Source organism: Zosterops lateralis, assembly GCF_965231275.1.
Source record: "Zosterops lateralis genome assembly, chromosome: 2".
Taxonomy (NCBI): Eukaryota; Metazoa; Chordata; class Aves; order Passeriformes; family Zosteropidae; genus Zosterops; species Zosterops lateralis.
The window spans coordinates 40325104-40445133 of NC_139763.1; the positions used below are offsets into that span (position 1 = coordinate 40325104).

The 120030-nt window shown below is 38.7% G+C and overlaps 3 protein-coding genes across 4 annotated transcripts; 2 read left to right on the forward strand and 1 right to left on the reverse strand.

Moving 5' to 3' along the window:
• Positions 1-2962: 2962 nt before the first annotated feature.
• On the reverse strand, positions 2963-90627 carry UBAC2 (UBA domain containing 2). Its single transcript, XM_083854308.1, has 9 exons — positions 90510-90627; positions 81223-81350; positions 77934-78053; positions 77372-77478; positions 32972-33095; positions 31030-31077; positions 20062-20307; positions 6964-7086; positions 2963-3590 (listed from the first exon to the last, which is right to left on the reverse strand). Exons 1-9 carry the CDS (start codon positions 90538-90540, stop codon positions 3483-3485), a joined length of 1035 nt encoding a protein of 344 aa, XP_083710434.1. The 5' UTR covers positions 90541-90627; the 3' UTR covers positions 2963-3482.
• Positions 40124-50934, forward strand: LOC310906106 (G-protein coupled receptor 183-like). Its single transcript, XM_083855154.1, has 2 exons — positions 40124-40197; positions 48049-50934. Exons 1-2 carry the CDS (start codon positions 40157-40159, stop codon positions 49151-49153), a joined length of 1146 nt encoding a protein of 381 aa, XP_083711280.1. The 5' UTR covers positions 40124-40156; the 3' UTR covers positions 49154-50934.
• Positions 71347-76219, forward strand: GPR18 (G protein-coupled receptor 18). 2 transcript variants are annotated; one of them, XM_083855496.1, is made up of 4 exons: positions 71375-71512; positions 72057-72227; positions 73749-73877; positions 74775-76219. In XM_083855496.1, exon 4 carries the CDS (start codon positions 74819-74821, stop codon positions 75782-75784), a length of 966 nt encoding a protein of 321 aa, XP_083711622.1. In that variant the 5' UTR covers positions 71375-71512; positions 72057-72227; positions 73749-73877; positions 74775-74818; the 3' UTR covers positions 75785-76219. The 2 variants fall into 2 exon arrangements, with proteins under 2 accessions (XP_083711623.1, XP_083711622.1); XM_083855497.1 differs by lacking the exon at positions 72057-72227 and having other exon boundaries at positions 71347-71512.
• Positions 90628-120030: the final 29403 nt, after the last annotated feature.

Here is a 120030-nt window from a genome sequence, read left to right on the forward strand (position 1 = left end):
GCCTTTGCAACTGCACAGATACTCCAAATACACACATTTGAGAGAGGGGAGCTCTTTGAATACAGACTTTTAATTTTCTTTAACAAACTCTTAGCTCCACTTAAATTCATTGAACCAATACATAAATATTCTCACTCACTCTCTGTATATATATACATGCATACACACATATATGCATATATATAATCATATATATATACATATGCATACAAACAGGGGGAGCCAGTAATGTTGCCCTTTATGCCCCTTAATGCAGTACCTTGCATTAAGTTTTTCTGGCTCATTCCTCTGTTCCAGACAAAAATAACAAGACCTTTTCTCCACCACATATTCCAAAGGCACTGCTAAGTGCTAGACAGCACAGGCTGGTGTGTGAACCAGCTGTGACAGTCCCTGTGCTCGCTCAGTAACAGGCAGCCTTTAACACTTGTTTTGAGGGAGGAAAATGGTTTTGGTAGGTTTTGAGACCAACCAATCTCCATCTTGGCAAAAAGTTAAGGCTTGAGAACCTGAGCCTGGTGGCTTATCAGGTGGATTTACACAAATATCAACCTCACTGTGGGTGTATTTCTAAGTGTCACATAACTATCTAGGAAAGTCTCCCAGTAAGTTACTCCAGTGCTGTCTCACGAGATGACATTCCCAGTCTAGTAGGGAAATTTTAACAGCAGCAACTACTTTTTCAAAATAACCAATCTTGGCTTTACTAGAACTAGAGTTAATTTTCTAGGAACTTGAAATCCAATACATAGAAAAGAATTCTGCCTTCTTCATGTTGCCCCCAAAAAATGTCTTGTGTCACACACAGATTAGAAACTGTGTGATGAGACATTCAAAACAAACCCAGCGTAGGCTGTGAAGAACAGACTCCTCACATTCCCAGAAATAGTTCATTAAAATCTCACCATAAAGTGGAAACTGAGTTGTTTTACAGCTCTAGCATGTGAATCTTTCTTCTGTAGTTCTTGCATGAAACAGGAACTGTTTTCAACAGCAGACCCCTTCTTTTCCCACTTCTATATTTTTTTTTAAATTGGAAATTACAACCCTAGACACATTTCGCACACAAACTTTTCTCACAATCAAGTGGAGTTTTCAGCTGACATCACCAAGACCTGCATTTTCCCCCTTAAGTTTAACCATGTTTTGCAGAATGCCCAGTAAAATGGGATTTTCCAGGCAACCATGACATTTGAATACCCCCTGTACAGGCAACAGTAAGAAAGGATTTAGACTTGGAAAATATCCACTTACATACTCCATATGCCACTCAATATGTTTTAAAATTCCAAGGAGTAAATACTTTTTGGGCTTGTCCCTACAGCAGGGCAATGTCTGGAAAGGGCGTGTTTGTTTACTCTGGGATAAGTGGACTTTTATTTCCTATCGACAAAATTTGATTTCTGAAGTAATTTACCAGTCTTTATTGCTGCTTTTGGATAAAATATTTGTGAAGGAAGAATCAGTATGTTTCAAAATTAAAACCTGTATTTGTTTCAAAACATTTAAGTACTCTGCATATACAAATTATGGTAGACTTCTTTTTCTTACATGTATCCTTTGCTTTCCAAGACAGCAGGTTTCCTGAATTCCCTGGGTACAGAAATGTCTGTGGTCTACACACACACATAGCTTCAGCTTCACACAAACAAAACCTTTCAATTAAAAAACAGACTCTCCCTAAATAATATGATCATAGAAGCAAGCCAAACCCCGAAGGAGATTGATCAAAGCCCAAGAAAACACATTGTCATTCCAAAACCCCCTTACTTCACTCACTGCAAAATACCAAAGAAATATATATACGGAACACTGACTTAATTAAAAATTATGTCATGTGCTGAAAGCTGCACAAATTTGATGCAATTTCTAGAAAAGGACCTGTATGCCCGAAGGACTTTCTTCAGTTTTATCAGTCTTAAAAGGGAAGTATCTCTCTCTCCCCTTGAACCTTGTCCTGTAATTTCCTGGTACGTTTTCCAGGCCAAGTGAGACTGCAAAGATCTGTGCTGTGGTTCACAGTGTTCATGTGGATTTCCAAAACATTCCTTATGCACCTGTTATTGCCTCCGTTACACTTCTTATGACCCACACCTTATTCTAAATGCATGTATGGATTAAATATGCCCGTGTGTATAGGAACAGACACATATGTACATGCTGTACACGCACAAGCAGATACAGAAACATACGTGAAATGTGTAAGATCCGCATGTAGATTGGTTTCGTGGAGTTGCACTTTGGAATCTTGTATTCCTTCAGACTGCTTTTATAGAAATGTTCCCCTTTTTGCACCCCACCTCCTGCAACTCCTAAGGTGCTGATACACTGAGCACTTCCAAGAGTCAAGCCAAGCAAGCTGATGCAGGAATCAATCTAAACTTCAAACCCAGCATGGCACAAACTTGGCACTTCTGTCCTGCTGCCTCCTGCGTCAGCCTGGATCACCCCTAACGTTAATCTTCCAGCCTGTGGTCAACACTAAGTTGCTTCAGACAGTGAGGATTCAGCAAATGCAGGGCCGTCCTCATCTCTGACACTAGAAAACTAGAATTAGATGTAGAAGTTAGCTTTTTGTAATTTCCCTTAAAGACAGTATGTAGCCAGCTGAAAAAAAAAATGAAAGCAGCAAGCACATAGGACACTGCATACATCCATTGTTACAAAAGTCATCTCTGAGTTAGCCATGGAAGTCATTCACATCATTCCAGTTCTGTTCTTATTGCATCATTCAATTCACCTTTATTGCTTCCAGTGAGTATCTTCATGACCCGTATTTGAACAGCAATTCACTCAGTTTGTAAAAATTCAAATTTACAATGGTCACTTGCCATAGCTCACCATACACACATTAATCTTCTCTCATCCTCTGTCTATTATGTGCTGAATGACAATTTTTATTCAAAAAGAAATTTGAGAAATAAAATATTACAGGCATTAATAAAACTTGCAAAGAATGACATAATAGTCCCATAACCCTTTATTGAGTTGAAAAATTAAGTGATCTTCAAACCTCTTATTATTGTAATAAAAAATCAAGTACTGTAAAATAACATGTAAGCTAGAGAAATTAGACTTGTAAATGAAGAAAATATGATTTTTCTTGACAGGGAAATCTAGCTGTTGTAGTTGTTGGAACATTTTTTTTTCTAATCATTAAGTCTGATAACGCCAAACAAGGATTTACAAGAAAAAACCCACCTACTTTATTTAAAAATAAATTTAGGTGATATTCAGTTACAAGTAGAAACTAAAGTTACTCTGAAAAGGATAACCAGACTAGAAACCACCAAGTGATCTGAAGGCTTGGGAACAGTTCACATCATTTCTTAACATCCCTGTGAGTCACCCGTCCTGCAAAGCCGTTTCTCTTCCGACGCTCTTGCAGGGCCGACCTTAGTGAGTCTGCCCAGCAGGTGGCTTTGATCCTCTCGCAGGCGTGTACAAACCCATCAGGTGAAGTTCCTTCACACAGAAAACCATCAGTGCTGCAGTAGAAAATTAGTGGCTACATTTAAGTCATTATTTGAAGCCCTCAGAGCTTCTAGAGCATCTCCTCTGGAAAACCCCATTTCCATAAGTCGTGCAACCTGGAAAAGAAATGAAGTAACACCACTTTAAAACCAGAGTTTTATTCACACTGTGTGCACATTAGTCAATAATGTCAGAAATCACTTTTCCACTGATAAAACACCTATATAGGACAGTGTGCTTCAAAATGTTGCCACAGAGATGATGACTGCTTTCCGCTACTTAATCCCAAGCCGACTGCAGAAAATGCCACACCTGTATTTTCACCTGGCTGGTCCAGTTTTGAAAAAACAGTAAAATCCAAAGTCTGGTACCACACATGACAACTACAATCTGACCCGGGGTCTTGCTGCTCTCCACAAGAACAGGATCTCAAGAAACCAACACTGACCAAAACACAGAACTATAGAACACATGAGAAAACCTATCCAGAATGAATCTTCAGCTCTTTTCCTTGGAAAGATCTACTTCTCCAGAGGGCATAAAAAACCCCATTAAAACTATTCATTCCAGGTGTTGGGTTTTTTTTAGCAAACCCTAAAGTTAATCCTAAAGTAAAGGCAGTCCAACACTTAAATTGGTTTAGTAAAGTTCTTGGAGGGCTTCTACATATACTCAAAAAAGCACCTTTTTTTTTTTCTAAAAACTTCTGCAAAGCAAAAAATCAGTGACATCTGATGGAAGAATTACATGGAAAAGGGCATGACAGTGATTTTATTAAATCAATAACCATTAGACCAGCCCTCTTTATAATATCATGTACTTGACACCTAACCTTTGTGCTCTGTGTTAACAGATATTCAAAGCACCACATGTAAAAAGGCAATGCATGCATAACCAAATTTAATTTATGGTTAAATACTAATTTAAAGTACATTTAAAATCTGTAAGTCTCACTTTGGTGTGACTGAAAGTCACAATATAACTCATTCACTTTTATAATTAATCTTCCAGAAGTGGAAAAACAAGGTGTGGGAGGGCAGGGAATGGCATGTAAAAGTAACTGTGGCCACTGGCAGCATAAAGTATTCCTCGTCCTGCTTCTAAGGGCCTTATGACCAGACACCACAACTCCTGAACCTGGAAGTTCCAGGCTGCAGAAGCTGTCAGAGAGCTACTGCTACTCCTCCTCTGCTTGCAGTGAGCCTGCAGCAGCAGAGTGAAGCAGGAATGCAGAAGAGGCTGTAAACATCTCAAGAGGAATCTTCCCGGGGTGTAAGACCAATGTGAGGCACCAGCACTGAAAGTATTGTTAGAAGAAAGTTGCCATCAAAAGCAGCTTTTCTTTCCTCTAAGACACCTCCAGAGCTTTCATTATTTTTAGTCATCTCTGCTTTGGTGACTTACTGAGAAGTATACAACTGCCAAGTTTACCAAGAGGTGCAGGTCCTCCTTTTCTTAATATAAACACACCACCACAACACATTTGCGAACAGCTACCTTGTTGTCAGAACATCAACCTTGCAACCCAATGCCACATTTTTTCACCTTCTTGTCGGGAGAGAAATGAATTGTTATTTTCAACACTTCTGCAACAACAGTTTAAGTCCAAACTTGATTTTGTAACCTGTAACTCTTATTTTTCATATAAGATTGTGGTTTTTTATGAGAAAAAGGGCAGGCAGTGGAATAAAAACTAACCACAGAAACACACTTCAGAAGTAAAGTTTTTATTGCAGTTGCCATAAATTCTGATTTAAGAAATGGTGGACAGAATTGTAATATTCCTATTTGCAGAAATATTCATCAAGCATCACGGGGAATAGTAACAACAAAAACCTCTTTTCATCTGAGCGTATGTTAACCACAGGAAATGAATCCAGCTCCAGGAAACAGAGTGTACAACTGGCAACAGTAACTAAAGATGCTAAAACCCCACAAGAAATGCAGAGATTTTTGTACCAAAAGCATTGCAAATGCTCACAGACCTTAATGTGATGAACAGATGAAACCCTTGCATTTCTGCTATTTTAAGACAACTTGTGTCATTATTAGTACAGTCTTGAAAAACCAACGGTGTTTTAATGACTTCTTCTTTACAAGGTAACCAGAGGGCCTTGCAAATGAAAGCAATCAAGTGAGCCCTACGTCCTCAATGCATCAGAAAATGTAAGTGTATATTGCTTTTATAAATCTGGGCCTAAAGGCCTTGGGTCAGAATCCAGCATAAGTCAGACTAGTAACTATGTCATTAGTTTCGGCCCAAAAACAGAAGTCCCCATAAGTGGTATTTGTCAATAAAATAAATAAGTCAGCCAAGACAGCAGGGAAATCTTTTGGTCCATCTCATATTGGCACTGAGTAGGCTTTCAGGGCAGCCAAAACTGGCTGTCCAGTTTCTGGGTTTTGCCTCAGAAAGTGCTTTTTGGTGTGGTGTTTTTATTTTTATTTTCTTTTTGTTTGTTAGTTGGAGTTCTGTTGTTTTGGGCAGCAGGGGGGAGGGGGCATTGTTGGGTTTGGGATTCGTTGTTTGGTTTTTTTTTTTCCCTTTCTAGATGTAGCCCAGGAAGTTTGCAGTCAAAAAAATGCAGTTAAAAGTTTTGAACATTTTGGACATAATCTAACATCCAGTCAAAGCTAGAAATCAGATTATAGAAAAGACTTCTGTTTGGGACAAGCTCAGTTTAAACTAAAAATGACAGTGCTGCTACCAAGTGTTGACTTATCTCCTTATAAAAAAGGAAAAAGAAAAATAAACCTTCTTTTGTTCAAGCCTAGCAGAGACCTTAAACTAGAAAATGGCCAATACAGCTAACTGCAGGTAGGCTACAACTTGGAGAACTTGACTGCGTGCAATAAATCCTGAATGCAGGAATAAGACTAATCTTAAATTGTTAAATTTCTGAGTAAATAATCATCCCTTTGAGAATAAAACCATCAACAAAAGTCTGTAAGTCTAAATCTGTACTTGATAGAAAGGACATAAAGTTCTCTATGGCATTAGTATAAGGAATCGGTCAACCACATTATTGAGGGAAACATACAAGTTTTAGCCCAAGCGTGTTTTGCAGTCCACAGCTGGCATAACATTCTTATTTAAAAAAACCCAAAATGACTGAATTGGAAACTTAAGCTGGGGACTTCAGCAAAGATGATGTCTACATGACTAATAATGAAATTTATTTATCATTCTTCTTTCTTTGAAACATTTATTTTATCAGATTTGAATAGTTTCCACTACTGAAACTATCAACATTTTTACATACAAAATACAAGCAGTAACACATAAAAGTAAAAACTCCCAAGTAGCTCTGCAACTCTGGTTTGGATGGTAATGGCAGTACACTGTCTCTGTACTGTGACCATTACCTTATATTCTAATGTTTGCTGCTATAGAAACCATTAGAGAAACTGTGTAAACAGATGATAAAAAATAAGTAGAGATTAATTCCTAATAATTTTTAATGCCATTTTAAAGTAGAAAGTGTTTACCTGCTCTTCAGAAACCTCAGTAGGTGGAGGTATGCCTTGTTCAGACGGGTGATGATCTTGATAATTCGCATTATGTCTATGACGTAAAGGAGGAAACAGTCTATTCCAGTTAATCATCCCACCCTGAAAGCAGACACTAGTGTCAGTTTTTGCAAAAAGAACTACAAACATTTAACCAAAAAAGATCATCTGTACCACGTAATATGAAAGTAGGTGTTTAAGTGAAATACTTTATTTTAAACAACAAAAACTGCTGTAGTCTCCTATGAAGCAAAATTTGGACCGGTTACTGCTTTACTAGTTAATTGAAGTAATCACTGCAAACTAAGGAAAAGTGCTAACAGAAGGAGGAAAGGATGTCTCAGATCCATTGGGATAGACCTGGTTTAGTACAGTGCTAGGTTTCTTTACTAAGAAATTTGGGATTTGCCTGGCAAGAGGTGCAACAGCAGGTCCTGCAAGTACTTTACAAAATTGCTGCTGAACTTAATGAGGGAAAAAGAGTACAAGAAATAACTGAGGGGAAAAAGCGAAAGGGGCTTCTCAGTGCATCAGTAAAATCACATCAAGAAACTCAGAAAAAACCCAGCCTTCAGGACACCTGGGACTTCCATGCAAGTGACTACTTCTGTGTATTTAATACTGTGTATTAAATATTGCTGCAAAACCTGGCCATGCTCCAGTGCCAAAACATCTTGTAACTACACAGTAACCATGCAAATACACAGCAGTAACATAGGTATGGTGCAAATCACAGAACTGAAACTTCCTCTTAACAACTAAGCTTCAACTCTTGTAACAGTAAGACATTTGGAACATAAAGAAGAAATATGAAAATACAAGCCTTATAATTGTCCAGAAATAATGAATCCTCATTTCCTTAGGTTAAACTGACATTTTGAAGGGATTTTTGTATTGCACAAAGCCCACAGATCCTGTGAGCAGGTTAGAGCAAACCACAATCTCTCTTTTCTATAGTTTGTTGAAACACCTTTTTCAGTCTGTGTTGTCCTTTCCCTCCTCCTCTAGTCTCCCTGTTACTATGGAGAAGATCTCCCCCTCCCTTTCTGTATATATAGGACATGGCCTTCCTTCCTCTAGTTGCTCTATTTTAGTTCTATAACGTTGTTTCTCAGAAAGCCTTCCTCTTACGAGTTTTTTCTTTTCTTCTCTGAGTGCTCTTCCTGCCTTTATGTACCCTTAGAGCATTAAATCCCCTCTGCTCAATCAGATCAGCAACAGCTAAATGTGCTCCTAGACAACAACAACAACAACAACAAAATGTTTAGCATTCTTGACCTGTCCTTTGTTTCCTTCCTCCTCCTGTCCAGAGGAGACCCAACCAGCCCAGACACCACAGGGGGCACTAGAATGGCACACTTAAAAAAGCATTTGAAGAGTCATGAGACTTGAAATATCAGCTTGAGAAATATTCTGGTCCCTTCCATACAAGAGTACATTTTTCCCTGTGAAGATGTGAAATAGCCAGAAGCCACGACCCATTTTCAAGACATAAATTCCACTGTTAGTGAATTTGAATTTAAAAAAAGATGCGTCTACATTTCCCATACTGCATAAAATATCTGCTTAATATTCATGAGGTTTTGACCAAAGGATTCTGTGTAAGTCTCATGTTAGTCAAACAGCACAGCATAGTAAAAAGGAGAACTGGTTTGGAGCATAAGCCTAAGGAGAAAGAGGGATCTCAGATGTTCTACTGACATCACTGCACTACCTTGTGGTCTTGGGAAATCGCATCCTGTACTTCCCCACCTATAACTTCCCGTAACTCAGAATTACGTTGAGTTTTAATTTATGAACTTTGAATTTCTCACAGTCTACTAAGCTCTACAGTTCAGTGAAAGCACTGCACTAATGCTGCTTTACCTGTTTTTTTTTTTTATTTAGAGATGACTTGAGGAGGAGAAAGTAATGCTGCCTCGAGTCAACCACATTGAATTGGTAAAAATATTAACAGGACTATGACACATTCTTTTGAAGCACCATAATTCATACACAATAATGTACATCAAATATAAAATCTACAATATACATTAACTTACCTTTATCTCAGTCTATCTGAAGACAGAAATAAATGTACCTTTTCAGCAGTGCCCTGAGCTTCAATACTGAGCTGCCTGTTCTGGTTTGGTTTTGCATCCTGCCTGCCCCGTGCTCTCACCTAACACTACAGACAGACTTGTCTACTTCCTTAACTTAAGCTTACAACAATACAGTTTGCATTATCATACACCGAATTCATTATTTTCAATAAGAACTGCAGTTTCCTTACAAGTATAACTATTTCGTTTTGAAGGTTTACAGCAGATAATTAATTACAGATGTTGACTGAAGCATTCAGAAGAGCTTCACGTGAAGATCCCTTCCCAGAGAAAACAGACCAGACAAATTAGATAAAAAATAAGTATTTTAATTACGTAGGGAAACTGTGATAAACATAATCTATCAGTTCTTAATTATATTAATGAGGAGAAAATATCCAACATTTAATGGTATATGAACACTGATGGTTAGGATTAAGCCTGATATTGTGGTCCTCTTCTCATCTGTGTAGTACTTTAAACTGCACCAAAACCAGATGCATTAGGATCCTTTATGTTAACTGCAAGAAAATTGTTTTCCTTCACAGTCTTGCTTCTAGTTAGATGACAGACATCCACAAGGTCAGGCTCAAAAGAGTAGGGATTCAAGGAACTGCAGCAGGAACTATGGGACTGGTAACGTGGTCAGTCTCATCAAGGTAAGGCAAAACCGGGAAGTGCAGCTAATGTCTTTAATCCACAGGAGACACAGATCAAGGCTATGGACTTACAGTGTGGGTGGTGACTGTGCAAAGACATTCAGACAATTATCACAGCAGAAATACATGAAGATCTGTTTTAAATTGACCCATACCAAGCACCAAATAATGTCCTAACATTAAGTAAATACCACAAATTCCAGTTAAAAAAATACACAGAAGGAGATCTCCAGACAATATTCATTCTTGCCTCACAGAGATTATTTTGCAGACTTCACCTTCACAATTTTATGATCATTTCTGTACTGCAGTGGTTTTATCCTGTGCTACCAGACTTACTTGTGAGTAGTCAGGAAGATTTCACATGAAGATATCCAGTTTGACTAATTTATGTAAGTGATGCTTCTAAACCATCTGAGACTCTCTCCTAGGGAATCAGCAAACCATATTTAAGCATTTCATATTATACTTGACCCTCAGCACCAGACCTAACAGCACAGAGGAGCTCACACCGATCTCACTTTCCACAAAAGCTTTGTCTCAGATAATAGAGCTCCCTGGAGTGGTCCAAAACAATAAGCAGTGGGGATGCTCCAGGTCCACTTTGTAAGCTCCTTTCCTGAGCACCACTTTCAGTGACAAGTGTGTGGCAGTCTAATCCCTTTAGTGAAAGCCAGGCAGTTCTTCTGTGATTCCAGTTGGCAGTTTGTTATAAAAAGAATTAAGTTTAACACTACACGATTTGGGGGCTGAGATTTAACATGACCCAGGACTAGGTAAGGAGGATGCCTTAAACCTCTTACATCCAGAGCTAGATTCCCTAACTGACAGACTTGGGATATCTTGCACTGAAATGATCTCAGGCAATATTTTTCTTGGTCCTGATCTTTGGTGTCAGGGAGCATCCAGTGCTGGTGTATTGCTAAAGAATGAAAAGCACAGAAAAATTCTAGACTATGATTCATAAAAATGCTGTGCACAATTTGGTGCCTGGGCCCTTATCTCTGTTCACAACTTAGACTTTGAAATGTTAACAGGAAAAGATTTGACAAAAGCACTACTCCATTAATTATTTGACCAGAAGGGCAAACCTAAGAAAGGCCTATAAGCCTTTCTCCCCTCTTTAATCCTATGCTGAAATTTTTTAGAAAAAGTCAGAAGTTTCCTTTGGTTTAGCAGCACAGACTGGGTGAATCAGTTGATTTTAAGTTGTTACGGCCTCATAGGAGACAAACATATCAAGGAAGTAATTTTATTGGTCTCTAATAAATCACTATTGGAAATGGATTAGGAGAACACTGGTGATGTTGGAATTTCCGTTACAGGAAGACAACAAACTCGTCACAAGTTTAGATGACCAAAGAATGACATTTAAGAATGGATTGGACTAAAGAAATTGGAAAATAGCAGCTCTTCATTACATAAAAGGTTTTAAGGAAATGCCATATTGGTGATTTATTCCTGGACAGCTGCCAAGGCTTTATATACAGAAGCTGTGCCTTCTGAAGTCACATCCTTGATTTTCTTTTTTAATTTGGGTTGTTGTTTTTTTTCTTTTAGGGGTGCTTGGGACAATTCTGTTTACAAGAAAGAAGTATCCTCCTTTCCTACAAAATAAGGAAGAAATATCTAGAGCTAACAAATGTCTCTGATTGTACAGTCTGCTAAAATCCTAGTTATTTCTTTTCAAATAATCTCCCTCTTCTCTGTTTCAAAAAACAGCTCAACCTGTTTCCCACATACGCACCTGCAATGGTATATTTTGTAAAAGCACTTCTTATCCAAAGCTTGACAAACGAAAGTGTTGTATTATGGACAATTAACAAATATCTAGCAATGTAGTTTTCAGATATGCACATATTTTAATTTAGATTAATTAAAAAAATAAAGAAAAGGCTTAATAAAATCCTCTTAAGAGAGTTGCATGTGGTTAAGATATTTTGATAATGTTATCAGAGGGTTAATGCCAACTTGTCATCTATTTGCACAAACAGGAAACACCTCCTGATATGGCCTGTTCACCTTTTTTTAACATAATAACCACAGTGAAAAAAAAAAAAAGAAAAAGGAAATTGCTTTGCATTTCACCTTTTAAAGTTACATTTGTAAAATATTCCACTCAGTATAGAAGCCTTTACTTGATAAAGGTATAAATATTGTCTTACCTTTTTCATATAAAATTCATTTAAAAATTTACTGAAAAGAAGAAACACTGACTTGCTTTTCTAGCATAATTTTTTCAACAATGTATTTACTCCAAAGTCCACATACTGATGATACAAACAAACAAACAAACAAACAAACAAAAGCATAGCCTTGAATGACACAATATCTGCTGCCCTAAACATTGCATAAGAGAGAAAAATGTGAAATTTCCAGTACACTTACTCAAAGTCTAGCCTGCCTCTTTTTGTGAGGATAAAACTCTTCTGTGTTTTCGGTTGTTTGCGGAGACTTTTTTGTGTTTTGTTTCCCTCTTATTTTAATAACTTCCCTTCCTCTTTTAAAAGGGGGTAGAAACATAACAGTATTATATTGTAAGCATTGTTCTTAACAACAGAAAGAATTTTTCACCAAGTGAAGCAATCCAGCAATTTCTAATGATATTCTAATTTCCTGGAAATTTATCCTACAGACAAATCTATTCAGCCAAAAAGCTCTGTCTCCAGCTCTTAGTTTCTGTATCCTGAACTTTGATGCCTGCATTATCCCTGAGGAGCTCATGTGTCACACAAGTTCAGAAATCCACATGTGGTCTTTTCTGAAGCCTGATCAGCTATTTCCTTTGAAATCTAGAAGGAACACCTTAATCTGGCTTCTGAAGCTGCCTGAGAGACAATGGAAGGGATTTCAGCACTGGCTTGACACTGGGGGTGTCTAGTGTTCCAAATGCTGAAGGCAGGTCCACCAGCATGAGCATTGGAATCTGTACTTGAGGAAATAACTTTAGCTCTGTTTTAGACATTTTGCACAAAACAGAGTCAGTTTTAATCCTTACCCCATGGCTCTTTGTATGTTGACTGGTGACACTGAACTGGTATTAAAGCATGATGATTAGACAGATAATTCTCCACTCACCTCCTGTGCAAAAAACTTTTCAAAGACTAACAAGGAGTACGTAGAGACTGGAACCAAAGTGAGAAATCAGAGGGGGTTTTTTGTTTGTTTGTTTGGGTGGGTTTTTTTTATTTGACAAGCTGAGATAACAAACACTTGGCACAAGGGAAACTCAAACCTAAATCCTCCAAAATACTACATAACCACATTCCTTAGTATATAAAAGGCTAGTCTGTGATGACATAGGGAAAAAACCAGACCAGCATGCCATTCTGGGATGTGAAGGTTCAAGTTCTATCTTAGGCTGCAAATAGGATTAGCTTCCATTTTTTAACATCTCAAAGTCAATATACATGGTGTCATATGCAACACTTTGCATCTGTAGCACCTCTTAAGGTATCTGTCCTGATTTCAGCTGGGATAGAGTTCATTTCTTCTCAGTAGCTGGTAGTGCTGTGTTTTGGATTCAGTATAAAGCTGGTAACACACTGATATTTTGGGTTTGCTAAGCTGTATTTATCTTAAGTCACAGACTATTTTTTGTGCATCTCATGCTCTGCCAGAGAGGAGGTACACAAAAAAAGGCTGGAAGGTTGCAGAGCTGGGACAGGTGAACTGAACTGGACAAAAGGAGATCCCACACCACAGAACACCATGTGTATAACACAGTGTATAAACTGTGTGAGTTAACCAAAAGGAGGGCTGATCCAGGTTAGGGAATGGGGTCTGACCTCTGTCAGCCAGTGGTAAGCAATTGTATTGTGCATCACATTTGTGGGGGTTTTTAAATTTATTACTCTTACTACTACTACTACTACTACTACTACTACTACTGTATTTTATTTTGTTTCAATTATCACACTGTTCTTATCTCAACCTAGTTTTGTTTCTCCTCACCACTCCACCAGGGTGGCAGGGGGAGGTGAGAGTGGCTGTGTGGTGTTTAGTTGCTGGCTGTGCAGCAACCACCACAGCAGCACATTAAGGAACAAGGGGTGGAACCAGCTCACAGTCGTTATGTGTATTAGAGTTTAAACCAGAAAACCTGAATGATAAGGAGGACCATGTACTATCTGAACCATGGGCTTCTTTTTTACTACATACTATGGAAAATGGTACTCTAGAAGAAATGGCCCATCAGGACTCTCCCAGTGCAGATTGGAAGGACAATAGAAGCAGACTTGGAATCCAATAACTGACTGCCCCCAAAACAGATGTCTTATTTGCCCCATGTTCATTAGAAATGAAAGAACAGGTACACCTAAAACACTCTCACTTTCTGTAAACAGGACTTGATCCAACAACAGTGAAATAAATACTCTGGAAATGTCTGGGGTGATTTGTTATGTCATAAGGTTTTTTATAAGAAATTGCCTCTAGTTAAATTGTCAGAGGAATGGAATATAGACCAATCACATAGGAGAATAAAGATATTCTATTTCCCAAAAAATTTATTTGTGTTGAAATAAAACAGTATTTTGCTTTAGAAAGTTGTCCAACCACTGCTTCTCTAGGGAAGACGGTTACAAATATTAAACCAAATTCAAAGGCTATAACTCAAAAGACGAGTCAAAACAAAAGAGAATTTCATAATTCCAGTCCAAAAGAAAAAAGGATTGTTCAATATATGAGAAGGGTGCTACCAGTGACTAGGAGACAGAGAAAATCAATCTTGTGATTGTGACAGCTGGCTGTTAATGAGACACACTCAGCTTATTCTAGCTGTACTAATGTCTGTTGGATGTAGTTTCTGTCAGCTTGTGGAATTGCCAGCTTCCATAAAAAAAGATAGAAATATGAAGTTTCTGTGGCAGTCTGTACAGGAAATAGTCCTAAATTGTTCATTAACTCAATCAGGACTCTGGAAATTCAGTATTTTTAATTTCACACTTAGAATCCATGAAAAAAAGTTATACAGCAAAATAATCCAGAATGTCTAAATAGCAGTGGGTTACCAGTTGCTGCAAATACATTATTGAAATTAAACAGTTAAAAATCAGAGTTCAGGCATGCCAACATCAGTAGCATATGCAGTTTTTACACCCAATAAACTCTTGAAATAAATCCAAGTTTATTTTCAACCCAAAGAAAATAGTATTAAACAATTACAGAGAATAAACAAGGCCCGAAAATGCCAGAAGACTACAAAAAAACAAAGGATGAGTTCAAGACACACAGGTCTGAAGGAAAAGATACTGTTTACAAAAATGGAAGCTGTCTGTTATTCCAAAATGTGTCCACACGTGTACATGCAGAGGAAGGGAAGAGCAATGAAATACTGAGTCTAAATTTAGCCACAGTGATTACTGCTGCAGCATACAAGCTTCATTCATGGGCTGACATGAATCTGCAATTCACTCACTGGTTAACACAATTCTTTAAAAAAAATTATGTCAAATCCTGTGCACACATCCCATGAGCCTAGGCACAAAAGCTTTTTTATCCTATTGGTATCCTACAGTCTTTAGAGCTTATGGAAGTGTTGCTAAAGGCAGTTTCTATTCAAATATGTCACAAAACCCCAAAGAAGTCTTAGTAACACAGACTGATTAGAATGGAAACCTAATTAGAGAAAAGACTGGTGTGACACTTGGCTGAAAGTCTCACCATTCATTCAGTAAAGCAGTCTGGTAGTTTTCTTCCTGACAATAGTATATACATTTGTGGAGCAAAATGGAAAAGCTGCTTCCATACAAAGTCCTGGCTGTGAGAGCAAGGGGTTTTGTGGACTTGGCAATGTATAAAGGTTGTAGAAAGTCTCTTCATGGTTCAAAATATCTGTTTGAAGGACTTCTTGTTGGCACTCAAACTTGTGAAGTTATTCAAGAAGACTTCATTGAAGTGCCACCTCAGTATCAGAAGGAGAGAGAAAAAATATGCCCGGGGCTAATTCTTCACTTTGAAAAGCAGAATTGGACTGTCTAGGAGTATATTTGCTTGAGGTTTTCTTTTCTACCATCATGAATGAGGATAACATTCCTGAGGAAGGGTTCTTGAGCCAGGAAAGTCTTTGCTCCCTCCATTAATCTATTTCTTCAAAGGTCAGGAGTTTATTGCTTAGATATAACCAGAAGGTAAATTACCAATCTAGTCTCACAGGCCTTAGCTGACAAAATATGAAACTTGCAAATTGCTCAGGATATGAGGCTCCCCATAACAATAAAGACACTCAGTGTGCCTACCCACAGAACATCTCTCCTGTGTCCCAGGAGAAAGACATCTAATGAATCAACAATTAGAGGAAGCCCCTTTGTTATAGAAGTCTGGTCTTTGCAAGCAGCAGAATCTCATATATGATGAAGATGAGATATACATATGAGATATCATGTAGTATGAACCTAAGGAAAATCTGGCCTCAGTGAAAATTAACAGCAGCTGGAAGAGAAGAACAAAAAGACAGGAGGGAAAAGACAACACAAGCTTGAATAGGGTAGAAAGAGAGGTAGTGAAATGAAGATTTTCATATCTGGTTGTAGGTTTGTTATAGTCTGGAGCAACCTGGTGAAGCTCTCCCTTGATCCAAGACACTTAAAAGAAGCCAAGAAAAAGGCAATATGATGTCTTTAACATGCTCAGCAAAAATGCTCTGCAGATACAAACCTCATTTTTTCAAGATGAAGGGACTGAGGTTGATATACTGTCCATCCCAAATGGGACAGGGAGGAGTGCTCCAAGAAGTCGTATTTAGTGGCAACAGAAGGTGAACCTTCCACCACCTTCCACATAACAGCCTGTAGTGACATCAGAGTAGCCAATACCACACAGGCACGGAATCTTCCCTCTCTATTCGCAATTTGGTTCCCTGCCAGCCTCCCTCCAAGGGAAGTGAAAGTCAAGTTGACTCCCTGATACTCACACTGGTGCACAGATGCAGCAGTTGCTTCCCTTTTCTCACCAGGGTTTTATTTGGGTTACAGAGAGATAAACTTTAGAAAAATGCTGAGAAATAAAAGAGATCTAGAAATAGAAACATCAGGAGAGGAAGACCAAAATTTTTATCAATATTACAGTATCAAAAGGATAAAATAGCAACTGATTACTGGTGGTCAGACATGATGGGAGGGAACTTCCCCCAAAGTGAAGAAGCATTTTATATAGGAGCAAATACAAAGTATGGGAAATGAAGATGAAGGTAAAGATGTGACAAAAATGTGGGAGGAAAACGGCACAGTGGGGAATGAAAATGTGACAGTGATATGAAGGGGAACAGAAGATCAGATAATGGGAAAAAAAAAACAAAACAGGACAAACTATTTACAAAGTAGGATAGATAGAACCATGTGAAAGACAAGAACTAAAAAAGAGAAGGTTTAAAAGCAATAACAAAATGGCAAACTGGTATTTTTAGGGAATGAATACATACGGCACACATTTTATTCTACTGCCTTTAACGGTGAATGTAGGTGATGCTAAGTAATTCACTCAGGACAAGATCATAATATATCTGCTGAATATATTCTCAGAAATATCCATAGGAAGAAATAAAGAACACAGTAAGATCTAGAAAGTTTTCTAGATGAACACAACCATGTGTTCAAGGGCTGTATCCACAGCAACTAGAAACCAACACAAAACCAGTCACCATTTAACCACACTCCCCTGAGAAACTATCAACAAAAACTGCTTCGAGCAAAATATTCAGACACAGTGGCCCCCGAATATTTAACAGCTAAAATGAGATACATGGAGTAATGAACTTAGTGGGTTTATTTTCACACTCAATCTACTCATTGAAGTCATGGGTGTTGGACAACCTAGCACTCACACATGCAGTTCCATGCTTCAGGTTCCTCCAGACCAGATGATTTCAGCTGGAAAAAGACTGGGAAAGGTAAAGCTCAAAGAATTGCCAGCAAAGAAATTCTGGGGTGATTGCTCCTTGCTTTTTCTTTTCTGCAGAATTTTCTTTTTTTAGATTTTAACCTTTTTTATGACAACTTTGCATAACCTGTCAGGCTCACATTCTTCAGAATTTCTTGTGAAGACTCAAAGAATAAACTCACTACAAAAAGCATCAATTTAAGAGAGGGGCCTCCCTTATGAGAGTCTGCCAACATTCCCAAGACAATGGAGCCCCATTAAAAGCATTGATCTTCTCCTTCCATAATGCTACCAACATTCAGGGAAACTTTGTCTCATTTCTCAAACCGATGAACTGAAGAGTATGTGAGGAACGAGCAGAGCACCTTCCCAAGGAGCATCTGAACAAAATTGTTGCATTATGGCATAGAGAAGAAAGTTAAAGTTCACTTCCTTCACCAAGCAAAGCAGAAAGTGTGAGAGAAAATGTTAATTTATCTCACCTACGGCACGCTACCTACAGACAGCATATTGGGATTTCAGAAATCCACACAACATTTATCCAGAATATAATTCAAAGCTCTATCTGATGACTGATATGTACTTCACAGCTTTTACTATTTTCAATTTCACAAAAAAAAAACTGTCTAAGAAACTGATCCGCATTCTTTATAGCTTCACTCCCACAGGTAAAATTATCATCTAAATTCCTTTCATCTGTAGCATGATCTGTTCCACTCTACTGTCTTCAAATTACACCTTGCTGAATTTCTAAAGGCAAAAGAATTGCCCAAGTACAGCAATCCAGAAAATGGTTTTCAACTTTTCAAATATTATTTTGAGATTGAAAATAGTCTGTTTTTCATTTTTACCACTACAAAGCAACATTTGTGAGTGATGCTTTTTCCGATTTAGCTGATGACCAGTAAATTCTGTGAGTCATTAAAAACACCAGGTGGGTCAAAAGCTTTCATGACACATCTTTTCTGAAGTGCCTCTATGAAACATTCATACATTGATCCTATCACCTTCTGATCACTGGTTTCACAGATTAGCATTCACCATTAAATAAATGCTCTGCTCAAGTTAAAGGCTAAACATGAAGGTAACTTGAAAGTGTTTCACCAACTTGTAAAGGGAAGCATCTTACTGATGTTCAAACAGTGTTCCTGCATTTTAGTCAAACCCCTCCACCTTTTTAAAGAATTCCATTTGAAGTCAAACATGAAAAGACATTTTTCTACTTTCATTGTTCATAGCCTAGGGAAGGACAAGATGAGAAGAAAATGTTATCAATAGTTCTTTTATCACTTACCATTCTGAACTTATTTACCACTTTTAGTAATTAAAGATATATTAGAAAGTCCTTCATAACTGGAAATGGCTTCTTTCTCACATCTGAAGAAACTCAGCCACAGTCTTCCCAGCTGCTTGTAGCCCAACCTACAGTTTCAATGTGTTTTCTATTTCAATGGCAACATTTAAGAATTGAGTCATTTCTAGTTCAGTTCTTATGTTCAAACTGATTAGCTTTAGTTTTAATAGGACTGGAGAAAAGTAGATGAGAAGTTTCTGCTTGAGGAATAATTTCATCACATTGTAAAGTTAAGGAAAGAAGGAAAAAAGAAAAACAGAATAATGTTATCAGGGACTGGAAACAAAGATTCATACTCCAGTTATGCCATCACACCTCTAATTCTGGGAATGCATTAAGGGCAACACAACTATACCTGTTTGCACTACACTACCCCAAACACAAGAAGAACTCATGTATCAGTACAGAGCTGTGTTTCAGGCAAAGAAAACTCAGTGAAGAGAGTGAATACATCTAAGATACAGGAACTGAGACACTACCTGCCTTATTTTGCTGCCCCACAATACAAAGCCTGAGAATATCTGGATTTGTTGGTTTGTATAAAACAGAGAAAATAAAAAGACTCTACTATTCTGTTCAATAAGGAAATAAACCAAGAGGATTAAACATGGCAAACAGAAAGTCACTTGTTTACCTCTGTAAGCTGGAGAATTTAGTTTCTTCCCTTAAGAAACAACCTATACACCTACAAACCAAGCAATTCCATAGAAAATTTTCAACCTCTCTGAAAAGGCTGCTAACCAGACAGATTCTCAGAAGAGTGAGCAGCATTTTGACTTTCTAACTTTACACAGTGGCTTTCATTAAAGACTACCAAGAAGCAATCACTTTACCTTTCAGCCTCATTTTTTGTGACAGAATGCCAGGAGTACTGATATCCCCACAAGATTGTCTGACATTCTGCTGGTATCTTGTGAAGCAGTTTTAACATATAAAGCTATATAAACCACTTAAATGGCTATCAGCAGTACAGCAGCGTATGAAAGAGTGATGGAGAAAAATTTAAAAATGCATTACTTTTAAGAAACAGGACCAATGCAAGATCTACAAACCAAAAATGTATATTTCTTATAACAATATAATCTTAAAGAATGTATAGCAATACCTGCTGCTGTCTTTGCCGCCTCATTTGGGCAACCTGAGACATCATGATCTGACGATCCAGTAACTCCATTCTCTGCTGCCTCTGGATGTCAACTGTTGCTCCCATTCCCACTCGAACTTCATTTGTTGGCTCCGCAGATGAGAATACTGGTTCGAGAGTCCATGAAAATACATTTGCTACCCATCTGGGTACACAGAGAATTCGATGAACTTTTAAGATGCTGCTATTGTAGCAAATCCCAGAAATCTAAAATCAAAAATGAAATGTTAAAAAACCCCTGAAAACCAAAAAACTTAAATACACCACATTTACTTTGAATTTGGCAGGTAACAGTTGATCTTTCCAGTTTTTAAAGCACTTTTACTGTATTTACTCACAGTTTTCAGTCAAGAATCAAAGAATGAACAGGGGATTTCTTTACTTCCCTACAACTACAAACTATTGCTTTTTTAAATCTGTGCGGTACATTGCCTGTGACTCATAAAGTTACTTGGGGTTTTTTGTTTGTTTCAGAATTTGTGCCCAAGCCAAGTGACCCTCTCTAAAACTGGTCAAAATTACAACAAAATTTTAATTTCTAGTAAAAGAGCTGGTCAGGGTATGCTGCATGCTGACCTGAGAAGATTAAGACTGCTCTTCAGGACGCTGAAGCACTCTTAAACACTCCTTCAAAAAAACCCAAGCCCCCTTAAGTCTTCTGTCCCCACCACTCAAGTCTCTCTTTCTAGTAAAAATAAAAGCAAATCAGCAGAACTGAAGTTAAATATAACACTATGCACACACTAATTTCAAAAGAAGCCCATCTACCTTGCAGGAGGGAAAAAAATAGTTAAAAACCAATTAATTAAAAACTGTGATGCTGAAAAAGCCAGTTTTTGTGAGGTCCTTCTCCTACCCATAACAAAAAACTACATTCCCTGTTGTTGGTGCTTGCCTTGGGGCTTGATTTAATTTCAGATTCCCCAGGAGAAAGAGAAATCCATGTGCCCTATAAATGGATTTACAGTCATCACTCAGCTATTATTTTGAATGCCATTGTGAAGCCACAGCACTTGAGCCCAAAGTGGTCCCATCTGCATTCTGATTTATGCCACATTTCAACATTCATGACTCTTTATTGTCTGTTATGCCACAAGAATTATGCTGTCACAGCACAGTGAAATGAACAGGAAGAGATCTGAACCTCAAAAAATCTGTAAACATACCCCAGAAATGAAATTATGCTAGAAGCAGTGTAGAAACTCTGCATCTGAAGAATTTATTTATTTATTTATTTGGGGCTATTTGTTGTATCTCGCTGACATTTATATAAAGGTACTAAATGCATTGCTGAGTATACCAAGGGAGACAGTATAGGAAAAAGCAACATTCTTTGGGGGGGGGGGGATACTTTTCAGATTACTAACAAGGTTATTGTTAAATATCCAATGAGGTAGTGAGACTTTTAACAAAAACACATTCTGCCTTTGGAAACAATGATTTTTGTTTCATTCTACTTTCATTTTATGACTCAGGGTTGGATGTAACACTAAGCATGGGCTGTCATTCTAAAATGAGAAAACATTTTTAAACTACTTTTAACCTCTTCAAGTCTTTCAGTTGTGCTATAAGAAAGGAGGTAAATGCTACAAAGGCCATAATCACATCAGAGTGAAGGCTGCCTTTAATAAAAATTTCCTGTATTCAAAGGAAGGTCCTAACTGGACAGGGCACTGTAGCACATGAAGATTTCTCATGACGTCAGATATTCTTTCCTCAGCTCTAGTGAAACTATTCCAGATGACTGTAAACTCATGATGAAAACCTGTGCACATCAACTGGAAACTAAGATACAGCTATCATCGACAAACAATAAGAGGAAGAAAATTCCTATCACTTCTGCAATTCCCCTGGTTTTGGTAAGTACTACTTGAGGTGTCTGCCTAGCAAGAAGGTCCCTCAGAAGCTAACACCCTGGTGCTGAGGGAGTCAGATAGATAGGCTCCTCACTCAAGGAAACCTAGATTGCACAAAGTACCTCAGTAAGCAGTATTGGGGGAGAGAGAATTACTGAACCAGATTGCAAATACTACATACATGTTTAGTCTGATGTTTTCTTCAATGCAGAATGCACAAGCAGCACCAGAGCCTATAAAATATCTTCCTATTTGCCATCCTGTTAGGTGTAGGTAGTATGGAGCCAGGACCTCTTTTCCTTTCTAGGGATTTTGCACACCTGATTGTACAGACGTTAACTAGGCAGGGAAAGAAGTCCCACTCAAAATACTTTGTCCAATGTCACATTATTATTCCCTCACTTATTTCAAATGTCCCTCCTAGATACTGATCTCTGTTCTCTCTTACCACCTTTGAAAAGGTGTTTGCAAAAATCTTGAGTGGGTTCAAAAAGTCACAAGAACAAAACAAAGAAGTGGTGGTAGGAAAATCTCCCTGAGTGTATGCCAAATCTTGACACGTGTCTGAACACATTAACCACAAACAGAATCATTATTTATCAAGTCAATATAGCAAATAGAGCAATGAGATAACAGCAGCCTATCTTTGGTGTCAGTACTTGTTTGTCTCAGAAGGGAAGGCATACTGCAAGCACCAATTAGCAGCTGCATCAGTAAAAGCATTCTTGTATTTTTCTTAGCAGAGATGGCTAGACATAGAATCATTTACACTGGAAAAGATCTTTAAGATCACCAAGTCCAATTGTTAACCCAGTACTGCCAAGTCCACTATGTCCTTAAGTGCCACATCTACATGTATTTTAAACACTATAGAGACGGTGACTCAGCATCTTTCTGCCCTTGGCAGCCTGCTCCAGGGTTTGACAAACCTTTTGGTGCCTAATTTTTCCTAATATTCAATCTAAACCTTCCCCAGTACAACTTAAAGGACATTTCCATTTATCTTATTTGGAAAAAGAGACTAACCCTCACCTCATCACAATCTCCTTTTAGGTAGCTGTAGAGAACAAGTCATCCCAGAGCATTTAATCAGAAGAAAAGGCTTTTTAAGGCTGAAAGTTTATGGACATGCTAAAATGAAGAGCTATTACATGGAAGCATAAGAAACTTTAAAACTCTGTGATCAGTCATAAATTTTCAATAAGTTTCAACTAGTGAGGACGAGATAGCTATTTCCATATTTCCAATAAACCCAGAATGGAGACATCTGTAGTTAAAAAAAGGTCATGTGATTCAGTCTGGCTCAGTGTCATACTCTAATCTTAATGTCAAGTATTTCCAAAGAACTTCCTCTATACTGGTTCATTTGCAGAACTTGACACATATCATTTTAAAAAACATAAGCTTTGACAAAGTATAAAACAACTTTGTACTCTGTTTTTGTCACTGACATTGAGTGAATTTCTAGTGTTTAAGAATGCAAAGCAACACTGTTTATTCAATAAAGATAATCTCATTATATTCCAACTTCAGCACTGTACATCAGATTAAAGGGCTACTTCCCCCAAACAGAGGAGCCTCCACTGTATTTTAGCCTCCAAAAGTCACCACAAAAAGACGTTGTGGTTATGTTCACACTGTTTTATTTGTGGCTGGCAGCATAAGGTGCATCTGAATTTGTGGTAGTCACAGCATCATCCACCATATTGTGTGCGGCACAGTGCTAAGAAGAGGAAATGGAGGATGTTGGAAACTCTCTGGCATGCTACAGAATAAAAGTGTGCTTATATATTTTCAGTTTCTTAATGCTGTGGCTTACTACTAGTTCTTCACATGAAGTTTCCTAACCTCCTCCTGCCCCCTTATAAAGCCTAACTTCCCCTCCCCTTCCCTCATGTCCTTCCAAAATTGTACATTTTTCAGAAAAAAGAAGTAGCTGTAGTTTCTCTGTACATTATGTAAACCAAACATGGAAGCTCTCCAGCATTCTATATTGCAAAAACACATATGCTCTACAAGTAGCCGGAGTAGTATTTAAATATTTAAATTCACTGTACTTGATTAACACCAAAAAAGGAAATCAAACAAAAAAAGTGAACAGACTGGTGTAGAAAATTATGCTGAAAATTTTAACAGAACTTGACATCAAATACTTATTTTCTTCTGAAAAATGTAAATATATTCATCACATGTACTCAAGACTTCGCTATTTTCATATACCAACAAATGAAAAGCAAATATTTTCTTAAGGTGAAGTGACATCTTTATACCTATTTTGTCTGCTAAATCCTTAGTATGTTCTGAATTCTATACAACTAGAATTAAAATATGGGTTGAAGTTTGTGTCAGGATTCTGTATTTATCTTCATTAGAGAACGCATTTATCAAACCAAGAGGGACTGTGTGAAAACCACCCAAGAAACAAAACTACCCAAGAAATAAACCCATCACACATTTATTTTCAACTTCTGATACAATTCTAACGTATTATTCTGTTTGGATTTCCTTTTTGGAAGTTGTTGCAAATACTATAAACTGCCTTTTGCAAGACTTAAGTTACCTTGAGTGAAAAATAACATTATAGTGATATTAAAATATTTCTCTTGAATTTTGTTTCCTGTTGATTAGGCTCATAAATTTTCCAGATACCTTGAAACTTTTTCTTCAGAGTTCATCATTGGTCAGATGGAACCATTATCAGCTAAAAAACATTGTGTATGTGCAAACATGACTGTACTGCCATTTCAGCACAGTACAGCTATTCTTAACTTGTACTTGTGTCCTAAGCATAGGTTCCCTTGGTCTCTGCCAGCATTCTGTAGGTGATGATTATGTTGGTCATGTTTTTAACCAAATCTCCTTAATTAAAATGATTTGATTAATCTGACCCAACATAGACATCCGTAATTTAAAAGCCTACTTATGAGCTGGTTGTTTAAAGTTGGCGTCATAGTCAACAGAGAGAAATGGGCACTCTTAGGATGTAACTCATCCTTTGGCAGATGTCTCCAAAGTACACACACAACTGAATTAGTCTCATGGATTCCCTCTCTGAAAAAGGGAAATATTGCTGCCAAAATAGCAAATATTGATAGAACAATCCAATTCCTAATAAACGAGTTGGTATAGCTGACCAAATAGACCATACTTTGGACACAGAAACTCTTCCTCAGATCTAAGAGAGAAATTTAGAAGTTAAATATAAACTGAAAACCAATATCCATTTTTCTACAGAAGCCACAGATATTACAGAGAAAGTACCTTATAAACGTTATTACCTTTTCCTGTCCTTCCTCACTACTTTCTCCTTCTTCCAGAGTTGGAAACATCTGCATTTCCCTCCTCAGACAATTATGATCTCACTGCCAAACCAACATCCCCTGTATTCCAGATGAACCAACTCTTTTTTTTTCTCAGATGCATTAACTGATGCAGGAATAAATGCTGGTAGCTTAGTCAGTTGTTATGTATTTGTATCTTGAGCTGGGCAAGATGTCAAAGCTCCCACCACAGGGGGTACTAAGTCAATAAAGTCAATAGAAGATAATGACACACATCTCAGATAAGTCACTTAAAATCACTCAGCTGAACACTGAGAATTGTCTACACACAAATACTTCATGTTAATTTTGGGCAGGATTCAGCACACAGATTAATGTACATGTGTATGTCTGCATTTGTCCTGAAGTTAGCAAACAGACAGACAATGCTTCTTTTTCATTTGCCAATCTTTGCTCCTCTATTGCCTTTCTATTTCTTATTTCAGGCTATGCACTTCACAAGCTATGCACTGCTGAGATTGCAGCTTAGTTCAGTTCTGTGCTCCCTGGCACAGGAGATGTGGACTTGCTGAAGCAATTCTAGTGCAAGGCCACAAAGATGATCAAAGGACTGGGAGTATCTTTCACATGAGGAGAGGCTGAAAAAAGTGGGACTGTTTGGCCTGGAGAAGACTCAGGGGATTTTATCAAAGTAAGATAGGGAGGGGAAACAAAGAGGACAAAACCAGGCTTTTCTCAGTGGTTCCCAGTGACAGGAAAAGAGGCAATGGGCACAAACTGAAACATGGGAGGCTCCCTCTGAGGATCTGGATACACTTTTTCACTGTTGATTCAACACTAGCACAGGTTGCCCAGGGAGATGGTAAGTCTCCATCCTCAGAGATACTCAAAACCATCAGAACAAGGTCCTGGGGCAAGCTGCACTGGGTGGCCCTGCCTGAGTGGGGAGGCTGGACCAGATGTTTGTTACCTTCAATGCTTCTGTGAACTGTCTGAGTACTAACTCTTTGGTATGTGGTTCTATCAGGAAAGGGGAATCACATCAGTTACATACAAAACACACCATTTTACTTAGGTAAGTAAATTAGCATAGGCAGAATTTTTAATACGTGAGTCGTCTCACTGATATTAGCAATACTACTGATAATTATGCTTTTAACACCAAAGTCAAATATTCAGAAATTACCAAGATCCAATATTTAACTAAAATTTACCTGAATCCACTAACAATCACAGTTACAAAGAGTTAAAAAATAATGCACTTTGACTGAAGTCCTGTATGAGACTAAATGTAGATGACTGAAGGACATCCGGAATAACTGGAGGATGAAGGACAATGCACAGCAGGACATGAATGTGGAGGTAACTGCATATGTTAACAGACTCTGTTCAAAGATTCTCTTTGAGAAAGCACATATCTAATTCTAATTTTAACTATGTACAAGGGATGATATTTTAAATGTGAACACTATACTGTGAGGTAATACAAATGCTTCTGCATTCCCTTCGAAACATTTTTTAAAACAACAAAAAATTCAGCATGAATTGTTCAAAGTCACTAAAGAAAACCGTGAAAGAGGAGGAAAAACAACAGGAAAATCAATGATTCCTAGGTCTGATGAGATATTAACTACATAATGCTATTTTTAAGACAAGAACTAAAACAATGAAAGTCTGGTTTAATTCTTTTGCTCCCCAGATGAATCCCATTTTATCCTACAAATGCCAACTCCAAAGGACATTAATTCACTGTACAATAACACCTCAGCTGAATGAGTAACTAAAAGAAAGAATGGATAAAGTTCTTAACAAACAGAACGCAAAAGTACAATTCAAGTACACTTGGGAGAATTTAACAGCAGATACCTGTGTATCTGTGTATGTAAAACTAGGTTAATCACTTCAAAATTATGAATAATAACTAATATACTCAAAAACCTGAAACATGTACTCAAAAAACTGAAACATGCACTCAACACTGTCTGAACTTTCTATCTTAACCTTAAACAGTTGAAGTACTAGCTCTAAATTCTCAGATTCTCTACATTTTCCAATATCTAGCTATAAAAAGCACAACTTTTCATTCATTCTGAGAAAAGTAAATTCCAGTGCAGCACAGTAACAATGTAGAACAATGCCCAACACTGTTCAATGCAGAGAACTGTTACACTGGGCTTACTGAAATCTCCAAGTCAAGCAGGGTTTTAGAAACTTCTCAGTTTCAGTTTCCTGAGGTTTGAACCAAACTCTACACAAATCCAAGGCAGTTCACAGGAGACTTGGTGGGTTCCAAATTTTGAACTTTATGCACTGCAGGTAATCTTGCAAACAAATAAAAAACCAACACAAGGTAAGAAGAAAGGCTACAATACTAAAAATACAGAAAGGGCCTGAAAGATACCTTCCTCCTATGAAATATAGCTCTAAGCTACTCAGAAAAACCAACGGCATGTGATCTGTCTAATGACAACATTATCCTAGAAAGTGGAAGGAACTGCATGTCTTTGAGGGACATGTCTTCTGCTGGTCACCAGCCTGATCTTACTTCTTTAAGCGGGTGAGCTCTAGCTATGACTGAGCCTTGACACACCTCTCAAATTTCAGTCTTACAAGAGCATAGCACAGAAAAACGCAAAGCGGGAATCCAAGAGATTTTAAAGGGGTGGGGTAAAAAAAGGGGAGAGAAGATGTATACATCCAGTGAAACATGAATACCACTTCCTATGGGTGTTTTGACTATTTTAAAGGAAAGAGTGAAGAAACTGTTTCAAGCCTTAACTAAATGGAGAGATATGCACTACATGGAAGCACTTCTATAAACAACTACTGAAAGCATTTTGGGCATCTCTAATATGTTTCCTAATTTTATGATGCAAACCCCAAAAAATTCCTATCATAGGAAACAAATTTGGTCTGTATGCACCAGGCATCATATATTCCTGGCAAAACAAATCACAAGAAACTAAATTAGTCTTATCAATCATAACAAGATTACAGAGTAATGATTACATCAGATTTTTGAGTTTCTTTAGTCTACTTCTTAAATTCTCTCTTCCTTACACATAAGCATCATGTGTTTAAACAGCATGCTTTATACAACATACCAGCAACTGACATACCAAAAGTACAATAACTGATTGTCCAGTTTCATGTGGACAGTAAAGAAACTGCTTTTAAGAGTGTATTCTTGTGCTGGCTTAAAATTAGATCTAGCAAGATATACTTTATCACAAAGACAGACATGGCAGACCTTTTATATTCCAATAACAAAACATGAGCTGTAATTTCTGCACCTGAGAAAAATTCACCATCAAAACTAAAAATTGTCAAAAATTCCCTATTACTAGGCACACTACATCAATGCCTACCTCCACACATAGACTCACACACACATTCCTGTAATGAAGGCACCACTCAAAACCCCTGAAACAAGAACTCAAGGCAGTACAGTTCCCAGTACCTCTATACCCTGCCTAGAATTCACAAGAAAGTCTAACAATACTTGCAAGGGATGTAACTGGAAAGTCAGATCCCATTTAGTCATGTTCAAATATAGACTGTGAGGATTTAAATAAACCTAAACCAGGAACACAGTGAAGACAAAGTGGAAACTGATAACAACTCAGAAATTGTGCCGGCACCATCCATTTTAATATTCCATATAAGCAGAAGTGCAACAAAAGCTAAATTACAGAACAGCATCATAATACACTCGAAGGAATGCCTAAGTGATCTTCAGTGGTAAAAATACAGTGAAGTGTCAACCAGGCAATGAACTAGTGACTAAATATGACACCTATTGAACCTGGTGTTCATGCATTTACTCATCCTTTTTGTACAAATACCGAAAAATTTGAGTCTACAAAGACTAAGGTAGTAAGCCAAAAAAATGTCAAGAGTAGTAAGAATTAAATAACACAGATTTTCAGAATGACTTAACATTAATTTGACAATCTATTTATTTCTGTAATGGTGCATACACATAAGTTATCAACCCACTGCACTCGTAGTGCTAAAAGGCACCTTTATGGTATTGCATATCCTCTTTCAGATTATTTACTATACCATGAAACTTTATTCCTTTATCAAGTTTTCCCAAAAGATGCCAAATTGTAATTTCTAACAGAGGAGAAAAAGAGACTTCTTAGTCACACAAGTGTGGCAGATATGCTATGCAAAAAAAAAGGCTGAAAATCCTAACATGAATTTCTTTTCAAATTGCAGCACTTATTACAAAGTGGTGGAGTGCAGCTCTCTGCTTGCTGCAGAAAAAAAATGAGACTGAAAACGCATTGTCATCGATGATTACTTAATTCATGCTAACTGAAGCAATATGAAAACTTGAAATGATTTTTTAGCCTTCCTGTGACACAGAGGTAAGTCAATTTAATCCTATAGATCTACACCTAAGTAAAATACTGTCAACCTGAAATTTAAAAAAAGAGCTAATTTATAAAAAAGATTACTAAGAAAGTTGAGCAAATTTCATTACATAGGAGAATAAAACTTTATATTAAGATGGAATTAAAATAAGAACTGTATAATGTATTATGAAAAAAAGTTTAACTACTCTTTATATGTCTGTATAATCAAGTATACATAGAGCTTTGGTCATCAGGAAAGAGGGAGTTAAAATGCCTTTCCATTTCTTTCCTTTCCTTTCCTTCCCTCTCTAATGAACACCTGCTTGAAAGGAAGGGCTATTAAAAGAGCCAGCAGAGTAACAGGAAGGGTAGTGCATTTGGAGGAAGTCACAGATCCTTCAGTGGGCACAGGGGCTTGGGCTGACCTCCAGGGGAGATAGATTCTGGTTTGTTAGTTGCACTGCTTTCATCGGTATTTATAGAAGATCAAATCATGAACAGATGTCACTATTTGCTGCTCCGTCACTTCTGTTATTAGTTATCCTAGAAACTCACAGAATATTTTGCAACAGTCAATGCAAATTATAAGAGACCAAACTACTAAGCTATAGCAGCATTTCCCTTTGAGCTCAATCTAAATTCAAGTTAGTAGGCTCTTACAGCAAGGGCATAATTTGAGCTCTCTATCAACTTAATAACGACCTCCCTTGGAAGTGGTGGTATTCCCACTGTCGAAAAAGTTTACAGTTTTTTGGGTCAAGAAATCAGTTTGAGTTCCTAATTTCTAAGTTTGTAAAATTTAAAAAGAAGCTTATCAGTATCTAACAATCTGAAAGATTTAGCACAATCTGTTTCAGCACTAAGTACCTTACTACCAAGAACAGAGTCAGAAAGGAAAAAGACAGATCACACCTCCTTTATCTGACTGATGCGGTGAACGTGATTTTGTGCCCTTACTGCCATTGCTATTGTGAGAAACAGCTACACTACAGATCTCCTAGGAGAACAGCAAAGCATCAAAAACCCTCACAGCGATGTTATTAAACTGTGAGGTTTGGGATCAAAGCTTGAGGCTTGCTGAAAACTGAAAAAAACAAACCCCAATCTTGGGTACACATTTCTATCATTTTCTCAATAATCTCATTTATAGTTGTGGGTGTACAGCTATATCCATGGCAACAAAATTAATTTTATGCAGGGAGCAGTGGCACCCTTAAAATATTAACTACCAATTTTGCTGTCTGTCAGTTTATCACCAGGTAGTCAGTGCTTTACACATTTGGAAGCTGAAGAGAAAGACTTTCTACTTACCAACACAAAATGTTACTTAGTAATTTCTATTCTTTTTGAGTCCAAATAAACTGTGCTGATCACATACATAATAGACTGTTTCAAGCAACACATGATTTTTGTAACAGTAAGACTTACCAATCCACTTAAGGCTAAAATCCAGATATAGGAACCAGAGGTTAGGAGCTAGAAGACAAGAGCAGGCATTTAAATTTTTATTTTACAAAGTCGTTGCTATATGAACCACTAAGCTGCAATATGATATAGGTTATACACTCATCATGACAATGGGAGACGTCAGACTTTTACTTCTGTTAAAATTCAGTTTAACATTAAACAAAAAAGTATTCCAGAAGCAGCAAGTGGAAAAAACACAGGGATCCAACAATTGTTCTCCTTCTACAGAACAATACATTTTATTTTCATATAGCTTACTAAGTATAACAGGATGTCAGTTATAGGCAGCACAGAAAAACAGGTCTGAAAGACAAACTGAAGCAAAGGAAATGACTCAGCAGCAACAGGAGAAGAGTTCCAAGCAGGCAGGCACTCCAAGTGAAGCTCTCAAACACGCAGTCGCACAAACAGGCAGACGCACAAGCATCAAAATTAAAGAAATCAAGTTCTTACCCAGTGACATGAAATTTGCTGACATGAAATCACAGAAATAAGTCAGAGTGAATTTTTAAAAAAAAAATCCTGATAAGGCAACATGGCAGCCCATTGTTTCTAGCAAAGTATGTGACTAATCACCTGGAGAAGCTTATTACCAACTGGAAAAATGGACTGACAATGGTTACTAAAATGTTTCTGCATGATGCTGACTGAATCAGGAGAACACCTTCCCTCTAGATTTCTGACTACGGAAAGAGTGACTTGAGATAAGGGCAGCATTTACAAATGAGGAGAAGGCAAATGAGTCTTCCCTCAGCCCGTGTGTGATGGCAGCAACCGTTCAGTGCTCAGCAGGGAGATCCTGCAGAGATACGGGGGCAGTGACAGCACTGATCTGCACTGGAGGTGCTGTGTGTACAAAAGCAAAAGGCAAAAGACACAATGGAAAATAGCTCACACAATATCATGGCTTTCCCAAAGACTAATTTTAGTGGAACTGATGAGCTCAGAAGAGAGGAAACAAGATTTCAAAAAGATCAAGAAAATAAGGTGCTGGAGCAGAAAGTGAAGGAAACCAAAGGCTGAATAAGAAAGAGGATGAATGAAATGTTCACATGAAGTGTAAATCAATAATCTGAAACTGACTACTTATTCTAAAATACTCTCTACCACATTTCACATAACTATGGTGTTTTCCCCATTGCTATTGCCAGAGCTACTTTTGAATCCCTAGAATATATAGAAGTGAGCCTAATTTCTCATAAATTTGCTCATCTTCTATTTCATCATTCGCGTTGTGACACAAGGGTCCATTCATTTCTAGGATGCTGGGGTTTGGGGTTTTTTAATTGCTTTTTGAATAATTACTGGCTTTCTAGACCAAGTAGCTATATTTTTCCAGTCATATTTCACAAAATACTACATGATGTTTCTGTGCTCTATGTTACACTATTCTGAATTACCTGTCACATGGTAATGCATGATATACAAGTAAGATTAATTTATATAAAAGTGAAATTCAGCCAAATCTTGATAATTTACTAACAGTGTTAGCATAAAAAATACTGTCATCTACAGCTTTGTTTGAACTCTAACAGACAAGGGAAAAATAAGCAAATTCAGGAATATAAGCAAACTAGAAAGGTGAAAGATAAAAACGCTTTAGGATCAGGTTCCATTTTAATCTCTCTTCATCCAACTCATTTTACCAACCAAAAAAACCCAAAAAGCCTGCAGAATTGTCTATTATATTTTCACATGTAAGACAAGGTAAAAACAGATCACTTGCTCAGCAGTTCAGCATAGTAGAAACACATGTTTCTCTATGTTTTAGCTAAGGGATAGTTACTAGCTAAATGTATGCTGAATCATGCACGTGGAAGCATCAAAATTCATAGACAAACAGAAATACTAACTACTACATAATTAGTTTATGAAAAGATAAACAAGCAAGTACATACCATACCTGTAAACCCAGTATGTAGACCAGGGACTTGTTTGTGATAGAAAAGTGGCCCAATACTTGTGTCACCTGCACTCTTGGAATGGAGGAATAAAACGGAACAAACAGCGCAAACACAGGACCCAAGCTGCAAAAAGAAAGATATAGACGGTTATAAGAATGATACCAGCAAAACGAGTGCCAAATGATCAAAAGGAGTTAATTTTAAGTACATAACAATCAAAATGTTACACCATCTTGCAAACAAACGTCTCCCTTGGGAACCAACAGTAGATAACTTGCGGCATTCTGGATAACAGATTCATTAGCAAATAAGAACAAGAGACAAAAAGTATTTTATTTCCAAATGTTTATGACTGGAGGCAGAAAAGAAGGCAACATTTCATCTAACAGCAGATTCTTTCTATAAAGCACAGCACACAACAAGAAAAGCAGTAATCTCCTGCATCAAAACAAAACTTCTATGTTTCAAATGGACAAATGGTAAGGATTTTACCTTTCCCAAATGGTTAAGGACACCATTTCACTTATGAAGCTAAGCTGCTGGTATTTACCCAGACTTAAAGTGTTAGAGTATTACCAGTAGAGTACAGTATCTAAGATGGGAATACTGGCAATTTAACATCACTTCGCCAGTGACTTCCATGGCCCTACAAATAAAACTTCCTTTAGGGTTCTCATCCTAATCACAACACAAGGTGTTTAAGTTTTTAAACCACCGCTGGAAGGAGATTCATAGAATCTGACTTCAAGCCCTTTGTAAAATGACCAGATGCCTAGTCTGATCTTGTGAACATGAATTAGCGCATATCATTCAGACACCCAATTCTGCACACAATCCTTTTTACATGAACAAAATACACCTGTGTAAATTCACATAACATATTCTTGAAATAAACTGGAATTATTTAAGTTGTAAGAGTCAAAATGCTGTAAGAAAGCAACATACAAAAATTATTTTTTATCTGAAGTTATTCCATTTTGGACAATATTCACTGAATAAATCAGGTCTTATAAATGAAGATAGAAGAAAAACAAAGAAAAAAATCTTTTCTTAGAAAAGTAATTTTAAATTATTTCTTTCTACGTTGACCAAATTGACTGAGAGAATACCACAATTGTGGCATGCTTTTCAGGTTTTATTGATCCTGTGATAAACAGTGACTCAGACACTCAGATTTCACATGCAAGAGTGCACTCAATCATAAAATGGGAAAGTACATAATGGAATTTCCCAAGACTGCAAGTGCATTTTAAAAAGAGATTAGAGAATGCTAAGAGGTTCCCTAAATGCTAGTATTCACCATTTATGTTAACAGAGATTACAGAAAGCGTCACCCCAGTTCAGAGTAGTGATCAGCTTAATTCAAAGTCCAGTGTCTGACACTGCTCAGCACCCAACAACCAAGGGGAGCTGGAGGAATTTGATGGGCTTAGTGATGGGGCTTTTCTCCTAAAACATTAAGTTCATAGGCACCACAGAGATATGCTCCTAAAGGCATCAGTGTTTGGTTTTAAGACAGAGTTCACATCTAATATAATTATTATATAACCCAAATATCCATTCAGGTATCTTTTTTTTTAAATGTCAAAACTGTTGCCCTTCAAAATGCTGTGTGAAACTCATTTGTACAGGCAACTCCACAGTGTGAAAATTCATTCCCATTATTTTAAACTTTCACCCTCAACTTTCTTTATATAATTCTGTACTTTGAAAACTTTCCTTAACATTTTCTGTTGCCTTCAGTATTTTCAATAGTTTACTTATGCCTTTTTTTAGAATATCTATATGGGGATGCTGCTTATCTACAGCAGGTCTGTCAGAGAAGTTATCCACATAATAGTACTAGAATATGGCGGACACAGTAAAGTACAGCAAAAGGATTGTTAAGGAAAATGTGGACCCACTGGAGAAAAAAGGAACCCAGTGACAAAGGACAAAAGCCAGGGCACTCAATTGTCTTTTTCGGGTCAGTTTTCACTGGTTAGTTTTGCTCTCAGGCCTTGCAGGTCCCTGAACCTCCTATGGGACTGAAGCAACACCTGCTGTAATGGAAGACATTTTGGAGGCTCTTGAGCCCAACTGATCACAGAGGAGGCAAAAGCACCAGATATGCTGTACCCCAGGGTTTTGAACCATCTTGGTGATTAGGACAGGTTCCTGATGACTGAGTAATTGCAAACGTCACACCCATCTTCAAGGAGGGCAAGAAGAGGATCTAGGTAGCTACAAGCCTCACCTCTATCCTTGGGAAAGTTACAGAGCAATGCCTCTGGAAGCCATTGCTAGTTACATGATGGACAAAGCAGCTGCTAATATCCCATATGGATTTACCAAGAGTGACTCTGGTGCTGTGGATAAGGAAGGGGAAGATGGCAAATATTGTACACTCTGACTTTAGGATGGCCTTTGACTTAGTTCCCTCTTCAGCCTCTAAAGAAAAACAGTGAAGATACACACTGTATAAGCAAATTTGAGGGAATCTCGCTGCATTGCTGGACTCAACGGGTGCACCAACTTTAATGGCAACCACTTACTAGCAGCTTCCCTCAGGGATCCACAATGGGATGAACACTACTTATTGTCTTTATTAAACAACATGGATGACAGGACAGAGTGCACTGCCAACAAGCTAGTGAGTGACATCAAATTGGAGGGAGCAGTCAATACTTTGGAGAGCAGGACCACATTCCTTGATGGACCTGAGAAAAGGGCTGACATTAGGAATGTTAGGGAGCTCAACAGAAACTAACTGTGGAGTCCTCTGAGTGTTAGTCAGCCTTCAAGTGTCACTTTATCCTTGCAGGAAAGGTCAATTATATACAGGGCAGCATTATCAGTGTGTCATCACCAGGCCAAGAGAAGTAATTGCTCAGCACTTCCAAGCCTGAACCTAAATCACTGTGTCCACTTTTGGGCTTCATGCTTCAACAACTGTATTAAGGTATTAATATACAATATATAAATTAATACTGGAGCAAGTCTAGATGGGGTAATGATGATCCAGTAATTTACCAGGCTGCCCAGAGCTAAAATCTCCATCCCCAGAGATACAGTCTGGACACACAGCCCAAAATAACTGATTCTTATTGGGCATGTCTTGAAACCAGAGTTGAACTAGATGACTGCCAGAGATCCTGTCAAACCTACTGTTTGTTTGTGCTAATGTTTTAAGCTAGCCTACTGTTCCGTGAATTATCAATGCCTTATTCCTGAAGCTCATGATCACTGCAGGAATTTCTGTTTCTCTATTTCATTGGACAGGTACAAACACCCATCCACATACTGTAAATAAAAGGACTGGCTCTTAACTCTTTTAGTTATGTTAATTGGTTGTTTGGTAGCATATATCAGATTCAACATCTACAAGTGGAAAACATATTCTTATTGAAGGACTCCTTCAGTGTTTTCTTTTACTTCACTTCTTTCTTATCCCCTTGTTTTTGCTTTCCCTCTCATAGTTGCCTTTCCTGTGCTTTCTCTCCTTTTGCAGAGACCTTTGCCCCAGCCCTTTGTTCATTATACTATGAGAATATCAGGAACATCACCTCAGGTGCCATGATTAACTTCTACTGGAAATCTCTGATGTCTGTGTGCAAAGAAGGGCTATAGACACAAGCATATTCTGACTCGGAACTGAGCTTTTGCCCTCTTCATATTTAGGAGGTTAATTTTAGTCATGTGCATTAGAAAATGAAATTTTCAAACAAACCAGAAAACTCTAAAAGCTGAAAACTGAATTTGAGAGTTTGAATATGGATACCATATTCATCCCAAAGATATACTGTAGTAGCTGTCTCTACAATAATTATATCCTCATTTTGAAGAGCATGTTAAATTTCAACATTTGAAGTGAAACACAGTGACCAGATGGGAACATTCTACATCATATGAATTGATGAGATTGATTTTTGTACAAAGGAAAAAAAAAAAAAAAAAAAAAAAGAAGACATATAGAAACAATATCCTTAAAAAAAAAAATCAAGAGATGTAAAAATTACTGTCAGAGAAGAAAAAAGTCAGAGGCAGGTACACATTATAAGAGAAATGCACTATTTAAGGTCTAAAATGGAGACTATTAAATGAAGATTAAAATAAAACATTAGCACTAACAAATATATGCACAAAACAGAGGGAAAATGCTTATAAAATGCATGAACAAAGGGTTAGAAAGCTAAATAAATGCAGCTTCTGTAAAAATACTTGCTGTTGTCAATAGAAGTTCTGTAAGATTAAGTTTGCAGAAATAACATTTTATTCAGAATGACTCACTACACTTACTAACTGCGGTGCTGTGTTTTTCTTCATCCAAGTTCTTCAAAAAACCATCAAACTGACAAATTCACAACCACATATTTTTGGGGAGACTAAAAATATCACTTATAAAAACAGCTGCAGATAATACAGGCACGCAAACAGTGCACTGGAAATTCAAGTTACTAAGTCGTTTCACTGACCTAGGTTTCTACAGTCAGTCCAAACATTGCCATATTACACTTAAGGTGCCAGCCTTTATTCTGAACATGCTAAATATTCACAATAACATTCCTTAAAATTAAGTAACTCTGTGGAATGTGACCACCCTTGATGGTTGTGTTCCTTCACCTGCTGGAGCCCTGGACCCAAAGGACCCACCTACTGCACCCAGCCCTTTCACTCACTACACATGAGCAGGACACCCCACTGCCTGAGGTCTCTCAACAGCACCAAAACCATTAGACTTTTTCACCCAATACTCACTAGCTTATGCCAATATTTCACAGGAAAGCAGCAAGAATGCAGAGAAAAATTTAAAAATGCATCTGGAAGTGAAGAGAAAGGTTCCTCCTGTCCATGGATACCTCCACAGAATCTGTACAACTTGCAGTTCATTAAAATTTGAGACTAACCATCTAATCAACACTTCACAATCCCCTCATGAAGGCAGAAGTCAGACACCTATCCTGAAGTAAGCTTTAGTTTTTAATTCCAAGACTATCCAACAGCATATTTTGTACGTGTATTTTGTAACCTGCTAGGTTCCATGCTACTCACCTTGCCTGCCAAACGCTGAACAGGGTTTGCACATATATGGTAAACACAAATGTATATCTGCACATATATGGTAAACACAAACACCTTCTGACACACAGCAATTTTTAAATTTACATGTTCAAATCCTGGAACAGTCAAACAGAATATTGAACCAAGAGCAGCTGTATTAGAACAGAAAACAAACCACTAGAAGAATAAACAATTAGTGAAAGAATGCAACCTGTACCATTTAGCTCAGGCAATTAGCATCACATCATGCTAGGCTGGATTGGTAGCTAATACACCAGAGTGACTCAAAGGGTACAATCTAATACTGTATCTTAATCAAAGGAACTGGATATTTTATCAGATCAAGGCAGGAAACACCTACTGGTGTTGTTTTATAATGGCAACACAATTCTCAAACAAACATTTCCTTTAATAAGAAGCTGGAGTATTAATGTCAGCCCTTGAGCAAAGACATGTCTGTGTATCTCAAAATTTCCCATTTCTACAGCATACTTTAGGTGCTGGACGAACCACACTGTGGTATTACTTTGTGTACATATGAAACAAGTTCCCTGTGCAATTTCCCTTTAAACAGTCCTGATTCTCATTATTTCATTTAAAGTGATTTAACTCTCTAATGAAGCTGAATAATTTAGATTTAATTCAAAAACTAGTAAGGAAAAAAATCCAGAATAAGACTGATAAGTTCTCCCAAAGACTTTCTGAATGTGGTGTTAGAAGATGAATGCTCCATTAAGACTGAGGAGCTGAAAGCCCTAGACAGAGCCCTTCAGCCCTTTGGCATCTCAGGGGAATCAAGTCATGTGTACATTGGGACTTCAACACCAGAAAAATCAGTGTACAGTGGCAACCAAATGTTCCAAGTAGGTACAAAAGTAGCTCACAAGGCTCTATGTTCTGCTATAACAAAAACATTTCCTATAATACAAAGTAACTTTGCCATTAGATCTGCATTTACTTGAGGCTTTCTGATGAGATGGACGTGTTAGTAGAGATCCTATCTCTCTACACACCTTCATCACTTCAATGTCAGCAAACACCTTTGCTGTGAACACAGCTCTAACATTTCCAAAGAGGCATCCTACACTCTGCATGGGTTGGACCCGCCAAAAATAGCCTTATCATGCCTCGTCGGTTGTTTAAAATCAGGCCACTAAATGAGGTCATGAAACAGTCCTTTGCAGTCATGAATGATCAGTATCAGTTTTTGGGGAAAATCCCAGGTAACTCTCAACCACAGCCTCTAACAGCAAAAGAAAGGATTTTCCATCTATCTCTGATCTCCAAACCCTCTTAACAAACACACAGTTTAACTCTTACATTAAAACTTCTTCACTCATTAACAAGGTTATTTCAGGTACAAATGGGTTAACTCACAATTTGACATCCTATTCCTTTCCTACTCCCTAGCCACTCTTTCTTGTCAATATTATTTTAGGGGAATCAGATTTGTGTTTTAGAAGCTTTTTATCTTTAATGTACTTACCTTACATTTTTCATTATTATCATTATTGTTGTTATTATTATTATCATTATCACTGCTTAAAATGTAATAAATAGCTTACAAAGGCAGACATTCTTACTAATATCTCAAAATCCCAGAGTTCTTTAACTCCTTCATATATTTTTGAAAGGCATTTCTGTAAATCCTCGTCATTACGATAGTAAAACCGTGCGGGGAATGTCCACAGGCACACAGCATCTGGGCATGGCTCGTTTTTGAGGTTTCCTCCTGCTGCATCAGATCTCTTCGGTAAGAAGTTTTAAAGCACGTATTAATCACTCGGCTTTTTGCTGTAAATTAGGGTATTTTTAAATGCAGATGGCATATAAACAAAAGTTTTTCACAAATGAAAGGGATTTTAGTTGTTCAGCAGTTAGTTAAGTAAACCTCTGGGTAAAGTCCCTTCTGCGAAAGTCAGTAATGCGTAACTTCAGGAGGGAGGGGGAAGTGTTTGTAATTACTCTCTTTGAACAGACTAATTGCAAAAGGATCAAAAATAGATGCTTTCACATCCCATAAAACAGCAGGCAGCAAATCAAGACCGGCATTTTAAGTACCTACCCCTCCCACAAAAGACTAACGTAATCACTCTTGAGAACAATGTGCCAGAGTAAACCTTCGCAGTCAAGTCATCCTGTTAATGCCCTTAACTGCTCAGAGGATCCAAGAAGCTACAAAGATGTAAGTACAGAAAAGAACTAACTTTTAACTTTTTTCCTTTGCCACTGAGCAACAGCAAACAACTCAAAAATATTTCCTTTTTTGCATTTTACTGGCTATTTTCATGTGGTAGTAAGGATAAATAATCTTTGTATGGGAAAGCCCATGGAAGAAATTCTCTGGTATTTTATATTCCCATATTAATATGCTGCTAGTTATTTTCCACTTAAAAGATCTGTTGATCTACAGTATCAACAAGTTATTCCAAATCCTTTCTTATAATACAGCCTTCTGACAATCACAGGGAAACATTTCATACTGCCTTAACTTAGACATTTTTTTAGCAACACTAATTTAAATTATGCTAATGTAGCATTAACTACTGTAGAAGTAGTAAGGAAAGCACTGAAGCTCTAAAGTCACTGAACCTCACAGAATAATAGTAAGAGAAAGCCTTAAAACAAATCCATACTGTGGTTGAGAATGCACAGCCTGCTCCTATCACATGTGTTCCTCGTCTATGGAAACAGCCTTTATTATCAGCTTGAAAACTCCTCACTCTTCTCATGTCTGAACATTGCAACAGAGCATTTTAAGAATTCAAAGCTTTATGAGCTAATTTCTCTTTTAACTTCTAGTGCACATTTCTTTCAAGGTTTTTAGAAGGCTTTCTTCTTCTGAATTGCAATGACCAAACATCTTTTTCCTTATTACTGATCTTTGTGCCACAAAACTGAAGAAATATTACAAGTGGTATGATTTTTATACACCTTCCCAATTTAAAAGGATACATTTTTCCTATTATACTGGCAAAACAAGACATACTGCTGAACAGTCTGTATCTGAGCACAGAATACAAGAAATCTGTTTAACATTCTCATGGCTGCTCCTGAAGAGACAAGGGGATTGGAAATTTACCTGGCAATTAGTCTTTAAGAGCTCAAATCTTACTCTTTTCCAGTCAAAAGACTCAGGAGCATGTATAGAGAATAATAAACTTAATATAGAAACTGTAACCTGAAGCTGTAAACCCTAAGGTTAAATACTATACCTGTAAGGGTTTCACACAACTCAGAAAAAAAAACCCCAAACTCAAAAAGGTGATCATGTCTTCTAGTACTAAAATGCAAATCCTCATTTGACTACATTTTTCTTCTGCTGAGAAGAATGTAATTTTCAGTGGCTCACACATTTATTTTGCTTATTTGCTCTAGTTTTAGGCTCTCTCCTTTTTACATTTAGTATACTTAAGCAAGTATAAACTGAAGGAAAGCTAATCATCTTAGCATCAGCAGAGCTCTTCACATTAGTTGTGTTTTTGGCAGATACTATTTATGTTAGAAAGTTCTCACTTTATACAACAGATCACCCTTGTAGAGAGAAATCCAACAGATAAGAGCAGGATGTACCCTTCAAATGACTTCCACTTTTTCTTTAAAAAGTTATCCAGCACTTCAACTCAACTTCTTTTATTTTCATCTCACTTACTGTAGTTTCTATTATTTTTAGCACTAAATATAACTGTCATACAACAACTGTCATGCAAAATCTACAGTAATAGACATTACTATTATAATGACAATAGTAATTAAAATTACAAATAGTAATAGACATTACTATTATTATTAAAATAGTAATTACAATTACAAATAGTAATAGACACTACTATTACTATTACAATGGTAGTGGACAAGGACCATGAAGATCCCACAGCCTTGTGCACTTGCATATTCTGTTAGGCAGCTAAAGAATATTCTAATTCTTTATAGCCACTGTTAAGACAATTTAATTAATGAAATACATATTTGGGATTCTCTGATGTCTGCATTACAAATTTGGGTTTGCTATGCTAACAAATTTGGATCTGTACCAAAGAGGAATAAAAGCACTAGACTAGAAACTTTCTCATCAAAATTAGCTGTGGGTTGTGACCTGAAGACTCAATCTTCAGGTCATCAGGTTGACCCATCGGACTTTAGAACACAAAACTCAACGAATTTTGAAAAAAAAAATTAACATAAACACTAGAAGTTTATGAGTGTTAAAATGTTAGAAAGCAAGAGAAAGCTTTAGGACATGCCCATCTCTCAGCTCAGCTTTTATTAAACTAGGTGCAGTCCCCAGCTGCCAGTCCACATTACCGTATTATGTACCTTAGGTAAATGTTCTTTCTATTTTAACAAAGCATTCTACTATGCAACTTTTTAATATTAAATATTTTAATATTAATATAAAAGAACACACTTTTTAATCTATATAACTTGGTTGAATCAAGGCTTTTTCTCAAACAGAGGGAACACTCTACAATAAAGATCACCCATACGGTAAAATAGACATACAAACAGTAAATATAGCTGGTCAACAGAAAAAAAATAATTTGAGATTAAGGAAAAAATTAAACCTACAAAACTACAACACTGCATATTTCCCACCTTCTACTGCTCTAAAACAATGTAAGACCTACACAGATTTTATCTATAGAGGACTGTAAGATCAGTGAATCTTGCAGGGAAGGGAAGTCTCTTTCCTGATCATTCCTTTAAAATAATTTATACTCTTTATACATAGAAAAACAACATTAACCCCCAACATGATTTGTTAAAGAAATATTGTCCATCTCACAGTGATTAAACCAGACTATGCATAGAGAGCCAGGAGAGATATTTCTAATGAACTGCTGGGCTTTTCCAAGAATATAATTATTATCCTTAAATTAGCAACTGGACCAGGGAAAAATGGACTGGGGATTAATCTTCAAAGAATGAAAATTATGAAGAGACACAGAGAAATCACATATTAGATTAGAATACACAGTAAAAGCCTTCTATATATCCCCTGTTCTGCCAAAAAGACAGATGGTGCTCCTCAGCAAAAGCAGATGAGAATAAGAAGAAATTTCATTTAGCACACAGAGAGAGCTTTGTACCACTGCTTGCACACAATCCCAACCCATGTAATCTAAGGTGTAACACAGCAAGTGCTGGCTAACATCTTAAGTATATGCTTCTCAAGAGTTAAATGTAATATTATGATACTACATATAAAGGTCATCATACATGAATATGTCTATGAAGCAGAGCTTTGGATTACACAGTACTTCCAGACTGGAGTCACCATCCTGTTCATCAAACACTTTTTGCTGGGGGGATTAAACACAAAACAAATGTATAAACATAAAACAAACGACTAATGCCAGTCAAATGTTTTCATACAACATAATCTCATACACAAGCTATTTTTCCTTCTTTGATGAGATTACAATATTGGTTTAAAAAGACATCTGCACAGATTTCAGAAATGCTAGATTTTGCAAGCAGTTTGCCATTGTGCTGTGAATTCTTTCCCCAGATGGATGCTATTGCTGTCAAACAAGCACAAAGAATATACTAGCAGCTGCCTAGCTAACAAATCTCAAGAGGTAGAATTTGCTGGTCAGAAAGCAAACATAGTGCTAAGACTTGAAAATGGCAAGGGAAAGAACAATATAGAAAAACTTGCACTGGTTGCAAACTTGGGCATAGTATTTAACAGTAAAATTAATTTTCAACTCTCCCAGGCATAAGGTCCTCCCACGTCAAAGCAGAGACCAATGGCCATGCCCTTCCACCAGGGATATCCTGTGATAGAGTCAATCAGAGAAATACTCCTGGATCACAGTGAACTAACTTCACAAACTCCCAGTGCAATGCTACACAACTCTATCTTGCATCCATAATCCACTGAGCTGAAAAAGCAGGGATGTAGTGGTGAGTTTGCCTCCAGGCACACTAATACAAGAGGCATCTGTAACCCCAAGTCCTATGTGGGACTCAGCTGGTGTTACAACAGACATCATGGGAACATTTCACCTTGTGGTGAAATATTTGAGAAGCTTAACTCAAATTGCTCAAACCATGAGATTGTGTAAAGGTAAAGAGACTCAATGAAAACAGCAATTGCATATTACTTTTAGAGACATTTAAGTAAGAGACATACACATTTTTTAACTGGGATGTTGACTGACCAAAGACTGGAGTCCAAATGGGTAATTTGCTTTCTCTTCAGTTCTCCAAGACAAACAACATCTTAGAAAGTACACTTTAAATGAAACGTTACCAGAATTCATGTAAAATAACTAAAATAATATAATCTGAACTTTATAGAAGATTACATTAAATGAGGAAGAGGGTCTGTGGCACTGAGTGTTTATAGACTGAAAATGTGAAAACCTGAACAACCTTCTTTACAACCTTCTGCATATCTCTTACAGACAGGAATTTTCAATATTTTATACCTTAACATTTTGGCATGTAACTCTAAGCCAAAAACCTTTGGTACTGTTTTCTAAAATTATTTAATTGGCAAGGGAAATTAATATTATCTTTCTTCCACGTATATACTTCAAAGCAGTATCATTAATAAACCTGGAAAGTCATTGGAAGGGGCTTCAATCCAACAATCTAGAAGAGCAAAAGTTTTAGTAGTGATTCTAGAGGGTAAATTCATTAGTGCAGCTGGATTTGGGACAGTAAATGGCCATGTTTTCACGAGCTATTCAGGCACACAGCTCTTTAAAACAGAGTCATTCATATCCAGCTAGTCTGAGGTTTGCAGTAGTAAGGATGTAAAATTCTTCATTTATTCTCCAATTATGCAAAGCTCACAAAAAGTATTCAAAATGTTCTTTTTTTAGATACATTCTGTAGAGGATGTCATATGCTGTATGTATAATAAGTGGATTGCTGCCAAGATTGCTGTGAAGAAATAAACAGCAGTCTGACACAAGGAATAGGTTTTTTTTTTAAATGTCTTATCTTACTTAATAGTCCAGACACCTTTCAGGAAGAAAATATTATTTTTAATGAAGCCCTCTCCAAGATTGCCAAGAAAATGTGAAATACTTGCTGAGGTGAATGGAGTTCGTCCAACAATAGTTAGAGTTCAGAAGTACAAAGAAGTTACCACAGCTTGGGTGACGCATATTATGGTGATCAACTTTATTATCTGTTTGGGCCACAAACCAGATAAAATCTCTCTCTCTTTTCTCTTCAGGTACTGTAGCATCTAAACACCTTAGTGACTCTCAAAAATGCCCATATGTACTTACAGCTAGAGAAAACACTAATACTTATCTACAGCATTGTAAAATGTGTTCCCTACATGAACAGTCAAAATATTTTGAGGACAATAGAAGATCGAAAAGAATACTTCTTGCCCCTAGGGCTGACTCCCACAGCAGGCAGAAGAGCCAGCCAAGGAGCACAGCTTGGCTGACCACACACTGCCCTGCAAGATCCATCCATGAGCTGTGCTCCCTCAGCTTTCTCCTCATCCATTTGGGGCCAGTTTGTCCTGCCATGGAACTGCCCCCAATATATATCCATGCTACCATCATAGATAGATACAAACACTGTCTCAACTAGGACTCCTCAATATAGTTACAGTTATATGTGGGATGAACACCCGATTTTGAACAAGTTATAGATTAATTTATTGTATTAAAGATCCAACTTAATAGAACAAAATTAGGTAACGTGCAATTTATGAAATTCTACTCTTGATGTAAAAACAACATATTTTACTGAATATAGCTGTTTTCCTAAACTGCAGTTCAATGTGTTCAATGTGTAGATATTCTACATTTTACAAATGTTTATAGAAAGATATATGAACGGATGTGACAATTGTTTGCAGTATTTTTGAACCATAACTATTACAAGTTTAAAGCAAAAATAAAATTATGTACTTAATATGCTGTAGCTAGTTACTGCAATTGAACTGCTTATCACAAATCTTAGATTATCCTTTCCTAAATACGTTGACAAAATTATTTTACCTAAATTTCAAGAAAGATATTATAGAAGATAGATGTGATACTGGGAGTGTGAACAAGAATTAGAAGCATTTAAATATGAGAAACAAAACAAAATACTTCACTGACCCATATACAGGCACCTACACAAACCCACACCATTTTATGCAAAAAGCAGCCTGTTACACTTAGGTAAAACAAAAGCCATCCTAAACACTTCTACAAGGGAAAAGATGGGAGGAAATCATACCAGAACTATCCTCAGGGTAATAACTACTGCATTAATCAATCACCAAACACACTAGCACCAAGAGCGTAAACAATGCAGAATTAACTAATACAAAATTACTGACATTTTTAAATCTGCACTACAGCTGGAGTTGTTACTTACCAGATTAGTTCCCTTATTCAAGGCACAGATCTCCCACTTCAGATTTGACATACAACCCTGAATGCAGTATTCTCACCTCCTGACAGACAGTACTTACTTTACAAATATCTAAGAATCAGAACATTGTACATCTATCAGTCAGAAATCACCCACCTGTCTTCCCTCCTGTCTACAGAATGCGGCAAACACAGATTTAATGTACTACCTGGAAGTCAAATGTCTACCTTAAACATGTAATGTAACTAATTTACATATTTTAATACACATCATCCACTATCTGCAGGTTTACCATTTACAGAGAACCATTAATTTTAAACACCCTGAAATAAGCAGGACAATCTCTTCAAATCATGAGGATTTGAGGATCATGCTTTCACAAGTTAATAAAAGGGTAATGAAAGCCTTCTAAAATGTGTGGTTTAAATCCCTTAAAACTGAGATATATTTCCCAGTAAGACTTCTTGGAAGTGCAACAGGCTACAGTTGCTTGTAAATATTGTGTGTTGAATGACAGATCCTCAGAAATAACACGGACATGTTAATTAAAAGTACAAAACAGACTTAAAATTCCAAGTGCAACAGCTTTTATCTTCAGGTAGTATTCTTTGTTGAAACAGAAGCAATCTTGTTTTGATTGCTGTTTAAATTCATAAATGGTGCCTCTAAGAGGCACCTTTTGTAAACAGCTGCCCGAGGAGTAACATGAGATGCCCCATCCTTTCTGAGTTTCATGCTTACACTGTACAACTGCCAGGTAACAGCAGACCTAGAGAATGTTTGCACTGTGAGTAGTATCACCAGGATGGGTTATTTTCATTTCTGTAATTCTGCTGGATCATTTTAAGATATTTTTAAATGCTCAATTCACTGCCACTTTGCAACTTTTCTATGCTACTTATGACTGTACAGATGAAACAATTTCTAAAATCTACTAAATTGACAAAGTGTAAAAATAGTTCACCTGCACTATGTTCAGGTTCACCTGCATCTGACCTCTTTAACAGGGTCACTAAAGAGTGATTAAAGTAGTAGTCTTAAGAATTTATGCATGTAACAATATTTGAATTAGATTCTGAAAGCCAATTCTTAAAACTAGAATTAAACAAGTTATTATGGTTGGAATCTATGATCTTAAAGATCTTTTCAAACCTAAATAATCTATGAATTTATTATTATGTCAATATGATAAGAATGCTGAGAAAAAAAAAAAGTTTCTCTAAACAAGTTAAAGCACAATGCAAATTGTTAGGAACAAAAATGCCCTTAAAATCAACTAAAATGCATTTAAAACATTTTGTCTGCTTGTCTGATCCTTGGGGACTTTGTGTGATGCTTTATCGTGTAGTTTCTTCAGACTCTTTTTTCTCCTCAGGTTGCTTTAAACAGTCTCCCATCTCCTGAGCATCCATAGACTTCACTTTCCAAATATACTACATCCCGGGTTCATTACATTGCCCCCGTCTGATTTTCTTTATTAGAGATGCAATTGGGATCAAAACAGAAAAGCCAAAAAGAGGCCTCTGTTTGTTTGTTTTCAGAGAGAGTCTTGAAAAGTATTTCACAGCAATCAAGTTTCATTTCATGTTTTTTAGTCTTATTTTGCAACAGACGCCGTCCATTGTTATGTAGAAGTAGTTTATCTACATTTCTTACAAAATGTTCCCTTTTGCTGTTTTTTTTTTCATGTTAGGTCTACTGAGCTTCCTTCAACAACAGTGGTTGCAGAAATGGACCCTTTCACAGCCTCTGAGACCAACATTTCCACCTGTGACTTATACGAGCACAAAGACACAGCACGGGTATTACTGTCTGTCTTCTACGGCTCCATTTTGATTCTTGGGGTGCTTGGAAACACCATTGCCCTCACTGTCATTTTTAAAAACAGAAAGAAGATCAACTCCACTACCCTCTATTCAACAAATCTCGTCTTCTCCGACCTGCTGTTCTGCATTGCCTTGCCAACCAGGATAGCCTACTATGCCATGGGATTTCACTGGCCCTTTGGAGAAGCGCTGTGTCGCATCACTGCCCTCCTGTTCTACATCAACACCTACGCAGGTGTGAACTTCATGACGTGCCTGAGCATCGACAGGTTCTTCGCTGTTGTCCACCCCTTCCGATACAAGATCAGAAGGATTAAATATGCCAAAGGCATTTGTGTCTTTGTCTGGTTTCTTGTATTTAGTCAAACTTTCCCATTACTTATACAATCCATGTCACATGAAGAAAATGAAAGGACTACATGTATGGAATATCCAAACTTTGAGAAAATAGAACATCTACCATTTATACTTCTTGCTGCCTGTTTAATAGGGTACCTTATTCCCCTGGGGATTATTCTATTTTGCTACTCTCAAATCAGCTGCAAACTTCTTCAAACAGCCAAGGAAAATCCACTGACTGAAAAATCAGGGATAAACAAAAAAGCCATCAATACAATCATATTTGTAATTATAGTGTTTGTCATCTGCTTCACTCCTTATCATGTTGCAATCATACAACACATGATTAAGAAACTTCAGCAAGAGCCCTTGTGTGGTGAAAAGAAAATTTTCCAGAAGTCACTCCATTATACTGTATTTCTGATGAATTTTAACTGCTGCCTAGATCCTTTCATCTATTTCTTTGCATGCAAAGGATACAAGAGAACTGTACTGAAAATATTGAGACGACAAGTGAGTGTATCAATTTCAAGTGCTGCCAGGTCACATCATGAAGAAAGCTCACGTGATGCAGGAGAAACACAGATGACGGTACTTGCTAAGTCTTCCAATGGAAAGCTACCTGAAAAATAAAGTCTGTAGTACAACACAATGGACCAAAACTAAAAATGCAGGGTCCATAGCAAAAACTCTTACTGCTCCCCTGCAGCAGCTCAAGTAAAATTCTGTTTCTCAGGATGTCAGGGAATCAAGGAGTGATGGACTGAAAAAGATTTGTCACAGGAGAGCAGGAAAACTCAGCATTATAATCTTCTTGCTGTATCCTTTTGACTGATCTCTAATTTTTTCCAGGAAATACGTACCATTGTGAATGTTCAGATTCTATGCTGCACATACACATGCCTGTATGCTACTAATTCAAGCAGAGTCAAATCACAGTTTGGATTGAGCACAAATATAGCTTACAATTCATACCAACTACAACCAGAACATCTGAAAATTTCAAGACTTCTAGCTGAGCTCCAGTTACAGCAATGGTTTGTTGGCCCAGTCACACAAACACAGGAAATAAAATTTTGAGATAAAATGGACAACTTCTTTGCTCATTTGGCTATGACAAGTATTTAGTTTATAGCCCTTTGGAGGTGAAACTGCATTTTACAATCTTTGGACCAAAAATGCCTTATTGGATAATTCACATAGAAAACATTATCAAATATAACACATGAAAAGATAATGAACTGTTTGGTTCTCCCCAACACTGAACATTTCCTGTATGTTAAATCACTCATCTTCACAAGGAGTGTTACCACTTTATTCCTTTTCCTAAAGGAAAACTTTCCTTTCTAGTGTGTATTGTAAAAAGTCTCTCTCTACTCTGTTGTACATAGATTATTTATAAACACAAATTGAAGCAAGAGACTGTAATGTGAAAACTGCACCATTTCAGTTAAAAGAACAGTGATAGAGTGTTCTTCAGAACTTCTGCTGAAGTAGGATATGGACACAAGACAAATGCTTTAGAAACATGAATAAATATTCATAGTTGAGACCACCAAAAAGTAAATTAATGGATTAATTTTGATGTTGTGAGATGGCTACCTCTCTTCAAGCACTGTTTACCTGAGAGATCAATAAATGAGACCAGCAGAACTGGCTGGGAAAGAACAAGTTTTCCTATCATGCCTTCATACAGCATATCTGGGATCCCTTTAGGCACGCTGAAATTGGCTCAGGAAATAGACCAAATGACTTAAACATATCCTGCTGGAATCAGCTCAATACCAGCTGAGAATCCAGGATGCAAGCCCTGGGTTCCTGCTGATGTGCCCTTCCGTCACTACTCAGTTTCCTTCCCTACTTTATTCTTGGCCTCTCTATCCTTTCTTTAGTGTTCCATCTTACTAATATGCCTTCACTGCCCAGCATAACTTGGTAACTCAACCAGGAGGTTGTGATGGAAAATTAAAGAGTGCCTGATAATCATCAGTAAAAGCTACGCCAGATGTCAGATGTTATTTATTTCAGATTTATATTTCTCTGACACTGAGGTTGTACTGGAAGTCAAACAAACACAATACATTTGTCATCTTTGCCATTCCTTCTTTCCTCACATGTTGACCTCTGCCTGTCTGCAAATATGGAAGGGTTGTACCTGAAGAGCAGTACGGAAACATTAAATTAACAATTACTTTTTTATGGCAAAGAAACCACAAACCCCTCTATATTTCATACCACTTAAGACTGCCAAAATTGAGTTCCTAATTCTAAAATACTAATTCTCACTTTTCTAATTCTAAAAGACACTATGCAGAAAAGCAGTGTAAGAAGAAAAACTTTTATCAGGAGAAGTTCTACTTAATTCTGTATGTTTTAATGGTTCTGTTCTTGTCAGCTTTTTTAATAAACTATTTTAAAATATTATTTAAGAATGTGCTCCTATTGAATTAAGCAAAAGGTAACCAGATAAAATCACAGACAGACCACTCATTAATACCTAGAAGTGGTAGAAATAAAATGTAAGTATTGTTAACATCTCACTAGTACAAGCTTATTTTATTCTACTAATGTCTAGGCTTTTGGGGGGGTTTAGAATGTATTTCATCTAATGGTGATTATAAAATCTTAAAGACAAGAAGCCTTTTTTTATATTTGTCTGTAAAATGTAACTTAAATATGTAATAAAACACTACATACTGCAGGTAACATACTCTTTTAAGTGGAGCCAAAGTGAAGATTTCTACTGAACATCTTTCTCTATTCCCACATTAGCAATTCTGTTATTTTCAGTTTTGGATTTTGTTTCTGAATCATATCAGCATTCCCAAAAAGCCAACTTTACATCAAAATACTGCTCTAGCGTGAGTCCAGTTAGATACAGGTTTGAGAAAAGCTAATTTTTTCTCGTTATTTAAATGTTTCTCAGACGCTGAAGAAAGCAATAAAATAAAAACCTTTAAAAGCTAAGATAAGCTCAGTTTCCTGACAAAAGTCCTACAAGCACCGACATACAGGGACAATAACAATTCATATCTGTGGCAGCTGATGCCACTGCTCCTCCTCAGTCCTTGTCAGGATGCACTTGCAGCTCAAGCACACTTGTGTCAATGAGGAGACTGTTTTCTGTCATCTGCCAGAAGTAGCAGTGGGGGATTTACTTGGCTTGGGACACTGCACTGAAGCAAAACATTTAGAGAGCATCTGTCCTGTTCCTTGTACCAGCTGTGGCATGGGTCTGGCAGCCATCACCAGAGAGATGGTAACAACCTGCTGCGTTACCTGGACCAAAGGAGAACAGTGAGAGTGGAAAATTACAGCTGTTCTCAAACAACTGGTTTCCTCCATAATGCCCTTATCCAACTTGTGGTTTGTAGCAGTGTGAGCTTTGCAAGAAAAAATAAGCTTTTTTAGGGGGGAAAGCTTTTCAAACCTTCTAAGCAATGTTCCTTTCTGTGTGGTAAACGGTCAAATAAACCTGGGATTCTTTCATGCTTTTCACATACAAATAAAGCAGCTGACAAGTAGCAGTAGGTTCAAATGGCTTGCTCATTGTAAAGATCTGACTGGAGCATTTCAGTAAAACTGGGTCTCTATTTGGAAGGTGAAGTCTAGTCAGGATCTTGAAACATGTTCTTGAAAAAGACAACAGAATATCTTTTATTTCTACACTTTGGAATGTCAGGCTAGGCGGTTGCTAAGAGGACTCCAACTATGTGGAGTCCCATTTCTAGTACTAACACTGCATGTCCACTGCTGACATCTCTCTCAAATCTTACCTGGTAGGGAATGTGACAGAGCATATAGGAAGTAAAGATTATGATGGTGACCAAATGGTACATTTTGGCTGTCTCTGTCCAAGTCCAGAAAAGAAAGCTGTTAGACATCTACCGTCAAACACATGATCAAGTAAAGGTGCACCATGTGGAAAATTCCAAACCACACATGCTTCCAGCAGAAGAGCAGCTAGTACCTTCATCTTTTGTTTCACTGAGAACACAAAACTAAACAGTAACAGGGCAAGTACCCTCAGCTGCCTTGGACTCTAAGGTATTGAAGACTAATTGAAACTGTGGAGATAAAGGCGGCAGTCTCCTGTGGCTTACAGTCCCAGCAGAAGAGGCCAGGTATTTCCCAGGGGATTGCTGTCTGACTGTCTGGTCTGTGGCTCTGAAAGCTATAACGATGAGGAACCTGTAAGCAGCATGGTCGTCTAGCAGAAGACAGTGACAGCAACTGTCTGAAGTTGTAAATGTGCTACCACAAATAACACAATTCTTAAAAGGGGTTAGTGACTCCTCTTAAATCAGCAAACTCATTAGTGTAAGGAAAAAGAAGGTTTTGAACTCTTTTAGATATTCCATTTAAGACTAACATTGTTCTTAAAAACTTAAAAGCTTTTAGGTAAGCAAGGAATTAAGAGACTCAAATAAAACTATGAGACAGCCTGCAATGTAGGAAAAATAAACAGCATGCAGCTGAAGAGAAAGAGAAGAAAATCTTTGCCTTATATGACCACTTTTGGAGGAACTGAAAAGCAGTGACATACTCTGTTCTCTTTTATCACCACGTCTGTGGTGCAAAGCAGAGGAACAACTGAAGATAAACTAAGGTTTGTATTCAGCACTATCCCACTGTGCTGGCTCAATACAGAGCCAGTGTGTCAACAGACACACGAATTACTTGAAAAACAACAACTTCATCTGAGCGCAATATTTCCTAATACAGTCTTGGCTAATCTTCAGCCTGCAGACTAAGACTGTGGTACAAAATAAATACAACAAACTCTGCCAAGTTGCAACCCTTCTTTGAAGAAAAATGGGAATTACTGTTCGTGTAGTAAATGCAAAGATATATTTCCTCAATTTTTTTTCCCCCTCAGAATACTCCCTTGGCTTCCTGCAATGTCTAACTTTGGACTTCCTGAGGCAGATGTCTCATCTTTGCACATGACAGTCCTCAATCAATGTTTTCTTCCATCAGCCAGTCTGGTCCCTTTTTGAACTCAAATAAAATGTCTGTGACTGCAGTGTTTTGCAGCAAGAAGTTGCACAGAATAACTACCCATGGTGTCTGGAGGCATTTTTGTTCACTTGCAACACCTGTTAGTTTCATCTGAAGTCCCTTGCTTTTTGTACCAGAAACAAGTGAACATGGTGACTCTCTGTTTACTCTGTCCACAGTACTTGTGATTTTACAGGCCTGCATCAAATCCCTTTCCTTCAAGTCATCTTGTCTCTTCTCCTGTGAACAGTCAGATAAAAGCTGTTCACCATTTCATTCGAACTCTAAAGGAAGGAAAGAAGGCGAGTGTAAATAAAGGATGGGAATCCAGCTGTGTTTGAGATGTGTGGCAGAAGAGAACAGGGTATCTCTATACACATGAGATCAACAGCATACTGATCTACTTTTCCTACCATATTAGCAGAAAGGTTCTCTAAACTAGAATCTTGCCACATGACTGACAAATTTGGATAACCTTGCCCCAAGGTACTAAATAAGGAAGAACTGGACCTCTATGGGTTGGAAAAATGGGCTCACATGAACCTCATGAAGTTCAGCAAGCCAAATGCAGAAGTGAGCTAGAATAACCCCACACAATGGCGAAGGTTGGGCATGACCTGGTTAGAAAGTAAATCAGCAAAAAAAGTCTGAGCTCCTGGTGGACAAGTTAAAGAGGAGTTAATAGTGCGACCTCAAACATGTATGGGACAGTGTTCAAAAAGCATCTTTCACTTCTATTCAGTACTTCTGAGATCATGCCTGGAATTCTGCACCAAGTTTTGGCTTTACCAGTGCAAGAAAGATACTTGGTGTACTGAAGAAGCCCAGCAGACCGCCACCAAAAATGTGGAAAGGGCTTGCAGCACATGTTACAGAGAGAGAGGGAACTGAGCTGGTTCAGACTGAGAGATATTATTGCTTATCTGCAACTGCCTAATGGGGAGATACAGAAAAGATGGTAACACCCAGTAACAGGCACGAGCTGCATCAAGAAATAATTAAACATTAAGAAGCATGTTTTCATCATGAGGTAAGTCAGACATTGGCAAAGGTTGCACAGAAATATCTGTCCTTAGAGATACTCCAAACTTGATTTCACACAGCCTTGATGAAATTGGTACTTCCAGGGCTGGGCAAAATAACCCCCAGTGGCTCCTTTCAACCTGCATTCTTTTATGACTAACAAATTGGTCCAAGTTAGACAGGAAAGCAACATGAACCTCAATGGCCTTACATTAAAACTAGCAAATTATATTAAAATCCTCTGGTCTTGTCCTCTACTTATGCCCTTATCAAAATGCTGTCATTAGCATCCTCCTAAAATAAAAGTCAAGACATGGCATAGATTTCTTTTCACAAAACTACATTCATTTTTCCTCACTGCAGAAGTATGAATTTCTCCTCTTCCTCTTTTGTTTTCCTCAGTTGTGACAGATGTTGTGCAAAGGGCTGAACTATAAAAGGAAAGTTTTGCACCTGTTGGAAGGCAGCAATATTGTGGTTATCCTATCCCCTCCAGAAAAGTATGCATTGTCTTATACCATGCAAAAGAAGAGCTGTGTTCCTCCCTCTAATCAGCTAAGCTTAGCAGTTTTATCCTTCCTGTGGCATGTAACTTTTGAGGGAAGTTGTGGTTAGTTTAACTCTAAGGCAGCCTACTTTAAATATAAAGATGCTGAAGACTGATTATTCTCAACCTACCAGCCTGAAGAGCAGTCAGACAGTGTTTTATTGGCAGCTACTGATACTATGGGACTAAGTAGTAGATATCTTAGTAAAATAACTCTGAAGCATGGAAGGTTACAGCAACTGTGTCTAGAAGTAAAAATGACGGATCATTGTCCTCAGTGGGACAGGGAGAGATGAAGCTCCCCAGCCAGCTGCATGTGTGGGGCATTCTTGAGAAAAAGGGACAACTGAAGACTTCTCACCAGTAATCAGACTGTAAAGACAACTCTGGGTCAATTTTTTGTTTGTTTGTGGTTTTTTGTTTTTTTTTTTCTTTTTTTTTTTTTCTTTCTTTTTTTGTCTTTTAAAATATCAATAGAGTGTATTCTCAATGCCAGTTATTCCAAACAGCCTGAACACCCACCAGAACCTTACTTCATTCACTCAGATGGGGGCAAACCAACTATTTTAAATGTGCAAGGAGTAGCTACCAGGATAATCAAGTAATCTGAAATTACTGACATAAGAGATTGCATTGTATTAATTTCATTAAGCAAAGGTGTTTTGCACTTTAACTCCTTTTAAGCCAAAAGCTAGAACAGAAACTCTAAAACTAACATACTCAGATGCCAGCACCAAAACTAATGACCACAAATACTGGGGTGACTGCAAGATGAGCAGCTCACAACTCCAGGTACAGCCAGGGCACCTCAGCCCCTCCTTGCTGTTCTCCTGCACCCCTTCAGCTGTTCAGCCAGCACCATCCCAGGCCCTTGGCCAGACCCAAGAGCATAGGGAGAGCTGCCCACAGCTGGCAAACCAAGAGGCCAAGCTCATGGCTGAGAGCAACCAGCTGAGGACCACTGCAGACAGAGAGCCCAGGGTCAGGGAAATGCCTCCTCCTGTCTGAATTGGTGTTACTACCTCCACAAAAGGTCTCTCCACATTTCCTCCACTGCATGAGGAAGCTGAACTTGACAAAATTAATTCCTCTGGCTACAGCCCTGCCTTCCTAATGGTGTGGGTGCTGGTGGTGTGTAGGCACTTAACTGTACAGCTCAGTTCTCTATTCAAGCAGTCAAGCTTGCTTGGCTTGTGACTGCCATCACAATCACCTTGCAACATTTTTTGTGCTGCAGCTTGCAAATTCCTGATGAAATTAAGTGATTATTGATCAGATTTGTAATTTTAAAATGCCAACAAAAAAGATTTTTGGAACAGACATAAATAAAGAGTTAGTACCATAACATATTTTAACTACAGGTGAAATCTCTTTTTCATATGGTCAAATGAGGTCTTTTACAACACGAAAAAGAAAGGAAAAAAAAATTCTAAGAAATCTGATTCTAATGCTCTTTCACAAAGTGCCACTTTCTAGTCCCAAACAAAAACAGGAAACAAGTGTGCCTCACTGGCCGCAGACCCATGGGTAGAAAAAGGTTTTGCTACTCTGTTTTCACGGTGTTACTCAACTTTTCTGACATGTTTCAAACATGTCAGAAAAAGGTCTAAGCAACTAAGAACCATAACTTGTACTCCATTTCATCTGACGATACAACACAACTGCTCACAGCAGGATTCCTCCATAACACAGGATGCTGACAGCACTGGCCTGGGAAGAATGTCAGGGTGTACCAGCAAGACACACCAAAAATTGCATAGCACCTCAGAACTATAAAGAAAATTTTATTTAAGTGACCTCTGCTTAGAACAGCAATACTTCAATTGATAAGAAAACATAAAATCAGCTTTATTTTGAACCAAAATGTTGGCAGTTGCAGAAATAACCTTATAAATAATTATCTACCTACTGTAGCAGACTGCAGTGGAAGACTATTTTGTGAAGAGGCAGTGACCCACATAACTACTTGTTAGGGTGCAGGCCTCCGTATCATGCATACTACATGATCACTACTTAATCAAGATGCACCTAATCAATAGTATAATTAATCACTACATGCACAGTCTACATAATTACCCAATGTGTAGTCAATGTACACTTAAAATCAGTATGTGTGTGTAACCTAAGGTCTTGTTCATATGAATTGCATATGAATATGAAATGCATATGAATATGAATATGAATATGCATATGAAATGCATATGAATCTTGTTCATATGCAATTATTATAGTTTTGTGACTACCGCTTTATTAATGATATAACAGTGTATATTGCTCAGGGGGGTCTTGAAAGCTATGTCCTTACTCCCAGCTGAGTTCTGTCAGTGACTGATCAGTCTGTACTGTGAGAAGATCCTGGAGGAGCACAAATGATGTCAGAGCTGGTGAACCCCACCACAGATGAGATCTGCACCATGTGCTGCCCCTGACCCGAGCTCCAGCCAGTGCTGTAACATCTCCTTGTTCCCAGCATTGGAAACGAGGTAGGATTTCATAACTTGCTATCGGCTTTTCTAGGCTATTAATGAAGAGTTATCTGCCTTGCAAGTGTTTGTGCCTTTCTTACAGGGATCCAGTCCTTTCTTTGGTGCCAAAGACCTCCTCAGTATTTTATTTATGATCTTTGCAACTGCGAATACCAGGAGGATAATGGAGGAGTTATAATTATTTTTCTACAAGAAGTATTCTATCAAATCAAAAAGACCAATGCCACCAAGTTAGAAAACATAAATAAATTAATTTTTGCTATGAGCAAAGTGAAAAAACAAACTAATGATAAAGCTTTGTGGGGAATAAAAAAGGAATAAAAACATTAGCAAATCACTAGTCATGGAAAACCAAACAGTGAGTGATCTCAAAACCAGTGAGAGAGAATCAAGCAGTGCTCCCTCTGAGAAAAACTGCAATCAAGCAGTGATGGTAAGAAAACAAGGAGTTATAATATGAATTTGAAAAAATTCCCACCTTTTATGGTGTAGAGATGGTACAAAACACACAAAAATGAAACCACCAATTAATGCTGCATGAACTTGGGAAAAAATTGGCTAAAATTTTTAGTGATTCCTGTGCTTCATATGTAAGAGCTTAAATACTGGTGTCAAAAAATACACAAACATCTCAAGAGCTAAATAAACTTGTGTTTTATTTGTTCAAAACAAACTGGTGAAACAAAAAGCTCCCTAAATATAAAGATATAAAGATTTAGATTTCACTATTTGAGAACTCTTATCTGTGCTTCCCAAAAAACTCCACTTGCTGGTCTTTGGTAGCAACACCAAGCAAATGAAATACTGTGGGCAACATCACAATTTGCTCTCCCTCCTTTTTTCAGTTTTAAGCTTCTAATACTTTTCAATAACCAAAGATTTTCAGCAGAGTGGTTAAAATTCTCTTGCAATTTATATTTTCCACTCTTAATATCTACCTCCCTCTTACAAAAACTGTCTGTATGGAGAAACAATTTCTGACTAAAATTTCGGGGGTTTAAGTATATTATTGCAGAAAAAATAATGTCTGCTTTTATTTTTTAAAGTTTTGTTGAAATATAAAAGATAGAAAATTATCTTTTCCCTTCTTTCAATTTTTTTTTTAATAAATTCACAATGGTGGGACATTGTGCAACTCCCAGTAGCAGCACCTTCCCCCTCCAGCCAACTCAACCCAAACTTCATTATCATTTCTGTTTGCTCACACATAACAAGAAAAAATCGGAACTGCCTCACCAAAGCATGTTTCTCTCTAATCTGCAACCCTGATTTTAACAGACAAATACTAAATCACTCAGAGAGGTGCAATATCTCATCATAATATGTCTATTGTGGAGTTTCTTTGTAACAACTACTGCTTCTAATAGTTCTTGTTTAAAATTATCCAGTGCAGAAATCCAATTACAGCTCATTTATCTTCAAAAAGAGTTAAGACAGCTGGCATTATTTAGCCAGGTTGGCAGAGACACATGTAACATTTACCTCCATAAGCTGCTTACACAGTATTGACCACAGAGATTAAACCTGCTGCAGAGCAGACCAGTTTCCAACCAGAATAATTAGTTCTCAGATCTCTAACCATGCTTGGTACTTTCCACTTAGAAGCAACCAAACCATAAGTGTGCAAGTGGTGAGTGCCTGCAATTACAGATGCTACTCAATACTCTGAATTTTAAAAGCACAGCTCATTTCAGAGAAGCTCTTCAAAGATGTATCATCTTGCTTCTAGACATATTCAATCATTGGTAAAATTTTTTTGACTTTTTGTCAAATGACCTCCCACTGCTTTCATCCTCTAAATACTGTTACTGAGCATGAATGTGCCTATCTGAGAGGTGCAATAGCAGACAGACTTCATATTTCAACTGCAAGGCAGAGGGATCCTAATTAATGTGAAAATCAAGCACTGCTACATTTCAAGATCACCCTCAAAATCTTCAGCCAATCTTGACACCACTTAAAAAACACCTGACAATGCACTTGCTATTATATCTGATATCTTGAATGGTGGAACTTTGTATAGGGCAGAGCTTCTGGATGATAATGACTCCTCTTAAAATTAGTAAAATCAGGGCTGGTGATACAACACAGAGAACCCCAGGTCAGAGGTTATGGTCTTCTGCCCCATCTACCCTCATCCTCTGTCTGGGGTTACCAACTCTGCAGCAATGGATGCCTTAACCTCAGGCACCCAAAGCTGGGCTGATGTCATCAACTGTGAATCTTGTGGTACAGAGCAATGGAAAGAGAAAGTCCTGTTCTACCTTCCAGCTACATGTTTCCATCACTTTCCTTGCTCTGGTGTTGGCATGCATCCACCTCAGAAGTAAGCAGGTTTAAAAATTTAACCTGATGGGAAATGATCTCTGAAAAAACATAAGTGTATGTACGTTTTATTTTCAAATGTTATCTCCTGATAACCACTGCCTGTAAGAAGTCAGATGACTCGTGCAGCAAGTGGTAGATAGGAAAGTACAGGTGAGAGCCAATTGGTTGCTCTGTAAGCAGCAGCCTACACTTCAACCAGCTCAAAACTGCACCTTCAGCAGGTGAAACCAAGCCATATGTGCTTGTTCTTGCTGCCTCCTGTGTAGAGGAGTGAAAAACATGGCTGGGGACCATGATTATGGCTTGAACGAGTACCACTTGTTCCATCTGTTGAATGTGAGTCAGAGCTCTCAGTTCAGGTGCCTCAGACTCTCTTACACTGACCAAGTGTCACTTTGCATTTGATGTGGGTATTTTTTGTCTACCATTGCTCTGTCTCTTCTGCCCCACATGTTAAGATCTTCCTGTTTCCCTCAAGAGTCTAAATATGTTTGGTCTCATTTTCTGATCCTGTCCCCTTACTTTTTCAGCTCTTTTCACAATCACTCCTATATTAAGCAGAAATTGCTTTAAATGAGCCCCTGTTATACATATTTGGCACAAGATTTTTTTTCTTTGGATGGGATAAATCAGTCACACTCTGGAAATGCATTACTTAAGCACTTAAGGACAAAGACATTTCAGCTTAATGCCAGAAAGGTGGACTTCTGTCTACTCCGCTTGTAGGCTGAACATAGTGTGGAAGGAGTTTTCTTTTCCATTTGCTTATCTCAAATTTCTGACATACAGAAGGTCAGAAGTAGGTATGAAGATAGAGATATGCATACAGATAGTATGTCCCTGTCTCCAATTATAAGCAAAAAGTCCTTTTTCTCCTTTGAATGAATATTTGCAGGAACATTCACTGGGATTATTGCAAACACTCACTTCTTTTAACCACAGCCCAAAAAAAGTTACTTGAAGAAGGAACGTAGTGATTCCACTGTGGGGCCCCAGCCTTGTGTTTGCCTTGAGCTCCCTGGTCACCTCACAGTCTCCTGTTTACCACAACAGTCTGTATGGAGACAGTTATTGCACTGAAGAAGTAAGAAACACTCCTGAACAATGTTTAGAAATATAAAAGGAAAAAAGTCCAGGAGGTAAAGATATGCCCCAGTTCTAAAAAAAGAATGGTTTAAATGAAACACCAGCAGGTTGACTTTCTGACAAGTGATACAGGAATGTGGTATAAATTCCGAGAAGAACCTTAAAAAAGAAAAGAGGAAAAGCACAGGATGTTCTACTGTTTCAGCCACACAGGCTTCAACCATCTTTCAAACTTGTGGCAGAGCACACAGTGACCAAAACACTTTCAAGTGGTGAAAAAAGCCAGTGAGCACAGGCTCAAAGAGCTGTAGTGTGAGGAAAGACTGCATCAAACGGACATCTCACTAAGAAAAAGGATCATTAAGTGAAGGCAAAACAAACAAAACTGCCTCTCATCAAGCCCTTGCTAAAACTCCTGGTGACAAGAAATAGAAAAGTTCTCCACAGAAAGGCACAGAGATTACTGCTGAGTATCCCTTTATGGAACTGATTTTATTTTCTTAAGTGTACAAGACACAGAAATAAAAAGGTAAAGAAACTGAGCAAAAGTTTTAAAATTGAGAAACGTATTTTGTCTCATACCAATGGGAAATCAGCTCATTTACAAACTGCAAGGGAGTAAGTGCTTCTTCTTGACTCTTTCTCACTTAAGAACGTAGTGGACATGCTTTGTCAAGCCTAAAAGCAATCTCCAGGACAGAAAAAAATGACAAAAAGCAAAGAAGTAGATGTGGTGTGACTGCATTGTTAGCTGAGATAGTCCTGAACAAAAGCTCCCTCTCAGATGGAATGCTGTCATCACAACTAACTCATCTACATCCTGACCAATCTCTCTGTATTGTCAGAAAAGTGGAAAAGGTGTCCACATGTCTGACTGGTTCCAGAACAGAGGAAAACATTTTTAAAACAGCTCTGAGAAACTGTCTCAGATTACCTGCTCGTGACACACCCAATTTAAGCACTCAAAATCCCACTCAATAATTTGTCAATACATAAATGATCAATATCCCTAACCAAAGCAGGAGGGTGATGTGTCACCCTTCACACCTGTGTAATACACCATGGTCCTGTCAGCTTTGAGTAAGCTGAGCCTGGATGGACAAAGGGACCATGCAGCCCCAAGCTGCTGCCTAGCTGATACACAGATAGGGAAACCAAAGACACAAGGTCTCTGTTCCTTGAAAAGACGTCAGAGGAGGTTCCTGATTTAGGCCATAGAAATCTGTGACTACACACCTGGTAACAATGGCAATAGGCCATAATCCCATGGGCACTGGTTTTACCATGACTGCACACTCTCTCTCTCCAACTATGCCCGTGTGCAAGGCAAACAATGAGCAAAGCATCACGTGTGGACATGCTGCCAAGGGGCTCACTGAAGGTACTCACATACAGAGGGACGTGAGGCCACACACCCCAGCCTGACTGAAGTGCCTGCCCTCCAGGCCTGGACAGGGATAGCCTGGAAGCAAACTCATGCTTCTACAGGGGACAGCCCTGTAAATTTTATTCAGAAAAATTTTATAATTTTTCTGAATCTAAGGAGAGCTGTCTAGCAGTTCTTAAGGATCTTGACACTCACATGGGTAAAAAAAAAGAGTGCCCATTTGTGAGGCACTCTACTGAATCAAGAAGAGCGGGCAACTTCATTTAAGATAAGCACCTACTTCAAGAGGCCCTTCAGACACATATAACTTCAAAATTGGAACCTTATACTGGGAATGATACAACTTGTAATGGAGATTAGCTTTTAACTCTGAATCTAATACATATGTTTTTATTCTGCAACCTTCTTTCCTTAGAGGAAACACATTTGATAAGTAGTGATCCATGACCTGGCACATTACACACCTGAATTTCAAGAGTTATGATTTCATTTACTTGCTTTTCAACATCATTAGTTTCATAGCTGTTCTTACTTCACCTGAGAAATATTTTCAAAACATGCAGATGCTACCTGAACTTAATGGCTCCCATAACTTCACCTGTTTAATATTTCTGGAGTAAAGGAAGTGCAGAGAAAGACCTGGGTAGCATCAGTCTCGCAGAACCCTTTGCATGGAAAATTCCGGCTACATGACAAGTGCCTGTGCTGGGGAAGGAGAGGTGGGCACCACACATGAATGAGAGCTGTGGCCTTTCCTACCATCTCCTGATACCTGATCCTCCACTGCACTCCAACATTTCAGCACAGAAGCCCTGCTTCTCTCCACCCTACTGATCCACAAATGGCCCAGATCACTCAGTCCACACCTCGGGATGTGATGGGATGAAGAGGGTCTTCACTCTCAGCTCCCATCTGATTCAAGCATTAAATGATCTTATCAGGATCTTTATTTAGCATAATACTTGGGCAGAGTGGAGCCAAAAGATGGCAATTAATGTTGGCTTACGTGGCAAAGCACACAAGCTATTTTTGCCTCATTTGTTATGACCTATTTTCATAGTAGAGACAATAAGTTGAAGCTAAATACAGAATGTGACTAATATATCCCCTGTTCAAGATTTTGAGTGTAATTCTGTAGAACAGTTGAGTTATTGGATACTCCTCAGTCCTCTTCTACAGTAAATATTATTGGTAAATGTTGTGCTATTTTTTGGCCGAACCATTTTTTAACTACTTTTGGATTCTTGGTAAAAAAAATCAAATTTCTTCTAACTACATTATGATAAGGATATTGTAAGAGATATCATATCATATCTTCAAAGTCTGAAGACTAGTAAAGGGAGATTTTAATATTTAGCTTATTCACACAGTTTGGCTTACTTCGCAATACTTGAACATTAAAATGCTTCCCACCATTTTAGGGCTTTTTGGTCAAGAGACCATTCACACCTCCTTGTGATTCAGGGCTATAGTTCGACTTTTCCAATGAGTAAGTATTGTAAGGCACAAATTGCTGGCAGGAAATTCTTTAGCTTGTTCATGATAAAACAGAAACAAATTAGAAAAGCTGTAGCAGAGAAGTTATTTCTTTGCAAAACAAACTTCCCCATTTAAGACCACCATATAACCCTTTTTCTCAACTGCAGACCAAGGTATTTGAAGTATAGTGATGACAAAACAAAAGGAGAATATTCAGTAAGCATAAAATAGAAGCAAAAAGGAAAATTTAAAAGATCTTGTTACTTATACAGAAAGTTTAACTCTGAAAAAGACATTTTTATTTCTAAATTCTTTAGCAAAACAACTGCAGTACTTTTTCTACTAACTGTACAAACCGTCTTCTGTTTCATGCACATTTGTTTTTTTAAAGTCTCATACAATTGTACCTTCTCAGACACCACTGAACTTACTGAATCAATTCCTTTTCAGTACTTTGGTAAATCAAGAGGGGTTTCTTTAAAGCATCAGTCACTGCAAGACCTCCTTTGTGAAGTTACTTCATTACCCTCCTCATCTATCCTAGGAGAGCAATCATACCACAACTGTTTTGGAAAAGGCTACAACAGGCAGAGTATCTCCTCACACTAACAATGTCTCCAACTGCTCTGAAGAATTATTCATTCATTTTTCTTCCTTCTTCCTCCACTGAAATCAAATAATTGACTGCCTTACAAATACAAGGGGAAGGAAGAGATACATAGAATATCACTGGAGTGGAAGCAGTTCATTCTGTGATGGAGGAAGATACCATTTATATGAAAGGGTACCAGATCCTTAAAACAAAAATGTAGCCATCTATGCTCGTAGCTGAACTTCTACAGATATGAGACAACTGTAAGATGCAATGACTCCTTTAAGCTTGTTTCCCTTCAGATCAAATGACAGAGGGCACTGTAGTGAGCCAATTTGCAAACAATAGCTGAAATGATAACTTGTACAGAATTGTCTGGCACAGACATCTACAATTAGATGCAGGATTTCCTTTTAAAATCCAAAGGGACTTCCACATCCCTGTCTTTCTTTACTATGGTTGAACGTGAGGAACAAGGTGTTCCTAACTCCGGAAAGAGGAAGAGAAGAGGGGGGGAAAAACCCCCAAGCTGCCAGTAAAGACAGAAAGAAAACTTGATCGTGCCCACGTGGACTGAAAATAACCTTCAAGGGTCAACTGCTCAGCTAAAAAGGAGGCCCCTACATAGGAAAGAAGGCATTGTTTATTCTCATGAAATAATTTCATCATAAAACTTTCAGAACACTCCTGAAAAATGGAATGCTGTGCAAAGAAACTTGTTACTATTGTGTCTTATTTTGATAAAGACATATCAGACATATAAAACAACAAAATCAGGAAGAGGATAGCTTAAAAAACACAGAGTTGCTTAATTTCTATTATTAGTTTTTATCCCTTTAGTGCTATATAACAAAGTCAAAAGAATAATGGTAAATTTTGTTTCCAGTCCTTCTTCTCTTCCTCCACTAGGTGTCTTCTGATTCTTCACTTTTTCAGGGTAAATTCAGATTATGCACGGTAAGAAAGTCTTGCTTACAACTCACTCTCAGAATTCTATCTTTACGTACAAACAGAAATACAAAGGGGAGACCTGTATGAAATGTAACTATTTGAGCAATAACAGAATTTGCAGTTCCACAACTATGGGAACAATCACAGCTTCCATGTCACTGGGTATGTCCCTCCCATAGGAGTGACAAAGTGACTTTCACTCTTTACAATTAGTTTTCCTGAAAAATTGGCTAAGTAGTGGAGGTATATAAAGGAATGAACTATCAGCCATTTCTGCTGTTCCAAAGATGAGTTGCCATGCTTGCTAAAGATCTGCAGATGGCAGCATTGATGCAGTAATTAGCCCTCACCACAGCAGAGGTCAAAACCATTTCACCAAAGTGTTTGTTATTTGAGGCTAAACCTCATTTTCCAGAGGCAGAGATCTTAGCACCAGGCAGTATAAGCACTGGGCCAGGAACTGTCAGGCAGTAAAGAGAAGCCAGATCCAGGATCTCTACTACAAGACACTGTGTCAATCTGCTCAATAACTGTGACAGATTAGGCCCCATTGCCTTGGAAATAAACTACATCATCTTGACAGTAATGAGTGCTGTGAACCGTGGGCTGCTGGTACAGTTCTTATGGTTACCTCCATATCCTGCCAAATTTGAAAGAAGGAATACAGAGATGTCCAACATCCTGCCACCTTTACTGCAGTTTCTTCTCTCACTGCTTCTTGTTCAAAACAAGCATTGCATTCCCTCTCATTTCTGCTGTTTGGGTAAGTGATAGGAATTTGGTGGCCCTGATCATCATACAGCACATGGCTCAGATACAAGCAAATGAAGGCAATGTCCCAGATGTTCTAAGACTAAAATAAAAAAAGCACTGACAGGCAGTATGATTTGAAGGCAAAGGATGAAAGTGGCAGAGAATAAGGAATACAAAAGTCCCAGTTCAGTTTCATTGCTCCATCCTATCTTAAAGCTGCCTTTACCAACACAATGTCTACATAAGGAAAGCTGCTTTAAACTGTCTAAATAATTGAACTTCAGATTTATGCACTAACTTACTCTCCTAGGCCTCTTGTCATGATAAAAGCTCAGGATTCTCATCTCCTCCCCTTTAATGTGCATATGCATGTGTGTGTAAAATAGATAGAGTTTTTGTAGTTGAACAGTTGGTTGGGAAATACAGAGTCCTCTGACTGGACCCAGCTCCATACCTGAAGAGACAGTGGCTCTGAAATCACCTGGCTGCAGGCAGCTCTGCTGTCCACCAGAGCCAGCTCAGAGCACAAGCTGGCCTTGTCCTGGCACTCTGGTACACTGAGCACACTTACACTCAGCTGCTCTTTCATTTCCCTCCAAGGACAATGCTGAGCCTACACACAAAGAAAACGTGTCCAGCAGAGCTCCCTACCAACCAGGTTTACTGCTGTGCCACAGGCACTGGGCTGCTTTGTCCCAGTCTGGATTATGCCAGCCCCTTATCCTGATGCTCCCTCTCACGTCACCTCAACTCCACCACAGCACACCAAGCTTCACAACCCCAACAAACTGCTGCTTATCCATCTGTGCCAGCGACAGGTGGCACAGGCAGAACAGCATTAGAAGACTGTCACTTCCACAAAGCAAGTTACCTGCCAGGGCTGGGCAATGCACTGTAAGGTACCCTTGTATTTTGAAGTGCTTATTCTAATTCACACAACCCACTCTCACTTCAGGTACTTCTGATTAAACCCTTCACTGGCCTGCTAAAGCCTATGGAGCAATTTTTAATTGTTTAATTTCTGATAACATATACTTGGGCTAGTTACTGACAGAGCTTGTCCAAACCCTTGAACTCTGGAGGAGTCAGAACAACTCTCCCTACTCCTGCACTTGACTTCATCAAAGGAATCTGATTACATGCAGCTCCAAATAAAGATATTTCTTTTGAAACACTAACTCTATTCCTGGGAGGCATATCAAGTTTCAGAACAACACTTCTTATGCACCTGAGACCTTTAAGAGCAGTTTAATAGTAAAAACATCAAATACCACATACTTAGTAAGGAAAGTATTGGAAAAAATCTCTCCTAGACACTTCCAAACTGGAACAACTAACTAGTTCCTGACAATGTAGATTTACAAAAAGAAAATAAGAAAGTTGACTATTCATGTAGGTTTTAAAAAACGATGAAATATCTGTCATGAAAAAAGTGTACTTTTTGAATTTAAAAAGCTGCTTCCCAACAAAATAGAACACAGGAAGGCAGAGCAGACGCAATAGTTTAAGAAATTGGCCAAAGGCAAGGTGGGTTCATCAACAAGCATGGAGCTGCACTGGTATTTGCCATGAGCTAATATTAGACTATGGACACTCTGAGATTGCAGGTGTGTAAAAGACCACTGTCTCTAGCCCACTACTCCACTGTCATAGACATCTAAGAGGTGCAACTTTAATTTTAATTAATTTTTGAAGTATTGTTTCTTTCAAAGGCTGACTGACAGTGATAAACAGATGAACTACTGGCCAGATGCACCATATATTTTTAGGCTATTTAGTGACACAGGGTGTGTCCTGGCTGTAGGAAAGATGGTGCAGAGGAGTGGGGGGAAGGGAGGAGGGGTAGGAAAAAAACCCAAATGAACCCAGGAGAAACATGGAATGTTGTTCTTTTGGCTTTTTTTTAAGGGAAAAAAAAGAGCTCCTTCCTCAAATCATAATATGTACTAGTAAAACAAGGAAGAGAAAGCAAAATATGACAGTAAATAAGATATGCCAGGTACAGCTAACTAGGCAGTTCTCTTAAGCTGCTTCTTTTTCCACTCCTTTAGCTCTGCTGCACACTCCATTTTTACCCCCTCAGAGAGACGAGTGGGCAGGGACAGACAGCTGTGCCATGACGCAGCTTCTGAGTAACACATGTGGCAAAACTGGAAACAAGAGGCAGTAACTTTATGCATTCAGCGCCATGACAACTTATAACCAGTAGTTTATTCTTAAGTATTTGCTATGGTGAACACAGTATGGGAATTAAAACTGAAGCCAGTTTTCAAAAAGGTTGAGAACAGTAACCCAAAACTGCATGCGAACTCACCCACAGCAACAAGCCTATAAGTTAACAAATTGACATGGGAGAGTTGCTTCCTGCATCACTGGTGCAGTGGACCATGCAAGAAGCTTCAGTTCTTTCTTTTCAATTGATCCAAAAGCTCTAACGTTTGAAAAGAGAAGAAGAACATAGGCTCATGCCAGCTCCCTACCAAACTGAGGCAGAGGGTAATCCTTCTGCTCCACTGTGTGCAGAACTTCTCTGTATCAGCTGGACAAAGCTTACATTACATAGTAAGTGACCAGGAAAAACAGACTTTTCTGTACCATGACTAAACAACTGAAAGACCCAGCAGTACATTAATTCTGCAAAAGCAACACCATGAAGGCAATCTCTTCAGTGTTGCACTTCGAGGTTGTTATAAGTGATCAAACTTATCTCTTCTGAGGCTTACTGCCAGTTAGTGAAAGCACCATAACAGACCACATGCACTCACAGGAAGTACGTTGGCTTAGCTTTTAACTACTTAAAACTAGCTTTGGCACAACATAATGCAACTAAAATTACCTTGTCTACTGCTTGAACTTCAGAATAGCAAAAGAAGACTCCAGATGGACCTGAGCATTCAATTCAGTAGAAGCTGGAGCAGAGTAAGTACTCACCCATCTGAGGGAAACCAATGCAAGGCACTCATTTCTAGCTGATAAAACAACAAAGGAAATAAAAATAGAGCCAGGTGCTTCCTACAGCAGAAACCAAAGTAGCAGGGGAATGTGGCACTGCAGAGCAGCCCATTGCCTCTCACAAACCACAGGCAAGTGCATCTTTTGACTTAGTGTTCACTTCCAAATGCTTATCACCCTGCAGCTGCAGCCAGCTTAGCACCTAGACAAGAGAGTATGCAACTGCTGGTACTGCAAACACCTCTTTTCACCCTACTGCTGCCAAACAGAGCTTCCCTCCATGCCTGAGGGGAAGGCCTGCCAGCCTACAAGCAGCAGTGAGGTTTGGCTGCCTCTTCTCCACCAGAAAGGCTGTGAAAAGCCTGAGTGAAAGCAGAACACAGACTTGACACGCTGCAGCAAACCAGACGGATGGCTCACCTACCAGCAAACTCAACTGGGCTGCTGTTAGTCACCCATGTAAACTGTGGGATTTGATTCCAGCTGCCCTCACAAGGCATGATCCGCCTTGCAGGGTCAAAACATCAGCCACTCTCCGGCTACAAGAAGTCACACTTCTCACCCTCCCCCAAGAAGACAAGAAGCTAAGAGACAACTCACAGCATATAGGTTCTCTGATCCCAAACTCAACATCTGCCTGCTTTCCATTGAATCCAGAATCACTTTTGTACTTCCTCTTTTGCTACGGGAGGCACTGGCTGTCCACTTGCCTGTTTTGGCATATTCATAGTGCAGTTCAGCTTGGAAGGTGCCTCCACACTTCTGTATTTCTTCCCAGAATAATGTGCTCTTGCCTAGGAGAGTTCAAAAGCCCAGTTCTTCTCTTCCAGAAGATGTACATACAGCACTGACTTTCACTGAGGTTTCACCGAACAGTTGAAAACAGTGCTTTGTTCTGCTGAAGCATGCTCTGGAGTTGCTTTACTAATGACAGAGCCACTGAAAAGTTTTCAGCACCGGTTAGTCCTTTTAAGATACTCCTTAGTCCTAAAATATTAAGCACTTTTAAATAGATTTACATTTCTCTAGGGTGATCTGGGTAGGATTTGCAGCTCACTGCATTTAAAAGGCCTTTGGAATGATCACCTAAACAGGAAAAAAGCTAAATATTTAAAGGTAATCTACACACCAAAAATCATATCCAGGTCTCTTCCTCTAATTACTTTAACATCACATTGACCTATGCAGACACCTACATGCTAAGACAAACCCATTTCACTGAGATAAATTACATGACTCCAGTAGAGAGGAGCTCCTTTTCCCAGAAGTTATCTTGAGCACTAAGTGAGAACCACCTACCTACATTAGTTTTACAGTCAGTGAAGAAAGATGTTCTCACAAACAAACCTGATTCTGGCTATTTCTGAACTGCAGGACTTTGTTGCTTCTGGCACCAAGTGAAAATCCTGGCAAATTCTTGATGACATGTCAGGTGAAGACCAAAACATTATTGCTCCCTTACTCAACACAGAGCTCTCCGCAACCACCTCCCAGAGCTGTCAGTCAGAGAACTGAAGCAACAAGCAATCTACAGAGAACACGGAATGAGCTCCTTCCCTGAATGGCTTTTCTAAAGGGTGGATCTTTTTTCAAGCTGACAAAGAGGAAACATAGGAAGTTAGTCGTCTTTACCTACAATCCTTCATGAATACACCCATCCCACCTAAGATGTCTGTTGCAGTGACACAGCTGAGAGATTCTACTCTATATTTATACAGGCTAAAACCTCTTTTCATACAGCATTTTTCAGCAAAGCTCTCAAATAAGCATGTTATTAATTTAGACAGCAAATAGAATATAGAAATACTGCTGCTGTGTTAGTAAAATGTTGTAAGTACAGGCATAAACAAAGTTGTGTATTCAAGTGAATCAAACTTCTCATTTCAAATGCAATGACTTTCTGTCACTTTCAGAATGACTACTATCCAAGGCAATATAAATAAAATGGGGATTTCCACAAAAACTCCACCAGACTATGCTCTACTGAAAATACATTTACACTGTGCTTATTAGAAACTTATGCATAACCAAGATGTGTATTCTTGCAGATACCTTTTTATGGAAACTTGAACATAAAATATGCTTTCATTATCCCACAAACATTTAAAAGTTGAAAAGATACATAGTACAACATCCCAGTCTGACCACACCGGAAATATACAAGTTTGACTGTTGAAAGGTAATAGAAATACCAGTTCACAGACACCACACCTATATGAAATAGTAACTTTTAAGTATGACCAATAAAAGAACTCAAAACTAATGAGATTACGCCATTGTTTCCTGCCTGTGAAGAGAAGCTATTTTAGTTGAGTGAAGCTGAGCAAAGAAGAGGAAGTCTAAACCTTCTACAGATTTGGGGGCCATGAAAGAAGCATCTCTGAAGAAATTTTATAGAGCTCAAGAGGTGAGTAACAATCCCTTATGCCATGCTAACAAAGTGACTTGGATGTTCATGCATGCTGCTAAGAGACTTCTTTGTTCAGAAGCTGAACATGGGCATTAATTCTAGAACTAATGAAAAAATATTTCATTTTTAAATGTACTTTCAAAATATCAGCAGCATTCTATGAATAATATTTAAAGAAAAATTATTGCATTTGTAAAAGCTTAGTACCATAAATACTGTTGTTTAGGATTTTAACAAAAACTTTAAAAGTATGCAATAAATAAAAGCATTGGTAAGTACATTTATCACTAAAAGAAAAATGTTTGTTTTCATGAAACTAAAATCAGGAGATTGTGTTACTTAGTGTCTCTGTGATTCACTGAAAGTCATGCTCTGCTTGGGAAAATGCAAGCAAATGTAAGGGACAGACAAAGTAAAAAGGGGTATTGGGAAGAGAGATACACACATGGTGCTTTAAATGGAACCAATGTTACCTAACTCAAATTAAGAATCTGGAGGAAAAGATGTAATTGTGATTTTGCTGCGTCTTGTTCTCGTACAGGGCACCTAGCTGGCCTTCACAATTCACATTAGACATTCAGAATGTCAGTTATCATCAAAAAATTAAAAGATCGAGACAAGTAACAAAGGAATCATTCAGAATTAACACAGACAAGTCTTCCAGAAACCAGTGACTCCAGGGGCTCTTCAGCAAGTGCTTCAATCAATAGCAGTAAGTAAATGTTCCCATTATGAAAAATGGCAACTAGGGCAAAACCATCCACCCAGAGGCACCCAAAGATCTGCTTGGGCTGACCTGGGAGATATCAACCTGAACTCCATGCAGACAAGTACCAGTGAAAAATAAAATATCTCCAATTGTGTATAAATATACGAGACACGCTTTTTAAAAATCTCAACATTTCTTACCTACATAAATGTTACATTTTAGTTTCTTAAAAATTAATTGGCATGCACTTAAAAACAGTGTCTCCAACAACCAAGCAAAAAAACCCCAAAAACCAAACAAACCCTTTTTGTTATAGCAAGTCCATTCTTTGATGTATCTCAAAACTGTCACAAACTTGAAATAACCAGCAAACAAGGCATGGAAAGAAGATCACATGAGATTCAACTTCCTCTCTTCCCAAAGAAACAATTACAGTCACTGCAAGTCCAAAGGAGACAAGAGCAAAACCAAAACTAAAATCCATGATGTTTCTTAATATTCAAGTGATTTCTTCTTATACGTTAGTACTCAATCTACTTGCCAAATCACTCAGGATATTGAGCTTGGTAGCTCTGTACTGTCATACTCAATCACTAGCAAGAGAGAAAAAAACAGAACAAAAGAGAAAAAAAAGGACTTACAATGTGCAGGGGCGGGCAGGGGGGAGGTGTGGCTATTAAGCAACTTTTGGACAAATTTGTGCAGCAGTAGCGAAAGTGGAACAATGTGCCAGATAATATTTTAACTATGCTGATAGCACATGCACAACATTTTTTAGCATATGCCATCTAACATTCAATCGGTTTTGCTAGTATTCTTTAATTCTTTTATTTTTCTTACTTTTAGAGTTCTTTATCTAATGAAGAATTTGAAAAGCATTCATACAGATGGCCTCCAAATCTCTTTTTTGCATAACATACACAGCTTTTTCCATACAAAACATAAATTCTGTTGTATGTTGTAATATCCTACTCTGAGCAGAAAACACACCCTTTTTCGTTTTGTACAGCTGAAAAAAAGACCTTGAAGTTAAGGGTTATATATTTCTATGCATAACTTTTTTTATATGCATTTTTATCTGTAAACTGGAGAATTGTAAGAAAATTAGAAGCCCAAACTTCGTATTTCAAGGCAGCAACTAACCTATATGAAGACTTACCAGGTCATATTTAAGTTAGTTATTCCATGGGTACTCTTCTCAAAAGCAGCTGGTATTTGCCAGTGTCAAACCAGGATGCCAGATTAATAAACGCTGGTTTAACCCCCTATGCATTCCTGTAGTACTGAGAAAGTACTTGGTAACATTACAGAGAAAGCATTAACCAGATGGTCAGTAACAATAAACCTGTCTTTTAATGCATTCTTCACTTCTGGAAATAAAACACACAGGAGCTATGCATGCCTCTGCTCTTGAGTACAGTACTGGTGCCTAACAGATATGGTACTGTACTTCCTCAGCCGTTTGTCACAAGTGGGAAGATCAGACAAACAACTAACTTGTTTCTCCTCCTCCTCTTCACAAAGCTGCCACAGGACTGGGTAAAAGGCCAGACAAGAGGAACCCTCCCACATAAAGTCATGAAACTGTGACCACAGCAAGAGCCAGGAAAGTGCTGGGGGGAGAGTTAAACCAAGCACTCACGGAAACACCAGGTAAGGTTTGCCATCCTCATGGGCTCCAGAGCAAACCAGGGATCCTCTCCTTCAGCTCTCATTACCTCAGCCTGCACAGTGACATTTCAGATGTCCAACTCCTACGGCCATGAAGCCAGATGAAGGAACATAACCGTGCTCTGGGGTAGCTGGCTACCAGACAGCAACTTTTCCCTCCAAACAAATACTGTTCCCATATGGCCTGGCTGGAGACTGTGTTGCTTCTCTTCTTTTTACTTTTTTAAACAGGAAGTCTATTAATCTATTCATTTTATTCGTATGTTGGGTGGGTGGTTCTGATGCCCTGGGATTAAACACTGTATTAAAAGCTATGTAGATACTCAAACAGTTTTTTAAGTGTCTTTCATGAGCAAGCACCTGCTCCTTTGGGAATAAAGCAGGTCCTACACAGATGAAAGGCAAAGTCAATACTCTTTGTATATCCAAATGCAACTACATGTCATGCTGACTTGTTTCTATTCATAACTAGTTTTAGTCAAGAATTTTTTTAACAGAGACAGTTTAAGAAATGGTTTCTTTAGAAAGTAGCTCTCGTAGCTCAAGTACAACTACTTCAATCTAATAATCAGCTGCTGAGGCACACCTGAAATGTCAATCTTGACTTTTTGATTCCTTATATTAAAATGCCCCTTAAGTAATTAAAATATTTTATTAGCACAGGCTTATAAATACTATTTTCCCAAGTCTGACTATTCATATTTTTCCCTCAGAGGATGATAATATATTTACGTTCAGGAAAAGCAACAAAGCTAGCACATTTCAGAGCTAAACAAAAGTTTCATCACTAAACACCATCCTAAAACAATCTTCCTGTTTGTTTTTAAAGACAGATTTTATTTGACTGAGAATAACTTCCCATGTTTTATCTAATTTTAGGGTATTTATGGAATGCAACAACTATTCCTAAATTCAATTAAACTATGATGCCAGAAAATCCCCACCCAGAAGAATACAAGATTGCATCACTGGTCTTCTACAGCTTTGTGTTCATAGTGGGATTGTTGGTGAATGCCACTGCACTGTGGGTGTTCAGCTGCACTACCAAGAAGAGAACAACCATAACTGTATACATGATGAATGTGGCATTACTTGACCTATTTTTTATCTTTTCCTTGCCTTTTCGGATAATCTACCACGGGGCAGAAACGTGGCCTTTTGGAGATACATTCTGCCGGATTCTCGGGGCCTCCACTGTGTTTTATCCAGCCATTGCCCTCTGGCTGCTCGCTTTTATCAGTGTAGACAGATTCATGGCTATTGTCCAGCCCAAACATGTCAAAGAACTAAAAAATACAAAAAAAGCTGTGCTGGCTTGCACTGGAATCTGGATAATGACCCTCTCAACAACATCCCCACTGGTGTTTTTACGATCTGATCCGGACCAAGCCTCAAATTTCACCACCTGCATGAAAATGCTTGATATCATCCATTTAAAGGAAGTAAATACACTGAACTTCTGTCGTTTAATTTTTTTCTTTTTGGTTCCCTTGTTTATCATGATAGGGTGTTACCTAGTCATTATTTATAATTTTATTCATGGCAAGACTTCCAAACTGAAGCCTAAGGCCAAGGAGAGATCCATAAGAATTATAGTTACTCTGATTGCTCAGGTACTCATCTGCTTTGTACCCTTCCACATTTGCTTTGCCTTCCTGATGTTGCAAGATGAAAATACAATTTACAATCCCTGGGCAGCCTTTACCACCTTTCTCATGAATCTCAGTACATGCTTGGATGTTATACTGTACTACATTGTTTCCAAACAATTCCAGGCAAGAGTCATCAGTGTAATCCTTTATCGCAATTACCTTCGAAGTGTGCGCAGGAAAAGTTTTCGAACTGGAAGTGTAAGATCACTCAATAATATGAACAGTGAAATGATATAAAAAGAGAAAAAACATCAGGAGACTTTTACAATGTAAACAAGTGATTCTTTTTCCAAATTCTAGCACTTGGCTATACAGACTGTTCTATAACCAAAGGTAACAGATGTATTTGTTGCATTGTAAATATGACAGAAGCAGAATAATAACTGTACCTATTTTATTTGCTCAACATCTTTTGTTGTTTCATCTGAAATGAACTAAAACCTAGCATCAGTCTTAAGCTTTCCAATGCTTTTATCACCTCAAATGAATGAATATTGTCAGGTGTGAAAGTGACTATTAATATAATAAAGGAGACCAACACTGAAGAATTATGATGCAATGCATACATTAATTTTTTATATTTGCATAGTCAAATGCTCCTGAAACTACTGTATATCCCACACTTCTAAAATTAACTTCATTCTCTCAAGATCAAATTAATTATGATATAATGAGAAGGCATATGTAGGTAAAATTTATATTTTACTTAATAAAAAACTTATTTGATGTAGATTTCTTTGTAACTGACTAGATCCTGCAGTCATAAAAATACCATCAAAGGGTACAATGGTCAAATGGTTTATTACCTACCTGTGGGTATGATGTGCACATTAATGACACCTTACTTTTGCACAAAGTATCTTTTTAGTCATAGGAAAATATGAATTTCTCCAGACACATTAGCAGCCTATGTCCTAGCAACAAACTCAGTAACAAACATGAGCAACTGCAGCAGCTACTCAGGCTTTCAACTTCTTTTGAGTACTCACACACTACAAAAAATGTACCTTTATAATATCAAACACATGCTTTTTGTCCCTTATAATTCAGTCTTTAGATACTTTCAACAGTTGCTCTGGAAAAGTGGAAATAAAAAAGAAGTCTAATATAGTATTTAATATTAAAAATCTTACTCCAAGAGCTTCTATTATTACCTCAGAGTGTGCAACACATGGAAATTCAAGTCTCTGTGATCTCACCTGCCAGAAGCTTAATCACAAAGGATTGCAAGCTCTGTGGTTCTACTGCAATATGCACATTTTCCATTAAGTGCAGAAATCTCAAACACAGGTTATGCACAACTGAACCACTGAACAGCTTAAAGCTGTAAGAACTTCAGCTGCAACCACGAAATGGAGTAACAAGCTCTGGCACTCAATTTTTGAAAAACATACAAAATATCAATATGAAAAGCATATGCATTTAAAAGAACATAAAGCACATGACCTACAGTTCTGCTGCCTTTCTGATTTAAAATAGAAATTAGCACAACCTGATTCTAGTTTTTACAAACTGAATGGATCCAAACAATTTAGACTGAACAAATACAGCAATAATTTGTGCGCAGCAAGCCATGTTGCAATCATGTTAACAGAGGAAATGAGACGAACGTATTGGACACTAATCATCATGTGGATAAATTATATTATAGCTAAGAAATAAACGTTCGAATTTACAGTAATTGTGCCAAGAACATTTACACTTCAGTTCAAAAGATGATTAATTTGAAGTGTTAGATGAAGAAAGGCTTTTTAAAATAAAATCTTCAGAAAAGAATCCCTTCAAACTGTATCTAAAATAACTAAATCATTAGAAGCTACTTACAAACCAGAAGGCAAGCTGTTGATGGTGATGCCAAATATATACTGAGTGATTTCTACAAGGAGGAGATCAAACAAAGCTGAGAGCATCCAAGCGCCCAGTAAAAAAGACTGGAAAGAAAAAGGTTAATTTGAATCAATTCAACAGTTTCAAAATAAGGTTTTAATATACCTCTAAATATAAGAAAAATAAGAAAACCTCTACACTAGTTCAATTGAGACAGAATCAATCTTTAACACAACATAATTCCAAGTCTACTTGTCTAGATATTGAAGAATCAAGAAGATTGTTTCCAGTTGATGGATTTGAATTAAAATTAAATAAAAATTGATGGATCTGATATCTTACAACTGATACAGCTGCAAACAGTAATTAGAATAATCCACTGACTCTAAGATATTATCAATATAAATTTAAATTTATTAAAACCAAATTATCTTTTAAACCCTTTAACATATATTTCTATACAACATGCTACAAATAAAACTGCAGTATTCATCCAACAGTACAAGACTAAACCATATAGAAAAGTTTCTATTAAAAACCCCTCAAAATTGGAACTTACTGAAAATTTTCTGCTGCCATATCTTCTTTCAAATATTCTAAAGTTGTAAATGAGCAGACTGCTGCAGAATGTGTCTTTCAAATCAAGACATATTGTTCTTCCACATACAAGTCTCCAAATCTGGAAGGTTAATGATCATCATGTTAAGCCAGTCTTCCTTCAAGAAAATTCTTTACAGAATTTGTGCTCAGAGAGAATGCAATCCTGGAGTCAGATAACAGGCATGCAGAACAGTTAAGGAGGGAAATACAGAGAGTAGAGAGTAGAATGTTATGGAGAGTTCAAGAAGTCTCTTTAAAATATTTTCAAGGCAGATGTCTGTTGAAATAAATGAACAATTGAAATTAACTGAAATACACTTTTAGGTTCCTAAAAGATTTACACTTAAAATAAAAATGTAAATCACAACCCCAGTGAATTTAGAATTATAGAAAAATATTTTTGAAGCAACCTCTAGATACAAACTAGTACAGTGTAATTGTTCTAAGAAGGTCTAATCAGATTAGCTTGCTCAGGGCCGTGTCAAGTTGAGCCTTGAATATCTCTAAGGACTGAAACTGTTCCTCTGTTCCACCAGTCTTACAGTAAAAATCTTTTTCTTTAAATGGAATTTCTTGTATTTCAATTCAAGCCCATTGCCTCTTGTCCTTTCACTGGGCCTGGCTCTGGCTTTTTTGCTGCCTCACATTAGGTATTTACACATAGAGCTAAGATCTACCCTAAACCTTCTCTTCCCCAGCTTAAACGACCCCAGCTCTCTCAGCCTCTCCTCATACACCAAATGTTCCAGCCCCTGACCACCCTGGTGGATCTCCACTGGACTCTCTGCAACATGTCAAGGTTAATTTTGTACTCAGGAGCCCAGCACAAGAGACAACACTTCGGACTGCTCTCATTGAGACTGAACAGACGTGATCACCATCCAGGCCTCCTTGTGAGGCTCTTCCTAATGCAGCGCAGGATACTGTTGGGCTTCTTAGCCACAATGCTGCTCTGCTGGTTCATGTTCAATTTAAGCTGCCACCATGACCCTCAGGGCTTTTCTTGTAAAGTGATTTCCAGCAGCTCAGTCCACAGCCTGTACTGGCTCATGGTGTTACTCCTCTCTGATGCAGGAGTTTTGCATTTGCCTTTGCTGAACTAGGGTTCCTATTGACCTTTTCTCCCACTCTAAATGGCTGCAGAACTAACAGGTGTAACAACTACAAATCCAAGTCTTACATCACCCACAGGCTTGTTGAGAGAATGCTATGTCCTACTGCCAAAGTTATGAATGAAGACACTAAACAGCATTGGCCACAATCCACTTCACTCACCATTCTCACTATCCCATGTCAACATGCCCAATTTTAAATCCTAGCCTGGGTACCACCCCTCCTGAAGTCAGACTGGCAGGGCTATGACCTTGCAGCTGAATATTTAATGACATGCACTAACTAAGCAGCCCTCACACAGACTGTGAAAGGCTTCTAGCCTTACTGCTCTTTGCTTTAGCCAGCTTAAAAAATACATAGATATGATGTAATAAAAGATACAATACGATCTTTTATACACAGCATCTTCACTGCTCTTGAGGGCCCTCTGTATGGAGACAAGGACCTTTCAGTTCAAAGCACATACTTTGCCTTCCAAGTCAAATGTATTCTTCTTCAACTGTTCACTTTAATTTGTGTGCTCTCTACCAGCTTTAAGAAGCATTAAAATCCAACATCCAAAACGTTTGTTCAGCCCCTGAAAAAATTCCTTTCCACTAAAAACATCCTTGCAGGTGAATTTATTCTAAACCAATTTTCTTTTAAGAGTTCTCATTTGAATATTAGCACCAGAGAGGAGTTAAACAATCTACTCTCTCTGATCTCAGACGTAAACAGGGATATAGTAGTTTGCCCCAAAGGCTGTGGTAATAAGTGAAACAATCTCATTAAATAAAAAATCCAAATTTACAAATTCCCTAAAGCATCACAAGAGAAGTGTCATAGCTTTTACAGATACTTGCAAGTGTTTATGGTTAAGATACACTAAAGATGTTTTTTTTGAATAAAATGCAGCTACTACTGTTTTTCAGCAGATCAAACATATGGAAAGAGAGAATTCCTCTGAAGACAAATAGCAAAGCAAACTAATAAACAAATCTCAAACCCACACAATTTCCATTTAAACTTGATTAGTTTCTCAGACTTTTTCACTCCCCTCCCCAAATACCTGGCTGTAACATTTTTAAAAGGCAGACATAGTTTATGTATTTTCACTGCACTGCATCAGCAAGACACTTGGAAAATATGAGTAGTGCTCTTGCAGAGTTGCAATTTATTATTACAATAAAGCTCTTGTTCTTGACAAGAAAGATTATAGAGTGCAATAGCACAGAGCATCACTAGATAGGTCTAATAATCTTTTAAAGCTTACAGGCTACAGCTGGCATCCTCAGACATTAAGCTGACTACATATCTTTTGTTTGATGCAATTGTAAAATGTGTGGGGCAAGATAAACACAGAGGCATTTGCTGACTCTTCTCTATTGAGCAGTAGTTTGCCACTTCCAAAACTTAAAAACATCCCAAAACCAATATCCACAGAGTTTATCTAATCATTTTAAAGCACATTATTTCAACATTTAAAGCTGATACTACAGGATCCTTAATTAAATTTAAAATAAAACCTTACAAGGTATAATACCTAAAAGATAGAGTATCTTAGTTTGAAACAGGAATGAATAAGAAATTAACCAAATCAGCTGATTATTGAAGAGCATGACAAACTCCCCCATCACCTGGAATTTTCTATTTAGAAGCAGCAGTTCTATTCAACAGGCAAAGTTTAGTTTTCCACAACAGTTTGTTAGAGAATGAAAGTTATGGCCTCCATTGTTAAAATAAATAATTTATAAGCTGCATGCCTAATCAAAATAGCCCTCTTCAGCCTCAAAAATTAAGCACAATAAGATACTGACATTCATTTCAAAATACTTGTATTATTAAATGGGTTAAGTCACACTTCATTGACAACAAGTTTCCAAATGCCAATCAATGCCTGAAAGGAAAAACAACATGAACCAAGTAATTTCCCAGACAAGAAAAAGAAGTGAAAAGCTATGCTGATTGTTTCAGATCAGTTTTTCTCATGTTTTCAAAAAAAGTAGCATGCTGGGGTGACATTAAAAAAGGTAATAACAAGCTGGTCTACAGCAGTGAACAGAGGGAAAGAACCAGAAGACAAACAGACTGTAGGGAAGAATTGCATGGAAGACCACAGTTTGCAGTCTCTTTCCACACAAAGTGAACACTCTTACCTGAAAATCCTCTTTTACAGCTTGTAGGTTATACGCAAAGAACTTCTGATAATGTTGGAAGAGCAGAGTCAATAGAATCGAGATGGCACTTGGGACTATTAACAAACTCTTTGACAAAGGCGCTTTATCTTAAAGACAAAACAAATAAACAATCAAAGAATTTTAGAAAAAGGTCTTTCACATTCAGAAAGTGACATATTTAAACAGGTGACTGGAAGACACAACAGCAGTGACATCACTTGACTTTTCAGCTCAACAACTTCCCAAGTTCTCAAAAACTTGCATATAGATAGGAAGAACACACTAACCAAAGGAAATGTTTAGAGATATTAATGACAGTTAAATATGAATGAGACATTTTGTTTCCAACATTGTCTCATGAAATTGGCTACAACTAAACCGAAGTTCTTTGCACCTACAGAGGTCATGTCCTCCTACACTGCCCTCCTAAGGCTCAATCACATTTCAGGAAATAAAATAATCACTCTTTTTTCTAGCAAAATGCACATACACATCTAGTTAAATACTTCTGTTTCCTTTGCATTAGGGATTAAGATTAGCTTTTTCTTAGAGGCTGTGAAGCAGGAACCACCTGAATAAACGGACTTTTTCACCACTGTGCTTAGATCCACCATTCAAGGAAACATATCTAAGTCAATTTACATGATCCTCCTTCCATTCAATCATTACAAATATTCATAAAGAAATTACTAGATCAGGATGTTTGCGGAATCAGAACTTCTTTCCCTCTAGGGACACGACTTTCAGAAAGGACACTCAGAAGAAAGCAAGCAAAGAACAGCAAAATCTGCAATACACATTTCACATTTACTAAAATCTGCCAAGTAGAATATCCAGCAGGAGCACAGCCAGCAATTCACCCTAACCTGTTGGTGCAGTTGATTCAATAAAACATAAACTCTTGCCCAACAACTCAAGCCAACACTGAGACTCTGAAATATTATTTATTCTGTGACTTTTCTACTTTTCACATATGCAACCTGAATCATATTTACTTCCTTTCCAAACACCTCAGCTATGGCACAGAATCCATTCATTTTCAGACAATTGTTTTTATGGGGCACTACAAAATACATAGCTCTGTTGTCGTTCTTCTTAATATAATAAAAGGAGCAATGAGATTACTTTAAAAGTACTAATGGGGAGTAAAGAGCAAGAGCACAGGAGGAACAAAAGTGCATGAAACAGTGTAGTACAATAAACATTTACTACTTGTCCAGATCAAAGTGAGTACCATGAACAATGTTTTCAACATCTGCTGCACACTAGAACAGTGAACTGCTCAAAAAAGCAGATGGCAATAGGCACCAAAGAGAAGATTTTAATTATGGCACAATCCCACTGCCATTGAAAATATGGTTCTTGCTACACAGTTTAGGCACTATCCTCATCCAAATATTAACTGATGACATCAAGAATTACTTTGATGGGCACTGTTAGCTGTTCAGCACCTTAAAGTCTGCAGTCTTCTGATGTTCACCACGTGATGAAAACATTTCTATGTCTATCATAATGAAAACTTTTTCTTAAAACTATTATTTCAGTCCACACCCACACCTTTTGAGTTCGTTATTCAAACATGCAGTTTCCATTTAAACAAGTATGGCCTTGAAGAACCATCCATTAACAGAAATTAAGCAGTGACTTGGATTGACACAGGTTGATGTCACTATGCTAAATATAAGCTCTACTTTTGTGATTGTATGAGATACTCAGGCAGAAACTCTGCCTGATTCTTCTTTTTAATGCAAGAAAACCGTCCACATTTCAGTATCTTTCTTTGGGGATTTTTTTGTTGTCCAAAAATAAAGTCTATATTTTTTAGACATCATTTTTTTAAAAATTATTCATTCCTCTGATTCAGTTGGGCTGTACAACACCGGGCAGAAAAAGAAGCTGGAGCTTCCTGAAAGCTACAACGCAGACAATGCATACACATATTCACTTGAAACCTCAAGCAATACTCCTTCAGTTATTACCTTAGTTAAATTAACATTTCTAAATGTGAAAAGGTCAATTTTATAATCAGGATACATGTTTTTGATATTTGGAAGTACAGCCTAATTCAGAAGAATTGTCATAGTCACAACAGTAAACATTTCTGAACCAAAGTTTGATAACTGTTATTTGACTATCAAATGCATTTATGTTATTTCATGAATTTTAAGAAATTTTCACAAGAACTAATTAATCCTATAAAACTTTTTACATAAGGATCACATTACTACAGACACACATGACAACAAAGTCTCTAGATATCCCACCATGACTATATTTTTCTATACAGGTTTAACATGTAGATTTTGCTGCAATTTTTTTATTGTTAGATCATTTTTACATTACAGGTAATATACACTTGAAATACTTTATCCTATGAAGTTAATTCCTAATTTGAATGTTTTCAAAAATAACCAACCAAATCTTATCTCTTTTCTCCAAAAGTGTGAACACACATTTTTATTAAGAAACTCCTTTTAACTTTCAGCTTAGACACTTTAAACCCTGATACAGAGGAAAATACTTATCAGTAGACATGTCATCAAGTGAAAAACCATAGAAGCAATTAGCCTGTGAATCTGACTGCCACCCACAGGGAACATCACCTGAGAGACGGAAACTTCTACTCTCCAGCTTCTCATAATGTCATCATGGTTGAGAAGTTTGTTCTTGTCTGGTCAACTTGAAAAATATGATAATGCATCCTCTGAAATTCTTTTTTCCAAGTGTTTCACGGCACAGTCTAGCAGTTTGGTTTATCCCTCAACAGCATATAGATCCTTTCCAAGGACCACTATGAGGCCGCGGGGAAGGATCAAACTTCCCATTCCTATGGAATGCCTCAATGGTGTCAGACCAAAAATGACAAACAATGCCAGATTCTGCACAATCGGGCATTCTGACATCCAAGTCAAATTCCTTACTTATAATGCAAAGGTAAAATTTAGAAAGCAGAATTCTAATCTAATGAATGTGCAACCATGTGTGAGATGGAAATAGTTACCACAAACCTACCAGGGCACCAGTCCACTGGCAGCACCAATGCAAATGCACACAAGAAGGAGAAAACACAATGACTCTATACTACACAGAGAGAGAAAAAAAAAAAAAAAAAAAAAAACAAAAAAAACACAACTCATTTTGACCTTGAAAGTTAAAATACATCAAATACTGTCTTCAAAGATCTCGGAATAAAATTACAATCCCAAAGTGCTCCTTAAGTGGCATTTTTTTCAAACAACAGGCAGTAATAGCACTGATGCCGCAACATATCTACTGAGTGTCCACCTAAGTACACAGAGAAATTTTGTTAATAACCAGTAGAATATGCCCATGCTATGATGAAGAGTAAGCAATTGGCTTCCACTACAGATCTTTGCTTCTTCCTGGCGCAATGCAGAAGCTGCCCCCCAAAACTCCTCTCAAAATCTCATGGGCAAGTGTTCCAACCTTCATGCTACCAACTGTACAGTGCAAAGCTGAGCCTGAAATGTGACATAAATGAAAAAAAACAAATCTAAGCTTCCACATTCCACCCCTGCACTTACTACAAAGCCCACAGATCCTATTCTTCCACAACCTACTTACTACTCTGCTGGTTGCCAGTGCCTCTTTTAAAGTACAGAAGGTGAAGGATACACAAGTGTCCATCTGTCACAAACTGCGGGGGAGGTTTATGGCACAACTCCCTTCAGAAATCACCCCTGCACTAATGGTAAGAATGAGAAGCTACAGCAACAGCCACAGTTTTTGAAATTATTTCCTGTCCCTGCCTGTTCACTAGTCACAGGTGAAGAGGAGACAGCAGATGGGCATAGCAAAACAGGCAGCCAGACAAAGCTACGGTCGGCAGAAGAGCTCTTGCAGGAACAACTTCACACCCTGGGCTGCTATTCCAGGCTCAAGACTCAAGTGTTGACTTGGGAGAGGATCTCATTGCCAGCTGATGTGAAGTGATGAGCCAGCTGATGAGCAGTGGCTGCAAAAGCTCAAATTAGCTCAGAGCAATTTCTGTGGGGAAAAGCCCTACTGAGCTTACACCACAGCTGCAGACAAAATATGCTGTGTAACAACTCTTTTTTTCCACTATCATCTGCAACTTTCCCAAACCCAGCCGCTATAAGGCAGGCACATCACTTTCAAACAGAAAATTGACTGCTGGGAGCTACTATAATGGCACAAAATACCCACAAACCAGTTTTTAAATGTTTATGTGTAGCACTGTAGAATTTAGACGGTGGTTGCTGCTACCTTTCCCAATAAGCATCCCTTCTGGAAAAGCTGCTTGGGTAGGCACTCAGGCAAAGCAGTCAAGTCCACACACCACACATACCACAGCTAGCTCAGTGAAGAGAGGCAAGAAGGGTCTTCTCTATGAAAAGTTCCTGCAATGGTTTATTATGTCCAGCACACTGAAGGGATCAGGGACAGAAGACCAAGATCAAAGGTGTGCACAAGGTTAAGTATGGGATCAGGAGCCAATGGTCTGAGGGCAAGGGGCAGTACAAGGGCAGGGCAAAGAGCAAAGCCTTATAGGGACACAGGGGCAGACCACCAGGGATACCACAATCAATGGGGAAACAGGGAAAGGAGAAATCACAAGAACTAGGGATATATGGGGAAAGCAAAACTGAGGCAGATCAAGGTAGTGTTGCAGCGTGCACTAGTTGCAGACTAGTGGGAAGTCTTTTCTTTCAGCCTAGGTGGGGAAACTCTGTGGTATATTCTTCTAGGGCAAAGCCTTGGGTGTTTCCCTGAGGGGTTCAAAGGTTTCCACACTTATACACAGGATCTGTGAATTAAACCATAACTGATACAGATCTGAATGCACAGTACTTCCCAAATGCACTTATGGAATCAACATTTTGGGTGGTTGTTTTTCCTGCATTAAACCAACACATGGATATTAATCTATTATATTCCACGACTTATCCAGGAACTTGCAGTGGGCTCAGCAGCCAGCAGTGATGTTTATTTGCAAGTGAAAATGGTAAGAGTATCACTGCAGGAACAGTTTTTCACCAAATGCTTCTAAATTCAATCCAGAAGCTGAGAGGTGAATAATACCAGTATTAAGAAAGTTAATAGAGAAACCTGTGATCATGCTTTAATTTTTTTTTTTAAAGACAGAGGTAAGACTGTAATCAAACCACTTGCCTATACATTTACTGTTTAGAAAACTGCTAGGTGTAGCCTAGGCCACAAACTATTAAAAAAAAGGAGATAAAAAAAGAAAAATTAAAAAAAAAGAAAACCTTTGTTTCTAAAAGCAACACTTGAAATAGAAACTAACAAGTAACAAAAATATTTACCCCATTCAGCAAACTTTTCTTCCAACCAGAAAACCATGTTACCATTCTACTTTTAGTATACACTGTCAGAAATATCAGGTACGGCTACACCACAAGACCATCTGGAGATCCCCACACGAGCTTGAAATGAAATGAGCTAGCTCTGCAGAAGCAGAATAGCCACAGTTTTGTGGTCTTCAATGCTATGCTGCTCCCAGAGCTCAAGCTAACCAGGCTGCACTGTGGCATGCTGATGTACAAGCTAATTTGCTTTCCCATATAGCATTGTATTGCATAATACTGTTACGTACAAAAGTCTTATGTATTCAGTACATGCTTCATTTTTCCTTCACTCAAAGCACTAATTTACATAGCTTTATTATTTTCCTGACACCTCTGCACAACAGAGTTCAGTCCTGCCAGTTATGCAAGCAGAGGAGCACAGAGATGCCTTCTTGCCTTGGGGATTTTTAACAAATTGCTAGCACTGCACTACAAGGTTCACAGAGGTAAAAGCCTAAGTTAGACTAGCGAGTTCAAAGGATTCTCCTCACTCCTACTACAAGAAATAGCTTGTGTGCAGCAGTCAAAGTAATCAAATATTTTCCTGATATAACAAGTGTATATGCTTTAAAAGATGGACTCAAATTTTACCTTATAACAACTAACTCTTAGCAGATTTTCCTCCTAGACTTCTGTGTGGTACATTAACAGCATGAAGAATATTGAAAGGGGATATTACAATGTCTGCAGAAAGACTTTGTGCTGGTCTAACTGGTTTAAACAGTGGGTAAGGCCTTTGTGTCTCATAATGGAAAGCCTTCCTGTACATCATACTTTGCTCCTGGGATGCAGCCTCTTGGCAAACTAAGCAGCACTACAGTAAAGCAAACAGCCAGGCCATTCACACACTCGCATGCGAGCCTTTGCAGAACTGCTCAAGTGTTTCAGCAGCATTGTTCACGGGACCAAAGCTGCCAGCACACTGCAACGCAAGCAACCAGCCTGGGTCTGGCACCACAGCCCACCTCTCAAGCACACCTAAAGCCAGCTGCTGCCAGGATGCCCCCTGAGAACACTGCAATGCTCTTGGACAAGTCAGCTCAAGTCATTTAGTGTTCTGATGAGCCATTTGCATCTGTCTGTGCTGTGTCTCCTATTAGTACCCAGAGCATACCAGCTTCTCCAATATTCCAGATAACAGAAACAGTTTCCATACAAGGGCAAACTGGCTTTGTCCTTTGTTTCCTGGCTTCCCTATCTCATAGTTGTACCATGTACCAGGTATGTTTATTTTTACATTTACATCTTTTCGTACCAACATTATAGATATTATTTGGTCTGTCAGAGATGGCACAGCAGGCTGCAGGAGCCTTCAGCACAATTGTTATTGCTGCTAAACCAGGTGTCCATTAATTTTATTCAGGGTCACTGATACAGGTCCCATTATCTACCAACACTGCCTTCTGCCAGAGGTTCCCAAGTGCCAGGGGCAGAACACACACCTACAATTCCCTGGTGCAACATCCAATCTATTAACTACCTGAACCATGAGATTCTGTGCATCAGTGACAGAACCCCACACTCCTGCTGCTACTGCAGCAACTTCTGCTACACACACAGAACCAAGCCTGAGGGCACAGGGACACCAGAAAGTGCCACAGTTGTGCCCCAGGTGAGCATATGTCACTGAACCTAATTCCATGCCTCTACTAGAGTTTCTCAGTGCACTTGTACCAGTCAAGTCTTATTGTAAAAAACCCACTTTAAGTCAACAGGTAAGTTCAGTAAGACTGTATGTTGTATTCATTTTTGAGATGGAAAAAAATGTACAACACTGGGAATGAAGCTGTGTCAGGGAAAGTTCAGGTTAGAAAGGTTTTTTAGCTAAAGAGCAACCAGGCACTGGCACAGGCTCCCCAGTGAAGTGGGACACCAGCCTGACAGAGTTCAAGAAGCATTTGGACAATGCTCTCAGGCACACTGTGTGATTCTTGGGCTGTCCTGTGCAGGGCTAGAAGTTGGTCTTGATAATCCTTGTGGGTCTTTTTCAGATCAGGATATTCCATGATTCTGTGATTTTCTTTCTGCAGAATGACATATTATCTAGGTTTTTTCCCTACCACAAGTATGTTTCTTACGACAAGCATTTCCCACTCATCCTTCTGATGGACCAAACCTGGAAAAACTTGTAAATACCGATCATGACCTTCCACCCATTCAGTCTCACAAGGATACTTTTCCTCCTACATTGTTTCTCATACAATTATACACAGACACAGGCTATTGAAAAGTCCCTCTACCATATCTATTGGGGGGCAAGGGGAGGGATGAAAAATCAGGAGCTGGAAATCAAGGCAGAGTATTATCAGATCCATCTGAAAAAACACTCTCCCTTTCTTTGGATTCCTCATACAAAATACAGCTACAACTAACATCCCTTTTTAAATGCTAGAATTATTCCCCCCTAGTCAGAGGATGTCTTCGCACTCAAAGGGGTTTCACAAAATCAATTAGGTTGGAAAAGACCTCTGAGATCATCAAGTCCAATCTGTGACCAAACACCATCTTATCGACAAGACCACGGCACTGAGCACCACATTTCAGTCTTTTCTTAAACACCTCCAGGGACAATGACCCCATCACCTCCTCAGGCAGCCCATTCCAATATCTAATTATCCCTTCCGTGAAGAAATTGCTCCCAGTGTTCAACCTGAACCTTCTCTGGTACAGCTTGAGACTAAGTGCTCTTAGTCTGGTTACTTGCTGGTTCCCTGGGAGAAGAGACCAACTCCCACTTCGCTTCCTTTCAGATACTTGTAAAGAGTGGTAAGATCACCCCTGAACCTCCTTTTCTCCAGGCAGAACAACCCCAGCTCCCTCACCCACTCCTCATAGGACATGCATTCCAGGTGCTTCATCAGCTCCATTGCCCTTCTCTGGACATGCTACCCCAACGTCCTTTCTAAATTGAGGGGCACAGAACTGGACGCACACTCTCCTCAGCAGTGCTGAGTACAGAGGGACAATCACTGCCCTGGTCCTGCTGGCCACACTATTGCTGATACAGGCCAGGATACCTCTGGCCTTCTTGGCCCCCTGGGCACACTGACTCATGCTCAGCTGGCTGTCAACCAGCACCAGGTCATTTTCCTCCAGGCAGTTTTCCAGCCACTCTTCTCCAGATCTGTAGTGCTGCCTGGGGTGGTCGCAACCCAAGCGCAGGACTTGACACTTGATCTTTCTGAATCTCACACTCGTGGGTCTCAGCCCATTGATCAAACCTGTTCAGATACCTCTGCAGAGCCTTCCTGCCCTTCAGCAGCCGGACACTCCCACCCATTTTGTATGGAGTGCGCAGTTAGTCAGCAAAGCTCTGACTTATCATTTGTCCTCGCCTGCTCTTAGGACTGTGGTGCCCAAGTCCATACCACAGCCAGGTCAGCTCCTCACTGCTGCTTCCAGACGCTGCAGATTCTGTGTCCTGTAAACAAGCTCAGAGCCAATCCTAGACACCTGTGAAGTCAGTTCAGGTAGCACCATGAAATTATTTACATGTGCTGTGCATAAAAATAAAGCTAAACAGAGCTAGGAGCACGTTAGTCTTATGTTTGCCTTATCAATAAACCGGTTCTAAAAAATAAGTTTAATTTTACGTTAAGAGAAGAAGGTTTTTTCTTTTTTGATACGTATCTTGGCATGGAGGTCTATACCGATGTATGCAAACACATATAAACAGACAGACACACGCGGACATGCAGACACATACACAGGGAGACACGCACACGCACACACACACAGACACATACACAGACACATAGACAGACACACCCGCGGCTCCTCCCGCCGTCACGCAGTTTAAAAGTCCAGCCAAGGGACCGAAGCCAGCGGCTCCCCCGGGGCCGGCGGCGGCAGCGCCGCCCGCGCTCCCACCCCTGACCACCGCCCTCCCCGGCCCGCGGCGCGGCCGGTACTCACAGAACCCGTTGGAGCCGGTGCTGGTGAACATGGCAGCGGCCCGGCCCGGCCCGGCCGGCGGGCGCGGCTGGCGGAGCCCCCGAGGTCGGGCAGCCCCCGAGGAGCCGCGGCGGGCCGGGGCCGGGGCCGGGGCTGGGGAGGCTAAGGCGGCCGCGATGGGCCAAACGCCGCCGCCAGGCGACCGGGCGGCGCCCCCTGCCGGGCCCGCCGGGCGAGCGGCGGGACGCGGGCGGCGCTTCGGGCTGTGCTGTTATCTGTAATTACTCTGATCTGCACAAGTGAGAACTTCCTTCCACTGGGGGTGGCAGAGCACTAGGACAGGTGCCCAGGGAGAGCGCGGGGTGTCCCTCTCTGGAGACTGTGAAAACCCACCTGACGCGTTGCTGTGTCCCCTGCCCCGGTGACCTTGCCCTGGCTGGGCCTTGGACTAAACCATCTCCGGGAGCTGCTTCCAGCCCCAACTGTTCTGTGATTTCGTGATTCAACACGATTTAAATTTTAAATATGTAGGTGTCTTGAGGAAGCCTGACTCGTTACACTTGGGAAAGCTCTGGTCCTCGAGGCTGACCCTAAACTGGGGGCCCAGCAGGTGAATGTCCATTGGGAGCAGGGGGTACACTGTCAGTACAGCTATCGGAGACAGCCGGGTCTGGGGAGCTCTGCGGGTGGACACATGAAGGTGTCTGCCTTAGGATCAAACTAATTGCTCCCCAGGTTCTACCAAGGGACAGCATTAAACAGATCACGACCATGAGTTCTAATCAGACTCCAGCTCTCCAACAGCAGGGCAGGCACCCAGTATTGAGGTGATTCTCCATTTCATAGGAGATATGGTATCAGAAGGCTGAAACTAACATGGCACCAAATTTTACTGACATTTTCAATGAAAATGTAGAAATCAGACTTTACTGAAATAAGTCATGCTAGGCATTTAAAAAGGTGACAGTGCTTTGCAGCACAAAGTGTGTGTGCTTTGTGTTTGTGTGGTGATGAACTGTGGGCCTCAAAGTCACATTTACCCCACTGCAGTACAAGACTGAAAACAAATGCCACTCTAGAACTGCAAAATGGGACTTGTCAGCTAGGTAACAATTTTTAAGTAAGCAACCAATAGTAAAAAAAAAAAATTAGGTAAGTCATATATTTCTTGTATTCCATAAATTTTGTTACATACCATAAAAAAGCATTTTAATATCTGTATTCAAATGCAACTATTAGCTAGCACTCAGAAATGGTGAGTCTCTGAATCTTTGTAAACAGAATCTCTTAAACACTGCCAAGGGGACATAAAAAGACCTTATGCTTTGGTCCACAAAACTTCAGCTAAGATCAGCATATCAGCATGCATTTTTTAAATGGCCAGCTTCCAGCACTAACTTCAGATTTCTGTTGCTCACTTCTCCTCTCTGTAGAAGGCCTGCATCAGATAGGTGGGATTGGGACTCACAATCCGCTCACAGAGCAGGAGGTATGTCTAAACCAGCCAGGAAGAAGAGACAAAGAGATAGCACATTGGAAATCCTGACTTATCCCAAGCTGAGGTTCTTTCCTCCGAAAAGAATCTAAATTGGATTCACAGCATGAAACCTATAGTGTACTTTGTGTCTTTGGCTACAGACAACCAGCTTATTCTCTGCTGTTAAAGCACAGCTGGAAGAAATGATTCGTTACAGAAATTATCCTACTTTCTTTCAAATGCAAATGTCTCTGGCTGCTGTATGCTACATATGCAAACTCAGTCTTCCCAGGGCATTGCTGAATGTCTGTAACCACACAAAAGTGACAGGCAACCCTCATTTCTAAGCAATGGAAGGTAAAGAAAGAGGTGCAAAGCCTGCAAAGCTTGTAATAATTCCAGTGTGAAACCTCTTTGGGAAAAGCTTGGGTGCCTCCTGAAGCTTTAGGGATCTAATGAGGTACTCCTGATTTAATTAATTACCATTTTGAACTTTTTTGACTAACCTCCACTTAAAGTAATTAAGCCTTTTTGTGGATCTGGCTTTACTATAGGTGAGGATAAACCTGAAAACTTTTCCAGTATTGCCTGTGTAATAGGCTTAGGAATGTTGTTTCAGTGCTGAAGATAAAGCTTGCCTTTATTTCTTTTCACGGAATTGAGTGACAGAGCAATCATTATTTAGAAGTTTACAGTCATAAGAGCCAAGACCTAGTGGTTTTCTGTTTTACAGGCTCTGTTTTGAAGGCTTCCCTAGACTGATATCCTGCAAGGTAATCATATTAGAGGGATTCTCCTCTGCAACGTCAGGCACTGGAATTGGATTCAAGTCATAATCACTGAACATACTAGAGACTTAGGCATGTATTCCATTGAATGAGGATGCAGTTGGGAAATGTTTAAGGGCCATTTTGAAAGCAGCTCTGTGGGCTTGTTATCATTGACAGATGCAGCAAAACAGAATGAGTAGCAATAGCTGACAGGCTTTTCCCAAGAGCAAACCAAAACTCTTGCAGATTTGTCAATACTGCTGGGATACAGGGAGCTGGCTCTCAATTTGTTTTTGCCCTTAGATACAATGACAAGCAGAGAAGCATTTTTATAACAACGCTGTTGCTGTCAACTGGTAGCATGTCATAAGAATTAAGCAAATTATTTGCATTGTTTAAGTATACAGTGTTGACTGCTTTGGAGTTAAATGAAATCATCAGTCCTCATGCTTGCCTTGGAACATATCCCAGAATAGGAAGGCCAGCACTTATCTACTAATCTACTCAGAACAAGCTTAGAAGGCTTTGACACTGCTCAAATGTCAGCTTGAATATCTCCCATTTGATTATTACATCTAGTTAGTGGGGTCATTGTGGTATGGTCAAAAGAAAGTTATTTAAATTTCCTGTTCAAAAGAGAATCCCAGCAGACTGGAATTTAGGTTTCTAACTATTTTCTAACATGATTAGGTTGCTTTCTTCTCTGAACTTGTGATGTTTCTGAAGCAACTCTTTATTACTAATTAATCTCCAACAGTCAGATGCTCCTCTGGCATATAGAATGAAGGACAGCAGCAGAGTAAAACAGAGTGGAAATGTAACACCTCACTTAGGAATTTTCTGACTAAACTCAGTGCAGGTTGATGATGCTGCAGGTTAATTGAAAGTGTTCTCTTTGACATCTGGGGTTTCCATGGCATTCATAGTAGCTCTTACAGTTATTACAATTTCCGGAAATATTGACAGATACATAGAGAGAGGTTAATGCTAAATTTGATGATTTCAATAACTTCTCCCTACGGTTTCTAACCTTTGTGTTCAGTTATAGAAGATGTTAAGGAAAACAGCTGTGCAACACACATACCTTGCAGAGGAAAATTCAACAGCAGTGCAGCTTGCTGATAGCAGCTTGCATAGAAACAGGAGGAAGAACAGAAGGCAAAGACTCACTGGGCTGAAATCAGACTGATTTGACCTGTACCTTTCCAAAATTAGTGGATTTCTTTCACTCCTCCTGAAATGAACAAAACTTTATACTGCAGCAGACCAGCTGTCCTCTTAAATTCTAGTGTGATTATTTTATTGCGTAGTTTTGGGTTTATTTACTGTAGCTAGAAGATACAGAACGTTTCCTAGCTTAGTTCTTTCCATGTACAGCTGGTAGGCTTGCAGTTAATAAGGAGCAATGGAGTGGCTGAAGGAGTATTGGGCTTTGTTGGTTATTTTTGTGATTGATTTTGCATCACACTATTTAAAAAAAAAATTTAGAATACTCAGACATGTTCCATTAGTTAAGATTCTTGCAAAGCTTAAAATGCCATGTTAAACCTGAACACCATGTCAATGTCTGGAAACATGAATGTGAGCAAATATTGCTTCAGTAACTCAAAGACATCACTGTCTTGTTTTTCATCTGGACCCCATGAATGGCAGGCAATGACAGTGCAGTAACAGTTTAAGGTACTGGCTTATCTGGAGCCACACACTTTTACACTGCAGGTCGTAACCAACACTTCCCTTTTAATCATCAGTCACATGATCCTGAGCACTGGCACCAAATGCACATGGATTTTGGCACCCCTGTGTTCAAGGTGCAGCACCAAGCACTTGATCAGCAGCTTGGTTTCTAAGTACTTGTAAAACACTGCCTAAAGGTACTTAAATTCTGTGTCATGTATATTTTCAATAAATTTATTTCAGTAAAGGTTGAGATCCTGTGAAAAACAAGAACATATGGCAGGCATAACCAGGAACCAGATCCTAATACAAATATATTGGGGAAGCAAGGTTAAGATAGAATATTAAAACCTCAAATTAAAATCAACAATTAAGAAGCATCAGAATCAATCTGCCTATGTTCATTATTTATTTCACTTAGATGAGACTTCTTGTGAGAATTAAAAATATACTGGTCCAGCTGCCCTTGTTTGAGCAGCTGCCACTGCATTTTAGATTTGAAGGCTATTAATTTACTGCAAGGTAAATTGTGAAACATAGTGAACATTATCAAAATTATAATGTTTAAGCATAGTCAGAAGATCCAATTAAGGAATCCATTAGGAGGGCAAATAATTATGTATAGCATTGCATAACACAATGTACTTTGCATATCTGTGTTTTCTGATGCATACAAAAGATCAAGCACAAGTCATCTATTTCAGACTGAATTTATGTCAAAGACTACCTTTGAGATCTGGAGCATATGCTAAATTACCTAAGATAACTATCAGTGATAGCAAAAACACTTGAGCCTTTAAGATGTGGAAAATTATTTGCATTGTTCCACACAGGTACGACTGTGCTGAAATTGCCTATTCTGAAAATTAGATGTTAGAAAATATTTACAAGGTTTTTAAAGGCCTTCCTTCTCCCTGATACTTACCTGTATTTCTCTGTTTCTCAGATATTCTCATCGTCTTGCTTCACATCCATATTGTAATGCTATCTGTGTATCTCCACACAGTGCAAATATTATTAATCACCTGTGTTTACACTTGGAAGCAAATCTGTGTTTAAGGGAATACTTGATGAGCCACATCATGATGTTATCAGACCTGTAGGATAACACTGCTAAGAGATTAAAAAAAAACAATAAAACTTTAAGCAGTTCTTATTATCTCATTTGTATTTGAGTTAAATTTGAACATGGAATAATAAATTTGAACATAGAATAATAAATTTGAACATGGAAGGAATAGTCTTGTCTTTTTTTCACTTAAATACTGAAATCAGAAGAAGTATGTGTTCAGATGTTTTATTTTATATTTTATTTATATTTTTATATTTTATTGAAATACAATGATCTCTCAGAAGGACTTGCAAAAAGTTAAAGGATGTTCACCCCAGAAATGTACTTGCACAGTATTTACAATAGAAATATGTAGACCTACATGAAATAAGCATTCCCAGGTTTTCTTTTCTCCTCCATAAATGTTGGTAATGGCAAAGTTAGGTGTCAGAAAGCTTTAGCATACAAAAGTGTAAAATTTTGCCCAGATATGTCCTTTAAATTGCCATTAGAAAACCAAACTGCTTTTCATTATCCTAAAGAGGAAGTACTGTAAAAACAATCAGTGTATTCACAAGTAATGTTTAAGTACAGTAGATCTCTTAAATAAATCTCAAAAAATATGGTTTATTACAATTATTCTTTATTCTATGCTGTACTCTTTCCAGTGTGGACCATAATCTGTTTGCAGCTACATACATTGTAATGCTAGGTAGATTTCTAAAACTGAAGATTGGATCTAGTCAGAGACTGAAATATAAAACTAATTAAATGCAAAAATCAGCATTCTTATTGTTCCTTTAGCTGTCTTCTCTGTACATAGGAAGTATTTCTTGTTTTACTTGCTGAACACAATTTATTATAATTCATGTATTTTTAAAATACCTAGAGCAATTTATAAATTGGGGAACTACAAAAATCTGTGGCTGTGGGGCTAGTTGTAGTAGAAATCACCAGCAGTGGCAATGAAATCTTTCCTGGCATGATGACTCACTGAGCTGCCATTTTGGGCTCTTCCTCACCTCACCTCACCCAGGAGGTGGGACAGTGTCACTTTCTGGTCAGCTGGCACGACTGTGAGAGCAGTTTGCCACTGAGCTCCCAGCACAGACTTGACTGGGGTGCTAAACCAGAGAAACAAGCACTGACATTTCATGTCACCACAATTTTCAAAGTAAACCCCAAAATGTCTGGGTGATGAAGCTTCCAGGGGATCTTCCCACATGGCCTTCAGCCTGGACAGACCAGCCTGGGCTGCAAGCCTTGCTGCTCTTGGGTGGCTCCTCTGAAGCAAATGCAGCTGCACTGAGGAAAAATGAGACAGCAATTGGGAATTCGTTCCAGCAGGAGGAGGAACTGGAAGGCCCTATTTGAAGAGTTGTGTAAAACACACAATTAATCTTTTCTATTTTACATGTACTGAGCTCTTGCCACAGACTCCTCTGGGAACACAGGCAGTGTTGGGTAGCTGGGTATCTGGAGCCCAGAGATGTCCTCCTGGCTCATATATTGATCTGGCAGTTGTGCTAAAGGTTGTGTTGAGGCCATTTTTGGCCCTTAAAAAATAGTTATGAAATACCAAATCTGCTCATACTAAAGCCCAAGCTTTGTCTCTACTGTAAACTAAGCAAACTTTTCAAGTGGGAGAAAAATAAACCAGAAAAGTCAATACACTCCTTTGTATGTGCCAGACATGCATTCACTGTAGCATTTGTTGCCTAAGTATGTATTTGCTCTCTGAGTATTCATACTAGTAACTATATATTTTCCATGTAAGTTATGTTACACAGGTGGCAAGAAAGGGTTAATATGCATTCTCTATGAGTACTGGAGAGGACACTACTGCTGATTAATTTTGTATATAAGTATATATTGTAAAGAAAGTTTTCCCAGCCATTCTATGGTTTTGATTCCAGATTTCACAGCAGTTAGTCCTTCCACAACGGCATGGTTGAGGTCTCAATAAAAAATGATTTGAACTTCTTGTGCCATCAATATGAGTAAAGACTGATGTGTTTGTGTAAACAGGAGAAGCAGCTTTTCAGCTGAATTCAGCATCAATGATTTTGCTGCTGCCATGTACATTTGGGGGCAAAACCTAAGCATTTGTATCTTAGGCTGCCACATACAAACCCCAGAAATTTTGCTTGCTTGTAAGTTAACTGCTTCATTCTGAAGGTCGTTGTGTAGATAGACACCATGCCCAGGAAAAGCACCAGTTTGGGGGTTAAGTATCTGCGTTTGATGCAACACTTAGATGTGTCAGTACATCTCGCTGTAAAACAGGAAAGAAAAAAAAAGTAACAAAAAAAGAGCATGTCAGCCCCAGGTGATTTATGGCCTGATTCACAGTGCCCTGAATTCATCAGCCTGAAGCCTGCTATGTTTTCAGCAGACTTTGGCTCAGATGGATGCACTTTAAACTTCCAAACCGCAGACAGTGCAGCAGCAAGCTGGGGCAGATGGAAAGTGGCCATCACAGCCGGGATGATTCAGGGAGCAGATGGGCTCTGCCGCGCTCCGGCTTTGTTTTGAGAAGGGAGCGGGAGGATACAGAGCTGACATCCAGCGGGAGGCCACCTTTGCTCTACATGGATGGCGATGGCATGAATGGAGATACTAAGGCGAGAACAAAAAGAGAGAGGAAGGGAGTGGTCCGAGAGGAAGGCTGGGTGGAATGTGCGGAATTAGCACAGGGTGGAGCAAGAGACAGGAGAAAAAAACAGAGGCTCACTTGGGGTTATGCAATTTGGCAGGTCTTAACCCTTGACACAGGCGGAGGAGGAATCCATAAAAAGCTCTGAGGAGGAGAAGTGGTATGAGGGATTGACAGGAAAGGTAACACCAATAGCATGGAGCCCAGGTGGTGTGGCAGGGTGGCATGATGACTTTAAAAAGGAGAAAGAAAAGATGAAAAAGAAAATGAGATAAAGGAAAATACTAAATGAAACGTTACTGAATTATCTTGAAGAATTCTGGTTGCTTTGTATGTGATATCCACTGAGTCTCTTTATTTTCTGTGAGTTCATGCAACAAAAGGGTTTACTGAGCTGCACTAACTAGAGTGTTCTGAATAATTTCATATTCCACACGAGGTATAAAAGAAGTGCAAAATGTGTCTTTCCTGTGTAAAATGCAAATATTATAGGACCTTCCGAGTGTGGGTGTAGGCAACACACAGCAAAACCCTCCAAATAACGTGCAGGTAGGTAACTTTTCTTGGAGAGTACTTGCCAATAAATGTTTCATGTACATGCACACACAGAACCACAATACACATGATCCATAATCCATGAGCTAAACTGGGGAGGTGCTGGGAGATCAGGGTACTGCTCCAGCAAAAAAGCCCCAGTTTAAAATGTAGTTTTGTCAACTATTGGTACTTCTGTCATAGAAAACGCTTAATGAAAACCTGGGCTGATCAGTGACTATATCGTAGTAATGGCACATGCTAAAAAGCCCCATCAGCAGCTTCAGCCTATGAGAATGAACCCTTCCCTGATACGAGTAGAAAATGGGAAGAGAGCTCTGTGCTATGTTAGGAAAAAATCCAAATATAATTTAAATCTCGATTGTATAGATTTCGAACTGAAACTTGATGACTCACTGGTGTTTGGCAGATTACTACAAGCACTCTTAAGGAAGTTTCAAAGTTCTTTGCAAGTAAGAAGCTAATACTTTCTAAATCCAGGGGGCATGAAACTTGGCTTCTCCCTTCTCTGAAAGAAGCACAAGGAAGAAAATCAGTAAGTGGATCACTTAAGTCAAGTGACATTGTGCAACCAGCTATGGTAAGAATGTGGGGTGGGGCCTGAGAAACACTACTGACGTGGAAAATTATAAAAGGTGTGTGTCTTTCATCACGTATTAGGTTTCTTCATTTTGTCTTGCTGATATAGTAACAACAAAGATGATCTTCTCAGACATAGCCATAATTAAAAAGACATTGGCCTGGATTCAAGATAAGAATGTTTTAGACCTTGAGAACAGAACTGAGATCCAAAGGGGTAGTAGATTAGTCACTGCAGAATTAAGAACTTCAAGGATTTAATTAGAGTGTGGAGAAAAAAATCATATAGACTTTCAAAGTGGGTAGAGGTAGAATATTTTCTCTTTCCTGGGTTGTTACATCTAAGAGGTAAGCTGAATTCATGAGAAATAACCAGACAACTTTGCCAAAATCCAGGTGCTAATATTGTCTTGGCTAAACCACAGCAATTATTGTCCCTCTGTCAGCACCCTGGCTGGTTTTCCCACTGATCTGAGGAATGCAAGAGATTTGAATAGATTTACAAATAATAATTTACGCAAGGAAAAAAAAAAGTAAATATGTTTAAAAGGAACTCTAGATTTTGGCCTATTTGAGAAGATGATTAAACAACAGATGTTCCTGTCTCCTACAAAGCTTTATTCACCAATAACCCTGCGCCCTTAAATCATAGTGTACAAATGACTGTCTTGGTTTTTATTCACAGTATGATAACAAAATGGGGTAGCCTGACTGCTAAGTCACTTCTAGGCCTAGGAATCTTTGCCAACAGCTTTCTTAATCAAACTGTCTTCAGACCCAACAGGGATTATTTAATCTCTTTCTTGCTGTGACAGTGCTCATAATTTGACTGATTGGTTCCACAAATTCCCACTGCCCAAACATGAGGAACAGGCTGCTGATATGGCTCTGTCACAGTTTCTTTGCACAGATACCTGATCTTTCATGCTGCTTTATGGCAATAGGGAACCCTAATTAAATTGTGTGGGCTCAAAAGAATGAAAATGGAGGTGTGACCTCAGATCCTTATAGCACTTAGATACATATAAGTTTATGGGGCCAGATGAGATCCACCCAAGGGCACTGAGGGATTTGGCAGAACTTGTAACCAAGCCATTTTCCATCATTTGCCAGCAGCCCTGGCTCAATGACAAGGTCCTGGTTGACTGGAAGTCAGCAAATGGGATGCCCCAATTACTAAATGTAACACCCATCTACAAGAAGGGCTGGAAGGAGGATCTGGGGAACTACAGGCCTGTTAGCTTGACCTCAGTGCTGGGGAAGGTCATGGAACAGTTCATTCTGAGTGCCATCATGAGCTATTATATAATTAATATCACTGTTCTCTCTTGCTCCCCTGCAGCAGGTTGTTACAATCTCTCTGGTGATGGCTGGCAGCACCACAGCACAGCTGGGAGAAGAAACATGCAGGTTGGCTATTAGGAAAATTTTCTCCACAGAAGGAGTTGTCAAGCATTGGAACAGGCTAGCCAGGGAAGTGATTGAGTCACCATCCCTGGAGGTATTTAAAAGACAGGTAGATATGGCACTTAGAGACACTTAGTAGTGGACTTGGTGGTGGTGGGTTAATGACTGGACTCAAGGATCTTAGAGCTGTCCTTTAACCATTCTGTGATTCTATGATTCTATGCTCTATGACTTAAGTGCCAGGGGCCAAATGCCTCATCCACTCTCATCCTATGTCAAGTGACAGTTTATTTATGGCTTCCGGTGTGGAAACTCTTGTGCAATAGCTATGAGACATAATTAGAGTTTAATAATTATTTAATATCTTCCTTCTGCATGGACTTTCCTGCTTTTATGTTTCCAAAGGAAAGGCTTTGAGGCCTTGACATTGCAAAGAAAGATTTGAAAAATGTGATGCAAGTTTGGCTAGAGATTCAGAAAGAAAACACCAGAGTTAATAAAAGGCACTTTATTATCTCTGGAGGCTTACTCATTTGTTTTGGGAAGTGCAATTAGCACTATTTTCTAGGGTCACCTCCATCCTACTTCATCTATGCAAACAATTGTACCAAAAATAATTATTATAAAGCATTACTACTCTTATTTTGTAAAAGCAGCAATGCTCTCTACTCAGACCAGCTATGCAAAGGATAGAGCAATGATTCTGTTTTGTTCTCTTGAAATTCTTGGACAAACTGATAGTGATGTTAAAACACAGCTAACTGACACAGCTCTTCTTTGGGGACATCAGAAGGAGTCAAAAGCAGCAGATCAGCAAATGATTAATTTTAAGAAATTAATTGTGGCTTTGTACATTCAAAATAGCCAAAAGTATACAGAAACTCTGTGCTCAGACTTTATTTTCACTTCTCTAGGTATTCTGGGAAATATTGTCTAGCCATTGTCTTGGTGTGCACAGCTGACATCCTGCTTTCTGTGTGCCCTTCTTAAATGGAGACAGAGAGGTAAGAACTCTTTAGAAATAATGAAGATGCCCATAGGGGCTATTCACTTAAGAGTTGAACTCAAGGATCCTTCTGGATCCTTTCCAACTCAGAATATTCTGTAATTCTTTCTCTGATTCTGTGAAGCAATTCAGTTTGGATAAAATGTCAAAAGGATGAGGTACTTTTAAAACAAGCCCACCAGCCTCACAGGATAAAATACTGCATGACTGGAACAGAGAGCAGAATTGTTCAATGATATGGAAAATTAAACAATGTAACAAATCTAATGAAATTGGCTAACAGTTTCTTTAATGAGTAAGCAAGATTGCTTCCAAAACAGCCATTCTCTCTCCACCTGTCAAAATTAATTTCAGAGTTGAAAGTCTCATATTTGATGTAGATCATTAGTTGGATTAAAAAATCTAGCTCCATCCATTCATTACCTTGAACCAAAATCACTATCGCAGTTTTTCCTCCAAAACTGAGAAAAGATATAGCTTCCTCTTACCACCTTATACAAAAACCATCTCACTTACAAAATGTGCAAGTTTTTTTTTTACTGTGTTAAAGTTTATTTTGTTTAGGCATGCAAATCTCTTTCCTGAATTGCAGCTATAATTTTCCTTGCAACTAATTCACCCTCAGAGTTGTAGGTGATTAAATGTCTTTACCATATTTGATTGGCAGAGAAATAAGCACTTTTAAATATATCGTAATTGGGCTTTTTTGTTTTGTTTTGGTTTTGTTTTTGGGTTTTTTTGGTGGTTTTTTTTTTTTTTTTTTGTCTAGCCTTGTTAAAAGCTTAGTCACCTTTCTTGGAACTGACTTTGTGAACACACTAACTAAATACTTCTCTTAGTTGTTTTGTTAAGCACAGATAATTAATGCAGTGAAGTACAACTGAGTTAAGTAGGAGAATCACAGCTCATAAATAAAGATAAGAAAATTATAAGAGGTGTGACTGATATGCATGTAATTACTTGCTTGGGAGGCAGCCTGATCTGGAAGAACCTGAAGAGATTTGGGAGGCAGGAAATCCTGTCTCATAAACCTCATTCCACCCATGACTTGTGCTACCACAGGCAGGTTGCTCTGCCTCTCCTTCCCTAAAAGGTTGTCACCCAGTGACAGTCATGTAAGGATTTATTAATAGAATAGACAAAGCAGCTGAAACCCTCAAAGTGTGATTTTGGTATTTGTAAATATTAGAATCATAGAATAGTTTGGGTTGGAAGTGACCTTAAAGATCATCCAGTTCCAATCCCCTGACAAGAGCAGGGACACCTTTCGCTAGACCAGGTTGCTCAGAGTCCCATCCAGTCTGACCTTGAATACTCCCAGGAATGGGGCATACACAGTGTCTCTGGGCAATCTGTCCCAGTGCCTCACCAGCCACAGAAAGAAGAATTTAATTCTTAAATCTATATCTACCCTCTTCCAGTCTAAAGCCATTCACCTTTGTCCTATAACTACAGGCCCTTGTAAAAAGTCCCTCTCCATCTCTCTTGTACCCCTTTCCTGGTACTGGAAGGCCACTATATGGTCTCCCCAGAGCCTTTTGTCCTCCAGGCTGAACAGCCCCAACTCTCTAAGCCTGTCTTCATAAAAGAGATGCTCCAATCTGATCACATTTGTAATACTCCTCTGTACTTGCTCCAACGCCCTTCTTACCTTGGGGACCCAGAGCTGGATGCAGCATTCCAGCTGGCATCTGAACAGAGCAGAGTAGAGGGGTGGAATCACCTCCCTTGACCTGCTGGCCATGCTGCTTTTGATGCAGCCCAGGATATGATTTGCCTTCTGGGCTACGAGCACACATTGCCCATGTTGAGATTCTCTTCCATCAGCACCCCAAAGCCCTCATTCTCCAGGCTGCTCCCTACTAAAGGAGCTGCTCCAAATTTTCTTGCACCATTCTCTGTACCTTGTCCAGAAGTGAAGAAACAGAAATTTATAACTTCTCCAGTGGTTACTCCTTGAATGTTAAACAATTCTGACTTTTGTTACTCTAAAGTAATGGATAATGAAACAAATTGCAAGAAAGGAATATTCATGGTAAGGTGCATGATCCTGAAGAGAGTGTAGCCAAAGAGCTGTCGATAGCACAGAATCCAGATTTTATAGGTCTTTGAATCATGAACAAGAAATCAGTGTCAAGCCTCAAAAAAAAGAGAGAAATTTTCATGTCTCAGTTATTGCCAATTAATAACCAATAAATCTGATTTTATAACTCTGCGTTAATCCAGAATTTCACTCAAAAGCAATGTTTATAAAAGGATCTCAATGCTTGTTTTGTGACATTTCACTCCTACAATGGGCAGAGGAAACAAAATCTGAAGATGAGGAAATCCGAGAGGAAGTAAACTGGAGGTTGAGTCAACACTGTAACCTTGCAGTCAAAGGGTAGGTGTAAAATCCTAAGTGTACACATCTGCTTCAGTGAGCTTTGCTGATCCCAATCCACATGCATTTTTGACAGATATGGGAGATTCCAGTCATTACTACAGCATGCCTCAATATTCAGACCTTGCTGTGCCTAACAAACACAGCTGGAACATCTGTGTTTTCCCATGTTATAAAGCAACTACCAAGTTGTAATACTGTTTATATTGTCTCATTTAATAACATTTTAAGTCTGAAAACATCACCTTTCTAAACTATTAGGGTTTAGTATCGATCTTGGTGAGAGGATTCCTGTGCAAGCTCCTTCCAGGAGTCAGTGCACAGGTTTTAAGGCACAGGAGATAGAGAAACACCTTTTCAGGTTCCTCACAGCACAGTCTGTAAATGCTTTCTCTTTCCAGCGTATTTAACTCAGGGAAGATTTTTACTTCCACTCAATTAATCTAATTTATTTAGGCCAAGTCACCTTGCATATGTTCCAGGCCAGGGCACCGTGGCTTCTCTTGCCACTATAACTCTGCAACATTCATTCGCAAAGAAGTCTTGAATTTCCTGTTGGGGTGGATAGCTGCACCTTTAAAAGGCTGGGAAACAGATAGGTTGACCTCTTTCATAGTTTTCTGTTCTGAATCATCACAAGCAAACAAACACTGTAGTGAAGAGAAGAAACCAAGAAAATGTCTGAGCAGGACAGAGAAGCTGCATATGGGGTCCCTAAATGCTGAAAATGTCAGGGATTGTAGAGAATAAGCAGGGATATTTTTGATCTTCATCTGAGAGGAAAAATCAGAGAGGTGCATTTTCAGAGAGATCTGTAAAAAGTCAGGCTAATGAAAGGTATTTTGACTTTCTTGTTACAAAATTTCTCTCACCCAGGTACTTGAAAGATAATGACTGTAACAATACTACAGTTGCAGAAAAATGGAAACCAGCCAGGTCCTGGCTTTGTTTCTGGCAAGGAGCTGAAGAAATTTGTAGCTTTGATACTGTTCCATGAAATGAGAGGGATGAATCATGAAAGGGTATTACAGAATGTGAAAATGCAGGAGTTAAGCATTTAAAAAAACCTCTTTTCATCAGGAGGTAGGTAAAGTGGGTAAAAGACAGGAGAAGGTTGACTGATCTCAGGCTGATTGTTTTGAATAGTTGACTCAGATGAAGCAAGGCTATTTGGATTGGGAACATAAGACTGGAAAGCCGGAAGACTTGGGTTAAATGCTAACAAAACTAGAATTCGTGAAACAGAGGAAATTACCTAGCCTAGCTGGAACATATAAGAGGAAGGACAAGAGCCTCCACAGATGCCAGACACAGAGGTTTCAGAGCTCTCCAACAGAAAAACCGAGAACCAGAAAGACAAGCATGGATCAAATTTCACATCCTTTGAGGGGGGGAAAAAATTAAGGAGCCATACACATTGTAACAAACAACACGAGCCAACACAATATCTGGCATCAGGATGGTGGCGTAAGATCTGCCCAGGATTACATCACTCTGCAAGAGCTTGCCAGCAGAAGCAGGTTGCTCTCAGCAAGCTCTGAGGGATGACAGCAGCCCTGCCGGCTCACAGGAATGCTTTGTGCTGCACAGAATGCCAGGAGAATGAATGAGTGAGCAAAGCAAGGGAGGAAAGAAGGAAGCATTGTTTGGAGAACAAATGGGATATTTGCACTCAGGTGTGTGAGCCAGTGTGATGCCAAAGGCCACTGGTACTCAGGAAGATCTACAGCAGTAAAAGTCTGGCAAGGAAAAATATCTGTTCCCACCCTGGCTAGCTGGTCATCAATAAGAGGGATGCACTACCTTGAGGAGAGTGGCCTGGCAGAGACTCCACCAGAACTATAGGATGGTTGTAGCAAGTCCAAGTCCCTCTCCTTGCAACAAGGACTGCTACACTGAAAGGCTTTAAGCAGGAGTCTAGTGATGTGTCTATTGATTTTTGCTGTTCACTCTCTCTCTAGATGAATTGGGAACCAGGCTAGTTGAACAGAAATGTTCAGTAACATTGATAAAACTGACCACAGATTCCTGGAGGGAATTCACCTACTTGCTGCTGATGGCTTTGCAAGCATCTGCAAAGCTGGGGGTGGGCAAGAGGGCATTCAGGGACTGAATCCAAAATTGGGAAACCACAGGATTACCTCTAGCAAGAGGGAAATGCATAAAATACCCGCCATGAGAAAGGTGCTTTTATCAGGGTTGGTGAGACTTCAGTAACAGGGGTGGGGCCAAGCCCTCAATGACACTAATCGACCAGGGCTAGGATTGCTGCAGACTTTACAGGATCTCTGGCATTACTCTGTGCAAGATGTGGCATTTCCTGTATTTCATAGCAGGTGGCAACTCTTGGGGACTGTCAGTAAGCAGCTTTTGTATCTAAGTGGATAAAGTGCACAAGTCATACCTGCAATACTGCATTCAGCCAACCATGTGTCGTGCACTGTGTACCTGACCCATGCAGGCCCTGTAGCCTTGTAGCCACCCAGACTGGCTCTTCACCCCAAGGCACCCAGGTGGCCAGGCTCACTCCTCACTCAGGCTGTGCAGCCAATCCACACAGGATTGTCGGATACAAGGCAGAGTGAATAAACATGGCCTTCATGAGTCACTGTGCATCCCAGGAATGGAAACTTTGAAGAACTTTTCAAAGACCCACAGTTATTGCAAGAAAAGCAAAATAACTCTTCTGGATTTTTTTTTCTGACCTCATGTGGATGTGGATATGACCAGCCCTGGCTTCTGTCCAATGTTGCCTGAAACAAAACTATTTGTCCCATGAAGCTCCGTCTAAACTCATGCTATCATGCTATCACAAGTATGAGAGCAAACATTGTAAACCACATTTACATTCATTTCTTTGACATACCCTTGGACTCTATTGTATCAACTGCTGACAAAGTCAAGGACCTGGCACCTGTGTGGAGGTGGCCTTTCTTGCTTTTTTTTTTCTTTTCTATTTTTAGTATTTTAGTCACTACTAGTATCAGAGCTGCTAACTCAAGCAGATGTGATTGTCTCAGCTGTCACCGGAAGGGAAGTGGCATTGTAAATAACAGGATCCAGACCACATAGCACTTTAAAGATCCAATTGCAACAAGCCAATATACAAGTAGTGACAAATAGGAAGCCATTGCAGCCTTTCAAGCATCAAAGCAGAGCTTTCACAAGGACTATCACCATTGTCAGCTATTTCATTCGTACCTCTGAGTACCATCTTACATAGAGTGTGCTGCAACAGATCCTTCTCAAAGCTGCATGGTCAGCTTTAATGAGAAAAGGAAATAGTAGGCAGAAATAAAGTAATTGAACTGCCACAGTTATGGCAACCCTAAGAGCAGCTGAATCAGTGAGAAGCGGAAAAGTGTATTGAGGGTAATGAAGACTTTCAAAAGGAAGAATGTCACTGAGAATGTCACTGAGGAAGAATGTCAAGGTTGGAAATGCATAATTAAAGCTAGATATAGGGGATAGGTGAACCAGAAAGGCTTGGTGAACCAGAAAGAAATTATCTTCACAGAATTAAGCATATATTTAATTTGACCACCAGCTTACACTTATTCAGTTTTCCAGTATGAATAGCAGCTGTTCTTATCTTCTTATCACAGCACATATTCCCTGAAATTTTGTGTCAGCGCCCACTGTATGGACCAACCTGTCCATGGAAAACAGTTCTTTTAACAAAATCATTGTGCTTCTGATATCTAGAGAAAGGTGACTGATGCCTACAGCACATCATCTGTTGGTGTTTGTGGAGTGTTTGAACCACTAATTTATTTTATAATTGGACATCAATGTTAACTCAAGTCTGATTCTGCCAGCAATTCTAATACCCAAACTTCACGAATTTTAGGATTCTTACCGTATTTTCCAAAATTTTAATTTCAAGGGGGCTTTTCAGAAGCATGGTGCTTTTAATGGCAAGTAGACCTGGCAATACTCTTAAGATAGACTTTAACAGTAACCAAATCACTGATTTTGCTAGATGACATTGAACATTATATGACCTTTCATTAATTTATGTAATAACTTACAGTTTCTTTCTCCATGTTATGTTAAAAACTGTAAATTGAAGTAGTTTTTTATGTATTTATTAGAATAGGAACTAGTTCTGAGTAGAGCTAAGTCATTCTTTGACACTTCTGTTAAAAACTTAGTGACAAAAAACGTATTGTATGGAGTCCTGTTTCATTTAACCAGTCAAATAATTGAAATACATGTAAAATTCTTTAGAGCCTAATGTTATTAAACTGTACAAAGTATGTCAACAATCCACAGAATTCTATTGATTCAAATACTACCTTGTGTAACTTTCTTACCTTCTTTCTTACCTTTTTTTCCCCCCTTCCTTTTTAAGTGTATGAAATCCAGGCCTCATGTAAGGACTCCCAAAGACTACATGGCAAGGGTGTGTTGTTAATGTGTATTTCTGAGAATAAAGCAGAAGAAAGTTTATTCCACTGTGTATCTCCAAATTAAAATTACAGAAAAAACAATTTGAAATGTCAAAGGAAATTACTACACAGGAGGAGTTCAGATCACAATCCTATGTTTGTTTTGTAAGGAGCATGGGTTACATGCACTGTCCTGACTCCATTGACACAACTTTATCAAGAAAAGGAGCTACCCTGTGACTTTAAAATTTGTTCTGATTGTATGGTGTGAGCATGTCCTATCAATATCCCTGATAAAGTTTCAGTTTCACACTCTTGTCCTCCTCAGGCTACAGCCTGGGAGGGAATCTCACGTAGGAGAGTGGAGGGGAGGAAAGTTAGGTATCTAAAAGATGGATGTCTATATCTATATCTATACCAGTTACATTTGGCCTCCTTTAGCACTGAGGGTCAGAAAGGGGCACCTGCAGGGAGCAGCTCATCTCACTCCAAGGCAGATGGCTGAAGTAGATCCAACCAAGTGCCCTCTGGAGATACTTGTTGCTGTCCTTTATCTACATGGTGGGGTTTAGACACTATTTAGGTGGTGAATTGTATGTACCCCAGCTTCAATGTCTATGTTGTTTTGAAAACATAACCAAATAATCTAATCTGCTTAGGCCTTCACCCCGTGGAAGTCACACGCAAAGCCTCTGGTAGGATCCCAAGGTTACTGGAAATTTGCAGCTTCCTCAAGACTGCAGATGTAGCTCTCCAGGACTCAGCACGAAGCCAAACAAGCTCACACCCCTTCTAGCATATGCTTGGCTATTGCCATAGCCAAGATGATCTCTGACTGTGCTGCTCTTAGGATACTCTGATGGGACATTCCAGGGCATTCTGCCAATTCTTTGCCACCTAAAAAATAGTTTTATGATTATAAAAGTCACAGGTTTAACAGGCTTTGTTACCCAGCATCTGAAGTTCAGATTTTGCAGTATCCAACCATCACAGTAGCTTCTCCTTAACCTTTTTCAGCAATACACCATGTCTGGCACAACTCAGTGCCTTTTCCGTGGGGTGCTGCAGACCTAACTGACTTTTCCACACTAGAGTTTACACTGGCATTGCCACACCTGGAGATGACACAAGGTATGGCTTCAGGGAAGCCCAGCCCTTGGAAAGGCTCCTGGAGAGGTGCCAGGAATGACATGCTGCAGTGGCAGCTGGGGGGCATGTATTGCTGGGGAGAAGGATGTTGTGGGGTTGCCCTGGAGCAATGCTCACATCCATGCTCAGGGAGCTGGCCACTAGGTTTCATTAGCTCCTCTGGCTGCTGGAACAGAATATTCTCCTGTGTGGAAAGGCACAGCCTGTTTTCTAGGACATTCATTCTGCTCTTTAAATCAGAGTTATTAATTCTTTCCAGTCTAAACCAATAAAGAGTTGTCAGCAAGGGAAGAGTTAATTTTCAAAGCAGAGGTGACACAGGGCAGTAGTACTATAACCATTTACCTTGATTCACTGGAGTTTTACAATACCCACTGTGATGGGGTATTATAAAAAATGGACTAAATTCAGATTTCAAGTTCATTTTAACAGCAAGTAAAATGTCTGGCTTGCAAAACTTGCCTTTCTGTAGGCTGAATGCGCTTCCGTGCTCGCAGCTTCCAGGAAACTCTTAGGTTACAATTACAAGAAGTTAAAACTGCAGCAGCAGGATTGTTAACTGGAAGTCAGAATTTCCTTTACACCATTCCTCTTATGCTTAGTCCTCAGGCTAGCTTAAATACTTTGTTTCTTTTCCTTTTCTGTTACATTGTTTTGGTATATTTGCAACTTTTTTTTCTTCTTTTTTCCCCCCTCTATCTGCTCCTAACCTCTAACTGTTCTTTGGTCTGTTTCTTTCACCTCACACTGGATTATCTATTTTCCAACAATCCTTTCAGTTTATGGCACTTTCTCTTTTAAATTTATTATGATCATGTCCAATTCTTGAAACAGGTAAAAATATATTTTGTACTTCTTTCCAGGTTTCCTAATTACATGGCCAGTAATACAAAAAAAAAAAAAAAAAAAAAAAAAAAAAAAAAAAAAGTAAGCAGAAAAGACAGTGATAAGAATAATAAAAATAGCATTTGTTCTACATTTTATAAACTAAAAGAAAAGAAAAGAAAACAATGTAGGGATTCAGTTGAAAGACACAGGGATTTTTCTTAAAATGATATTTTAGACAATTAATTATGAGTGAAGATAACTAGAACATAATAGAAAATCTCAAGAAACTGAGGCATGATTTAGTAAGTCTCAGCAAACAAGGAATCTAGGGATGATGCTTCAGGACAGATGGTATTCCAAACTGATCTGTGCTCTGCAAACTTACATGACCCCTTTTCTTCAAATTAAGATGCAAGGAGATGACCCTGAGAAAGTGAGAAAGTGAGAAAGTGAGAAAGGACAGGGCTGGAATGCTGACTGAATGAGCCACAGGGACAGAGGACAGTTTGTTTGATCCTCTCGGTCTGTTATTTGAACATAGATCTGAAAGATGATAAGGGCTGAGGACACTGCCCAACATATCAGGGTTTGTTTTTTTTTTTTTTTTTTTTGAAAATAAATGCAAAGCTTGTTGAAAGCAGGAGCATTTTTATTTAGTGGAATTTTACTCACTGTTAAGGGATTGAGCAACAATGCTGAGATATGGAAGCAAAATCTGTGTCAGAAGAAATGACAAACACAAGGCTTGATATTTACTTACTTATTATGTATGTAAAATATAAAAATAGCATATTTGTTTATATGGTTGCTTGCATCACAAATGTGAGTTTTACAGACAATTTATCACTGCTACAGCCCCTGGAATGTGCCAGTAAATCTGTGGCCCTGTATCTCCTTACAACTGCTTTTGTATTTGGAATATAAGCCATGTTAACTCCTGAAGGATTTGTCAGTTTAGAGGACAGCTGGGAAGTGTTTAGGAGAGAACCTAAGGACAACATGGCTCCAAAATAAATCCGGGTTTGGCTGCTCCATCTTCTGACACGTGAGACTTTTCTACAGAGAAAAAGACTCTGATGGAGGAGACAGAGCCTTCCAGGGACCTCCAAAAATTACTTCCCCACTCTACACCAAAGGCTTTGAAGGCTTCTTTCTGTGAATTTCTCTTGTCTACCAGAAGAAAAAATTGGTGGATGAATGGATGGAATATGTATTATTAAAAAGCAGCCAAAACATTCCAGCAGACACACATTTTTCCATGGGTAAAAAAAAACAAAACACCAAAAAACCCCAACAAACCCAAACAAAAATGTATTACTCACATTGCTTAATAGGCTTTTGGAATGCTCTTAAGTTTTATGGTTGCTACAGATACTACACACATAACAAGACAGCTGTAGCTTTCAAACAGACAGTAACCTAATCATTTTGTTGACAACTAATTTTGATCACACATGCAATTAAAATTAAATGCAAGGCCTGTTGGGTAGTTTTTGGGGGACAGAGGGGTAGCATCTAAGTGATGTAAATCCTATATAGTAAGCAAGATCAGTTTTAAATGTAGATTTCTTTTCCGTTTGTTTGTTTGTTTGCTTGCTTTTTTGAAACAACATAAATATACACTAAACTGTACATCAGGAAAGTCTAGGAAATCAAACCTAAAATGACCTTTTTCCTTTGTTCTCCCAAAGGAAGGCTGACAAATGCTCATGAGCTTCCATTCGTCATACTTCACAGGAAAATAAGAGACAGTGGAATTTGATTCACTCACAGGGATCCTCCTCCAAGACCAGTGTGCTTAACAACTAAACAAATTTCAACTGTCCTTCTAAGAAATCTGATTTTTATCCTAAGTCACATTGATCATGAAAGGTTTTGAATAAGGATTTGAATTATTATCTTGATTAGAAGACCTTGCTCTTAGGTAGTGTTGCACAAGGTTATAAATTCAGTCTGTCACATAGGCCAGGATTGATTATGAAGTATTTAATTTTCTTAGTATTTATATTTCTTAGAAAGATGTCTGACTTTTTCCCTTCTGTTCTGTACTAGTCATGATAATTCCAGCATTCCATTTTACAATTTTCTTATTTACACTACATCCACAAATTCATTCTTGCAGCTGTTCCTCATGTGATTATTTCTAGTAGTGTCATTGTGGTTCCCCATGTGAATAAGCCTTATTGTTGTGGTATACCATCATAGGCTACGAATATGCAAAAATTATAAAGGCACAGGAAACTTTCACACAGTTTAAATATTTTCTTTTGGTTTTGGATATGTACTGCTTTTCAGGTTTGCTTGGCTTTTTTTGTTTTGTTTAATTTTGTTTTAAGATTGCCCTGCAGCTATTTACAAGTTGCTTTAAAAAGTTTAAAACTGCTTCCACCGAGTTACTTTACGTAAGCCAACCACAGCAAAGAGTTAGCAAGGTTTCAAAATCTGCCAAACCAAACCTTTAGCCAGTAGAAATTAGCAATTGTGCAGTTACTTTTAATAGCTGTATGTTGTATTAAAATACAAATCTTTACAATAAGATATTCTATAATATTTTTATTTTATGACAGTACTCTGCATTTATTTGTGACAGTGTTTCTTATTGTGACTATGTTTATAACAAATGACAGCCAAAAGAACTGGCAAGGAAGAAAGCACAGGAACCAAAGCCTAGCATTTTAGAGTATATATTTATACCAGAGAAACAAGCTCCTAAATACACTACTTGAACAGATACTGGAAAAACATGCAATATACAAAAAAAAAAAAAAAAAAAAAAAAAAAAAAAAGTGTTTTCCTTTTCTTGTGAACAACATATGGTGAAAACCATTCCCTGGTGCCAGCAAGGATCTCTGCTGCATGAGTTCCTCTGCCATGGAGGTAAAAACTGTGAGCTTTAGGACACACCTATAGTGTAAACAATCACTGCTCAGTTGCTTTGCTGAATACAGATCATGTCCTATTATTTATTTCTCAGATAATTTATTTCTCTCTCTCTCAGAACTGTATCTAAACTGACCTTGAAACAAGGAGCACTTATCTAAATTCTTTGAGTAGGAAGAAGTTACCTACTCAGAATGGAAGAAATGTGAGCTATGTCAAACGAAGGGAATGAGCAGGCAAGTCAATAATGGAGGATTTGTGTTCGCACAGACTACTTTGAATTACAGTGTCTGCAGGAGACCTTGTCAGTAGTTTTATGTGTTAAGAGGTTATCAGCCATCTCCTCTATGCTGCTCTAGTTTAAAGTGGGTGGGGAATCACAAACACTAACACTGCAAGAAATGAGTTACTGATTTGTGCAGTATGGGATGTAGTCTCATAATAATAAATACTGCACATGAACACTGATGAAGTAGCAGAATTATTCTGCAGTTTTAATGGAAACATCTTTGTCAACATCAAAGAAGGACTGATTACAGATAAGAAATCCGGGAATCAGCATATGGTCTGGCTTAGCTGGAAATCTCCATTCCTACTGAGAAGAGAAATCCTCTTCTAAAGGTTTCAACAATCCTCATGCTGATGATGAAAGAAAGATGTATCCCATGGTAGGCTCTTAAGCAGCTGCTGGTGGTCATGGCATGACATGAAACATCTCCTAAAAGTACACAGCACTCCTAACAGCAGTTCACAGAATGCTGTGAAAGTAAATAAGCATTTTAAATTGTAAAAGTTATACTGTAAATAATTTAAAAATATGAGTTTATTGATACAAAACATTATGCATCTATTTTTACTTTTGTTAAGTGTAGGCTTTATTAACTTGGTCCAAGAAAAACTATCTGAGTTTAGACAAACCAAAGTAAACTACAATAAAATCAAAGTAGCCATGCAGAAGTCCTGCATCGATTTTCTATCAGGTTTAAAATCCCATAGTTGTCATCCTCCATTGGATATTGACTGATAAACTGAAAGAAATGTCATAACTGTCTTAGAAGTCAGTAGAAAAGACAGAAAGTAAATTATTTTGTATCCTGGTGAACTTGCACAGGAATTTATTTACATGGAACTATAGTTACCCTGGTTGGAGTTCAGCCAGGTAATGAGAGGTACTATCACCTCTGCTTTTAAGAAAAAAAGAAGCTACATTTATGCCGTGCATCAGTGCAGAGAATGATTTTGTTTGCTTATATTAATTCTGTAATATCTCTGGTGAACATGAGAAATAAAATTGAAAAAATGAGCTTTTAAAATTGCACATGAATGGGTAGAAAGATCATGGAATATTTATTTGGTCCTTCCTCAAGTTTCTAGTGGCAGAGTTACAAGAACTAAGCCTAAAACACAGAGTTCCACTGAAATGAATTACATCATTCTGCAAAGCAGGCAATGGATGTAGTTTTATGAACAGTAACATGCTGGAAATTATGGAGAAACTTCTACTAAATGCTCCTTCCTCTCACCTCATGATATAGACAGATTTCCAGGTAAGGAATAAGCCAAAATAATTTTTGCATTTCCATTTATGAGCAGCAGAAACATGTACGTGCACTTTTTTACTAATACAATCAAAGGAAACAACCTCAAAGTAATTTATGGTGTATCTCCTCAGTGGAAATATATATTTATTCTACCTTACACTAACCAGCTGTTTTCAGGTATTTGCATTTAGGATGAACTTTGTAGACCTAGAGACACCATCTGATGAAAAAAGTGGTGTTATCTTAAAAAGGCATATTATGGATTTCACAGGGGAGAAGAGATCAGTGTTGTATAATCCAAGTAATTTTAAATGCTTGTACCTTTCTGTACATAAACTTTGGCACACTCTTACGTTCCACTGGGGGCGGTGGGGAAGAACTAAATGCTGCTATTCAGAAATATCTGTGTGGACTGCTTGTATAATATTTGGAAGGGTAGATTAGCTGTATCTGGGACAAAGTCAGTCTTAGCCAAATGCAGCAAAAACACTCCATTATTCTTTACAGGCTCCAGGAGAATTTTAAAAAGGAGCTCAAATGAACCTACTCCAGCACATCATTGAATGGGTTAGTATGTTTGAAGATGCTAAAAAATCTACCCATCAGCAGTATTGTTTTAATTTAACTTTTACAAGTATAGAAAATAACTTATATTAAATTACAGATAAAATGCTATCAAAATTTAGCTTTTTATGCTTCTGCCTTTTAGACCACCAAAAGAAACCCCCAGAAAACCCCCTACATCTTCTCTGGATTTTAACATCCATTCTTAAGTTGTTTTTTCATTTGTAAAACTTCCAGACTGTCTGCTTAGCTAATATTTAGTGAGTACACCCCTGCTTCCTCTGATCTTTTAGCTCCTATTCTGGCTATATCACAGAATATGCTGAGTTGGAAAGTTCCCACAAGGATCATCAAGTCCAGCTCCTGTCCCTGCACAGGGCATCCCAAGAGCCACACCATGTGCCTGACAGCACCATCCAAACACTTCTTGGGCTCTGTCAGGCTGGTGCTGTGACCACTGCCCTGGGGAGCTGTGCCAGGGCCCAGCCAGCCTCTGGGTGAAGAACCTTTTCCCTGATATCCAACCTAAACCTCCCCTGACTCAGCTTCATGCTGTTTCCTCAAGTCCTGTCACTAGTCACAAGAGTGAAGAAGATCATTACTTTTGGCGACCTTTAGCTCAACAGTTCTTTCCCAACTGAAAGGATTTTCAGGCCAGAAAGGTCATGCTCATCCTGACCTCCACAGCAGCAAAAGCTGAGAAATTTTATAATGTGAGCTTTGCTTTGCGTCCACAACTTGAGGGATGACTTGGATCACAGGATTTAGAAAAGCTATTGAATCTTAATTTAGAAATTGGGAAATAGAGCTTAGTGAGTCCTTAGGGATAATACCAAATAACTCCTCTTGTGGCTAAAAGAGAAGGATGTTACTCTACATGAGAATAATTTCACCTGCCATTTATTGGTTCTCACTGTCATCTTAGCTGACAGATTAAAAAGACTCTTAATATTTGAAATTCTCTTGCAAATCCTAGTACATTATGATCAAGGTTTTGTATAATCTAGACAGATGCTTCTTCATTCTCTCACTGCAAGGCAGATTTTCCTGGCTTTTCCAATTTGTCAATCATTTGTGTTAAAATGCAATACAACTATTTAAGTAAAAGTTTGATGAATGCCATATATAACATCATCATTACTACTTCTTAATATTCCTTCATTTTTAAATCCAAAGTTTCTACCATAAGCATGAATTTTTTTGAGTTGTTCATAACCACACTATAACACCTCTATAATTTGACTTTAAAATATTCTTTGTACTTAGATGCCTTTCTTTCCTATAAATATTTATAGCTACATATGAGGTTTTTTTTTTTTTTTCGGATAAAGTTAAGTTGCGAGTTTCATATAAAAATATTTTTGAATAGAATATTAGCATTCAATAGAATATATCATAATGTCGTCATATAGACTCATAATTATACAATGACCCTTGCCAGGTAAAATACTAATCCCAGTAAAAAACAGGCCTAAATTTCAGCAAATCATGTTGATATTACAAACTCAATAATTCTTTCATTCCTACATGTGATTTTTACTTTTGACTTTCATGATTTTGCCCAAGATTCTTGTAATGTTATTTTAGCTCCAAACCTCCTTTGCTTTACACTTCTAATGGACACCAAATTGGTTTCTCTTCTTCATTCCTGGGAAAAACACAGCTCAATTATTACCATGAATGATTTGGAATCCGACAAAATCCTGTGCCTGCCATAACTTGGTCTTGAAAGTTTAAGTGTTTTAACCTTTACTGGTTGCTATTTAGCATCCTTACTAAGTACTGATCGAATAAAACGTTTGCAATTATATCCATGAAGCATAACTGCACTATCCAGGTTTCTATTAAAAAATAAATACTTTTATGCCTTGGCACTGTTACTGAAAGTTGAGTATTTCAAACTAGCAGGGAAACCATGCCATTGTCTAGATCTTTTTTCCTTCTTTATCCTGATGTTTTAAAACATTTATTCCTCTTGCCCTTTAGGAAATGATCCAAGATTTTTCATTCCTATATTTAGCTACTATTAGTCATTCTCATTGTTTCACAACTGTAATTTACCATTTCTGCTCATCAGCTTGCACATTTTTCCTTTTGTTTTATACACAGAATTGTCACTTTCTTTTTCTTTCTTTAACTGAATGCGTTTAGCCCAAAAGAAACTCTGATTGTCATAACCTCATTTTTGGGGCTATCCTGTATGGTTTTAAGTAAACTATCATTTACCTATTTTTCCTACATATCTCTACCTATACAGGTGTCAGTCAGAGTTTTTTTCAGACTTGGAACACCATCTCTTTTCCAGGAAAATGCATAATATACATGAGAACTATTTACAGATAACAAACATAGTTATATTATGCCATTTTACATTCAAGCAACTGTTAAAATCTCTAGATTAGACTACTTTTATTTTGGTCAGAATTGTCAGAATTTAAAGGACCTGAGAGCTCTGAAAAGAACAAATTATTTAAACTTAGAAAATAATCATCTATTATTTATATAAAATCTAGGGCATGTTTACTTGCAGAGGTTTGAGATCTAGACATATCCTACAGATTGAGATACAAAAATTAAAAAGGTGATTGTAAGATAGCTCATTTTAGCTAAGTGTTTACATAGCTGCTCATCCATTTCTGTATTCAGATAATCTCTCTCACCAATATACAATTTTCTGATTTATCAGCCTAAACATTGACTCACAAATACACCAGGTCTTGGACTTGTGAAGACAGAAACTCTGGTGATCTTTACTGAGCCTGGCGAGTCGCACTCTCTGCACATTATGTCTTTCTCAAGGTATAAACTAGTTTGAACACTCAAGGTATAAACTAGTTTGAACACTCAAGTTGTGACAGACATCCTACGAAAATCCCAGCTTGTGCATTTGAATAAATGAACATTTGATGCAGGTCTTCAGAGAATCTGCAGGAAAGATCCTTCAAGGGCAAAAACTCCATGTAAGATACAAATTTGTGCATTTGAACATTTTTTATCCTCTGTCTTTCTGAAGGAATTACCTCAATTACTTGGAATCTTATTAGTTACAGATGTATCTGTGAAGCAGCCAAAAATGCAGGCCCTTTATCCAGCAGGCATTTCTTGAGTATGCATCCTCCTAACACAACCACTTTGTGCTATTTTTTTTCCACCTGAAAGCCCCCTTACTCCTTGTCCACAGCACTCAGCTCCTCCTCCCCTCCCTCCCTCAGTGGTAAGCTGTATATTCAGTGTAGGAAGTATTGTTAGTTTATATAAAAAGGTGCTTAAGAAGATAAAGGTGCACAAGCTCTAATGCTCTCCAATGCTGCATGCATTTAAACGTGTCTAATGCCTGCATACCTTCCAGCAGTGCTGCTAGCCAGGCTCTCAGCGGGAATTCATGGTAATTAAACGTGCTAGAGGCATCCACACTTTCACAGTATCAAATCCTTACGGTTGGAAAGAACTTCTGGAGATCATCTAATCCAACCCCCCTGCCAAGACAGGGTCACTTGGAGCAGGTGAGCTCCCTTGGCAGCCTGTTCCAGTGGTCTGACACCCACAATGGAAAGAAGTCCTCCCTCATCTTGAGTGGAAATTCTTGTGTTTATGGCCATTGCTCCTCATCCTGCTGCTGGGCACCACTGAAGTGTCTGGCACTACCCTTTTGATACCTGTATTTGAGACATTTATATGCATTGATGAGATCCCCTTGCAGTCTTCTCTAGGCTAAATGGGCCAAGCTCCCTCATTCTCTCCTCCAGAGCCCTCATTACCTTTGTGGTGCTTAGTCAAATAAGGACACATGTGCAAATTTACCTACAAATAGATACTATTTGTGAGGGCGAAAAAGTACAAAGGAAAGCCTCAGAGAAGTTGGATGCATGAGCAATGCACACGCCCATAGTGCACTGTGGGTGCTGCAGCTCCAGCATCCATTTTCCAAGGTTTTGGACCCTTTCCCATGTACAGCTTCATGTGCATGTGCATATGTGTCTCCAGGTACAGAATCGTGTAATGGACAGGGCTGAAGGGGAGCACAGTGGGACACCTGGTCCAACCCCCTGCTCAGCAGGGTCACCCCAGAGCACAGGGCACAGGATTGTGTCCAGGCGGTTCTTGGGTATCTCCAGTGAGCCAGAATCCTCAGCCTCTCTGGGAAACCCTTTCCAGTGTTCGGTCACACACACAGTAAGAAGTTCATCCTCATATCCAGGTGGAATTCCCCGTGCAGGAGTCTCTGCCCGTTGTCTCTTGTCCTGCTGCTCAGCACCCCGAGCACAGCCCGGCTCCCTCCTCTCGGCACCCTCCCTTCGATACTGATAAATATTGACGAGGTCCCGTCTCAGTCTTCTCTTGTCGAGGCTGAACAGGCCCAGCACCCTCAGCCTTTTCTCATAGGAGATGCCCTAGTCCCTCATCATCTTTGTTCCCCGCCGCTGGACTCGCTCCAGGACTCTCCTGCACTGTACTGGACACAGCACTCCAGATGCGGCTCCACCGGGGCGGAGCAGAGGGCAGGATGACTCTGTGCAGGTACAGGCAGGAGCGGTGGAGCCGCGGGGGCGCGGGGCGGGCAGAGCCGGGCCGAGCCGGGCCGAGGGGCCGCCGCGGAGCCGCCGCCACTGCCGCTCCCGCCGGGGCGG

What these genes read in the sequence shown, in the direction of transcription:
- UBAC2 (XM_083854308.1), bottom strand. Translation starts at nt 90,540, where the DNA reads ATGTTCACCAGCACCGGCTCCAACGGGTTCT. An exon ending in AACAGCTTGCCTTCTGGTTT is followed by an intron (nt 33,096 to 77,371) that starts GTAAGTAGCTTC and finishes TTCTTTTTGCAG; the next exon opens with CTTGGGTCCTGTGTTTGCGC. An exon ending in TCTACATACTGGGTTTACAG is followed by an intron (nt 31,078 to 32,971) that starts GTATGGTATGTA and finishes CTTGTCTTCTAG; the next exon opens with CTCCTAACCTCTGGTTCCTA.
- LOC310906106 (XM_083855154.1), top strand. Translation starts at nt 40,157, where the DNA reads ATGCCCTTAACTGCTCAGAGGATCCAAGAAGCTACAAAGAT. An exon ending in ATCCAAGAAGCTACAAAGAT is followed by an intron (nt 40,198 to 48,048) that starts GTAAGTACAGAA and finishes TTTTCATGTTAG; the next exon opens with GTCTACTGAGCTTCCTTCAA.
- GPR18 (XM_083855497.1), top strand. Translation starts at nt 74,819, where the DNA reads ATGATGCCAGAAAATCCCCACCCAGAAGAATACAAGATTGCATCACTG.